At 39.7% G+C, this 129,123-nt stretch overlaps 1 protein-coding gene and 2 pseudogenes across 3 annotated transcripts; 2 read left to right on the top strand and 1 right to left on the bottom strand.

The window, feature by feature from the left end:
• The first annotated feature begins 13,278 nt into the window (after positions 1 to 13,278).
• On the top strand, positions 13,279 to 15,280 carry LOC148999433 (putative esterase D14L pseudogene; annotated as a pseudogene).
• A 728-nt stretch (positions 15,281 to 16,008) lies between these two features.
• LOC148999432 (protein VACUOLELESS1 pseudogene) lies at positions 16,009 to 16,311 on the bottom strand (annotated as a pseudogene).
• A 712-nt stretch (positions 16,312 to 17,023) lies between these two features.
• On the top strand, positions 17,024 to 101,553 carry LOC148999431 (AMP-dependent synthetase and ligase family protein). Of its 3 annotated transcripts, none has more exons than XM_089141146.1 (7): positions 17,024 to 17,413; positions 37,495 to 37,995; positions 67,172 to 67,368; positions 83,646 to 83,849; positions 96,564 to 97,292; positions 98,444 to 100,485; positions 100,728 to 101,553. In XM_089141146.1, exons 1-6 carry the CDS (start codon positions 17,104 to 17,106, stop codon positions 100,121 to 100,123), a joined length of 3,621 nt encoding a protein of 1,206 aa, XP_088997272.1. In that variant the 5' UTR covers positions 17,024 to 17,103; the 3' UTR covers positions 100,124 to 100,485; positions 100,728 to 101,553. The 3 variants fall into 3 exon arrangements, with proteins under 3 accessions (XP_088997272.1, XP_088997270.1, XP_088997271.1); XM_089141144.1 differs by having other exon boundaries at positions 37,492 to 37,995; XM_089141145.1 differs by having other exon boundaries at positions 37,492 to 37,995; positions 98,444 to 100,496.
• The last annotated feature ends 27,570 nt before the right edge of the window (positions 101,554 to 129,123 follow it).

The following is a 129,123-nucleotide window of genomic DNA, read 5'->3' as shown; positions in this document are numbered from 1 at the left end:
CTAAGATTAAGGGTTTATATAATTTTAGGTTGTTTATGGTATCAATTCTCAATCTTATTTTCTGGTAATTTTTTTAATTTGTTGTGTCTTGTCTTTATTCAGAGCGATGTATCTCCATCTCTTTCAAAAGCCTAATACTCTCCCAATTTCGAGGACAAAATTATTTTAAGGGGGGAGAATGTGAAATCCAGCCCAAACCTAGCCCGGGGCACCCTATTTATTTTGGGTGAAGAAAGACTTGTTTAATGTTAGACCTTGATGTTGGACCTTGATTTCAGTGTTACTATCTTTGAAAACCTTGGGAAGTCATGTCCAATCTTTCTCTTAGTGTAGATCCATGTCCCGAAACGATGGAAGTTGTCATTGTGGGCCCTCTTTATGGAAGACATGGTGTTTGACCCAAAACCCATGGATATGGTTGATGGTGCTCCATACTTGGATGCATTGTCAGTGATTGTTTTGAATCTGCAGCCTGAAGAAGATGAGCTTAGTTGGTGGACCTAATGAACTCTCGTGCTTAATCCAAAGGTATTTCCCAAAACTAGACTTCTTGATTTACTTGTAGGAGAAAACCCCACTCAATTTGACCCCGTATAGCCTTCCGAATCCTTGTCCGAAGTTGCTGAACTATGTCTGGCCAATCCTGTCTGTGCATCAAAGAAGATTGAATTAGTTGAAGCACTTAATGAACTCTTGTGCACGATCCGAAAGTATTTCTGGAAACTAGACTTCTTGCTTGACTTGTAGTAGAAAACCCCACTCAATTTGACCCCGTATAGCCCTCCAAATTCCTATCTGAAGTTGTTGTTCTTGTCTGGTCGACTGCCTGGTCGATTGGCCAGTCAACCAGCCAGTCGACCAGCAGTTATGAAATTTGAAAAATCACAAAAATCTTTACCATTTTGACCCTACCTTTTTGGAACTCGTGAATGAAGGTCTACCCTAATCATTGGCACTCCAGAGAACAAGGAGTGACATTCCCTAAGCCGTCTCTTGGTGTTTGTGAAGATTATTGGTTCCAATCCTTGGCTTTCCATCTCAATCATCACTTCAAGGTATGGTTTCTCTTGTTCTCCTTCTAATCTACTCAGTCCCCTATTAAATTCTACTCTTGAGACCATGGCTGAAGTGCTGCAACCTTGTAAACACTTGGCCATGAGCTTCCCCTTTCATTTCCATCAATCTCATTTCATTCTTGCTATGATATACTTCATTTATGATTGCTTACATTGCAATTCCATGATTTCTTTCATTTCAATCTATTCTTTGATTCAAAACTGATGTGTAGATGTATGCTAGGTCTGATTTACTATGGATTCATGATTCTAAATTAGTTCTTATCATACTCTTAATTGATTCCCCATCATTTCTTGCAATTGCAATCAATTCCAATTCAATACTTGATGTTTAGCATATAGAACATAGGGTTTCAATTTGGGTATTCATAATTGGACCATTGGATCTTCATGAAACTTAGTGTATAGTGTTCTTATATTGCCATAATCATTCCCTCCAAGTTTCGGATCGATCGGAGCACCGGAAGATCAGTTTCGGGCCAAATCTCCATTTCTGCCCGTTACTGTTTGCTCTAGTTGACTGCTTGGTCGACTGATAGTTGACCAGCCAGTCGACTAAGATATGACAGCAACTCTGTACTAGCCCGAATTGCTCCGTTTGACCTCCGATTCGATTGTTTTCTTCTCTAATGTTGCTTATGTGTTGTTTAGGGTACAAACACTGACTTTTGGGCTATTCTTGGTAATTATTGGTATTATTTCCGACTCAATTAAGGTAAGGATGGTTATCGCCATAAATACATAGGCTATGTGCTTATGCCTTGATTTTCATAACTTGGTGAACATGGTCTCTTTATTACTTTTGAACATCATAGTACTGTTATTTATACATGCTTTAGAACAGTAGTATTGTGATTTCATATATTCTTGTTATAATGATTAATTATTATTGTCACTTATACTTATGATGAATCATTTCAATATTATGACTGAACTTCTATTATGATGATGTATCAAATGTATGTGAGATGTTGGACTTGAGTATGTGGTTGCTTAGGTATAACTTGGGATTGGGGAGTGTTCTATTGACGCTTCTGTCCTTGGGCATCGGAGGGAACAGTATGGGATGTTCTCCGAAGGTGCCCATCGACACTTTCCCGGGTTATTGAATGACATACATAGGATTTTCTAGTTGTATGGCTAGAATTATCCTTGTCGTATCAGACCCGAATCGAAAGGGCATTGAGACCGAACGACCCGTGGTAGGGTACGGTTTGATGGGCGCTCAAGACCGATAACCACCCCATGAGAGGACATAAACCATACTACGGATACCTTAAAGGGGCCATTTATTGGTAGGGTTGCAAATAGCTAGACTTGGGCTCACGGGAACTCAAGACCGGTAACCAACCCGTGAGAGGACGTGAGAGCTTCCCGTTTACTATTTGTGGATGACCAATAGGGTTGATGAGTCCGTAATCCGGGATTACGTTGACTCTAGTGTGAAGGATACCGGAAAGGATCGCCTTGGGCAAGGAATGGACGTATCTGGATCTGACATGATATGACTAAGTTGATGACTTGCATTGGGCTAGGCTTTACCTTGACATGCGCCAATACTTAGACCAATGGTGATGTGAGAGAGCGGTGACTTAAACCCCAGCCATGGATTGTCCCGAGGGATGTAGGACCCATTTACCCGGCTTGAGTGATTGAGACCCACCTAAAGAAGTATGGTGCTATGACTTAAAGCATGTCTACCATAGAGACTAGCATACATAGAGTTAGTATCATACATGTATCATGTGTTTCATATCATATTGCATCATGTCATGGCTTGTATCATATGGCTTATGTTTTATGGAATGACTGCCTTGCTGAGTTCTTTTGAACTCACTCCTTTTTGCAACATATTTTGTTAGACTTTTCTGCAGGTACTTCTACTGTTGACTGTGACGGTCAACTCTCTGAAGACCAAGTTGGTGACTCGTACCACACTGGTTGCGGTGAACACGTTGATAAAGACTAGCAGTCCGAGACAGAAGATTTGTCAGAAGCAGATTCGGTCTAGCTTAGTTTCTTATGATTTTGTTATTTAGGAAACATTGTATAAGCTAGAAGAAACTGTAATTTAGTTGCTTACCTTTTCTTTCCCTTCTTTTGAGAACCGGTTGTAACCTTTCCTTTTATTTGATCTACCTTCCGTTATTGTTGTAGAGTGGGTTTCCGCCTTTTTCCACATTTCAATTATTTATTTTATTAGTATATTTTCCGCACTTTGATGTTCCTTGTGATTCTTTTGATATTCTTTCATTGACTTTTATTATTAAATTACTTGAAAACTATGAATTGTTCTTGCTTTTGATTAAGTTATTGTGCTAAGTGGTTATTATCGTTCCTAAACTTGATCTTTTGGGTTGTGGATCACTCCACTTGGTATTCCAGATAGGGTATCCTCTGGGTGGATGTGACACCCGACCCCATGTAGCTTTTGGTATCTCTCTAATTATATCCATCCCTTATATAGCGAAGGGGGTCAAGCTCAAGATTGGCGTCAGTGATGTGGCAGGGCCTCTCGAGGCTAGTGCATGCTTTTGGCACTGTTCACACCTATGCACATATTCTAGGGCATCTTGTTGCATGGTCGGCCAATGTAGTCCCGACCTTAGAATCTTTTGAGCCAATGATTTGCCGCCCATATGAGCACCACTGTGAAATCCCCCAAAATCCTAACCCGAAAATCCATGTTATAGGTCCATCCTAACCTGAAAAACTCGAAGTGCGAGTGGAAGGTAACTATAGGCCATCCAAGTAGAGACCATTGGGTTGGTTTCCGGACCAATGGATTTAGATGGAAATGATGCTGAGTTGGGAGTTTTGTCAGAATTTGGAAGAAGATCTAACTCGGACATTGACAAACTTGGTAGATGGATCAAGAAAACGGTGATGACACATGAAGAAGGTCCCGAAAAATCAGGTAAGACTCTTCTAAGCATAGAATAAGGCCTAAGGCAGAGCTAGGGCATTTCGGGCCTCAACTTTTCTCCTAGAAGAAAAGTACCAAGGGTGGGTCGCCCGCCCTGGTCACCCCAAGCGACCCACCCCAGTTTCGGGGGGAAAAGGGCATTTTGGGAAAAAGTGATTTTTGAAGCCCTATTGAATGACTTTTCATTTTAAAACATGTCATTATGTTCTAAAGCCATTAGAGAACGTCAGCTCCTCAAGAGAACCCTCCCCAAGGTGAAGGAAAGTGTGGAGAACATTTGTCAAGATTTTCGAACTCCGAATTGCTTTCTTAAAGGTTAGTATTCATCTTCTCCATTCTAATTCTCTCCTTTTGATTGATTCCTCCTATTGCCAAGACCTAGTTGAAGGCTTCTACTTGTTGTAACAACCTAATTCTTCTATCCTCTTTACTCTAGAGTGAATCCCCATTCACTCTAGCTCATCTGTGAATCTTGCGGTTAAATTTTGGAGAAGACCTAATATAGGATTCGTTAGGTTTTCAATCTTTTCATGTTGTTTGATCTCTAAACTATGATAGATCATGTTCTAGTATGATTTCAGAGTTTTCTAAGTATTTTTAGAGTAGTTTAGAACCCAAATGGGAAGCTTTTTGTCAATTTGAGCAAAATTTATCCATACACAGAAGGTTGGCTGCATGGCCAGCAACCACCCATGCTCTGGAAGATTGCATGTTTGGGTTGATTGCCCTGGTTGCCCCATGTAACCCACCATACCAACCCACCCACTGCCAAGTTTGTCGTTTGTTTCTCTTTTCAACATCATACCTCTAGGGTTGTTTCTAACTATAAACCAACATGTTAATATGACTTTTTGGGAAGCCTGAACATACTCTTTGAACTATTTTTACATGGTTACAAATCGATAGCAAGGTGAGGACGTTCACTTGCACATAACCATTATTACATTCTTGATTGTTATGAAACTTGCTTATGATTACATATTGTTGCTTTAGGGTTTATGAATGATTATTATTATGACACGAAAAATTCAGTATACATATGATTAATAATGTTCTTGATATATAGATCAACATGTGATTGTATGGACTTAGATTAACTTGTGAATTGAAACTGTGATTGAAACCTTCTTACTATGTGAATGTAAGTTGTGATTGTGAATTGGGGAATACCGTTAGGGTGTTTTTGTCTTGGGACATTAGTGGAGGTGGTATGGGACACAATCCTATGATACCCCTTGGCACTTTTCACAATTACTGGATGCCATGACTAAGGAGTCTAGAGGAGTATGGTTAGGTACCATGTCGTATCATCACCCTATTGTTGGGATATTGATGTCGTGTGACCCGTGGCAGCGGTATTTGGTTGGTGGGCACCCAAGAATGCGAGAAGCATGAGGGGACACAACATTGCCATGGGGACCATTCATTGGTAGGGTTGCATATAATAGGCTTGGGCTTGTGGGCACCCAAGAAGGCGCGAAGCATAAGGGGACACAAGAGCTTCCCGCCCATTTTGTGTGGATGACCAATAGGGTTAAAGGAACGCGTAGTCCGAGAAGGAAATGTCAACTCTAGATAGGAAAGGATACTAAATCAAGAAGGCGAGAAGCATGAGGGGAGTATCTGGACCTAGTATGATGTGACTAAGTAGATGACTTGCATTGGGTCAGGCTTATCCTTTAAATGCATCAGTTTTCATGCCAATGGTGTGGTGAGAGAGCGGTGACCTAAACCCCAGCCATGGTGATAGTCAAAGAAGGATGCCTTGACCCCTTACCCGAGATCTCAAGACTGGTAACCAACCCGTGAGAGATCTGAGTGTCAGGACCTACCTAGAGGATGCTAGTGTTCTATCTTAATGCATGTCAACCATTAGAGACTAGCATCTACAAGAGTATAGTTGCATTCTTGCATTTTTCCTCATGTCATATTGCACCTTGTGATGTATTGCTTTGGATTGTGATATTGGTTATTTGTTTGTGAACTACTTGCTAAGTTCTTTTGAGCTCACCATTTAGGGAATTTGTTGCTTTAAACTAGGGGTGTCAATTGGCAACCCAAACTGTTAAAACCTAACCGTACTGGCCCGTTATAGGCCAAACTGGCCCGAACCGAACCTTAATGGGTTGTGTTTGGGCTGAGGGTGGCAGAGCCTGCACCAACCTGAACCCAAACCGCAACCCGTTTTAAATCTCATTATATCGTTTAACATTAAATATTGTTTGAATAATCATATTAACCAATAGGTAGTTGGTATAGACTATCAGAAAAATTGAGCATGAATTCAAAGATCAAATAGTCATTCTACTACTTGTAAGAGACAATTAGAAAGATTAAGTATGAATGTCCAATTGAATGTACAAAGTTTGTTTAATTTTAGTAAATATTTATCAAATATGAGAATGTTGATTAAGTATGATTATATTTATCGAAAGGTATTTCTTTTGCATATCAACTAAATACTAACCCAAAAAAAGAGACAGATTTCATAGAAGGGAAAAGAAAAATCAACATTCTCACAAAACAAGAACCCAATTTCAAGACAATCAATCATAGCCCAAGTTAGAATTTATAAGGGTTTTTGGTTTGAAGATTTGTTTCAGGACTATCCGATGGAGCCTAAGGAATGAGCTTGCAGTTTCTATGTTACTACTTATTGTTTGAGTTATTGATTTGTATAAGGTGGGTGAGATTTTTACAACATGGAATGACTTTTCATTTTTTAATGAAAATTGATCAATAGCAATTTTGTTTTCCATAGAATTTTGGCTCTTGTTGTAGGATGATGGACTATTTATTTTTATTCTTTTTCTTGCATACCATAAATTATTAGTCCAAACCGTTAGTCAACCCGAGTATAGACCGTTAGCCTAAATCGTTAGTTAGCTCGAACCCAAACCGAAATCGGCCCAAAACCGTTATTTTTCTAACGGGCCGTGCTTGGGCCAAGTGTTTTTTAGCCCGAAACCGTTAAGCACCCGAACCCGCCCCAAACCGCACCGTTGACATCCCTACTTAAAACTTTGTTGCAGATCTAGATGCTACCGAATATCAGACACTGGAGACCAATTTGTACGGTGTACAAGATTTTGGGGACTATGACGTTCACGGAGAAGAATGTTCATGCATCAACTACGCGTACCAGAATTAGTTCGACTCATGAGCTAATCTATACAGTCCGTGATATGGAGATTTTTGAATTTTAGAAAAATTTTTTTTTTTTTTTTATTTTTTTACTTTTTTATTTTTATAATTTTTTTTTTTTTTTTTTTTTTTTTTTTTTTTTTTTTTTTTTTTTTTTTTTTTCTTCCCCCTCCTTTTTTTTTTTGTTTCCTTTTTTGTTCCTTTTTTTTTTATTTTTTTCTTTATTAATATTAGGGATAATTACTATTGCCCCCTTGTACTTTGGTTTTATTACTAATCAAACCTCTTTCTTTATGAAATTACTGTTGCCCCCCTCACTTCTAACGGTGTTAAGTGGTTGTTAACATCACATATGTAATGTCTATTTTGCCCTTCATTAAAATTAATAAGTTAAAAAATATGACATTACCTTCATTTTTAGAAACTATATTGAATGTCAATTATATCCTTAAAATCTTATATTTTACAATAAATTTTGGCTTTGGTGGGACCACACACTTTGTACAATGGTTAGCATATATTAGGAGATTTTTAATTTTCAACTTTGAATTACATTTGATATTTCTTAATATTTTAGTTTCTATTTTAAGTTTTATTTAATCACATATTTCCTTTATTCGGCGAATTCTTTTTAGAGAAGAAAAATCAAGTCTTTCTTTATTCGGTAGTTTCTTTTTAGAAAAGAAAATTTAATTTAAAGTTAATTTTTCTCCATAGTTAATTATGGATAAATAAGTAAAGAGATAATTGTAGGGTTATTTTTGGGTTTTTGAAAAAATATATAGATGCCACATCATCAGTAAACTAACTAAGCTTAACGGAAGGGGGCATTAGTAATTTTAGACAAAGTTAAAGGTTGGATTAGCAATTTTAAAAAGTAGAGGGGATAAAGTAGTAATAAAATCAGAGTACAAGGTGGGGGAGAGAAATATTATTTTTTATTTTTTTTTTTTTTTTTTTTTTTTTCCTTGTTATGGTTTTGTGGTGTGGGTTGTTTTTTTTTTTAAACCCCCTTTTTGGGGGTTTGGGCCCCCCCCCCCGGTTTTTGGTTAATGGGTTTTGGATGCTTGGATGTAACAACTACAAATTCCTTCATGAACTTTGGCTAAGGCATATTGTGCTTGAGAAGGACCGACGCACTTTAAAAGTGATTCGGAGAATGACCGCCTATACAACTAGTCGTCTAGTATAGTGAATCTTAACGCCTAGTTTCTAATCTTCTTTGCCTCCTTCTGATCAGTTGAGAGCACATTATTTTTAAGGTACGACAAGATCGGGTCCATCCAGCTAGGCTCCTGCTCTACATCCATTGACTTGATCTCCTGTATGCTCAGGCAAGGTAGGTCTTCTATGTATACTATTGAGTCGAGAATTTTGTATTTTGCCGAAGCCAGTCGAGACAACTCATCTACTTCTTCATTTTCCTTCCAAGGGATTTGCTTCACTATTATCTGGTCAAAGTTGGTTTGGCATTGTTCCACTTTTGAAAGGTACTTAGCCATTCTACTTTCTTTGGCTTCATATTTCCCCTTGATTTGGTTCACCACCAGTTGTGAATCGCTCCTCACTTCTAATTCTTGAACCCTTAATGCTCAGGCGATTTGGAGTCTGGCCATAACAACTTCATACTTGGCTTCATTATTTGAAGCTTTAAAGTCAATTCTCAGAGCATAGCTAATTTAAAACTGTTTGGACTTTTTAGAGTTAAGCCCGCCCCAGATCCCGAGTTATTGCTCGAGCTATCCACATGTAACAACCAATCTTCTTCAATGGGAAGTTGGTCATCACTATGATGAGGTGTGCTTGGAAGTAAGGCCTTAATTTTGTGAGGCTATCAACTGGGCTAGTGCTTGCTTGCCAACCTCTGGGTACCTAGTTTCCACATCAATAAGCACTTGGCTTACGTAATAGATTAGGTTTTGGGCCACATTGTCTTTTACAAAAATAACACTCACTGCTACTTGAGAAATGGCTAAGTATACGAGCAAATCCTCCCCAAGTGATGGCCTAACCAACACCAGGGGAGTCTCGAGTGTCTTTTTAAGTTATTCAAATGCCACTTGGCATTCGTCCTTCCATATGCTCTCACCTTGTTTCACGATTGCTTTGTGGGCTTTGAAGAATGAATAGCATTCTCTTCTACCCAAGTAATAAAATGATTCAACGTAGCCACTCTCTTGGTAAGGCATAGAATGTCCCTCATGGTTTTTGGGGGCTGCATTTCTACTAAGGCTTTAATTTTCTTGGGATTTGCCTCAATCCCCCTCTGGGACACCATAAAACTGAGGAACTTCTCGAATGAGACTCCGAATGCACATTTCTCTGGGTTTAACCTCATCTAGTAAGTTTGCAATACATTAACACTTCATCCAGATTCCAGATCCCGCTAAATGTTTTGATTGCACAAGGCTTTTCACAAGCATATCGTCTACATACACTTTAGTGTTACTCCCAATCTGGTTTTGAAGATTTCGTTCACAGCCCTTTGGTAAGTGGCCCCTGCATTCTTTAACCTGAACGGCATTACCGGTAGTAGTAGTTTTCTTAATCCGTCATGAATGAAGTGTGCTTCTCATCATCTGGGTTCATTAATATTTGATTGTATCCCAAGTAAGCATCCATAAAGCTAAGTACCTCATGACCCATTGTTACGTCAATGAGGAGGTCTATGAGGGGTAATGGGTAATATTCCTTCGGGAACACCTTGTTGAGATCCGTATAATCGGTACACATTCTCCATTTCCCGTTTCCCTTCTTGACCATTACAACGTTGGCCAGCTAGGTTAGGCATTCAATCGGCTTAATAAAGCCTGATCATTCTAGCTTCTTGACTTCCACCTGGATCGCTTCGTGCTTCGCCAACAAAATTTTTGCCCATTGAATGATCAGGATTGCATCCTTCTGAGTCCACAACTTGTGCTCAGCCACCCTCCTATCTAGCACGGGCATGTCTTTTGCTGACCAAGCAAAGACATCTAGGTTGTCCTATAAGAATCCTATCAAATCCTTTTTGAATGATGTTGCTCTGACCCGATCATTGTCCCGTGCTCTGGGAAGTTTGGATGCAGTTGAACTTGCTCTAACTTCTTGACTAGCTCAACTCTTTGCATGTTATCCTCATCCTAATCATCTTGAACCTCGATGCCTAGCGTATTGCCCGAACTTTTGGATCTCTTTTTTTTTTTTTTTTGGGTAGTTAACATAGCACTGCTGTTAAATGGCTTGGTCGAACTTACATTCACTAACTCCAGCTTCAGTCAAAAATTTTAGTTTCATATGCTTGGGTGAGACTATGGCTTCCAACATGTTGAGTGTTAGCCAACCAAGTATCGCATTGTATGTTGACAAGTCCCTCACAATCATGAATGTTGACCTAACCATCGAGTCCCTGGGCGATGTCCCGATCTTGAGGTCGAGTTGGATCATTCCTTCTGCTAATGCCAAGGATCCTATAAATCCATACAAGGGCATTCCACAAGGGATCATCATTTCATCTTCGAGTTTTAACCTTTTGGAATGCCTCATATGAGAACAAATTAACCGATGAGCTGGTATTCACTAGAACCCGGTGAACTTCTTGATTGGCTAGTTTGATCTTTATGACGATTCACGTCATTGTGTGGGGTCGAGACCCCATCCAAATCATTGCTAGTGAAGGTGATAGGTTTGGGGTAGGATTTGCTCCTCTTCCTTGGAAAATGAACTGCCCCAACAAATTAGGCCTTTTGCTTTGTTTTCTCGATCGATTCAACCTTCGGTCCTCCTAAGACTATATACATGGGTGTTCCTTCCCAATCATCTTGTTTCTTGAGCTTTTTCCTGGCCTCTTCTAGACTTGAAAAGCGAGGTCTCTTTTGATCCTTGGGAGGTGATCTTGGTCGGGCTCGTCCCTATTCTTTGACGTACTGTCTCAACTGTCCTTCCTAAATCAACTTCTCTATTTCAGATTTTACTTCCGATAATCATACATGTGATGGCCATAATCTTTGTGGAAAAGACAATCCTTGTTCACATCCCGATCTTCAGGCCAATAATGAAGCTTGCTAGGCCACTTTAGAGCTTTATTGTCCTGAAATTGCATCAAAATTTCTGACAGCTTAGCATTGATGGTGTGTAACCCTCCCTTTCAGAGTTCTTGCCCCATTTGTTCTTTCCATTCTTCACCTGCGTTGAACCGAACCATTCTGTTTTTCTGGCTTACATTCGGCCTGGATTACCTCGTACACATTCGCTTGTTTCTAACATTTCCTGAGCAGGGCTCCATAGGTTTTGGCTTGTCCAAGAGGAGGGTCTCCAAAATCTTGGTATGCATTATCCCGCTCCATTGGGCTTGTCCAACTTGGTCGTCTAGCTCCTCGATCTCAATGGCCACCTCATTAAAGCATTTCAGATAATCCCAAACGGATTCATTTTAGCCTTGTTTGATAGCAAAAAGGTTGTTAGACGTCTTTTTGCTCCCGATCCCACTTCTAAATAAGGCTATGAACTTACTAGCCAACTCCTTGAAATTGTTAATGGAGCCCGACTTCAAGCTACTAAACCACTTGATTGGCGGCCCTTTCAATGATGCTAGGAAGGTTCAACATAGTAGTTCATCCTCCCAACCTAGCACGGTAATGACAGGCTTGAAGTAGCTTATATGCTCCTTCAAAGTAGTTTTTCCTTCAAACATGGTGGATGTTGGCATGATGAAGTTGGCTGGGAGAGGCATATTCATGATCTCATCAGATAGGGGCTTCCGATCAACCACATCGAAATCTTCATCATGATCTCAATCCTCAAGCTTCCTTTCAATTTCCACTACTTGTTGATTTAGTCGATCATGCCTTGGTTGGTCTTGTCCTAAATATTGGGTACTTTCTCGAACGAAATGTGAACGTTGGGGGATGGAAGACCTTAACTTCAATCTAGTTTGAGTTGATTGTGAGCTATTCGGGGGTCCTCCCAAATGACTTTCTCCTTCTTGGTCATCCCGTTCCCCAAGTTGCCTCTTAGGTAAGCATTGAGTCTGTCTGAGGCTTGAGAGTTGGTTAAGAGCACTAATTCTCGCTTCATCCTTCGGTCTTCATTCGGCCGGCCATTCTTCCTGTTCTGATCTCAGGATTTCAAGCGGCTTTCTATCCGGCGGCCACTTCTCTCTCACTGTTCTAACCACTTGCCATAGTCTTCCTATTTGGGTGTTGCGAGGTGGTCCTGGGGGATCCTCACTTGGTGTACCAACCCTCTCAACACCCCCTTTAGCTTGAGCATCTGATGCTACATTTCTCTTTTCATGTTCACCAGATCTGCAACAGTTGTAGGCACTTGAGTCTGTCTTGACATCCCTTGGGGTCTCGTGAGGCTTGTTGTTCCTCATGTTGATTTTCCTGAGGACCTCTGTCTCGGGATTTTGTTGGGTTACAAGTCCGATGTTGTTTGCTTACCTTGCCATGACTTGTCGTTTCCCACAGATGGCACAAATGGTTGCGTCTGACCCACATCCCTACCAAGTGGAAGGTTGATCCAGCAAAGGAAAGGTTAGCAGCAGGCCGACTAGGATGCTGAGAAGCCGCCTCCGAAGATTAAGTCAGTCAAGGATCAGACGAAGTCTCCAAGCTAAGTTTGCTCAGAGAATATTGAGAAAGTGTATGTCCATTACCTTTTGAGTGCAATCCCCTTTTAATACTAGGCAGGTTATCTTTTTTCACCGTAGGTGAGATCTTGCACATTCGCTCAATTGTCTCCACGAATAAATCCCCCAATGGTAGATTCTTTCCCTGTGCGGATTCATTTACTTTTTCATTCTAGCACATAGGTGGCCTTCCTTTTAGTGCCCCTTGATCGGTTTGGCAACTTCCCACCAACTAGCCGAGCATGTTGGTCATATGGACCAAGTGGACACCTGATTATGGATCCAATCGTATCTCGTCCGTAACAAAAGGGTTATACACTATTTTTTTTTTGGGGGGGGGGGGGGGGGGGGGAGGGGGGATTTTGCTTGGGAGTAGTGCCATGTGCCTACATGGCACTACTCCAAGCAGCGAACAGTTAAGATGAAATGTTGAGTCTTAGATTAAGTCATTACCGTAGATTTTTTGCACATGCAAGGAAATGAGTTCTAAGTGGGAGCAAACTCGATTTGCATGGTTCAAAATGAACCGTGATCTGTTTGAGTTGAAGCCTGGATTCGATACAGATCAATTTGCATGGAAGCACTTGGTTCTCACCTCATCAACAACCATCGTGTCATCTTCTTTGACAACATGGGCGTCGGGACTTCGATTTCGATTGATACTCCACCTTAGGAGGCTACACCTTCGACCTTCTTTCCATCCTAGAGGAGTTGTAGGTCGAATCTTGCATCTTCATCGGTCACTCCGTTTCCACCATCGTCGATGCCATAGCTTCCATCACTCGCTCCGATCTCTTCTCCAAAATCATCATGATCTCTGCCTCTCTCAGGAATGAAATTGTAACATAGGGGTGTCAATTTTCAACCCGAACCGTTAAAACCGACCAAACCAACCTATTATAGCCCGAACCGGCCCGAACCGATCCTTAATGGGCCGTAATTGGGCTGAGGGTCCTCAGCCCGAACGGTTTTGGACTAGCCCGGCCCAGCCCTTGTGTGTGTGGCTTGTCAGCCCGTTAATCTTTTACATAAATAAAATTAAAATATTCATGTAATTAAATTATTTTTTTGTATTGTTTAAATGTAATTAATGATCCATGAATTTCGGTGTTTGAGACGTTGAGACTCGAGTTTGAGTAATTGAGAGTTGAGTGTTAACACGTTTAACGGTTTAAGTTTTAACTTTTTAATTTTCAAATTTCATTTAGTTTTATTATTTTAAAATTTAAAAGTCTTAATTGATAACTCTTACTCTTACGTCTTAATCTTAATCGTTAACTTTTTAATTTTCAAATTTCATTTAGTTTTATTATTTTAAAATTTAAAAGTCTTAATTGATAACTCTAAGTCTTAATCTTAATCTTAATGGTTAACGCTGTTTCACCATCTACACATGATAGAAAAATCTAAATTCTTTATTTTTTGAGGGTGGAGGGTGGTTTGGATCAAGCTAATGTCATCACTTATCGTTGGATCTACTTGGAGTCTTCCTCCTCTATCTTTTGTAGTTTTGTGTGTGAGAAACCAAGATTTGGAGTTGAGGAAAAAATAAAAATAAATTTCAATATTGATTTTTAATTTAGTCCAAACCGTTAGCCAAACCGAATCCAAATCATTAGGCCAAACCGTTAGTCAACCCGAACCCAAACCCAAACCACACCAAACCGAAACCGCACCGAAACCGTTATCTTTTAAATGGGCTGGTTTGGGTTGGGGGTTTTTCAACCCGAAACCGTTAGGCTCGGCTCGAAACCGCTCCAAACTGCACCGTTGACACCCCTATTGTAACATAATCAATTTTAAATTCAAATTTGAAATTAGTTTTGTCACAAAAATCAAAAGCAAAATCACTTTCTTTCTTGCTGTTATGTTAAATTTAGGTACTTGGACAATGTGGACTACTATGGAGGGCTTGAAAGAGAAGATCTAGACCCAATTGTTTCAAGCGATGTGATCCAATTACAAGGCGTGGTGTTCAGGGTTTGCACTATTGGCGGTGGAGGAGATATGGAGTCTTTGGTAGTATAGAAATTTAGTCGAACACTATTAAATATAATGCCTGACATAGCTCCTTGCTTTCTATAGATATGGGCCAGCAGATTCCAGGTGTAAATAAAACTCAGAAAGCGCCCCGCTAACGCCCCTTGACTAGCTAGCAGCGCTTTTGGGGCCATAACTAGAGGGCAAAGCATAGAGAGGCAAACCAAGACTTACCGCAGCTCAATGAGGTACCAATCCTGTCATACTACCACCCACAAACTTGGGTGTAACTCAAACCATATTCTAGAGCGATATGAGGCAGTTCTTAGGTATTGAAGTATGGTCATTGTACCTTGTCATATAATGCAAAGCATGAAGGACTTGCAGGTGCCAATGGTGGTTTTCGAGTACTAGCATATACAACTAGGTGGTGATTCCATTGTTGAAGTCATGGCTTCCGATGGCCATCTCTCTCAGTTAAGCTCACCTGAAATCGTAATTCGAGTTCTACTTTGCCATATTCGTTTTGATAAAGCCGTATGAATTCATAACCGGTTCTTCTTTCTAGTGATGGCCCCTCTCTCGCTCTCTCTTTCTCTCTTGCCTAGTAGTTCAACTTATAGTGTACTGAATCTAGGCTTCAACTGAAACCGATCATTGTTCGTTTTGAACCGTGTGAACCAAGTCTGCTCCCACCTAAAATTTGTTTTCTTGTACATGCACAAAATCTATAGTGATGATTTAATCTAAGACTCAACGTTTCATCTTAATCGTTCACTCCTCGGAGTAGTGCCATGTAGACATTGCTCCCAAGCAAAATCAAGGGGGAAGGGGGGAGTTGGACATAAAATTATTGAAAGAGAAGTAAGAGTATATAGAAAACAAATTGGGGTGGTAGGAAATTAGAGACAAAAATTTTGAAAGAGTAAGAATACATAGAAAACATATATCTTAATTAAAAAAATAGGGTAATTTTCATCTGGACCCCCGAGGTTTGGTCCATGTCACTTTTAGTCTAGTTTAAGTTTCCTTTTGCATATGGCTCCCCTGTGGTTTCAAGAAATGATTAAATAAAGACAAACTTAATAGAAACTGTTAGTTTAATATTTTTTATAACAAAAATACCCTTGTTTTTATGATTTATTTATTTAATAAGTTTCTTTCCTTTATTCAATCTACCAAAACAAAAAATAATTAAAAAAAAAATCTTAGCAAATAACTCCCACTCAAAAACAAGATTGAATTTGCAAATTAATCATGAACGACACAGACTATATTTTGATCATCTGCCCATGCCATCCCACGAGACATCCACCTGGGTTCTTCCATATGGTCTCAAACAGCTGAACTCCAGCGCAATTGAAAATGCGAAGCTTGCGAAGGGCCAATTCTCCGTATAATAGAACAATCTTGGAATCGTCACGAATAATCGCAACTGGTCCACCAAAGGGAGCGCAGTCTACCTTGTAACAATTGAGATCGATGTGTTTCCACTGCATTGTGTAGATCTCAAGTTTGCGGTAATAGCAGTTGTAGAGGAGTTGCCATTCTGCTGCTACTGAAACAGCCGCCATTAATTGACTCAAAGGTTTTGAATTGTTCAGGGATGTCTTGCCGTTTGGAGGGAAGACCAAAACATGTTTGTGTTTGTGTTGGTGTTGGTGGGGGGGGGGGGGAAGAACTCTAGAATTCAGTTTGCGATTGAAGGTTAACAGATCAATTTCATTGCAAATCCTTAAATCGTTGGCGGCAATTGAATAATTTTTTTTTCTTTTCTTTTTGTGCTCACTTGCTCTTTGTACAGGTAAATGGAAATTTGACCTGTGTGGCCGCGACCTTTCAATTGTTGTCTTCTTCTTTCCTGAAATGAAGTAGAAAACTCAGGAAGCTTTGAGCCGCTACTCACCTCACGAGTTGAACATAGAAACCACCGATCCACAATAACGACGAACCCGTGTGGGCCTTGAGATAGTTATTATTGACACAAGGGTATTTTCGTCAAAAAAATGATTAAAATAAAAGTTTCCGTTAAACTTGTCCTTATTTAATCATTTCTTGAAACTACAGGAGCCATATGCAAAAGAAACCTATTTAACTGGACTAAAAGTGAAATGGATCAAACCTCAGGTCGTGATGAAAATTACCCAAAAAAAATATAGAAAACAAATACAGGAGACACAAAGTTTCCCTTGCATTCAAGACTTCCAAAATTCTACCCAAAAAAAAAAAAAAAAAAAAAAAAAAAAAACTTCCAAAATGGAGGAACAACTGCGTTAAACCTTAAGATTCTAGCAAATTGCGACACCCTTACAAATTTACTCTCCGCTGCGCGGGAAGATTTTTGCTCTAGTACTCAACTCTCTTTTATGCATAAATTGACAGTTACAGCGGAAGAGATGCACTGCTGCATCTCTCACGAGTTCTTAAAAGTAGCTTCTGCAAATCCTCAGAAAATCGCAGTAGTACATGCTTCGGGTGGCGTCCGGATTTGTAAAGAATTAGCAAGGAATGAAGAAGACGGCTTCTTCGATGGCCATCGTATGTCTTCGTACCCTCCGGTTTATGAAGGAGACGATTGCTTCACTTTCTCTGAGATTTCGGCTTCTGTTGATTATCTCAGCTGCCTTCTCCGACACATCCTCGACGGAGGGGACGATCCAAACTTGATCAGACCCAGTACTGAGACCGTTCGACTTTTTTTTTTTCTGTGTTGTTAGTTTCAATTTTCCTTGATTCAAAATGTCTTTGTTTCAACTAAATGTCTGTGTCTTAAGTAATTAAATTGCTTCCGTCTTTTTTGTCTGTGGTGGAAAGATGTTATGGAATACAGCATGGGATGAATCATCCTTCTTAGAAAAAAGCATGAGATGAATGAAGGAAATGCTATGGCAACTCAGTTCCAAGTCTTTAAACTAATTTTGAATGAAGAAATGTCGCGGCAACTCCAACTGAAACATATGAAAAATCGAATTAGGTCCCTTAGGGCTGATGCAAAAGTTTAGGATCTTGGGCCTTAGTCATTTCACCCTGAAAATCCAAAATTTTGGCCAAAAATTTTCTCCCCTCAACAGTTGCAGCTGAAGAGGTAGCAGCATCATTGGTGACATAGCACAGTCCATCCTTTTCATACTCTTCAACTGTCATCCTTGTGTGAATATCCTGAAAAACACAGGAATTGGGAAAGAAAGTCACTGTAGAATGTAAAGCTTCAGTAAGTTGACTAACAGATAGTAGGCTTAAAGGGAATTGAGGAACGTGTAATGCAGATGAAAGCCGAATGGAAGATGTGGGAGTTACTGAACTAGAACCAGTAACAGGAGCTTTAAGCCTATTATCCAATATTACAGATTAAGGGTGAGGGAATTACCATTGGTAGTGAACAATAAAGACTTACTAGATGAAGCCCAGATTCAAGAACCCCAGGGAGAAGAAGGTTTAGAGGAGAAGGCTACTGTACATGGATGAGCAAGTGTACGTAGTGGTGGAAGAGAAAATGCTGGAGGATGTAGTACTGGATGCAGCAAGACTCTGTAACTGTTGCAATTTTTGAGATATGTCATCAAGAGTGGCGTTATGAGATGATCTACTACCCTTAGTTGGACCATGTCTAGAGTTACCTGTAGTTGCCATCATGGTTGTCAAAGCATCCGCCTAAGCGGCTAGGCAGTTTTTCAACCGCTTTGTTAACATACAATTTTTTGCTGTTTTTTCACCTAATTGCTACCTCTTTGTTGCTTTGTGCACCTTATTGCCGCTTAGACGCCAAAATGATCGTCTTTTTGACATTTTGTACATAATAATATTATTTCTTGATTTTTTTAAAAATCAAATTTTATTCTACTAAGCCATATACGAACTCAATAGTTAGTCATTTTAGAATTGAGAATCAATGAATCATTAAATGGATAAGGCACTTATTTGGCATCACACTATCATAGAGGTAAGTAAAAATGTAAAATTACTACTTTCATTTTCTTACTTATAATTTGATATAGTTTATAGTCATATGTTATGATGCTTGATGAGATGAACTTATGCTTGTGTTCTTTTTTGAATAATCTTTCATAATTATGATTCTTAAATACTTTTTTTTTAGATGAATGTGATTCTTGAATGTTTGTTTAGCTCATAATATAAATTTATCAGCTTAAAAGTAGTCGTATTGAAAAATTTTGACCAAACTGCTTGGTTGCCTTATTGCCGCCTAGGCGCCGCTTGGTCGCCTAATTGCCTAGCGGAGCTCCAATCGCTTTGGTCTCCTTGCCGCCTTGACAACCTTGGTTGCAATATCAGTAGCTTCCATTAGATTTAGAATGATTGGCAGATTGGATCGTCCAATCTGGCTAACCATGCTTCCCCATCAATGGTCAATTGTACGATCAGATTTGCCACAATGAGTACATTTCCAATTGGACCAATCATCAGACTAATTACCACTACCATGACCACCACTACAGCCTTTCCTTGTAACATGTCCTCATCAATTGCCATGGTTAGCAATAAAGGCTGAGTTGTCCTTTTGAGAGGACTCCACTTTGGTAGGAGTAGCACTATGCTGAAGATGAAAGAAGGTGCCAGAAAGTGTATAGAAAGTCCCACCAGCAAGTACCTTTGATGGACTTTAGATCATAATTCAACCCAGCCAGAAACTTGGAGACAAAGAATTCATTATGCTGAGCATTTGACTTATCATATTGGCGGTTGGTGGCTGAAAAGTGTTCAACTTCTCAATCAAGCCCTTGAAAGAACTCTAGTCTTGTACATAGTACATTTTTGAAGCTAAAACTTCTTATAGAGATCATATACATGATTTATATTCTTCTCCGATAATCTGTATCCTTCAAATCATCCCAAACACCTGTGGCTGTTGCATGAAACATAATGTTGGCTGCTATACTATTCCATGACTATATGAGAGTGATGGCATTCTCATTTTTCCACTTACTATATCAACCATCACTAGAAACAGGAGGGTCAGATAATATATTTATCTCTTGCCACGATATACTCCTGGATAGCTTGGGCCCATAATAAATAATTGGAACTCCCCTTGAGCTTGATAGCTGTAATGGTAACATACACAGTTTCAGAAGTGGAAGCGAAAGAAACAGTAGAGTTTGCTTTGGTGTCACCCACCATGTATATAAGAAAAGCGACAGTAGCAACAGAAAAAGAAAACCAAAGTCTTTGGCAGAACAAGAGCAATAGTGCACTCCTAAAAAAGAAAAAAGAAAAAAACAATAGCTGAGATGAATTTATTTCCTAAAAGTAAAGGAGGGAATAAGCATAGGACCTGATAGTGCAGCCAACAAAAGATAAATGAAGTCAATCAACACCCTGAGCAATTCCTCAGAATAGGGAGAACATCACGGGGCCCAAAATATCCTGTGTCACAAGGAAAAGAAGCCCAAACAAAAGGGAAGAATTCTGCCAATGGTTGTTTTTGTTCTTTTTTTTTTGTTTTTTTTTTTTTTTTTGTTTTTTTTTTTGTTTTTGTTTTTGTTTTTGTTTTTGTTTTTTTTCTCCCCCTCCTTCTGGTCAAGATCTTGCCAGCAGCTAAAAGAAAATCCACTAAAGAAAACAATAACCTTGGAATGGGCTGGCTAAGGTGCAAACAGAACAGCTAACTCAACAACACTTCCAGGACAACACTTCTAGGAGTGCTAACCAATAGGTAACACGTCAGCTACTAGGATGAAAGCCCCACCTAGCAGGTCAAGTCCAACCAAGATTGCTTTTTGATCAAAAGATTGCAACAAGGTTACTGATGTAAATCCAATCCTAGTGTTAGGGTTTCTAGGAGAATCTCCCTAGGGCCTAGATTTGGGATTTGCCCAGAATCTTCTAGCAAATAAAGTAAAAATATTATGGAATGCCTATGGTATCCAAGAAAGTTGTTGGAATCTATTAGGAGGGGTATGGGTCCATCCAAAATTATGTGGGAAGGCTTTTAGTGAAAAGGAAAAAATTAGGGTTTTATCAAAATCCAAGATGGAATAGTTTACTAGGTAGCAGCATAGCCAGAATAATATTAAGGAAATTAGGAAAGGTAAAGGAACCCTGTAGTTGGGGCTTGCATGGGATTGGGAATGAATCTTGGGAAGGCTGTGGGTGGATCTCTAAATGGGCAATCTTGATTCTTTCTTTCTTTCTTTTCTCTTCTTCCTTCTTTTTCTTTCTGCTTTCCTTTCTGTTTTTTCTGTTACTGTTGCTGCAATTCAGAGGGATGGGAAGGGAGTTTGCGAGGGAGACGGAAGGGGTGGGGGCTATTGCAAGGGGCAGGGGAGGTGGGGGATGGGTTGGGGAGGGTCATAAGGGTGAGGGGCAGGGGCTAAAGGGGTCTGCGGGGGGTGGGAGGCCTGCTGCTGTATTGTGGCAGCAAGGGGGAGGAGGGATGATGTAGGAGAAACCCTAGAAACTAGGGGACACCTACAAAGTGGGCTACTAGACTCTTAGAATTAAACACCTATTCTTGACAGATAGTAAAGAAAGGAATTTGCAGCACTTGAAATCTGATTAATCATGCATGTAAGACAGCTAAAGTAGATAAATAAGCACAATAAGTCTTACTGGTAAGCACAACTAAACAAGAATCAATAGGGAAACAAGGGGATGGGGATCTTGGCACCATAACACTAAATTGAATGCAAATGTATTAAGAAACTTAAAGAAAAATAGAGCTGTTCTAATCAATATTAGATTTCTAACAAGGAATTCAACAATTAACAATGTAAAGGGAGTCTCGGGAAGTTTTTGTTTTAAACAAAACTACTGCCAAAGAATAAATGAGAAATATTTTGGGAGAGATAATGTTACCTGCTGAGCCTGGTTGCAAAACAGGGGTTATAAAGCATCTAGGAACAAAAATAAGAGAAAGAAAAAATATTTTGAAGTAGTGGTGAATCCTAGGAAAGGAGAAAAAAATATTTTGATGTAATGGTGTATCTGAGGAAGGAGAGTATGTGATAAGATAGAGGGAGGGAAAGAAAAGAAACAAAGAGAAGGGAATGGAGACTAACAAAAGAAAACTGGACTGCCGTATAAGGGAAAGAGGGAAGAACAAAGGTTTTAACAACCGTGGGGTTTGGGGAAGAAGAAGAATATTTCCAGGAAAGAAACTAGGTCTTTTTTTGAAAAAAAAGAGAGTAGATCTTTGTAGAAGAGAGCAAGGGGATTTTTTCTAGTGGGAAACAAGGGTGAAAGGAGGAAAGAGAGCTTACCTGGAGAGAGGGAAAAACTAGAGAGAGCTTATTTTCTAATTCTTTTTTTCATTCATTGATTGCCAAAAACGAATTCCATACAAGGTTTAAATAAAAAAGTTGATCCCTCACAACCCTCCCATGTCTAATTCCCAAAATAACCCCAACTTAAGTTGTATATATAACCCAAACTCAAAATAATTCAAAATTGGGTCAAAATAGACTCTAGGCCCAGCCCATAAAGACTCAAACATGAAATTAAAATACTTCAATAGTAAACTACTACCCAACCCACTAAGACTAAGGAAAATAACATGACAAACTGCCTATAAGCAGTGTTTCTCATCGAACCATAGGATCCTAACAATCCGATAACCTCCAAACTCATCATCCATCCACATAGATGCTGTCGTGGGATGATCTCTAAGTCGGCGTCGCCGGTAAACTCGGAACTACTCACTGATGACCTCATCAAGGGATTTCATCAAGGGATTTACAGGGATTTGCAGAACAAATGGAAGGGCAGGGATTGTCTTGTGGGGTTAGGGGAAAGTGAGGAAGGGGTTGGGGCTTGTTGGGAATGAAGGGGGAGGGAGAGAGAGGGCTTGCATTGGGGTGGTGTGGGACTTCTAGGTTTGTGCAAGGAAGAGGAAGGGTGGGGGAGGGCTACGGGAGAGAGAAGAGGCAATTGATGGGGGTGGGGATGTCACATCCCCCCAGCTAGTACCCTATCTGGAATACCCAGAGGTGTGATCCACAGCCTCGAAGATTAAGTTTAGGGTGATCATATACCCACATAGCACAATAACATAATCAAGAGCAAGAACAAATCATTGTATTAAAGTAAATTAAGAAACAATTAATAAGGATCTCAGAAGGATCACAAAAGAATATCAGAGTGCGGATTATAACAATATGTTAGGAACCTAGGATGAGGCCATGTGGAGGAGAGAGAGAGAATTAGGGTTAGTTGGGGGTAATAAATAGAGGGACAAGGGAGTGGAGAGGGTAGGGGAATGTTTTATGAGAGTTCTTAGGCAGCCGTGCTGAGGAACATCGTTGGGTGTGGGGGTGACTGGCACCATTAAAACCAGCTCTATCTTGTTTATTTCTTGCATTTTAGTATTGATTTTCTAAGGTATTAGAAGGGTCTTATCAACTGGCATCAGAGCATTCACGATCCAGGGAAGGGATGGCACTACCTTCGATTTTTGGTGAAGGAGAAGTTTAGAGATGGATTCTAGAGGTTCTTGTGTTTTGCTGGGAGAACCAAATCGAAGAAGAGTAGTGGTTGGGGGTGGCGATCCAACATTTGGAAGGAGAGGCACTCGACTGGATCTATTGCAAGAACTGGATGGAATTTACTTGTACGGACTTCAAGAAGGCGCTGGTTATCGATTTCGGTAGCAGGAAGGATGCAAAGCTTCCTCATATCGAATCTGCATCGGTTCTTGGAGAGGAGGAATCGCACTACCACTTCAATCAAGCGCAGGAAGCGGCCTATGGTTGTGGCCGATTAGTTGCAGAAGGTGTTTCTCACCGAACCATGAGAAGAGTGCCAAATAAAGGTTTGATGGTTGAGGCTATTGCTTTTAGCAATGGAATACAAAACGAGGGTCACACGGGGAGTGGGAGCTGGTCGGAAGCGCCTGGCAGGAATTAGTAGGTGACGACGAAGATGTCTGATCGCAGAAAAGGGAGAAGACAATGGAGTTTTAGGGTTTTTTGGGTTAGACTGGTTCACCTCAAACCGGTTTGTGGGTTTGGTCCAAACCCTATAGGCCAAAGATTGTGTTATTTGGGTCACATTCAGTTATGCTTTGACTAAAACCTAGGGCCCAAACAAACCCAATACAAAGATTAGGCCGCTAGACCCCCAAAGAAACCCCCTTGGGTCAAGCCCATTTCCTTAACCCCAAGCCCAACACATTTTATTAACCCATATTTCTTAATGCATTCCATTTTCATGACCCAAAGCCCAATCCAGCCCATCAAACCAACGCCCAACGCATTTCTTTTAACCCATGGTTTTATGTATTTGAACCCCACCCCTTTTCACCATCACCCATGGGTCTGGCCCATTTGGTATACCCAAAACCCAAGCCTTCTAAGCTTTACCTTGAACCCAAATAATTCAAACAGATCAAGACCCAAATCGAAAATCAGCTTGAATTAAACATTTACTAGAAAAGTGGTCCCCTAGGATGAGGCCATGTGGAGGAGAGAGAGAATTAGGGTTAGTTGGGGGTAATAAATAGAGGGACAAGGGAGTGGAGAGGGTAGGGGAATGTTTTATGAGAGTTCTTGGGCAGCCGTGCTAAGGAACACTGTTGGGTGTGGGGGTGGCTGGCACCATTAAAACCTTAATATTGGGGAGCCTTCATCTTCAACCTCTGCAACTCACGACGGAAAGGGAAGCGATGATATCAGGGATGCGGCGATGAAAGTACGCCCTGACCAACAAGGGAAACCAGCGACCTCTACCTCCCTCTTGAGAAAGCCTACGCATCTGATGCAAAACCTTAAGGGAGAGGTGCAACAAACAACACCGGTGAAGAAACCCTCCTCCTTCACAACAACAGTTGAACTGGAAATTCTGCCAGTGAAAATCCAGGGTGGAGGGCATCATTCCCTCGGTTTTTCGCCGGAAATTTTTCTCGATTTGCTTGGGGGTCTGTCCTCAAGTGGATTCCATTCACTTTTTCTTCTTTGTGGTGGTTATACATTCTGCAACATCTTTTCTTGGTCTTCGCTGCAACCACATCTTAGTAACGGTAGCGTTGCACCTCCTCAACTCCCATCTACGTGTCTATGGTGTTTGGTATATTGCTCGAGAGGGACTGAAATGGCCTAGTTATGTGGCACACAAGTGAAGACTCAACCTCAAATTTTCCATCACCTTGAGGACAAGGTGATTTTTGAGGGGTTGGTAGTGTTAGAACCCTAGGATGAGGCCATGTGGAGGAGAGAGACAGAATTAGGGTTAGTTGGGGGTAATAAATAGAGGGACAAGGGAGTGAAGAGGGTAGGGGAATGTTTTATGAGAGTTCTTGGGCAGCTGTGCTGAGGAATACCGTTGGGTGTGGGGGTGACTGGCACCATTAAAACCAACTCTATCTTGTTTATTTCTTGCATTTTAGTATTGATTTTCTAAGGTATTAGAAGGGTCTTATCACAATATTAGAGTATAGAGTATAGTAGAAATAAACTTTAAAACAAAACGGAAGGTAGATCAAATCTCTAATAAATTTCAACTAAGAATAATAAAGGAACTAAGAATCATTCTAAAGCTAAACAAAATGAGTATCTATGTCCATCCAACAATGTTTAGACTTAGATGTCTTTGACTTCAGTACGTAACACTCTAGCTCCATGGTCTGGCTAATTCTAGTATGCTCTATCGTCATACGAGTATGCTTCATTGGATTGCTTGTAGTCGCCAAAATCTTGGAAACCATACTAGTCACACGCCGTGGCCTCGTAGTTCGGGATTTTGCAGTCATTAGTACCTACAATACAATCTGAAGAAAAACATGTCCCCCGAAGGGTGAGCTTAAAAGAACTTAGTAAGTAGTTCAAACACAATTAACAATTATAAACAATCACAATCTCAATAACAGAAACAATATTCAAAATGCAAAACAATCATAATGGAATGATATGAAACAATACGTGTGCAAGTATGCTTCTAATTCTATGAATGCTAGTCTCTATTGGCAAACACGCATTAAGATATATCACCATACTCCTCTGGGTAGGTCTCAAATCACTCTCCCTCAAACTTCCTAGTCCATTGGGTTCTCCGTGGTAGTTGGTTTAGGGCATCCTTCCCGGACATTCCATGGCTAGGGTTTAGGTCAACACTATTGCTCACCACCATTGGTATGAGTATTGATGCGTGTCAGGGTTAAACTTAGCCCAATGCAAGTCATCTACTGAGTCACATCTACTTTAGGGTCGGATACGTCAATTTCTCACTTCCCGCTATCCTTTCCGGTATCTTTCCCCCTAGAGTCACCGTCTCTTTCTTGGTTACGTAGACTCTTAACCGATTGGTCATCCACACATAATAAATGGGAAGTTCTTGTGTCCCCTCATGCTTCTTGCCTTCTTGTGCCCTAAGTATGTCAACCAGTAATCAGGGAAAGCACCAAGGGGCACCGTAGAAATGTGTCCCATACCACCTCCACTGGTGTCCAATGATAGAAATGCCAAAAGGGCATTCCCTATTCCCCAATCACAACCTAGGCAATCACATCACATCATGATTCCATACATATATCAAAGCAAGATCCATTCACAATCCAATCATTCCATTCATAATGAATATGTAAATCACATTAAGAATAGCATACTGTAATTACTAATTACAAAAGTATAACAATAAAGAGAAAGTTCTAAAACAGTAGCTAACATATGCATACAAATCTTATCATAGTATAGCACATAATGATGTCAATTGTGAGTGAACGTACTCACCTTATAGTCAACTTCGTAAACTCCAAATAAGAGATCAAAGGGCAAGTTCAAAATCAGCAAAATAACCCTAAACAAACATGTAGATAATATAAGGAACAAACCTTAATGATCAAAGACGAAAAGGAGACCAAACAGACTAAAGTTGTTGTCACAGACACCTTTGGTCGATTGGCTTGGTCGATTGGATTGACCAAGGGGATCGACCAAAGCTACTGTGTACGGATAGTAACTTCCAACTTTGGTCGGAAACTCTTCGAATGACATCGGAACACTCCGAATTTAATAGGAAAATTCTAAAATAACATATAGAGACTATCTATGATGATCTAAACATCAAACAAGGCCATTAGAATAGAAATCTAACAAGTCACCTAATAGGCTTGATTCGTGGATTCTCACGGAAAGGCTGGAATGAATGGAGATTCATTCTAAAGATAAGAAAACAGTAGATCATGCATAAAAAACAACCTAGGAATATATCTAACATAGTTTAGAATCAAATAACTACAGTTAGAGTAAATCATGGTCTCATGCTAGATCAAAACATTGAATAACATCATATTGCTTAAGGAAAACAAAGAGTGAATGGAATTCACTTTAAGACTATAAGGATCAGAGATAAAGTCATTATAGTAGTGTAGGACCTTTCTTACAATCAAAACAAGTAATAGAAAGAGTAGAGAGAGTAAATCAATAAAGTATTGGATTGAATACTAACCTTGTAGAAGAAGATCAATGGAGGAACTTCGCTTGGACGCTTGGGGATCTTCCTTAGCTTGAAGAGGAGGCTCCAAGGTTCTTTTCACGTTCTCTAGAGGCTTAGAGGCGAAGTGGTACGAATTGGATTTAGGTTTGAATATATAGGGCTCCCAAAACCTAAAATTTCCCAAAATAGTCAATTCTGCCCCGAAGGTTGCTTTGGTCGATTGGATCGACTAAGCAATGCCAAAGGTCAAAACTGCTGAATTTTGGTTCTCGGAAACCAACCCTACCACTTGGGTCCTCAACCAACTTAAGAAAGGGTCTTACCTAACTTCATAGGACCTTCTAAGGGTGTCAACACTGTATTCAAAGTCCATCTTCTTCCAAACTCACTCGGGGTTTTCATACTAAGATCTTCATTAACAACCTCTACTGGTTTTAGGTCAGACCTAAAGGGGTTCAAAAGGGACAGTCCACCGCTGTCTTCTTCCTTCACTTTGGGTCTTTGGATCTTCACTAAGGATTTCCGGATTAGGATTTTGCGGGATTTCATAGGGGAGCTGCTGTACTTGTTACTCGCTGTTACTTGAGGAAGATGACTTTGAATGCTTGAAGATGCTGGAAATGATGATGGAGATGCTGATCCTTGAACGAAACTCTTTAATTCTCAACCATGGCCCCCTCAACTAGGAATCAGGATTCTTAACTCAATTTTATTCAATAGTCAGACTTAAGCAATTACAAAGAAACGATAGGCTGTTTATAGCCTTCTAGAAGACTTTAACATTATGTGGGATTCTTTAACAGACTAGGATCCCACCACATGATCTCAACCCTTGAAATAGAATCTAAACAACAGACGCATGCTGAAAGTAAAAGACTAAATAGCTTGAGATAGCAGAATCGATTTCATGTAATTGTCTTCTTATTCCCGGCAGCCTCGAGTCTTCTTATGCGCAGCAGAGTCGATTTCAAAGAGAGAGAAATTGAGATCGAACGTAAATCTGAAACTGTCTTCTTATTTTTAGCAGTATCTGTCTTCAAAGAGAGAGAAATTGAAATTGAACATAAATCTGAAACTGTCTTCTTATTTTTAACAGTATCTGTCTTCAAAGAGAGAGAAATTGAGATCGAATATAGATCTGAAACTGTCTTCTTATTTTTAGCAGTATCTGTCTTCTTGCTTAAGTTGCTTCATAGGCACGAAGTAACCATAAAAATAAATACTCTTTGTTTTGTTTAATAAAGAGTATTTAGTCATAAATACAGGAGCAACAATTGGTGCCTGCACACCATGAAAAAACTGAGAACCAAAAGAAAAGAGCAGCAGCAGGAGATAGAAGAAGCCCCTTTGATTTTGTTCATAGTGGGTTGAACTGAGAAAAAGAAGGGGGGGGGGGGGGAGTTGATTTGGATCAAAGTCGCACACGTACCTGTAGGAACAAGCCCCAAAATCAACCCAGGAAGTAATGTAGCCCCAAAATTTAGGGTTTGATTTTTAGGATCTTCTGAAGTAGGTCCAGCACTCAATTAGGGTTTCTAAGGGTAAACTAGGATTTTTAGAAGTTCTGGCCAGTGGGTTTTTGGGCTCTAACTTTGCTGGTTTTATGTTTCAGATTTAGGACTCGGGGTTTTTTAAGGTCTGGTTTAGGGTTTTATGAAGCTTCTAAAAATTCTGCAGAAGTCCAAGGTTGAAGAAGACTTGCAGAAAATTCCAGATTAGGGTAAAATAGGTTGGGAGGGACTAATGACTTAGGGAATGTGTTCCTAGGTTAGGGGCGATCCTAGGAGGGGGTTTGGAGTCTAGAGGGGTTGGGGAAGTGGGGTTTCCAGTGGGTTATCCCTGCTGTTTGCACAGAAGCAGGGGGAGAGGGGAAGCTTGCGGGCTCTAATGGAAGGCCAGGGAAGTAGGGGAAGGTGTTGGAGTGGGTTGCAATAGGGGTGAGGTTGATTCTCAGACCTGAATCTTATGGGGAGGCTTAGTACTTACTTGTAGTTGAAGAATTGCAGGAGCCTTCTTGTAGAATGCTGAAAAAGTGAGTGAGGGTCTTGAATGTTGAAGAAACAATGCACCAAGCCAGCCGCAGGGTATCCTCAAGGACCCCACGACTTCCACAAGTCAATTTTTTCAAACTCTATTTCATTCAATAACAAGACTGACAATTACATAAAGACTTAGGCTGTTTATAGCCTTGTAAACCCAACTAAACTCAAATTGGTAACTTGGCCCTTAAGTAAACAATACTTGCCAAATTAGGACTCACTCACTCACCTAAACAACTCATACTAATACTCCTAAAAGGAAATAACTCTTTCCTATTTTAGAGCAACACTAGGACTTACCTAAAATAGAATTACCTTAAGATAAGGTTTCCTAAAACTAAGGAGCCCTATCCTAACAACTCAAGATTAAGTTTACTGGACTGTAACTCTTAAACTACTGACTCAGACAAAAAAGTAAAGGTTAAGATCTCTTGTCCTGGGATCGTAGGGAGTAAAATAAGACCTATATTGGGCCCCAAAGAGGGGCTTGGAAATGACCAGAATACCCTTGGGGTATTCGGCCAGCCTTGGGTGCATCTTTTGGGTCTGGTTTTGTGCACAATTTTAGGGGGCCCATCCCTTGTTACATCTGTAAGGTTGTAGGATGCGACTGCAGTGAGAAGGAGCTTGCTTTCATGAGGTGACAAGTTTTTGATGGTTTTATGGAGCATGAACGAAGAAGAAAGAAAGCCAAAACAATGTTACGTTATTTTTCACATGATCAACATCAGCCCATTATTTGGCATAGTTGGAGTATTTTAGAGAAGTCCCAAGATCTTATTACATGAAGACTTTAGTCTTGAGAGATTTAGAAGTTTAGTTTAGTTACTATTTTTGTTATTTAATCATGTAGCAGAATGATAAAGCCTTTTAGTTACTAATTTTAGTTATTCCACAAGATTTTATTGTCAAGGTTACTAGGTTATTAGTCTATGTTTAGTTAAAAAAAGTTTCTATTTATTGTAGAACTTTAGCTAAGCTATGTATAGGCCATTTCATTGCAGAAGAAGGTTAGACTTTTAGAACTTTGAAATTAAAGGCCTTGTTGCCATTTGCATACGGGACCAAAGTTGTGATCGGGTGGATGATGAGGTGGTGAAACTTGATGAGAAGGAGATTCCATAAAGCGATTTTTAGGTATCATAAATAAAAAAAGGTATAGAGGATGATGTTTCCCAAGAATTAAAATAGGATGCTTGAAATGGAGAGGTGCATCCAGGGTCTTTTGTGATCTACATATTAAAGCTCAATGGAAAATTCCATAGGACCATTGTATGAGCAACTATGATGTATATTGCGACGTGTTGGGCTATCAAGAAGCATAATATAAATAAACTTACTGTAGCAGAAATGAGGATGCTAAGATGGATGAGTGGCAAAATTAGGAAGGATAAGATGAGGAATGATCATATTGGAGCTGGTGATGTAAACCAGGATCTAAGGTTAGGGATTACAAGGTAATTTCCCTAGATTTATGGTTGTCTGGGAGATTCCAGCTAATAAAGATGAAATTCTAGGGTTCCAAAGGGTGTTTTCTCATCGTAGAAGTCAGTGTCAATCATGATGTGAACAGGGTTTAGGTTATTTGCAAGATTCTTTTTTAGGGTTTTAGAGGGTTTGGCTAGAGGGAAAGTTAGGGCTAATCCTTGCTGGTTCTGCTGCACAGAAACTGAATTACCAATCAGATTAGGAATTGACTGAACTGAACTCAACAGAATCAGCTTTCAAGAGCTTCAAATTTTCTGCAGAATCTCAAGGAAGAAGATGAAGTGCAGGTTATTCTAAGTTAGGGAAGTAGGGCTCATTTGAAGAAAATAATAGAGGGGGTTATTCCTAGGGCTCATGTGATCATAATGGAGGTGAAAGAAGCTTGAAAGGGGCTGGGATTGAGGGTTCCTAGTGGGAGTAGGATGGGCTGCCGTCAGGAAGAGGGGGAGGGTCACGATGACTGGGGGAGGGTCATGATGACTGGGGGAGGGGTTGGGGCTTGAAGGAAATTAAAGGAGAAGGGGCAGGGGGTATTTGTGATGGGGTGGGGATGGTTTCCTAGGTCTAACAAGAGGTGAAGGGGCTGGGGAGGCTATGGTGGTGATGGGTTGGTACTCTAGGGTTGCGTAGGGAAGGGGAAGGGGTGGGGAGGCTGTGGAAAAGGAGGGGAAGGTTGGTGCTGGAGTTGGGAGTCATCTAGTTACTTGGATGTTGGCGATGCTTGCTGGGATTAATGATTTGAATGCTGAGAATGCACTTAAAAGTTGGAGGCGGAGGATTAGAATTCTTCACTAGACAACCGTAGGGTCCCTCTCGAAGAAACCGTGCTACCTCTTGGCAAAAACAATCATTTCGTTTATTAAGCAATCTCAAAATAGCATTACATGAAGAGACTATTTATAGTGTAAAAAATCCAATTACATTTTGGACTGGACTCTTAATGATAAAGCAATTCCTAACAGGTAAGATAAAGAATCTTACTTTATGTGAACTAACTAATTTTCACTCACTTTGGACTCATTCGAAACAATTTTAACTTCAATTAAGATTTTCCAAACAAAATAAAATGAACTCAAATTAACGAACTTGACTCAACGAAATTCTTGTAAACCCTAAAAATAATTTCAGAAATAAAATAAGAAGGGCTGGGCCAGCTTAGGGTGGCTTCTTGGAGCCTTCCTGTGGCCCCTGCTTGAGGTTTTGGCTAGGGGGTTCTTGTGTTTACATCAGCTAGTCTGGAGTAGCTTCGATGAATGATAAGCTACGAGAAAGTCATTTGAGGTGGCCGGTCACATTCAATGGAGGCCTGTAAATGCCCTTTTTCGGAGAAGTGGTTTAGTCCAAATTGAAGGAACTAGAAGATCTAGGGGCAGACCTAGGATAACCTTAAGAGAAGTGGTGAGAAAGGAAGTGCATAACTTAGGCCTTGTATCTAGTATGGCCTCGAACAGAGCTGATTGGCAGGCAAGAATCCATGTTGCTGACCCCCTTTAGTTGGTACAAGGCTTGTAGTTGTTGTTGTTGTTGTTGCCATTGCTTATGGAGTAATCCATGTTCAATAGCTGAGATAACTATAGGTGAGGAGTGAGGACCTAGGGTTGAGATACCGCATCTCCTTATCCCCTTTCTTCTTCTTCTTCTTATCCTTTTATGTTCTTCAATGTATAAAAGACACAAAAATGTGGAACTTTTAGTTATTATATTTTGTATCTGACGATGATGTAACCAGCCCCAGGCAGTCCCAAAATAGCCTAGAAGGGGCCCAAGCCTATCCCGAATAGGGCCCAAACCAGGGGGGGCCGAACCTGACCAAGGGGCAAAATGGTCATTTTCACTCCTTGGATCGAGTCTATGTCAATAGGGTTGAGTTCAGAATAATTTCTAATTTCTAATTCTGTTTTATTTTTCTAATTTGGAGTCTTAGTGGTTGAGTAATTGTGGTAGTTGTTTGTTTCCCTTGTGGTTTGAAATTCTAGATTGGCAAGAGTCTTGTTGGGTTGTTTAAATTAGGAATGGGTTATTTTCTTTTAAGGAGTCCTATTTTGAGTTGTTAGGAAAGAGTTATTTCCTTTTAAGAGTCTTATTCAAGTTTGTTTCAAATTAGGAAAGAGTATTTGAGTCTACTTAGAGTTAGGTGGCTATAAATAGCCTAAGTCTCATTTATTTGGTAGTCTTGATTACTGAATAAACCAGAGTTTGAAAATTGGCTTGTAGAAGTCATGGGATCCTGAGGGACACCCTGCGGCTGGGTTTGTGAATTGTTTCTTCAAAGCTCAACTCTCCCTTCACTGCTTCTAACATTCAATCATAGAATTTTCTGCAAAGATCTTCATTCCCAAGTAAGAGATCCCATTCCTAACCCTAACCACCTCTCTCTCTATCTGCAGCCTCCTTAGCCCTTCCCCTCAGTTTCAGATCTTGTGAACACCCCCATCCCCATCACAAATCATCCCTGCCCCTGCACCCTAGACTTTCCCCTTACAGCTTCCACTCATCTTCTTCTTCCTGAAGCGCTCTCAGTCCTAACCTGAGTAGGAACTCCTAGTACCCAGCCCTAAACACCCCACTTACACCTTCATTAGAATCGCAGACATCCTCAGTCTTCATTCCTAGTTCAGTTTTCCCAAGAGCAACCTTATTTTCTGAGTTTGAATATTCCTGTACTTCTTCGTTGAGAAGTTGCAGAAATTTTGAAATTTCTGGAAAATTCTGAAACTTCCCAATTCCCATCCCTTTCTTCTTAATTCAGTTCTGGATTCCGGACAACGAATAACAGCGCTTTGAAGCCACAGAACCAGCAGCCCTAGTCCTGACTTCATCCCTAGCCGAAACCCTAGTTTACCCTAAAAACCCTAATTGAGTGCTGTACCCATCCTAGAAGATCCTGGATATCTAACCCTAAATCCTGAGGTTACATCAATTGGTATCAGGGCTACATGAACCAGCGTAGTTAGCATTATGGATGAGCGAGAAATAAGTCAATAGCTAGGACAAGTTCTCAGTCACACAACTGAGGTGAATTCCAGGCTTGCAAACTTGGAAGGAAAGTGGGGGATCAGCAGCCCTAGTCACTTCATAAAGAATTATGCAGTCAGTAAGTGTCCTCAAAGAAGGGGAGATTCAGTCTCCTATAACCACCAGCCAATTCCCCTAGAAGAAGTACACTGTCTTCCTCTAGAAGCAGAGCTAGATGACTGTTCTGACAGTGAAGAACTCTTGGACAACCCACAGGAGTATGAGGAGTTACCCACTAATACACTAACATTGCCCCTGATTTCCAAGGTCATTCTAGAGGAGTCCCAAGGAGACCAGGAAGCCTAAATCGTGGAGAACTAGTTGGAGTTCCTAGCTCTTGAAGACGAGACACTAGCATATACAAAGATTGCACACTTAGAGGATATTGAGGTTAAGGTCAGAGTAGCTAAGGAAGAAGTTGAGGCACCCACTCCTCCGTGGGTTCTTCACAGTACAGGAGGGGCATTGCTACCCATGGATGTCTGATTCCTTCCACCACCCATTCCTGGTGAAACTGGACCTCCCTTGAGTCTCCCACTTCTAGAAGGAAATACTATAAACCTCCTACAAGCCATAGTAGTGATGATCAAAGTGCAGACATAAAAGGGCTTCGAAGGCATGACCATGATTCCACCCTTCCTCCTAGGGCTCCTCGCACATAGACCCCTAGGATTGAAGAATACATGACTTCCAATCCAAGTCCACCAAGGTTCTGTCCAAGGAAGGTACAAGCAACAACACCTACTACTTCCTCCCTATTGTAAGATGCGAGGAAGAATTCACACCAAGGATTTCCAAGGCATTGATCCAGGAGAGCTAGAGAAGCACATTCATCAGGAGATGGATGTTTTTAAGAAGGGGAGAGGTGATGTAACTAGCCCAAGGCAGCCCCAAAAGAGCCTAGAGGGGGCCCAAGCCCATCCGGAATAGGGCCCCAACCTGGGGGACTGAATCAAACCAAGGGGCAAAATGGTAATTTTTACCCCTTGGATTGAGTCTATGTTAGTACGGTTGAGTTTAGAATAATTTATTATTTTTAATTCTATTTTATTTTTTTATTTGGAGTCTGAGTGGTTGAGTAATTGTGGTATTTGTTTGTTTCCTTTTTGGTTTGAAATTCTAGATTGGCAACAGTCTTGTTGGGTTGTTTAAATTAGGAAAGAGTTATTTCCTTTTAAGTGTCTTATTTGAGTTTGTTTCAAATTAGGAAAGAGTATTTGAGTCTACTTGTGTTAGGTGGCTATAAATAGCCTAAGTCTCTCATGTATTTGGCAGTCTTGATTATTGAGCCAGAGTTTGAAAAGGGGTTTGTAGAAGTCGTGGGATCCTGAGGGACACCCTACGGCTGGGGTTGTGAGTTGTTCCTTCACTAGGGCTGTTGGAATCCATGGTTCAAATACCAATTGATGTAACCTAGGATTTAGGGTTAGATATCCAGGATCTTCTAGAATGGGTCCTGCACTCAATTAGAATTTTTAAGATAAACTAGGGTTTTGGCTAAGGGTGAAATCAGGACTAGGGCTGGTTGTTTTGTGGCTTTAAGGCTCGTTTGTTGGTTGTTTGTAGTCCATAACTGAACTAAGAAGAAAGGGATGGGAATTGGGAAGTTTCAGAATTTTCTGGAAATTTCAAAATTTCTGCAACTTCTCAACAAAGAAGAGGAAGAAGCGCAGGAATTTTCAAACTCAGAAAATGAGCCTGCTCTTGGGAAAACTGAACTAGGGATGATGACTGAGGGTATCTGCAATTCTAGTGAACGTGTAAGTGGGGTGTTTAGGGCTGGGAACTAGGAGTTCCTACTCAGTTCAGGACTGAGAGGTGTGGGGAAGAAGAAGATGAGTGGAAGCTTGTGGACACTAAGGGGAAGGTCTAGGGTGCAGGGGGGAAGGTGAGTGGGAGGGGCAGAGATGATTTGTGATGGGCAGGTTTAGGGTTACTTGGCTGTCTTTGATGAAAAAGGTTCTGAATTATTTGAAATTTTTTGTGCATTTGTTGCTGAAGTTCGTATACTATTTAATGTCCTTATCTGCACTTTTTGCAATGATAATGCTAAAGAATATTTTTCTGATCCCTTTTCTAAGTTTATGGTTTCTAATGGATTGTTCATCAATCATCTTGTATTGACACTCCTTAACAAAATGGGGTTACTAAAAGGAAAAATAGGCACTTATTGGAGGTCACTTGTTGTCTCTTATTTGAGATGAAAGTGTCCAAACCTTTTTGGGTTGATGCCGTTTTAACTACTTGTTTTCTCATTAACTGGGTACCCTCCTCTGTGTTACAAGGTGGCATCCCTTATTCTATTTTATTTCCTAATTCTCCCTTATTTGGTTTGCCTCCTCATGTTTGGTAGTGTTTGCTTTGTTCGTGATCATAGGCCTTGGAAATCTAAGTTAGATCCCTGTGCTCTAAAATGTTTGTTTATTGGGCATTCTCGAACTTAGAAGGGGTATTGTTGCTATTCGCTTGACTTAAGGAAATATTTTATTACTGCTGATGTATCTTTCTTTGACTCTACTCCTTATTCTATTGAACCTATTAACATATCGAAACTTAATAATGATCTTTCTATCTCTGTTCTTCAAAGTGTATTTCCGCAAGGTGCAGTTCCTCCCACCCCGCTGACCATCACCAGGGTCTATGTTCACCATCCAAAGACTGTGGCTGCCCCCTCTGCTCCTACAAACTCTACCTCTCTGCCGTCTTAGTCTACAAAGCCTTCGGTAGTTCCCTTGCCTTTGATCTTGATATTCCCATTGCTCTTTGGAAAGGTACTTGTAGTTGGGTTCAATACCTTCTTTCCAATTTTGTTTCTTTTTCTGGTTTATCTTTTGGTTTTGCCACTGCCATCTCTACCATTGACACTTATCTGATTCCTAAGTCTGTCTCTGAAGCTTTTTCTGATCCTGGGTGGACTACTGTAATCCAAGATGAGTTAACGGCCTTGGAAGACAATCAGACTTCACATCTTGTTCCTCTACCCTCAGAGAAAACTGCTACCAGTTGTTTTTGGGTTTTCATAGTGAAAGTTAATCCTGATGGTTCTTTGGCTCACCTGAAAGCGCGCCTGATTGCAAAGGAATATGCTCTCAGGTGAATGTGATTTGATTACTTAAAGACACTTTTCTGCCTGTTGCCAAACTTATTTCTATTCATATTTTAATCTCTCTTGCGGTCTTGCTGCCACCTACTTAATCTCTCTTGTTGTAAAGGAATATGCTTAGGTGTATGGGGGACTTGCTTTCCTGAGTTACATAGGAAATTAGAAAGTACTAAATCTAAAATAGAAAGTGGATTCCTAAACTAGCAATAGGTCTAACCGAAACTAGGAAACAAGACAAATAGAAACTAAATAGGAGATCTTGAATCTTCAAGGTTGCAGCTTCTAATCTCCAGGTGGTTCCCACTAAGATGCCATTTGGTTAGCACAGGTGTTTCCCACTATTAAGTCCAAAATTTTTGCTACTTTGAACTGACAATTATGCCCCCACGAAATCTTCTTGTAATATTCACATTGATGCCCAAAAAGGGGCTTTGACACTGTGCACATGAACAGTGTTTAGGCCTCTTTTGGCCCTACTAGAAGCCCTGCTGGACTAGCTTGACCTGGTCCAGAATGGTGGACCCTTGTTCTTCCTCTCCTGACCAGGATCTACATCAGTGCTGCTCTTTATCTGCATCAATTGTGCAAGTCATAAGTTAATTTAGTGTTACTGATACATTGCTGATGGTCGATTGTCCATTTGAGTTGCTATGGTTACAGAATTTCATTCTTTTGCCTGATCAATACTAAGCTATCTCCCTGACGGCCATATCTTGTTTTTTTAGCAGATTTTTTTGATCAAGAGCAGAAACGGGATGGTAAATTTTCAGGGTCATCAAAAATTGTCAAAATGACTGGTGATTGTTTAACCAAATTTCAGACTGTGGATAGTACCCCAAAAATAGTGGGAATATATATGATACCTTCTGTTGAGTACATAGTAGCTCTTCTTTCTGTTCTAAGATGTGGGGAGGCATTTTTACCTCTGGATCCTTCATGGCCAAAAGAGAGAATACTATACATCATTTCTACGTCCAATGTTGGGCTTGTTATCAAGGGTAGTTCTTCTCTGGATGCAAACGACCATGACCGTTGTGACAAATCTGATTGGCTAGTGGATCATGGGTGTTCACTTTTGTGCTTATCTATGAAGGGGAACCTACGAGGTCAATTTGATCAGCTTCACTTGGGTTGGTCTTGTGAAAGTAAAAACCCTAGAACATTTTGTTATTTGATGTACACGTCCGGATCAACTGGAAAGCCTAAGGGTGTATGCGGCACTGAGCAAGGTAACTATTTATTTTCCTGTTCTTATTTTCTGATAGGTAACATGAACAAGAAAATGCTACAAATACTGTAGTTCTGATTCCGAGCATGCCAATTCTAGAGATTTTGTGCTAAACTAACTCTAGTAGGTTTGGAACTTTTCCCCTGCCCGTTCTTTCAACTTCTATTTCTATGCCTTTTCATTACTAAACCCTTTTCCGCAGATAAATGTACTAAATTATTAGCTTCTATTTTCACCCCAAAAAAGAAAAAAACGTAAAAATTATTGGCTTCCATTTGAATGTGAAAGAAAACAATAAGTTGATCATCTATGTTGTTTTTTATATGGTTAAACATATCTTTGATAGCATGGTCTGATACTTTAGAGTTCCCTGCTTTTACTGGTTGAAGCTTACAGCTGTAAGCAAGGATCAAGGTCTCAGGACCAACCAGAAATGGAGATTCGACCAAGATGGGTTGAAACAAGGTACCTAAGATCCCATTGTTCGAAAAACAAGGTACCCTTTCTTTGGGGCTGTTCAATGTACCTAAGAATTCTATACAGCTGTGAAATTAGAAGTTTTAGATCATGCAAAAAATGGCTGACAATACCACAACGCCATATGTATCAGGCCTGGTGTGAGAGATAAATAAGCCTTTCAACAAGGCGCTAGAATTGTTCCTTGTCAATAGAGTTACCTTCTGTGCTGATGCGTTGGTTGTTTCCTCTATGGGAGAATCGATTGGTTCATAACCAAGTATCCTTGATTCTTAGAGGAGATCTAGATATACTTCCTTTGGGAGATGAAGATTCCTTCAGAGGATCAGTCAACTTCTATTCCCAAGAAATATTAGAGTTTATCCTAGATTTTCAATCTCAAATTCAGTTTCCAGTTGAGTCGTCAGGAGAGAAATTTCAGCTTCATTCACCATAGATTGACCACTAGCCATGATCTTGGAAATATCTCAGTTCTTTAGGAAGCTGAGGAGAGATCACATACGAGATGAGGGAACTACAACATCTCAGTTGAGATACTAAGATCTTGGCAATCTTTGTTGTCTCGGTTATCTTGGTTGGGTACCATGGTATGTAGACAATTATGTATGCTATAAAGTAGGACACACACCCATCTCTACCTATACTACATGTTTAAGTGGTTTATTCAACAACAACAATAAGCCTTGTCCCAACTAAATGGGGCGGCTACATGGATTCTTGCCTCCAGTCAGTTCTGTTTGAGGCCATGCTAGATACAAGGCCTAAGCTATACATATCCTTTCTCACCACTTCTCCTAAGGTTATCTTAGGTCTTACCCTAGCTCTTCTAGTATAATTCATAATAAGCAAATACGCCCGCAACCCTCAAATTTGAATCCAATAGGACCAATAGTAGTTAGAAAAAATCAACCTCAATAATAGATGCTCATAAATTTGGAGGAATAACTGTTTAGTGCATCTTGACTCCGGCCACTTTACCTTATGAAAAAAGAAAAACACCCTTGTCTTGTCATCTTAATAAAGGTGAGCTGTGTGTTTGATGCCCTTCATGAAAATGACAGACTTTCCCCTAGAAACACAACATCCTGAGAAAATTTTGTTTCTGATTTTTTTTTCTTCTGTTGAATGGCTTAGCATGGCCAAGAGGTCATGGAGAATCTTGGCCATGTGCAGTTCAGAATTTGCCTAGTGTAGTTTCTTTCTGTTTTTAGTTTTCCTTCTTTCTCTTTGTTGCTTGGTTGACAAGTTAGCTCCCTAGGACAGTTTCCTCTTCAGTAGATCTGGGAGATCTTATGTAATCGAAGCATATTTATTGATTTTTTCTTTTTGCTCACATTTTAGGAACTTTTCCTAAACTGGGAGTAGTTTTCAATCTATATATAAAAGCATAATAGGGGACAGTCTCATACCTGTGAACTCTCTTCCTCTTTTTATCTTTCGCCTTCTTCTTCTCTATTGCAGAAACTGCTAGATGGTATCAGGAGCTATTTTTCCTTATCCTGTGTCGGTTTTGAAAACTGCAGTTTTGAGAGTTTCTCTTCTTCTTTCCTTCCTGCTACTCCCTACTGCCTGATTACTAATCAGAACCTTCATGTTATAAAGGATCCATCCTTTTGATAGTCTGATTGGTGCTGCTACTATCTGAAAGGGAGTATAATGGGACCAGATGAAACTACACTCAGTCTAACTGCACCCAGATCTGTTTCGGGCAGCCAGTGGAGCATATTGACCAGAGATGATTTCACTCCTCACATGGGCGATGCAAAGGAATAATGCAGCCAGTTATTTTTTCTCTTCTATTTATGAGGTTATTGACTCTTCTATTGAGGTAACAAAAACCTTTATTTTCTGACTGAATGAAGTCAGATATGCTCATTGTCCTGGTTCTCTCCTAGTACTGCCGCTGTATGAATGATGCACTATCCATGTGTTTGACAAGCTGTGCTCCTATTTCTGTCACTGCCCTTGTGTTTGTGAGGCTTGCACTACTCTGTGTCTGTTTTCTAAAGTCTACTGCTGCTGCTCTATTTTCGGCTGCTGATTCTGCACTTAGTGGAGACATGCTGTAGTTTTGTGTTTGGATAATTGATCTGCTGCTGGATTTTTAATTGCTGTTCCTATGGCTGAATCAAAACGCCAGCCAACATTCTACAAGTCCAAATTACTACGATCAAGCTGAATGGTGTTTCCAATTATTTAATATGGGCCCAAGCTGTTGAAACTTATATACATGCCAAGGGAAAACTGAAATCTATTAAGGAAGACCCTCCAAAACCTGACTTTAAGGACCCTAAGTCTGTTGCTGCCCATGATGAGTGGATGCAGGAAAATTCCACTGTTAAGATCTTGCTATGGAATAGTGTTGAGTCCTCTATTGCTACAAATGTAATGTTCCATACTTTGGATAAAGGTCTGTGGGATGATGATGTGAACCAGATTCAAGGCCACTGAAACTGGGCCTGGGTGATAGCCCAACACCCTACAGCCCTATAGGAAACCAGGCATATTTTGATAATATTTGATTTTTTTAGTTGAGTCAACTTAGTGTTTTGTTGGACCCAGTATTAGTAGGATCCCAACTCTATTCTTGATTGGTCAGGTTATTGTAGAGTCCTAGTCGAATTAGGAGTCCCAATTAGAGGATTCCTTTAGTCTAGATCTACTCTTATTTTTGAAATTTAGATCATTCTAGGTTGAGTTATGACCAAGGATCATTTTGTAATTTTTCAAACTTAGATGCATTTCGGTGGGTCTTTGGGGTTTTTTGGGCCTGGTTTTTTGCATCCAGCCTACTTTGAGGCCAATAAACACAATGAAAATTTTATTTTTCCTAAAACCTAACCCATAGTGGTCTTCTTGATCAACACATGCCTTGCTGTATACGAGCGAAAATAGAAGTCTGGAAGATGCATCTTTTTTTTGGATGAATAAATAAGTATATTAAAAGAATGGAAACAACGATACAAGGCCTTTAAGAAGAAGGCCGAAAAGAAGAGCTGAGACCCTAGGAGACAACAATGAATCTGTTCCTTGGGGTATCATCAATATGGGGATTGGGGGTAGCTAACAGCCTAGAGGAACCATCAAAATAGATGGCTTTCCAAATCAAGTCAATAGAGCGGGATTTGGATGTCCATCTCCTAAGATTACGGTCCCACCAAATGTGGTGAATAGAGGCACATAAAACGAGCTTACCAATCCGATCACAAGTGGAAGATCCTGAAAAGTTTCTCACCATCCAAGACCAATCACACGCAAACCCATAGGAGCGCCTCGAACGAGGCCAAACAGTGGTCAGTGTTTTCCAAGTCGTTCCAGCAGAGGATGCAGTTGGGGGAGACTGGGACATGGCGGCTAATAAGGAAAGATTGGGTGGGGATAGCTTGGTTGAGAGCTCTCCAAAGGGTAAGGGAGTGGCGAGGGATGGAAGCTTTGAACCAGACCAAGGAAACCTAGGGGGGTTTGGGGTTATGGGTGTGAAGGTGATGCCATGCAGAGGAGGTGGAAAAGTTTCTGGTGGGGGAAGGGAGCCAAACAGTGAGGTCGTGGGTAGAGCTAACGAGAGGAGGAAAAGAATCCCAAACCTGTGTGAGAAGGGGAAGGGGTTCCAAGAGTCATCAGAGATGAAAGCAGACAACGGGGTATCTTTGGGGATTCGGGAGTCATAAACAGTACGGGGACCAAAATGAGTGTAGAGAATGCCCATCGAATGCCACATGTCTAGCCAAAAGGTGGTGGAAGATCCAGAGGAGATGATGGTAGAAATAGTGACTAGTGAGAGCTAGAGGACGAAGGGAGAGGAGTTTCCTCCAGACCCAAGAAGGATTGGAGGGCAAGGGAGAAGTCCAGAAGGAGTTAGAGCGAAGAAGATGAGAATGAACCCAATTAACCCAAATGGAATCTTGCTTAGAGGCAATTTTCCAAATGAGTTTGAGAAGACAAGCGAGGTCTCAATTAGAGATCCTACGGATGCCAAGGCCTCCCTCAGAGGTTGGGCGGCAGATGGTCGACCAACAGACAAGATGGATGAAACGGGTGGCCTCCCTCCCTTTCCAAAGGAAGCCACAGAACAGGGATTCCATATCATGGAGGATAGATTTGGGGATGGAGAAGATCCTATACCAGTAAAGGTAAGAGGATTGAAGCACAGAGCACATAGGATCACTCTACCGGCAAAGGACAACAGCTTACCCTTCCAAAGTTGGAGCTTCTTACGAAAATGATCAAGCATTGGAAGGCAATGGTGGCGGGTAAGCCTGCCAAGCATGAGAGGAAGGCCAAGATAGATGACGGGAAGGAGCTAGGCTTAAAGCCCGAGAGCAGAAGGAGAGAGGAACGAAGCTGATCAGAAACCCCAGAGAGGAAGAGAGTGGATTTATCAAGGTTGACACGAAGGCCAGAGAGAGATTCAAAATGAGAGAGGGCACAAAGAATGGAAGAAATGGATTGATGATCCGCTTTGGAGAAGATCATAAGATCATCCGCAAAGGCAAGATGGGTAAGATTAATGGACCTACACTTGGGGATGGGGGAGATGAGGAGCTGATCGGTTTTGGATTGAAGGATGCGGGAGAGAACTTCTAAAGCTAAAGTAAAGAGGTAGGGGGAGAGAGGGCAGCCTTGGCGAATGCCAATGCAGGACGAGAAGCCAGCAGGAGAGCCATTGATGAGAATGGAGAAGCGGGGCGATGAGATACAAATTTCAATCCAGTGAATGAAGAGGGGAAGGAAGCCCATGGAAGAGAGAACATCACTAATGAAGTCCCAACGAATAGAATCAAAGGCTTTATAAAGATCAACCTTTAAAAGAGTAACCGGGGAGTGTGCAGATCTTTCGAAGCCACGAACAACTTCCGCACAAAGGAGGATGTTGTCCGTAGTACTACGCCCCGAGATAAAAGCAGATTGATTCGGGCTAACAAGAGATGGGATAGCCTTTTTTAGCCTATTCGCTAGGACTTTAGAGATGAATTTGTAGATGAGGTTACAGAGGGAGATGGGACGGAAGTCGGAGAGGGAGGAGGCTCCTGGCTTCTTGGGAATGAGGCAGAGAAAAGTTTGATTGATTGAGGAGAGCTGAGAAGGGTTGAAGAAAAAACTGCGGATGGCCTCAACAAGGCCATTCTCGATGAAATCCCAAGAGGCAAGAAAGAATCCCATGCCGAATCCGTCTGGCACAGGGGCTTTATTGGATTTATGGGATCAGATGGCAAGAAGAATCTCTCCAGAGGAAGGGATAGCACAGAGGGAGGGGATGATTGAAGGATCAATGAATTTGTTGATGAGGCTAGGGGGAGAGGAGGACGGGCAAGAGATGGAGGGGGAGAGAGGAGATTTGAAAAAAAGGAAACAATCTCCTCCTTGATACTAGCAGGATCAGAGATTCGAGAGCCATTACTAGTGACGAGGAAGGGAATGGAGTTAAGATTAATTCGAGCTTTGAGGGAGCGATGAAAATAAGCAGAATTGGAGTCCCCAAGCTCAAGCCATTTGATTCTAGCTTTTTGGCGGAGAAAGCTTTCCTCAGAGGCAAGGAGGGAGGAGAGATCAGAGGAAAGGGTCCTTTCGTCTTCAGCAAAAGAGGGATTGAAGGGATCATCTTGAAAGAGATTGGACCCTAAGGAGATTAGAGCGACAGGTAGAGAGGCTGGAAGAAATATTTCCAAAGGTGGAAGAGTTCTAAGAGCGAAGGGCTTCCTTAGTGTTGCGAAGCCTACGAGCGAAGGCAATGAGAGGAAGGGAGAAACAATGGACCGGCTTCGCCTAGGCTTCCATGACAATGGGGAGGAAAAATGGACTCGAGGTCCACATGTCGAAGAATTTGAAGGGCTTGGGACCAAAAGAGGAGGGGGGGAGCGAGTTGGACAAAACCGGGGGAATGGTTAGAGAGATTAGAATTGGAGAAATAGGCATTGGAGGCAGGGAAGGAGGAGAACCAAGGGGCATTAGAGAGGAAATGATCAAGCTTTGAGGTGATTTTGGCATGACCGGAACGGTGATTATGCCACATAAGGGGGTGGCCGGACCAACGAAGGTCAGAAATACTAGAATTGTCTAAGCATGCATTAAAGTCTCCCATCGCAGCAGGAGTCGGGGAGGAACCTCCCACACGCTCATGAGAAAACTGGATGATGTTAAAGTCACCACCGATGCCCTAAGGGAGCTCCAAAGAAGTGGAAGAGATAGAACGGATAGTCTCCCAAAGGGGGACGCGATCAGCAACTTGGTTGAAACCATAAACGATGGAGAGGAGATAAGGGGGCAAATTATTTAAGAGAATGCTGAGATGCATAAGTTGAGGGGAGGATCGAAGAAGAGAGATTTGGAAAACAGAGGAGTCTCAAAGGATCCAGATATGACCATTAGGAGACTCGGAATAGTTGGAGATGAAAGACCAAGAAGGGGCTATAGATTGGGCAATCCGATGAGCATTGTCCACTTGGACATGAGTTTCGAGAAGGGCACACAAAGAGACTTTTGAGGTCCTAATTGTATTTTTAACCTCAGCTTGTTTGGCTAGGGTATTGAGACCCCTGACATTCCAGATAAAGAATTCAGACATAAGGATCAAAAGAAGAGGGGGCACCTAAGTTGCTGTTGGGGGAAGGGCACAGAGGGGAATCAGTGGCAATCAAAGAAAAGGAGTTGGAGGTTGGGAACTCACACAGGGGGGAACTGGGGGGAGATGGGGTTACAAAGGGAACCGGGTCATTGGGGGAGTTGGAGTTTGGGGATGAAGATTCATGGATGGGAAAGCTAGTCGAAGGGGCGAGCAAGTGGTCTGGATCAGTGGCTACGGGTTGAGTGACAGGGGACAGGGGGTTGGGGGAGATGAGGTTAGTGGGCTGTCTTTTGTTGGTGGCGGGTAATTGGTTAAGGGAAGGGATGGCTGTGACAGGCTTAAGTGAGACACTGGTTAAGTGAAGTAAGTTGGGAGTGGTGGGCTTTAAGGGAATAATGGGCTTATGGGTAATATGGCTGGGGGCTTTTGATGGGCCAGGTGAAGTTAGTGGAGGTCCAAGTAAAATGGGAGGTAAATGGGCCTTAGGATGGGCCAGGACGAGTTTTGGATTTATGTAAAGTGGAATTGGGCTTTATCGGGTAAGGTGTGTTTGAGGAGATGGTTTTGGATAGGGTTGAACCAGAAATGATGGGCCGCTGGTCTAACAGGGGGTTGGAGGTGATAAAAGAGGGTTTTTGGAATTCTAGGTGGAGGCGGAGCTCGTCAGGGAACTAGAATCGTGAAAGGAGGGAGATCGAGAAACTTTCTCAGGACTGGACATACCAATCGGTGATCGGACAGGTCGGAGCTTGACTTTCGGAACCTTGGGAGCTGTCTTCGAGGTGCAGAAGCTAGGAGAGGCTTCAGCAGTAGCAGGCCCTGTCCTGAGATGCAGGTTTACAAGAATTAGGGTTTTGCAGGTTGTAGCAGAACCTTTAATGGCTTTGGGAGCAGCACAAGTCGCCGGCGGAGGCAATTTGATCCTTCTTCTGAGTCGCCGGTAAGTTTTGACAATGAAAGGTTTTGAATCATCTTTAATGCCGGCTTCTGCAACAGCGGTGGATGGATCAGAAGGAACTGAAGCAGTGATCTTTTCCAGAATATCAATGGTTCGCGGAGGAGCTATGGGGGTCATCTTCTCGAGAACATGAGCAGCAGAGACATCTTGAACAGCAGTAGCGGTCTTCCGAGATTTTTCTTTGAAACACAGGAAGCACCATCGTGACCAAAGGAGAGGCAGAAATCACAATGCAAAGGAATCCAATCATAAACAATTACTTGATCGTACAGCAGGCCATTATAATCTGAGATGGAGACCGAGGCAGGAAGAGGCTTAGTAGCAGGGAAGTTCACACATAATCTGGCATACGAGAGCTTCTCCATCTTAAGAGTCTTGACATCAGTGCGCAGGGGAGTACCAATAGCAGAGCCGATTCTACTAAGGCAATCATAGTTCCAGAATTCGAGAGGCAGACCAGGAAGGTTGATCCACAGGGGAAGAAAGTTGAAGTCGACCCTGAGGAGTGGCGAAGATTGAGACCAAGGCTTGTCGAAAATTTGAGATTTTCCCACAGACCAAGGAGAGCCAACCAGAGCACGATCATGGCAGTCAAGGGAAGAGAAATTGAAGAGGAAAATACCAGAATCTAAAAGGTAAGCATCCATGAGGCCCGAAGCCTTCCATTGTTTGGAAAGGGAAGCTTTTAGGATGTTGAAAGGGGGAACGGGACCAAGAAATTGGCCAATAATGGCGGATTTCCAGCGGGGGACACCGGGAGCAGTGGAGGAGGAAGGACAGTGAGCAAGAGGGGGGTGATTTTGGTGGTTGGGGGAAGGAAGCAGATGTTAAGATTTTTAGTGGCAAGAGAAGGTTCAGAAAAAAAAGAATTCCAAGATTTAGCTGGTGGAAAAGGAGGTTCGATTGAGGGGGAAGAGACAGGCGAAGGATGGGGAGAGAGGGGTGACGGAGAAAGGGGAGGAGACATCGCCGGAGACGAGATCAATAACTTAATCAAACCAAACCATTTAAGTGAATTATAATATTGACATATGTATAGCCACCTCCTGCTTGACTAATCTCTGGAAGATGCATCTTAACAAATGTAAATATGGATTTTGTGTGAGAACACTAAGATTTTCATTAATATGCAACAACAAATATAACTAGAATTCAATATTCAAGTAGAAGTGTATTGTAGACTCAATAGTTAGTACACAGTTGAAACAATTTAGAATGAATGAGGAAGATACATATAGAACCATGGAAGAAAATTCGATCGAAATGGTCGAAATTTCGATCGAAATGCCTGCAAAAATCCAACTCGAAACGAAATTTAGTAGTAGGCACGAAAAGTATCCATTTCGTTTCGTATCGACCGAAATTTCGGTCGATACAAGTCGAAATTTCTGCCCGATACCATATCGGGCCGAAACGACACTTGCGTAGGCTATAAAATACCCAAAATCGAGCTCATTTTCGACCTACCATCAGTTTCGACTGTTTCGAGCGATATCGCCCAGGAGATTTTGACCTGATTTTGCATTTTTTGCTCATTTCTCTTGCTTTCATCCCATTCTACACCTAATTTCTAGTATTCCATTTCCTTCAAACACTTGATTTGCTCCTCCATTTGTGCATTTTCTCAAATCTTGCAAGGTGAGTAACCAACTTCCTCATTTTTTGATTTTTGTTTCATTTGTGCCTTAAATCATGTTAGATTGCTTCCAAATTTATATATGTTTACTTTAGAGTGATGATCTATGAATTTGTAGTGTCAAAATTATTTTTTGATTCTTCCTACTATTTTTTTATTTTTCTATTATTAAAAATTATTTACTAAATTATGTATATTGTTAAAAATGTTTATGTATAGTACATGTATAAGCTTCAAATGGATGTATGTGAGAGTTGAGACACCATATTGCTGTGATGGTGTTGAATTAATTTTTTTCTTCTGTTAATTATGTAATTTTACTGTATTTAATATATATTTAAATAATTAAAAAAAATATTTAAATATTAAAAAAATAATTAATTTCTGTTTTAAATTTAAAAATAGGAGAGTATTAGTGGAAGCATATATGCAATTTTTTGAGCATGTTGTGGATATTTTTAAGATAGTTAGTGTGTATTTTATATATTTTAAAATTATTTATATATTAAAAAATACTTATATAGTTATACATATATATATTTTTTTGTATTTAAAAATAGGAGGTTATTATTAGAAGTATGTATGTCATTTTTGGAGCATATTGTGGAGCTTTTCAAGATACTTAGTGTGTGTTTCTTGTATCAGGCACTCTATTTTAAAGATGTCAGACATAGCTTGGGATCATGGGAGGCCACTGACAGCTGATAAGAGGAAGAGTGAGTGTAATTACTGCAAGAAACAAATAGGAGGAGGTGGGGCCACTAGATTGAAGGTGCATCTAGCTGGTGGCAACAGGGATGTAACAGGGTGCCCAAAGGTGCTCGTAGAGGTCAAGAAGGCAATGGCCTCATATATTAGTGGTGGAAAGCAAAAGAGGAAAGAGAAGAGAACACAGAGGGATGAGTTCGAGGATGCCTGCTTAGATGACCTTCCAGATCCTGAGGGTTATGGTAGGGATGAGCCAGGAGACAGTGACCCTGATCCAAAGGCCGATCAGCTGAGGAGGGCGATGATGATGAGTAGGGAGCAACAGAGGATTGATGACATTAGGAGGCAGCAGAGGGGTCTGGGTTGTGGGTCCTCTAGAGAGCCAGTAGGTATGGGAGGCATAGGTGGCTCCCAAGTCCCTATGAGGAGGTCTCGGAGTGTCGAGGCAGAGGCTCCTATCCCACGGGCCCCTACAAGGGGTCGAGCTTCCTCAAAGACATCCTACAGATCCGGATCTTGAGATTCTTCGCAATGATCCGGCCCTATTTGCGAGGCCTGAGCATAAACAGAGAAAGTTGAAGCACTTATGGGGGAGTGTGAAGGAGAAAGTGGGGATGGCTTTCTCCAAATGGGCGCATTACCATAGTGTTCCAGCACATACAGCTCGGGGGCCCTACTACGAAGAGATATGATTGAGCAAATAGGCGAGGGCGGGAGTGGTGTATAGGGCCCCACTCCATATGAGATATATAATGTGTATTTGCCTAAGCATAAAGAGGACATAAATGAATACATTAAGGGATTAAAGCCCATGTGGAATCATTATGGATTGACTCGATGGTCGATGGTTGGACCGGTCCCACTAGACAGTCCATCATCAATTTCATGTTGAATTGTGATGGGAGGACAAGTGTTCCTCAAGTCAGTAGATGCATCCGGTGAGAAGAAGGATGCAAAATACATTTACAAATTACTGAAGCAAGTGGTGAAGGAGGTTGGAGTGGAAAATGTAGTTCAAATTGTGATTGATAATGGCTCCAACTACAAGAAAGTCGGGTTGAAGATGCAAGAGAACTCCAGGTATCTAAAGTCTAAACATATAGTATTAATTTTCATTTGTAAATACATATATTTACATTACACATATACATGTACACTTTATAACTTTGTATTGATGGCTTGATGCCTTGATGGATGGACAGATATAGGCTCTTTTGGACTCCTTGTGCTGCTCATTGCATTGACTTAATGTTGAAGGAGATTGGAAAGGTCAAGCTTGTGAAGAATACGGTGGACCAAGCTCGACATGTTAGCACCTTCATATATAACCACACCTATGCATTAAGGATGATGAGGGACAAGTGTCGGGGGTGAGTTAGTGAGGCCAAGCATAACCAGATTTGCTACTAATTGGATAGCATCTGCAGAGCTTTGAGAGTAGGAAGACCGGCCTTAGGAGTATGTTTGCATCGGAGGAGTGGTTTAACTGGGGAGGGTTCTTCATCGGTGGGAGGAAGGAGAGCTCGATTGACTATCCTTGATGAGAGTTTCCGGCACAATGTGAGGATAGTAGTGAAGATGCTTGAGCTTGGTGGTGAATGTGTTGAGGATGGTAGATCAACAAAGAAAACCTACTCTAGCACACATATTTGCTGCAGTAGATAGGATGAAGCAGCAAGTTGCTCAGGTCCACCCACGCGGCAACAAGAAAGTCCTTCAAATCATCAACAGTAGATGGGAGTCTATGTTGCAGGATCCACTGCATAAGGCTGGTGAGTTGTTAAGTTGTTAAGTACTTAAGTGACTTAAGAATTTAATTTAATTTTCATTATGTTATCACACTATTAAGGCTTAAGCATTAACTATTCCCTTTTATGACATACTTTTTCTTACACAGCATACTATTTAAATCCCAAGTACCATTATAAGGACAATCTTGGGATGAGGCAAGATTTGATGGATGCTGTCCAAACTGTAGTGGAGAAGTTCGAACCGGATACAACTAAACAAGCAGTCATCCTTATGGAGGTGAGATAGTGATTAAAATCATTTGATATTCGCAATTTGTAGTTTTATACTAAGTCATTAACCTAGTAACTACTAACTAGTTATTGTTTTTTCTCTTTATATATTAGATAAAGGCTTTTAGGGATGCCACTGGGAGCTTCGGTCGTGCTGTGGCCGTATCGGGACGGGAAACCGCCCCTGCGGGTAAGTTCATTCATTTATTTCATTATACATTTAATTATTATATTCTATCTTTAATTTAGTTATTTAAGTATTAAAATGACTTGGAGTCTATGTTTGTTGCAACTGAGTGGTGGTTGCAATTTGGACGTGATTCACACAACTTGAGTAGGATTGCAAACAAAGTGCTCTCCCAAACATGTTCTCGCCACCGGTTAGTGAGCGAAATTGGAGCACCTTCAGCCTCATTCACTCGAAGAGGCGCAACCGATTGGGTGTGAAGCGTCTAGAGGACCTTGTCTACCTACACTATAATATGAGACTGAGAGAGGATCATATTAGATAGGGGATGGACAGAGAGAGCACCAATATCGAGTTGGCCGACATATTTGAGATGGATGATGATGATAACCCGAAGAGTTGACTGGATCGGGGATAGTGGAGACGGATTGCTTGGATGAGGATGGAGGTCTTCCCAATAGTCGATTGCGGAGGAGATGTGGGCTGATGTGGGGGACTTCATGGCCCAGGAGGGGAGGCCACATGCAGAGCCCGCCCCTCCCTTCGTGCCACACCCTAGTGCATCCACCCGCAGTGAGGATTTGATTTTCTGGTCCGACACTGAGGATGAGGTGACTCAGGCCTCTGACGATGACGATGATGGTGGTGATGATGACGGTGATGGTGATGATGGAGGGGATGAGGAGGGTGTGGGACCTCGTGATCGGGATTCAGCCGATCCTGGGGAGAGACCACCACCACCACCACCCGCCGGACGTGAGAGTCAAGGGGGGGGGGGGAGGACGACCACCGAGATTCACAGGAGAGAGTCAATTCACCCACACGACACAGGATTCAGACCATACTGGAGTTGCATCTTGAGGCAAAAATGTTTCCTCTACATATTCGAGGAAGGGGAAGGGGAGACAGCATGGCTGGAGCACAGAGGACATGCCATCATATGGGTCTTGCCGTCCATCCGATGCCGAGAGCTTGGTGGGATCTATGAGATCGATGAGCATTGATGATGGTAGAGACTCCTCCACCTCTAGAGGATCCGGATGGCATAGGCCTGCAGAGTCCTCATATGATACTGCTGTGGAGAGTATTGGTTCTACCGAGTCAACTTATGGTTATGGACCATATGGTGTCCCTCCTGGCTATCAGATTCAGGGTCAGGCCAGTCAGCCACGACTGGAGCCTTATGGTTATGGAGCGGCCTATGGAGCTTATGGTGTCCCTCCCACTATCGATTATCGGAGTCAGCCGCTGCGACCTTATCAGTATCCTTATCCTTCTCCTAGTCCTGAGAGCCAGGGGCAGGGTGGTCTTTCATTTGTTGAGCAGATCTTCCACACTATTCCACAACCACAAGGCCCACCACCACCAGTTCCTTTGGAGATTCACAACTTCCCACCGTTAGGGAATCTTATGCATGTGGATGAGGCCACATACAGAGGTGCAGTTTTTGACTATGTCCAAAACTATATGGGGCGGGGGCAAACATCATGGGAGTTATATTGTCATTTGTATGGGGGTGCAGACGGAAGAGGGAGACCTTGAGGCTTGAATAGAATAGACTTGTAAGTTGTAAGTTGTAACTTGTAAGTAATAACAATACAACTTCTTCTCTGATTCATGTACTATATACTTGGAATGTTGGATGAATGGATGTTAGATTTTCAGTAGTTTTTTAGTAAACTAGTAGTTATTATAGTGTTTATTATGCTTGAAATAGCTAGTATGCAAAAATCCAAATCAATTTGAGTGCATTTGAGGCTCGAAATTGAGTTTTCAAGAATCAGGGAAAAAGTATCCAGTTTCCAAGGTCAAAATGTTCATTTCGATCAAATTTTTTACCTTGTATAGAACTATGAAGTCCACAATTACAATACATATGAGACCTAATCTAACCTACTAATAACTTCTATGGCAGGTTGGATGCATCCCCTGACCCATGGAGCTCTATGTATATTGGACATATGGAGGCCATAACATGGCATGCCTAAAGCTGTCCACGAAGTTAGTTGTTCCCCTTTTGTAGGTAGCGTCATCCACATAAAATAGGTATCCGATCTTAAGGAATGTGTCATAAGGGAAATGACTCCTACAACTTGTGCTTAGAATTGGATATTCTGTATTTGGTTGTGGTACTAGTAACATGGTGGGAGATCTTAGTCGAGATATACAAAATTTCTAGTGTAAACTTGGTGGGCCATCTGGATGGGTTTTAGGGACCCGGTTGGGCTGAAACTTTGTATTTAGCCTATTTAAGGCCTTTTGAACACGTTGGTGGTGGATTTGTGAGAAAATAACCCTAAGTATGTTTTCTAATTTGACCCTGTGTAAAATCGAAATGTTGTGAAATGCAAGGTTAGATAACATGTAATGTAGAGATATCAAGTAATTCACGTTATCAACTATCAAGTATCAAATACATTACACATCAAACTATCAAAGAACTTAAATGTCTTCAAAATTTTACAACCATAAGAAGTTTTTGACTTTTTGTAAGTCATAAATCATAATCCATAAGTTCACAAGAGTACAAGAGGAACAAGACTACGAGACAACAAAAGTATCACTTAGCATTCTGCATCAACTAATTCTGAATGCTGGCCACATATGACTCCCAAGTCAACTCATCACTGTAGTATGTCACATATCGGTTTATATGGGACCAATATGTCTCCATGTCGAATCTCTGGAAGAATAACACTCTAGGGAACCGTCAATCGTGGGTGGGTGAAAGAGCCATTGTTGCTCTTGCCGTTCATGTTGCTGTTGAATATAAAGGTAGGGGTTTCTAAACCAGTCAGTCAACAGTCCACCTTCACTCCCATATGTGTACTCTCCAGGTGCAGGGTTTTAAGGAATAACATGATCTCCATAAGAAGAATACACACTCTAATCTGACCTAGTGTTGTGATCCCCATATAGGTACTTCGATGACTGCCAACTGGCCAAACTTTGCTATTGTGAACCATTGTGACCATGATCTAGGTTTATGCTTCCCATGTTCAATTCAAGATCCTGCTTGCTCGCATCATCGTTCGTTTGCCCCTGGTTTGATATGCTTTTCCTACTCCTAGTATAAGTCCAGGAGATAGGGGAACTATGGCTCGCATGTGTCGGATGATTCGGACTCCCTTTGTTGACCTTGACTTCCACTATTAGCACCACTAGCCTGACTGCCTCCATGACTCGATGGCTGACTTGGAGGGATGATATCATCTGAACTCCCACTAATGGACATCATCGCAGCTATTTGAAGTCGACCAAGTGGCTCCACAAATGGTACACTTGGTCCTGCTAATGCTGCTATAGCAGCCTGACCCTCATCAGTAGACATGTGATCAGCCACATCATCTGGGCCCATAGCAGCAGCAATGGTAGGATCCGACTGTCCTCTTAGCCCATCCAACACTAGGCCACTCAATCCCTAACCCATTGATATATAACATCATCTCCTCATCCTCTATAGGGGGCTCGTGGAATATATCACTCAACTCAATCGGTTCCCCATTTTTGTCATCCATATCATCTTGTATGTGCCCTACTCTCAATCTCATGTTGTAATGCACATAGATTAAGTCCTCGAGCCTGTTACTCCCCAATCTGTTTCATACCTTACTATGGATGAGCGAGAAGGTGCTCCACTTCCTCTCACAACTAGAGGATGAGCAAGTTTGTGAGAGTACTTTAATTGCTATGTCCCTAAGATTTGGCGAACTAGTTTCATATAACACCCACCAGTCAGTTGCATAACCAAATATATGCAGTAGGCAAATAAATCTTAGTACTTATATAACGTATTAGTTATCACTTATAGAGTTATAGACTTATAGTAATGGACTATTTACCAGGATCAATTTATTGCCTAGTTGCAACCGCAAAAGGCTTTCCAAAACTCCTAGAGGTATCCCTGAACTCCTTGATCTGTACACCAATTGTTCACTACTGTATATGTGCTAATGCAAGAAGTTGAAGAAACAATTGAATAAGTTCTCACCTCTCCATTAATTATCCCCTGCATGACGGGATTTGGCTCAAGCTTCTCCACCACATCTTGCACTGCATTCATCAACCTTACATTAAGCCCCAAATCATTCTTGTAATGGTACTTTGGGTTGAGGTAGTAAGTTTGTATTGTGGAAATAAAAAATTTGATTAGTGATTTTGTTGTTTACTTGTTTAAAAATTATAAGTTATAACTTATAACATAACAAATTAACAATGTAAATTAAAGTATACAACAAAAACTTGAAGACTTAAAAGTGACTCACTAGCCAAGTGCAAAGGATGCATCAAGTGCATCTCCCATCTATCATCGATGATCCTCTCATAGGATTTGAAAGAGCTAAGGGCAGCAGCTTTAGCCAACTCTTTCATTTGCTGGAGGGCAGCATATATGTGGGGCATTGTGGGCTTCTTCTCCGAATCCACCATTCTTAAAACAAAGACAATAGGCTCTAAAATGCCCACTGTCCTTTTCAGCTGCCTCCAAAAGGAATCATCAACAATGGTTTGTTGGACAACTACTGCATCAGGATGGCTAGATCCACGCCAATTAAACCACTTCTCACTTGGAAACATGTGCCGTAGACCCACCACTTTCTTCTGCAAGCTTTTCAAAGCTACATACTTGGTGGCAAATCTAGTCAATCCAGGTCTGACTAGATCACCCTTACAATGGTTCCTCATCATCTTCAACACATAATCATGGTTATAAATAAAATTACTGACTCTTCTAGCCCTGTCAACCACAACACTGATTGACTTTCTCTTCCTTAAGTCCTTCAACATAAGATCAATCGAGTGTGCTGCACATGGTGTCCAAAAGAGGTGGATCCTGCTGCTCTTCTTCTTCATCAACATTTCACCATCTTTTTTGAAGTTAGCACCGTTATCTGTGACAATTTGGACAACATTACTTGGCCCTACCTCGAGGACCACTTGCCTAAAAAGCTTGTAAAGGTTGTCAGCATCATTGATTTTATCTGAGGCATCCACTGACTTAAGGAAGGGTGTCTTTCCATTGCAGCTCAACATGAAATTAATGATGGATTGTCTAGTAGGACTAGTCCATCCATTAGCCATCACAGTAACTCCATATGTTGTCCATCTTTCCTTCAATGAACCAATGTATTCCTCCACCTCTTGCTTCACCTTTGGTAAATATTTGTTCATTACTTCCCAAGCTGTTGGGTCTTTAACCCCTACATCTTCCCTAGCAATTGCATTGATCATCCCCTGATAATATGGTGTTTTGGCTACTTTGGCTACAATGTTGTTGTAGAGCATGAATTTGTTGATTGCCAACCTAGCTTCCTCCTCCCTACTGCCTTCTTTACCTCCAGCAAACATATATGGAATGCTTCTTTGATAGGTGTCTTGATGCTTGAAGAGGGAGGGCTCTTGGTCAAATGTGGTATCATAATGTGCAATCTTCGTCCTCCTTTCAATCCTCTCACTTATATGAAAACTATGTCTAGGTGTCTAAGTGGCATGGATGCCCCTGACCCCAAACCTCATGCTCCTCTTGTTTGTTCATATTGCCTCACATTCTTAAAATGTAAGGATGTATGCTAGCTTCCATTGCAGCCTTCATCTATCTCCACTCGGCCTATGAGACAATACCCATAACCCTCCTCTCCTCATTGTCGTCTGACTCCTCATCAACTTCAACAAAAGGTCTACACAACACTGTATCCTCAAAATTCCCTTTGCTTTTGTGCCATCTCCCCCTATTTTTGTCTCCCTCCCTTTAAAGTTGTTGCAATTGCTTTTTGCATTTCATAAGGAACCTTGGGACACTTGGCAACATCTTTGTAGCCACTAGCCAAATGTTGCTTTAATTTGGTTGAACCACCAGAATCAAGATCTTGGGGCAATACTTGCATTGGGATTTTTTCTTATCGGTTGTCAGGGGATCCCCATGTTGCCAAGCAATGTCCTAAGTCCCACTGCCAGTGCTGCCACTCTCACTAGTTGACATTTAAGATACAAGCTACAACACTGAAATACATACATGAATGTTCTCAAATAATCATTAGAATAATTTTTAAATAAATAAAAACATGTAAAAACAATTTATAAAACAACAAAACACAAACTTTGTTCTAAGATAACATATATACAATGCTCAAACAATCATGTTTGTATTTTTAAAATAAACTACATAATATGAGCATCATTTTAAGAAAAAACAGATAATTTTTTAATAAAATTTTATTTTTCATAATTATTTATCTAATTATTTAAATAATAAAATAAAAATAAATACAACAAGCATGATAATCAAAATATGAATACATGGCGTTGTAAGCCCTCTGAATTAGTTTAACATAAGTGATAATCACATTCATATCATAAGTATTTTTTATATATTTTAATTTTAATTTTTTATATAATATATTTTTTAAATACGAAAAAATTCAAAAAATAAATTAATAGCAGAAAATTAAATTTGTTTCCATGAAAGTGTAGATCAAAGCTAGTAGATGAAGATGTATTTATACTAGACTCACACACCCATTGTAGAACATTCTATTTGAAAAAAAATTCAAATTTGGGGAAAAATCTTGCCTTTGTTGAAGATTTAGTTGAAATAGGCTTGAATGATGATAATCTGATGTTGTAGATGTGTTAAAGATGTTTAGAAGTTGAATCCCAAAAATATTATGGCAAAAAATCAAGTTTCCGGCAAGTTTTGAGAGTTGTAGCAAGAGAGAGGCGAGATATGCCTCTCTCAAGTGAGATAGGGGGTTTTAAAACCCCCTAAAGTAGGTGGTTGGACCAAAGTTGGCGAGATCTCACTGAGCTATGGCGAGATCTCCCAACTCTCCCAACTCGACCCTCATCTCGTCTCGCTCTCTCCAAATAGCGAGATATCTCGCGAGATCTCCCACCATGACTAAGTGGCCTTGATGGATATCCAAAGATGGACTTCACGATTGATGTGCCTAATCCATCCCCACATCAATATGCATACATTCCACTTGAATCAGGAGATGAGCCACTATTTTCCCCACTGTATGCTCCAACATATGGTCCCCCATATTCATATTCATGTCCATATATGTAGTTAGGCTCATAAGCCCCATATGGTGTAGACCCCACACTCTCCTTGGCATACAAGCTCTTGGATCTTATTGACTATGCCAAGCTAGCCATGTTTGCGTCCATCTGCCCTTGGGGGTGGAACTGGCCATGGGGTCCTATATAGTAACCCCTTTAGACTTGGAGCCCTGGTTCCTTTGATGAGGTATGCTAACATGCGTGAACTGTGACTCCCCAATGAATCTGATGGGGCTCGGTGGTGTCTTTGGTAGTGGAACTACCATACATTTGGAACTCCACCACCACCATCTTCGTTGTCATTATCATCATCATCATCGTTATCACCATTGTCAGGATCATCATCATCACCACCACATCATCATCATTCCTGGCTTAAGTTTGATTAGGAGGCTAGGTCAGGTCCATATCTTGCAAATTATGTGGAAGGAATAACTTCATTGTTGTGTGATAGACATCGGCCTATCCTCATTCGTAATAGTATCACCAGTTGCCTCCTGTGCATGTACCTGACCCTCATCAGCCATAAGCTCATTGGCTTTAATGCTTACCTATTGAGCAGTATGTGGGTCAGGCCTCCCTTTAAGTTGGTCTAATATTGGCTCAACCCTGTCCCTCACCCAATCGATGAGGGGGTCCTCACCATCTGAGTACACCTGGAAGATATTTGCAAGATCGATGGTGTCTTGTTGCGAGATCGATGGTGTCTTCTGCACTCCTGCTATAGGGAACCCATCATTAAGCTATCTTATAACAAAATCATTAAATTATTACTTAATAGATAATCTAATAATTTGTAACATGTAACAATTCTATACGAATTATTGATCCAACCTGGATTTGTGCGTTCTAGTCCCTGCACTGCAACATCTGAATCAAAGGACCCGAATCTGTCCCCAAAATCCTTGATCTACAATCATTTGTAATAATAGTTAGCTATATTTTTTCAAAATTCAAATCCAACTCGTAAGTCCTGAGTCCCTACTATCTTACCTCATTATTACGCAGGGACTGAAGCGTCGAGTCCTGCCCTGACTTTTTAACGACAACCATCGCTGCCTTAATTTGCTTCATACGACAACAACAACAATAATAAGCCTTGTCCCAACTAAATGGGATTGGCTATTTGGATTCTTGCCTTCCAATCAGTTCTGTTTGAGGCCATGCTAGATACAAGGCCTAAGCTATGCATATCCTTTCTCACACTATATTGGTATTTGGGGTTAAGATAGTAGTCTACACAATTTAAAAACCCACAATTAGATATAGGCGATGAATTTAACGTGAAATGAATGGATTACCAATAAATTACATATTTACTTACTAGCCTTATGCAGTGGATGCATAAGATGTGCAATCCATCTATCATCTATGATCTTTGGGCAGTCCCTATAGCCTCTTGGATTTGCTTGAAATATGGCCTCCCTCATCGACTCAACAACTGCATATAGATGGGGCATAGTAGGTCCCTTCATAGAAGAGTCCTCCATATGTAGGACCTTTATAATGGGGTCCATCGTCTTCAACACTATCCCCCACCTGTTTCTAGAAGTCATTTGATGATATAGTAGCCTATGCTGTGTGCATGCCTTGGGTGTTGGATCTTCTCCATCTTGAGATGAAAACAAGGATATCAACCCAGATCTCTTACCTTTAATACTCTGTTACGCAATGCAGTTCATGTCAAACCTCGTGACACCGGGTAGCATTATGTCACCCTTGCATATCTCCCTCATTATGTGTGGAGTGTAGCTGTGATTGTATATAAAGTTCATCACTTGTCTAGCCTTGTCCAATACACTCAACAATCCTGATCTTCCCAATGTCCTTGAACATGAGATTGATGCAATGTAATCCCTGGATTGCATCATCATCTCTCCGTCCTTTTTGAAGTTACTGCTGTTATCAATGATGATCTACACAACATTCTTCACCCCCTTCTCCTCCACCTCTGCAGGAGCCCATAAGTGTACCAATGGTCTTCCACCTGTCTCAATGCATCCACAGATTTCAAGAATATAGTCCTCCTATCACGATGGACCATAAAGTTTACGATGGACTTTCTAATTGGACTAATACACCCATCACACATTATGGCAACCCCATATATCTCCCAAAAGGGCCCCGTCGATGCAATGTACTTCATAAGCTAGTTCTTTTGCTGTGTAAGATATTTGTTGATGACTTTATGAGTGGTGCAGCCAAGGTAACCTAGACTTGATTGTGCAATAGTGTAAATCATGGCCTGATAGTAGGGGCCTTGTGCTGTGTTGGCTGGAATGGTGTGGAAGAGCATCCATTTAGCCACTACTTCCTTCACCTTGCCCTTGTGCTGTGTTGGCTGGAATGGTGTGGAAGAGTGTCCATTTAGCCACTACTTCCTTCACCTTGCCCTTGTGCTGTGGCCTGATAGTAGGGGCCTTGTGCTGTGTTGGCTGGAATGGTGTGGAAGAGCATCCATTTAGCCACTACTTCCTTCACCTTGCCCTTTATATCCTTCGAAGCTCTTGAGATCTTGGGCTGCTTTGCCCTATTCTTTCTTAGAACATCCAAATCCTACTCTAGTATGGGATATCGTTGTTGTGGAAAATCTGCTGATGGAGAAGGAGCAGCCCTCTGACTTTGGAACCTTCTAAATATCCCAAAGATACCACCAGACCCAGATGGTCCAGGTCTTGCGTCTTTAAAGGGACCAGCTTTTGCATTGCCTCTGGCCTTCTCTTCCTCCTAATGTAGTGATGCCCTGCTCTCTGTCATCACTCACCCCAACTCTGTGGCCTCTGCAGCTGTATGTACCATGTACATCGACGGATCATCATTGTCCTCATTGGAATTAGAATTAATTAGGTAAGTAGAAGGTCCCCTCACTACCTCATCAAGTGCAACTGCCCCTCTCTGTTTCTATGCCTTTTCTTTCTTGCTCCCTTTTCCAACTGTCTCACTACCCATACAACCTCTGTTGTACATTTCATCCTTCAAACTACCGTTGAGGTGTGCTTTAAACCTACTGGTGCCACCTCCCATCAACTTGCGGCTGTAGAAGTTACACTGTGTCTTCGTCTTATTACCATCAATTGGTGTGCAGTACTACCATGTAGGCTCCCTTTTGGGACTAGGAGCAACAACTTGTCTCTGCTCTCTACCCTCATCCTGTTTCTCCTCTCTGTCATCCCCCTACCTTGGGTGATGGGAACTAGTCTTCACTTGCATCTATGATGCTGATGAGCTCCTACTCCCAAACATGATCACTATTAGATACACAAAATGATTGCATTAGTCATTGAAACATCAAAATAATTTTCTTTTTTCAGATAAAGAAACAGTGATGCACCTTGCTAATTATTTTTTCCTTGCCTTTGTATTTTTTTTAAAAATATAAAATCATTAAATTTTTTTTTGGACAATTAAATGGCTACTCATAACGAAATTGGCGATGAAACCATATGGTTAGCACTTCAAAAACACATAGAAAGCCAAGCCATTTCATATTTTTATATAATTTTCAAAACCAAACCATTTTCCCAATTCCTCCTTTTTTTGTAATTATTTATGATTTTTATAATTATTTTATTAATTTTGAAAAATAAAATAATTATTATTGTATGGAAAAATATTCTGATTCTGTGAGGCCATAGATCGGCCTATGGAGTTCAACATATATTTATTCCATCACTATAAAATATATATGATATATATATATATATACTAGTATATATATATATGCATATGCACTAGTGATATACGGGAAATAGCAACTATAATAAAAAAAGGATCAGTAAGTACATGCTTAAAAATAAAATGCATCCACAACAGTACTAACTTTCCCTTCCGAGTTATGCGGTTATACATAAGGCTAATCCCAAATACGGGCACGTGATTTATAAAATATCTGGAGCTTGATATAAAATCATGAGTATATCCCCGTGCCCATAGTGGTACAAAGATGTCGCCTTTGAAAGCACATCTTTAAGGGTCGCATTGAAGCCTTCCATCAAAGCTTGAAGGGCCGATGGGGCCAAATAATGTTAACCGTATCGGTGATAATGTTAGGATGTTAGCAAATAATGTTAATGCCGATCGGAAGATAAGATAATGTTAATTATCCATTTTGCAATCCGAGTCAATAAATTAGAATCCAAATTTCAGTTCTATAACAAATTCAAGAGCTAATAAAAAACTCTTTAGCAAATTGTTGAATTTCAATGGAATTGAAATTCAAAAAATGTAGAAGCAACACTACAAATGGTACGAGTGGATTAATACCTTGAAAACCCTGACTTTTCTTGACCACCTTCAAAACCCATTATCGATCCATCTTCTTCTTCCCATCTCCTTCTTCCACCATTGTTCGGCTTCTCACCATCGTTCGGTTTCGATTATCTTTCGCAATGAGAGAACAAATACATAGAAACCCAATAAATTCCTCGAATATAACTGAACATCAAATTCAAATTTCAAAATTGAGAGGAAGAGAGAGTGAAGGCAACCCACCTCACCCATTATGCTGCTTTCCGGAACATCGTTAACAATAATATATCAAAGAAGAACTTGAGCGCGGGTTTACTTCGAGCTCTTACCTTCGATTCAACGGAAGGTGCATAATATCTCTTCGGTACTTTAACGAACTCTGCGGGTAAATTTTCAATAATCGAAAGTTGGGAATTTGGAAAAATTAGATGAAAGAGAAAATCGACGACGGGAAAAGAAAGATTGAGAGAGATTCGAGAGATTGAGAGGGATTTAAAGAGAGATTCGGAGAGAGTTCGAGAGGGAGAGGGGAAAGAAAGATTGAAGACTCGAGAGATCGAGAGGGATTTAAAGAGAGTTCGAGAGAGAGTTTGAGAGGGAGAGGGATATAGAGAGCGACGACTTGAGAGAGATGAGAGAGGTCGGAGAGTTTAGAGAGTGCGGTAATTTAGAGAGAGTTCGAGAGAGTTTGAGAAGGAGAGGGATATAGAGAGTGACGACTTGAGTGAGATTGAAAGAGGTCAGAGATAAATCGAGAGAGAAATTGAGAGAGGGATTAAAATTAATGATAAATTAATAATAATTAATGACTAAAATGTCTAAATTATCCTTATAAAAATAAATAAAGAAATAACAAATAGTACAACATTATTGGTATTTAAAACAATGATAGGGACAGAAAAGGACAAAAAAAGATTTGCGAAAAAGATAGAGTACATGCTTTTATTATAGTAGTATGATATATATATATATATTTTTTTTTTACATTTTATGTGTAGGAAGATACATTTTTTGACACGGAAAAATAAAAAAATAATCCACTTTGCCAAAAAATTTTTGACACTGAGTTTGCAGATAGGCCCACGATGTTCAGCATATGTTATTTCCATGCCATCCAACAACTATTTAACATGCATTTTTAAAAAGTTTAGTTTTGGGAAGAATAGTATACCTTAGAGATGAAAACTTCAAGATGTGACTGAAACGAGGCTCAATCCACCCAATGTGCAATTGTCTTCAAGATCCACACAAGAACATGGGGAAAACAACGAAGATCAAGTAAAAAATCACCAAAATCCAACACGGGCAAAATTTCTCTTTGAGAACACTTGGCTTGACGAAATTTCAACCAAAGTTCTACTTTCATTTGAATTTGGTTTCAAGTTCTCATGATATTTTCAATATTTTGCTAGATTACAACCATTGGCGATACTTTGCAAATTTCTACAACTTGCATCTTGGTCAGATTTGGTTTTGCTGGGTACTGAAATGGGTGAAGCTTGGTGAAATTTCGCGAAATTTTGAACTATGGTATGAAGCAAGAAGGGGATCAATTTGTCTCAAAGGAAGTATGTCCTTGAGTTACTGACTGATACAGGGGTCCTTGCAGCCAAACCTGTACATTCTCCTGTGGATGCACATTTGAAATTTGGGTCTACTGATAGTGAGTAATTTGATTATCCCCATCGGGGCAGATGACTTGTAGGCATAGGACAACTTTTCCGCAAAGGGGGCAAAATTTTTCGTCCTTATTGAAATAAAAAAGTTTGAAAAATTGCCAAAATTTCAGAAATCTTACTGAAATTTCACCAAAATCTCACCAAAATTCGTAGCAGTTCTTACCCTTATGACACTTTCTTTAATATGGGTTGGCTGTGTTATCAGGGTGATGCTACCTGCATAAGGGCAATGCCCGACTATATGGAGCACTACATGGGTTCAATGACATGGGCCGAGTATGTCCACTGTTCGCAGAGGCAGGCCTATAGGGTTGAGACGATGGAGCCACCACAACGCAATGACTATTATTAGGTTATTCTTAGGTCCGATATGTATTATTAAATTTGTAATTCGTAGTTCATTCATAAACAATTATGTTATTTATTGTTTTAACTGTGTACTACTGACTTTTGACTTCTAAGTTGTACTTGACAACTTGTATATGGAATTTTAGTTGTTGTCTCTTTTGTTGCAGTTTAACGAAGACCTTAGTGTTCACTTGCATCATATTGTTATTTACATTGGTTAAAATTTAAGTTCCATAATTTCAGTTTCACTTGTATACACCGGGCATGTACCCATCAAGGACACCACTTTGGGTTAGATTCAGGCAAACATACCACTCCTAGTGTGTTTATTGGCCTTAGATTAGGCTGGACACCGAAAACTAGGCCCGAATGACCCCAAAAACCAATCGAAACTTAGGGTCGAAATCTGAATGAAAGATTCATAAACTTTTGCCAAAATTTCGGAATTATGGTCATTAGGGTACTGACCGAGATGACCAAGATGACCAAATTTCGCATATTGTTTGTAGGCAAAAGGGTAAGAGTTTATAGTTATCAAATATTATATATCTTACTAGACCAAACATATCATTTGCTGTGGTTGTAGTAGTCAGCTTTTCCCAAGAAGACCCCTTGGGAAGCTGTATGTCACATCTTGGGACACCTTATGGGAGCACCTAGAAAGGGATTTGTTTGTCGTCCTGAACACTACATTGACATGATTTGTTTTTCTGATGCCGATTGGGTAGGGCCAGATGGTGATAGATGATCTACTACTGGCTGTTGTACATTCATGGGTGGCAACCTCATTGCTTGGCGAAGAAAAACGCGTGCATGGTCTAGTGCTGAAGATGGATACAGAGCCATGGCTCAAACCACTACTGAATTATTGAGGATCCAATCCTTTCCTCTTGAGATGGGGCAGCCAGTGACTCAACCTATGTGGATGTTTTGTGATAATCAGCTGCAATCTGTATGCCCGTAATCTTGTCTTCCATAAGTGCACTAGGCACATTGAAGTTGTTTGCCACTTTGTCCGAGATGCTGTTTTAAGATTGTCACTCCCTTTTTTTTTTCTATTGAGCAAGGAGACATCTTTACCCAGTCAACCTTTGGACTTGTGTTCAAGAATGGGTGTTGCAAGCTCGGCATTTGAGATTTATATGCTCCAGCTTGAGGGGAGTATTGACGATTATGGCTTAGATTGGCCAAGAGGTCATGGAGGATCATGTCCATGTACAGTTCATAACTGCCTAGTACAGTTGCTTTCTATTTTTAGTTTACCTTTTTTTTCTTTGTTGCTTGGTTGACAAGTTATCTCCCTAGGATAGTTTCCATTTTAGTAGATTTGGAAGGTTTTATATAATCTTTCCTAAACTGAGTAGCTTCTAATCTATAAATAAAGCATAATAGGGGAGAAACTCATACATGCAATTTCTCTCCCTCTTTCTCTCTTTTGCTTCTCCTTCTCTTCTTTCCTGCTGTTCTGACCTTGTCAATTGCAGAAACTGCTATGTTTTTGTTTAGTATTCTAGTTTATTGATTTTTTTTTTTTAATTTTTATGGTCATCATATTTCATTGTTTTTGTTTCCTATATTTTCATACCTCATAAGTCGTTACCATTAACTCCGCTAGTGTTTTGCTGCCGGTTACACCATTCACCAAAGCACCAATTTTCGAACTTATGTACGGAGAATTTCGATGCCTGAAGTAAAAGAGCACTAAGGAGGATGAAACTTGGAAACACATAAGGTCCTGATGAAATCCCAATAGAATTATGGAAGAGCTTAGAAACACATGGACTAGTTTGGTTGACTAACTGTTTAATAAGATTATGAGCATAAGGAAAACACTAGATGAATGGAGGAGAAGCATCATCGTTCCAATTTACAAAAATAAAGGAGATATTTAAAGCTGTAATAATTATAGGGGCATTAAATTGATGAGCCATACTATGAAATTATGGGAGAGAGTAATTGAAAGCCGTTTTAGACACTTAACTACAATTATGGAGAACTAGTTTGGGTCTATGCCGGGAAGATCTACAACAAAGGCTATCTACCTAATTAGGAGACTTATGGAAAGGTATAAAGAATGTAGGAAAGACCTTCATATGGTATTTATTGACCTAGAAAAAGCTTAGATAGAGTTCTTAAAGCGTTAATTTGGCAAGTATTAAAGAAAAGAAGTGTTGCAAGTAAATATTTAGACATAATTAAGAATATGTATGATGGTTCGGTGAAAAGAGTAAGAACAATGGGGTGACAAAGTAATGAATTCCCAATTATAGTTGGGCTACATCAAGGATCAATTTTAAGCCCATATCTATTTGCACTTGTAATGGATGAATTAACCAAAGACATTCAAGATGAGGTCCCCTGGTGTATGCTTTTTGCTGATGATATTGTGTTGTTAGATGAGACTCAAGTGGGGAATTAATACCAAATTAAAATCATAGAGAGCAACTTTGGAATCAAAATGCTATAAACTAAGTAGAACAAAGACAAAATATCTAGTTTGTAACTTTAGTCATGATTGGCCAACGATGAGGTGGTGATACTTGACGATAAAGAGATTCCTTAGAGTGATTATGTTAGGTACCTAGGTTCAATCATAAATAAAAGAGGTGATATAGAGGATGATGTTTCCCAAAGAATTAAAATAGGATGGTTGAAGAGGAGAGGTGCATCTAGAGTCTTGTGTGATCGGCGTATTCTGTTAAAGCTTAAAGGAAAATTTTATAGGACTGTTGTTCGACCAACTATGATGTACAATGTAGAGTGTTGGGTTGTTAAAAAAGATCATTTAAATAAACTCAGTGTAGCAAAAATGAGGATGTTAAGATGGATGAGTGGCAAAACTAGGAAGGATAAGATATTGAATGATCATATTAGAGTTGGTTTGGGAGTTGTTCCCATAAGTGATAAGCTTCGAGAAAATCGTTTGAGGTGGCACGACCACATTCAATGGAGACCTATAAATGCCCTTGTACAGAGAAGTGATAGAATCCAGATTGAAGGGACTAGAAGAGCTAGGGGTAGACCTAAGATAACCTTAAGAGAAGTGGTGAGAAAGGATATGCATAGCTTAGGCCTTGTATCTAGCATGGCCTCAAACATAACTGATTGGAAGGCAAAGATCCATGTAGCCTACCCCATTTAGTTGGGACAAGGCTTATTGTTGTTGTTGTATAACTCATTACCATTTCTTTAATAAAGTTTAAGTATAACGTTCTTGATGCAATTGGCATTCGCATACTTGAGTTCTCTTTTTTAATTTTCTTCTGCACTTTATTAATTATCCATGCATGGCAGGTCTTTTGAATCGTTTTCTGTGGATGAAGGAAACGTTTCCCTTGGATCGGGAGGAAATATTTCTGTTCAAGACATCAGTCAGCTTTATCGATCACTTGCAGGAATTTCTTAGTGCTATCCTTACTGGAGTCCCATTGGTTGTACCTCCTTTTGAAGAATTAAGGACAAATCCATTTCGTATCATTGATTTCCTGAAGGTATATATATTTGGGCTTCTTCAATTAAATAATAATTGTAAACATGGTAATGATTAATCTGTCCCGATTTTTTATGATCTCTGAGATCAAACGGGTAAGAATGTATAGTTACCTAATATTATTATTTATTGTCACACTAGGATAATGTGGTATAGCTTTTTATGTCAAGACAAATCTGAGCATATATTTTACATTTTCTAAATCTAGAACCTACTCCCGTCCAGAGTTGGGAGAGTACACTAAGTACTGCTACACATGCATTGAGATACATGTTGAAGTATACGTAAATTTGGGATTTTTATCGTTCACGTGAACAGTAAAAACAGCTTTTACTGTTCACGTTACTGTTCACGTGAACAGTATTATGCTATTGTTTTTATTATATTTTCTATTTCTAATGTGGGAGTCTTGCCACATAAGTTTTGGGAGTTTTTAGAAAGCATAGTTTCTATTTTGGTGGTAGTTTCTATTTTCAGAACTTTCTATTTTAGGAGTTAGGAAGTTACTAAAGCTGTAATTTTTTGCTTCCTTTTTCTAGAGGACAATTACTTGTCTCTCAAGTTGTATTAGATTCATTAGAAGCTATAAATAAAAGGGCTCTGTGATTCTAGACTCTTTAGCTAAGAATCACAGGCCTTTTCTACTGGTTCTTCATCTCTCTTCTCTCTTTTCTTTGTTCAAGTTCAACTACTATTTTGATTATTTAAAGCTTGTTTTCTAACATGGCATCAGGGCTTTTTTGAATCAAAAATAGTGTTGTTCTCAATATTCTCTTTTGAAGTTCTTTTTTTTTCATGTTTCCTTAGTGTGTAGCCACCTAATGCTGTATATTATGGACTGTTAGATCAGATATTTATGTGAACTGATCTTCTCTACCTATTACCTTACTCTTACACGTTCCAGAACTTGTATACCTTTGTTACCTCTTTTTTGCTGCAAACCTTTTTTTCTCCTATTCAGTCCTAAGGTTGCAGATTTTTTTTGTGTGCTCATTCTACTTCAAGTTTTGGAAAACTGATTTGAGTGATATCTACCTCAGTTTAATGTCTTCACTTACACATGACTCAATCATGAGTATGGCTGAATCAAAAGGATCTCAAGGAGATCATGTAAACGTTCAAATTACATCTATCAAGCTTGAAGGTAGTTCTAATTACTTGTTGTGGTCACAAGCGGTTCGGGTGTACATACTTGCAAAAGGTAAGCTTAAGTTCATTGAGGATGAACCTCCTGCTGAGACTGACAAATCCTATTTTAGTTGGATCCAAGATGATGCAATCATCAAAATTTGGATGTGGAATAGTATGGAACCTGATATTGCAGCGAATGTTATGTTCCATAAGATTGCAAAGGGAATATGGGATGACTTGCAAGAGACCTATTCCCAAGCTAAAAATATGACTAGGATTTTTAGTATTTATGAAAAGCTATTTCAATTTTAGCAAGCTGACAAGTCTCTGCAAGATTATTACAACTCATTTAAAGGCATGATGGAGGAGTTGAATGTCTTTCAACCCTCACCACAAATATAGAGAAGCTTAAGGCCCAATGGAATGAATTTTTTGTGTCCAAGTTTCTTATAGGATTGAACCCTGAACTGAAATCTATCAAAGGACATCTTCTTGCTGATGAGCATGTCCCTAACCTTCCCTAACCTTAGTGAAGCATATTCTAGACTTCAACGTATTGCCTTGCCTGAAAGGAGTTCTCCAGAAAAAAGTTCTAAAGGAGAAAATTCAGCCTTCACTACCTCTCGTGGAAGGGGACGTGGTCGTGGTTCAAGGGGAGTTAGTAGGTCTTCTGGAGGTCGTGGTGTTCAATTGTTTGATAAGACATCTCGACTTTGTACTCATTGCAAAACAGGACTGTTGGGCCAAACATGGAAACCGAGGGGCCAGCACCTGCCCTGCCTTTTTTATGGGGATCTTCGTCTAGTGGTTCTAGATCTTCTTTAGGGGACTTGTCAAAGACACTAAGAGATAATGTAAGCCAAATCCTTCGCCGATTGCAAAATATTGAAACTGGCGCTTCCACATCCACTAGTACTTCTGCTGCCACACTTTCTCATGCAGGTAACACAACACTTCTCACTTCTACTCCCACCCCTTGGATCATCGATTCAGGGGCATCTTCCCACATGACTGGTAAGTCATCACTTTTTAGCTCTTTTTCTAAATCTAACACTACAAATTATGTTGTCATAGCTAATGGGACTTCCACACCTATTTTAGGCTCTGGAAGTGTTTCTCCTACACCTTCTCTTACTTTGTCATCCGTACTTCATGTTGCTAACTTTCCTTTTAACTTATTATCTGTTAGTCAATTAACTAAAGCACTAAACTACTCTGTGACTTTTACTCCCACTTATTGTGTTTTCCAGGACCTTCACACGAGGAAGATGATTGTTGGAGGTTGTGAAAGGAACGGACTCTACTATCTGGACTATGCTACCCCTATTGTGGCTCTTTCTGATGATTGTTTATATGCTCTCCAGTGGCACTTTCGTTTAAGCCATCTGTCTTTACCTAGATTAAAAATTTTATTTCCTTATTTTAAATTAGTGTCTAGATTAAATTGTGAAGCGTGTGAGTTAGGGAAGCATCATCATGCCACCTATCCTCCACGCTTTATCTCTTGTAGTGAGTCCTTATTTTCTTTTGTTCATTCCGATATTTGGGGCCCTTGAAGAATTAGTAATATGCATGGTTTTCGATATTTTGTTACTTTTGAGGACGATTTCTCCCGTCTTACATGGTTGTTTCTTTTAAAGGATCGGATAGAGTTCTTAACTACATTTAAAAGTTTTATTCATGAAATTCAGACTCAATTTTCTCTTCCCATTAAAATTTTTTAGTCTGATAATGCTTTAGAATATGTGCAACATGATATATCTAACTTGTGTGATTCTCTTAGAATGATTCATCAAGCCAGTTGTTCATTCGCTCCCTAACAAAATGGAGTGGCTGAATGCAAAAATCGTCACCTCTTGGAGGTTGCATGTGTTATTTTGATTCAGATGAATGTTCCAAAAAGTTACTGGTGTGATGCGGTTTTGACTGCTGGTCATTTAATTAACCGCATGCCTATGACCTTTGCTTTTTAAAAAATCTCCTTTTTCAATTGTTTTTCCCAATAGAGAACCGTTTTCAGTTCCACCCAAAATTTTTGGTTGTGTGTGTTTTGTTCACATACCACATCCTTTGGATAAACTTTCCCTCGTTCAGTTAAGTGTATTTTTCATGGGTAATCATGTACTCAAAAAGGTTTTCGCTATTATGATCTAGTTCTTCGCAAACAATTTACAAGTGCAGATGTGACCTTTTTTGAAGACACTCCTTATTATCCTAGTCAATCTGTGTCTGTTGAAAACTGTGTTTTGGATGATACTCCTCCTATTCCTTCTTTAGTTCCTTCCACTAGCAATGTTCCTCTCCAGGTTTATTAGCGAAGGCATAAGTCGGCAGAACATATTGTGGATAGTAGGGTTCCTCCTAACAATATTAGCGGCTCTCCTTTAGTGGAGCCTGAAGCTGGCCCTACGGATGTTCCTTCTTCATCCTCTCCACCGGCGGATTCTTCTAGTGGAGATCCCACTCCGCCTTCAGATGACTTACCAATTGGTTTAAGGAAAGGTACTCGTACTTGCAGTTTACACTCTAACATTGTTTATCTTGTTTTCAATTTTGTTTCTACCTCTCATCTTCCTCCTAGCTTTCATTGCCTTGCTTTGTCTATGTCTACCGTTCATATTCCAACCCATCATACCGAAGCTCTTAAAATTCCTAGCTGGAAAGCCGCTATGGATGTGGAAATGGATGCTTTACATTCTCGTCATACATGGTCTTTAGTCAACTTACCTCTTGGGAAAGATGTGGTCCGCTGCCGGTGGGTGTATACTATTAAGTACCATTCTGATGGTACGGTTGAAAGGCTCAAGGCTCGCTTGGTGGCTAAGGGCTATACACAAACATATGGTGTAGATTATTTTGAGACTTTTTCTCCTGTGGCAAGACTCAATTCTGTCCGTGTCTTGATATGTTTGGTTGTGAATTATGATTGGCCTCTTTTTTAGCTTGACATAAAAAATGCATTCTTATATGGTGATCTTCATGAAGAAGTTTACATGGAGCAACCTCCAGGGTATGTTGCTCAGGGGGAGGACAATGTTCGTGTTTGAAGGCTTTCATAAAACGATTTATGGACTCAAACAGTCTCCACGGGCTTGGTTTGAGAAATTTAGCAAGACTGTGGAGTCTTTTGGTTTTGTACAGTGTTATTCTGATCACTCTATGTTTGTTAGACGGCAGGGTGATTTTGTTGTCATTATGGCAGTTTATGTTGATGATATTGTCCTTTCAGGCAATGATGTTGATGCAATCCATACAGTTAATGCACACTTACAAATATCTTTCCCAACCAAAGATTTAGGTGATCTACAATATTTCTTGGGGATTGAAGTGATCCGCAGTAAACAAGGAGTAAGTTTGTCACAAAGAAAGTATGTGTTAGATCTTTTGACTGAGATTGGCATGCTTGCTTCTAAACCTAGCGACATTCCCATGGATCCTCAATTGAAGTTAGGATGTGATGATGGTGACTTGTTATAGGAGTCTTAATGGGAAACTTATTTATCTTATTGTTACTTGTCCTGATATTTCTTATTTTGTTGGTGTGTTAAGTTAGTTTATGCAGTCTCCTAGGAAGGCCCATTGGGACGCAGCGATGAGAGTGCTTCGGTACCTCAAGAGTGCGCCCGGAAAAGGGCTTATCTATCAACCAAATTGGAGTATGGACTTGGTTGCCTTTTCTGATGCAGATTGGGCTGGATCCGTCTTTGATCGCCGGTCAACCACAGGTTATTGTACTTTCTTGGTGGAAATCTTGTGACTTGGAGGAGTAAGAAATAGTCCACCATTGCTCGATCTAGTGCTGAAGCTGAGTATAAGGCTATGGCCCACACCGCTGTTGAATTGATGTGGCTTTGTTCATTGTTAGAGGAAATAGGATTTCCAGTTTCTGCCCCTATGAAAATGTTTTGTGATAATCAGGCAGCCACTTACATTGCTAGTAATCCAGTGTTCCATGAGAGAACGAAGCATATGGAGGTAGATTATCACTTTGTGCGTGATGCAGTCAAGAAGAAGCTTATAGCAACTCCTTTTGTGAGCTCTACTGACCAACTAGCTGATTTGTTCACCAAAGCTCTGTTCAGACCAAGTTTTCAGTCTATCTGTTGCAAGCTAGGCATGGGAGATTTGTATGCTCCAGCTTGAGGGGGAGTGTTGAAGTATATGTAAATTTGGGATTTTTACTGTTCACGTTACTGTTCACGTGAACAATATTATGCTATTGTTTTTATTATATTTTCTATTTCTAATGTGGGAGTCTTACTACATAAGTTTTGGGAGTTTTTAGAAAGCATAGTTTTTATTTTGGTGGTAGTTTCTATTTTCCGAACTTTCTATTTTAGGAGTTAGGAAGTTACTAAAGCTGTAATTTTTTGTTTCCTTTTTCTAGAGGACAATTACTTGTCTCTCAAGTTGTATTAGATTCAGTAGAAGCTATAAATAAAAGGGCTCTGTGATTCTAGACTCTTTAGCTAAGAATCACAAGCCTTTTCTAGTGGTTCTTCATCTCTCTTCTCTTCTTCTTCTTCTCTCTTTTCTCTGTTCAAGTTCAACTGCTATTGTGATTATTTAAAGCTTGTTTTCTAACAATACATATGTGTGCCACTACAAGAGGTGGTCTTTGATTGAATTGGACTCTGAAATATGACAATGGCTAATCTTTACCATACTTCTCTACGCAATTGTTGGAATGGACATGTACTCTGTCCATGTGGTAGAATAGATGTTTTGTTACTTTTGGAAAAGTAACACATTTTTTGTGATAATAATTTTAATTCACCTAATATTAGAATTATTATTACTCAAAAGAAACAGACCTGGTTGATTTTAGTGCATTTCCTTGGGATCAAATATCCTATATCCTCATTATCATAATAGAATATCATTCTCTCTAGGTCCTTGTATATTTTAAGCTGTTAAAAGCCACACAGATATTGACCTGTTACTTTTCTCTTTAGAGTGATTGTCTTAAAATTTAACAAGCTCTAAAGACATGGAGAAAAACAAGCTCATTCTTGGTGAGTCAGTCTAGAATATGAAGTCTTTTGGTTCCTATCCATAAAATCTCCAACATTAAGCAAAAGTCCAGCAAGTTCCAACAGAATTCACTTGCCAAAAGCCTTATAAAATCCAATAAGTATTGTGAGCTTAAGGTGCAAGGGCACAACAACAAAAAAACTTAGCCTTATTCCAACTTGAGTGACCAGGTTGGCTAGATGAATCCAAACGAAACAGTGAAAGGAAAGCATAGGTCAAACCGTCAAACCAAAAAAAAGGAAGTGGAAATTGAAAATGGATAAATAAAAGATATCTTAGAAAACAAGCTTTAAATAATCAAAACAACAGTTGAACAAACAGAGAAAAGAGAGAAGAAGAAGAAGAGAAGAGAGATGAAGAACCAGTAGAAGAGGCTTGTGATTCTAGCTAAAGAGTCTAGAGTCACAGAGCCCTTTTATTTATAGCTTTTAATGAATCTAATACAACTTGAGAGACAAGTAATTGTCTTCTAGAAAAAGGAAACAAAAAATTACAACTTTATTAACTTCCTAGCTCCTAAAATAGAAAGTTCTAAAAATAGAAACTACCACCAAAATATAAACTATGCTTTTGAAAAACTCCCAAAACTTATGTAGCAAGACTCCTACATTAGAAATAGAAAGTAGAATAACATCAATAGCACAATATTGTTCACGTAAACAATAAAAAACAGATTTTACTGTTCACGTGAATAGTACCGTGAATAGTAAAATAGCCCTAAGTGCGTATACTTCAACACTCCCCCTTAAGTTGGTTCATACAAATCTCCCATGCCCAGACTTAAAAACTTGGTCTAAATAGAGCTTTGGTGAACAAATCAGCTAGTTGGTCAGTAGAGCTCACAAAAGGAGTCATATAAGCTTCTTCTTGACTACAACACGCACAAAGTGACAGTCTACCTCTATATGCTTCGTCCTCTCATGGAACACTGGATTACTAGCAATGTAAGTGGCTGCCTAATTATCACAAATCATTTTCAAAGGTGTAGAACTTGGAAATCCCATTTCCTCTAACAATGAATGAAGCCACATCAATTCAGTAGCGGTGTGGGCCATAGCCCTATACTCAGATTCAGCACTAGACTGGGCAATGGTGGACTGTTTCTTACTCTTCCAAGTCACAAGCTTTCCACCAAAAAAAGTACAATAACCTGTAGTTGACCGACGATCAATGACGGATCTAGCCCAATCTGCATCAGAAAAGGCAATCAAGTCCATACTCCGATTTGGTTGATAGATGAGCCCTTTTTCGGGCGCACTCTTAAGGTACCGAAGTACTCTCATTGCTGCTTCCCAATGGGCCTTCCTAGGAGACTGCATAAACTGACTCAACACACCAACATAATAAGAAATATTAGGACGAGTAACAGTAATATAAATAAGTTTTCCAATAAGACTCCTGTAACAAGTCACCATCATCACGTCCTAACTTCAACTGAAGATCCATGGGAATGTCGCTAGGTTTAGAAGCAAGCATGCCTGTCTCATCAAAAGATCTAACACATACTTTTTTTGTGACAAACTTACTCCCTGTTTACTGCGGATCACTTCAATCCCCAAGAAATATTGTGGATGACCTAAATCTTTGGTTTGGAAAGATTTCTGTAACTGTGCCTTAAATGTATGGATTGCATCAACATCATTGCCTGAAAGGACAATATCATCAACATAAACTGGCATAATGATAACATAATCACCCTGCCGTCTAACAAACATATAGTTATTAGAATAACACTGTACAAAATCAAAAGACTCCACAGTCTTGCTAAATTTCTCAAACCAAGCCCAGGGAGATTGTTTGAGTCCATAAATCGCTTTATGAAGCCTGCAAACACGAACATTGTTCTTCCCTTGAGCAACATACCCTGGAGGTTGCTCCATGTAAACTTCTTCATGAAGATCACCATATAAGAATGCATTTTTTATGTCAAGTTGAAAAAGAGGCCAATCATAATTCACAGCCAAAGATATCAAAACTTGGACAGAATTAAGTCTCGCCACTGGAGAAAAAGTCTCAAAATAATCCACACCATATGTTTGTGTATAGGCCTTAGCCACCAAGCAAGCCTTAAGCCTTTTAACTGTACCATCAGAATGGTACTTAACAGTATACACCCACTGATAGCACACCACATCTTTCCCAGGAGGTAAGTCTACTAAAGACCATGTATGACGAGAATGTAAAGCATCCATTTCCACATCCATGGCGGCTTTCCATCCAGGAATTTTAAGAGCTTTGGTATAATGGGTTGAATTATGAATGGTAGACATAGACAAAGCAAGGCAACGAAATCTAGAAGGGAGATGAGAGATTGAGACAAAATTGGAAATAGGATAAACAATATTAGAGTGTAAAGTACAAGTACGAGTACCTTTCCTCAAAGCAATTGGTAAGTCATCTGAAGGCGAAGTGGGATCTCCACCAGAAGAATCCGCCGGTGGAGAGGATGAAGAAGGAACATCCGTAGGGCGAGCTTCAGGTTGCACTAAAGGAGTGTTGCTAATATTGTTAGGAGGAACTCTACTATCCCAGTATGTTCTGCCAACTTATGTCTCCGGTGATAAATCTGTAGAGGAACATTGCTAGTGGAAGGAACTAAAGAGGGAATAGGAGGAGTATCATTCAAAACACAGTTTTCAACAGATACAGATTGACTAGGATAATAAGGAGTGTCTTCATAAAAGGTCACATCCGCACTTGTAAATTATTTGCGAAGAACTAGATCATAACAGTGAAAACCTTTTTGAGTTTGTGAGTACCCAAGAAAAATACACTTATCAGAATGAGGGAAAGTTTATCCAAAGGATGTGGTATGTGAACAAAACACACAACCAAAATTTTTGGGTGGAACTAAAAAACGGTTCTCTACTGGGAAAAACAATTGAAAAAATGAGATTTTTCAGAAAGCAAAGTCATAGGCATTTGGTAAATTCAATGACCAACAGTCAAAACCGCATCACACAAGTAACTCTTGGGAACATTCATCTGAATCAAAATAGCGCATGTAACCTCCAAGAGGTGACGATTTTTGCGTTCAGCCACTCCATTTTGTTGGGGGAGTGAATGAATAACTAGTTTGATGAATCATTCCAAGAGAATCACATGGGTGAGATATATTATGTTGCATATATTTTAAAGTATTATTAGGCAAAAAATTTTTTTTTTTTTAACTCCGCCAGTGCTTTGCTGCCGGTCCCAAGCCCGGGTAAAGGAGGAGGGTTGGTGCGTCAGGTCGGCAGCCGGCACCGGAAAAAATCTAGCCAAACCTTTTTTCATGGATTCGACCTTATATGATAAAAGCTATGCTAGGGCGTTCCCCGACAAAAGAAGCGATGCGCTACACTATGGCCCGGGTGTAGTGATAAGTGGGCAAGGGTTAGCTAGGGCGTCCCCATAAGCGACGCGTCGCATCGGCGCCCGGATGCGGTGATAAGTAGGCAAGGGTTCCCGCGCCGTGGACGAGTGCGGGTAAAGAAGCTAGTCCATAAGCATAGGATTAGATTGGCATCTTGGAACATAGGATCTCTAACTGGTAAGAGCTTAGAATTGATAGATGTTATGAGGAGAAGAAGGATCAACGTAGCTTGCATTCAAGAGACTAGATGGAGGGGTAAAAAAGCCAAAGAGTTGGATGACTTTAAACTTTGGTATACTGGGGATAAAACAAATAAAAATGGAGTGGGTATAATAGTGGATAAAGATTTAAAAAATGATGTGGTGGATGTTAAAAGAGTGGGTGATAGGATTATTGCTATCAAGCTTGTAATGGAGAAAGAGTTCGTAAATATAATTAGTGCATATGCACCTCAAGTAGGACTAGATGAAAGTCTAAAGCTAGAATTTTGGGAAAATATGGGTGGATTAATGCAAGGAATTCGTCAAGGAGAAAAGATTATCATAGGAGGTGATTTAAATGGACATATTGGAAAAGATCAAAGAGGATATGAGAGTGTTCATGGAGGATATGGTTTTGGAGAAAGGAATGAGGAGGGGATTTCAATTTTGGATTTTGCTACTGCTTTTGATCTATCTATTATAAATACTTACTTCAAAAAGAGAGATGAACATTTAATTACTTTCAAAAGTGGACAACATAGAAGCCAAATAGATTTCTTCCTAACTAGAAGGACGGATAGATTGTTGTGCAAGGATTGCAAGGTGATACCGGGGGAAAGCTTAACTGCACAACATAGACTTGTGGTCTTGGATATGTGCTTAGTCCCAAGAACACATAAAAGGTCCAAGGTAAACTATCCCAGAATAAGATGGTGGAATTTGAAAGGAGAGTACTCTAAATCCTTCGTTAATGAAGTAGTCAAACAAGGAAAATGGGATTTTAAAGGGGATACCAATGCAATGTGGAATGAGATGGCTATGTGTATTAAGAAGGTGGCTAAAGATGTTCTAGGTGAATCAAAAGGAAGGATCCATTCTTATAGAGAGACGTGGTGGTGGGATAGTGAGGTTCAAGCTGCCATTAGGAATAAAAAAGCTAGTTTTAAGACATGGCAAAGAACTAAGGATGTTGAGGATCTTCAAAGGTATAGGTTAGATAGAAATGAAGCTAAGAAAATTGCGGGAAAAGCAAGGGAAAGGAAGTATGAAGAGTTATACAATAAGTTGGGCACAAAGGAAGGGGAAAAATCTATTTATAAGATAGCTAAGATGAGGGATAGGAAGAGTAGAGATCTTGACCATGTTAGATGTATTAAAAATGGAGATGGTAAAGTATTAGTTTGTGAGGAGGATATTAAGAAAAGATGGGAAACCTATTTTTCGAGTTTACTAAATGAGCATTCTTCAAGCACTGATGTTTCGGACGATTATACTTTTCACCAAGGCACCAATGTCCGAACTTATATACGTAGAATTTCGATGTCCGAAGTAAAAGAAGCTTTAAGAAGGATGAAACTCGGCAAGACACAAGGTCCTGATGAAATCCCAATTGAAGTATGGAAGAGCTTAGGAACCCATGGACTAGTTTGGTTGACTAAGTTGTTTAATAAGATTATGAGCACGGGGAAAATGCCGGATGATTGGAGGAGAAGTGTTGTGGTTCCAATTTACAAAAATAAAGGAGATATTCAAAGTTGTAATAACTATAGAGGCATTAAATTGATGAGCCATACGATGAAATTATGGGAGAGAATAATTGAAACCCGTTTGAGACACGTAACTACGATTACGGAGAACCAATTTGGGTTTATGCCGGGAAGATCTACAACGGAGGCTATTTACTTAATTTGTTGTATGAAAAGGTATAGAGAATGTAGGAAAGACCTTCATATGGTATTTATTGACCTAGAAAAAGCTTATGATAGAGTCCCTAGAGCGTTAATTTGGCAAGTACTAGAGAAAAGAAGTGTTGTAAGTAAATATGTAGATATAGTTAAGGATATGTATGATGGTTCGGTGACTAGTGTTAGAACAAAGTGGGGGACAAAGTAATGAATTCCCGATAACAGTTGGGCTACATCAAGGGTCAACTTTAAGCCCATATCTATTTACACTGGTAATGGATGAATTAACCAAAGACATTCAAGATGAGGTCCCCTGGTGTATGCTTTTTGCGGATGATATTGTGTTGGTTGATGAAACTCAAGTGGGAATTAATACCAAATTAGAATCATGGAGAGTAGCTTTGGAATCAAAAGGCTTTAAACTTAGTAGATCGAAGACAGAATATCTAGTTTGTAACTTTAGTCATGATCGGGCAGATGATGAAGTGGTGATACTTGACGATAAAGAGATTCTACAGAGTGATTGTTTTAGGTACCTAGGTTCAATCATAAGTAAAAGAGGTGATTTAGAGGATGAGGTTTCCCAAAGAATTAAAATAGGGTGGATGAAGTGGAGAGGTGCATCCGGGGTCTTATGTGATCGGCGTATTCCATTAAAGCTTAAAGGAAAATTTTATAGGACCGTTGTTCGACCAGCTATGATGTACGGTGCAGAGTGTTTGGCTGTTAAAAAGAATCATATAGATAAACTCAGTGTAGCAGAAATGAGGATGCTAAGATGGATGAGTGGCAAAACTAGGATGGATAAGATAAGAAACGATCATATTAGAGTTGGTCTGGGAGTTGCTCCCATAAGTGATAAGCTTAGAGAAAGTCGTTTGAGGTGGCACGGACACATTCAACGGAGACCTATAAATGCTCCTGTTCGGAGAAGTGATATAATCCATATTGAAGGAACTAGAAGAACTAGGGGTAGACCTAAGATAACCTTAGGAGAAGTGGTGAGAAAGGATATGTATAGCTTAGGCCTTGTATCTAGCATGGCCTCGAACAGAATTGATTGGAGGGCAAGAATCCATGTAGCTGACCCCATTTAGTTGGGACAAGGCTTATTGTTGTTGTTGTTGTTGTTGTTGATTAGACCAAAAAATTTTAATAGGAAGAGAAAATTGAGTCCGAATTTCATGAATAAAACTATTAAATGTAGTTAAGAACTCTATCCAATCCTTTAAAAGATACAACCATGTAAGACGGGAGAAATCGTTTATAAAAGTGACAAAATATCGAAAACCATGCATATTACTAATTCTACAAGGACCCCAAATATCGAAATGAACAAAAGACAATAAGGACTCACTACGAGGGATAGAGCGTGGAGGATAGGTGGCACGATGATGCTTCCCTAACTCACACGCTTCACAATTTATTTTAGACACTAATTTAAAAGATGGAAATAACATTTTTTAATCTAGGTAAAGATAGATGGCCTAAACGACAGTGCCATTCGAGAGCATCTACACCATCATCAGAGAGAGCCGCAATAGGGGTAGCATAGTCCAGATAGTAGAGTCCATTCCTTTCACACCCTCCACAAATCGTCTTCCTCATGTGAAGGTCCTGGAAAACACAATAAGTAGGAGTAAAAGTCACAAAGCAATTTTGTGCTTTAGTTGATTGACTAACAGATAGTAAGTTAAAAGGAAAGTTAGCAACATGAAGTACGGATGACAAAGTAAGAAAAGGTGTAGGAGAAACACTTTTGGAGCCTAGAATAGGTGTGGAAGTCCCTTTAGCTATGACAACATAATTTTTAGTGGTAGATTTAAAAAAAGAGCTGAAAAGTGATGACCTACCTGTCATGTCGTAAGAGGCCCCTGAATCAATGATCCAAGGGGTGGGAGTATAACTGAGAAGTGTTGTGTTACCTGCATGAGAATGTGTGGCAGCAGAAGTACCAGTTGATGAAGAAGTGCCAGTCTCAATATTGTGCAATTTGCAAAGGATTTGGCTTACATCATCTCTTAGAGTCTTAGACAAGTCCCTAAAGAAGATCCAGAACCACTATCGTTATTTGCTACAGTATCAATACCACCGTTATGATTGGCAAGGTGCTTGGCCCACTCTAGCTTTCCATGTTTGGCCCAACAAGTTTCCACTAAGTGCCCTGTTTTACCGCAATGAGTACAAAGTCGAGATGTCTTATTAGACAGTTGAACACCACGACCTCCAGAAGACCTGCTAACTCCCCCTGAACCACGACCGCATCCCCTTCCACGAGAGGTAGTGAAGGCTGAATTTTCTCCTTTAGAACTTTTTTCTGGAGAACTCCTTTCAGGCAAGGCAATACGTTGAAGTCTAGAATATGCTTCTCTAAGGTTAGGGACATGCTCACCAGCAAGAAGATGTCCTTTGGCAAATTTCAGTTTAGGGTTCAACCCTGTAAGAAACTTGGACACAAAAAATTCATTCCGTTGGGCATTAAGCTTCTCTATATCTGTGGTGAGGGTTGAAAGACATTCAACTCCTCCATCATGCCTTTAAATGAGTTGTAATAATCTTGCAGAGACTTGTCAGCTTGCTAAAATTGAAATAGCTTTTCATAAATACTAAAAATCCGAGTCATATTTTTAGCTTGGGAATAGGTCTCTTGCAAGTCATCCCATATTCCCTTTGCAATCTTATGGAACATAACATTTGCTGCAATATCAGGTTCTATACTATTCCACATCCAAATTTTGATGATTGCATCATCTTGGATCCAACTAAAATAGGATTTGTCAGTCTCAGCAGGAGGTTCATCCTCAATGAACTTAAGCTTACCTTTTGTAAGTATGTACACCCGAACCGCTTGACCACAACAAGTTAGTAGAACTACCTTTGAGCTTGATAGATGTAATTTGAATGTTTACATGATCTCCTTAAGATCCTTTAGATTCAGCCGTACTCATGGTTGAGTCACGTGTAAGTTAAGACATTAAGCTGAGGTAGATATCACTCAAATCAGTTTTCCAAAACTTGAAGTAGAATGAGCACAAAATATTCTACAACCTTAGGACCGAATAGGAGAAAAAAAAGGTTTGCAAAGTGCAGCAAAAAAGAGCTAGGGTGGGTAGAAAACAGTATTTCATCCAAGTTCTGGATCATATAAGAGTAAGGTAATAGGTAGAGAAGATCAGTTCACATGAATATTTGATCACAGTCCATAATATACAGCATTAGGTGTTTGCACACCAAGGAAAACAGAAAGAAAGAAAGAGGAATAATATATATATATATATATATTGAGAACAACACCGTTTTGATTAAAAAAATCTCTGATGCCATGTTAGAAAACAAGCTTTAAATAATCAAAACAGCAGTTGAACTTGAACAGAGAAAAAACAGAAGAGAGATGAAGAACCAATAGAAGAGGCCTGTGATTCTAGCTAAAGAGTCTAGAATCACAGAGTCCTTTTATTTATAGCTTCTAATGAATCTAATACAAAGGGGAAAAAAAGGGAAAAAAAAGGGAAAAAAATTTTACAGCTTTAGTAACTTCTTAGCTCCTAAAATAGAAAGTTCTGAAAATAGAAACTACAATCAAAATAGAAACTATGCTTTCTAAAAACTCCCAAAACTTATGTACCAAGACTCCTATATTAGAAATAGAAAGTAGATTAGCATCAATAGCACAATACTGTTCACGTGAACAGTACCGTGAATAGTAAAATAGCCCAAAGTGCGTATACTTCAACAAGTTGAATGAAATGAGGAATAAAAAATGGGGAATGAAAAAAGAGAGATGGAAAATAAAAGAAGAATGCATGAAGAAAGTAGAATGGTGTAAGGTTAATATCTTTAGGTCCTACATCTCAAATTGAGGGAACAATGCACCAAGGAATGATTAGAAACCTCTGAACTCTGCTCAAGTAATTGCTGGTCTTACATGTTCTGCTGTCAGAACTGAACATTAGGGAAAAAAAAGCTTCTTAAAGTTTTGGGGCATCGGGGCTCTCATGATGAAGGATAGATCACCTAGGATATTATTATGGAAAGGCAATAAACTTAATGAAACAGTACTATTCAAGTTGGCCACTTAGTCACTACTTGCACCACATTGATTTCCATACCTACTAATCAACTTGAGCGGTCCAATTTCATACAATGGAAAGCAGAAGATGGAAAATATTGGTGAATGATTCTATTGAATGTTCCTGTTCTTTTGAAGACTCGAATAACTGAATTAACAAAACCATTTGTTTGATGCAAGTATCTGGAGAGGGGAATTTATGCTTCTTTGTGTGAGTTATACAGTTATACTTGCAAGTTGAAATACTGATCTGACTGCTGTAAACTCTGTGGCCAGACAAGGCTGTTTTCTAAACTGAAGTTTACCATATATTTAATGAATTGTAGTGGAGAGGAGGATACACTTTTAACGTATCTCTCTCCCACCTCTTATACTGGTCTTCTTCTTGTCTTCTCTTTTCTATTCAGTTACGGGTTATATGAAGATTTGTTACATTACTCTCAACGCCGTTCATCTATTTAAATGGACTATCATTCAAGAATTGATGCTTTTGTAGCAAACAAAGACATGAATTAGTTAGCTAAGGCACTCCAAATACAATGAGCTCCTCCTTACTCAAGATATTGATTATATCCAGACATAGTTGTCATGGCATTTAGGCTACCTAAGGCATTGGGCGGTTTTCATATGTTGAGGCAACACAAGCAAGGTGCTTAGGTGGTCTTTAGGTAATAGCTTGACAACTATGCTTCCAAAACGTGAGCTTTCCCTTTCCTGTTACTGCATTTGGTACCAAAGATGACGTTGAAAATTTTCATTAAGTTCCTATTATCTGACGAGAATGTTTGTCCTTTCGTTTTGCAGGTGTATTGTGTTTCAAGACTTACTATTGTTCCATCACTTATAAGATTGCTTCTTCCTGCTATTGAGAGCCCCTCATGTATGCGTATTCAAAGGTCCTTGAAACTGTTAGTTCTTAGTGGAGAAATTCTACCTTTATCTTTGTATAATATGCTTCACAAGCTATTGCCAGAGACTTCTATCCTGAACTTGTATGGTAGCACAGAGGTTAGTAGCCAGCAATTTCAGCAGGGTTTACCTCATATAAGGTTTTATCTCCAGTGATCACCTTAATTTGTCCACTTTCAACTTTTGGTTGTTGTAAAGGTCATGCCATCTGCTTTACATGATTAAAAAGATAAAAAGAAATCTTGCTTCCTAGACTTCCAAGCTCTTTGATGTGAACAGGAAATTGCCCCTTGGCCAAAACCCCAAGTGTGACCCACAAGATGCTCCTAAGAAGCCTCCCTAGGCTGGCCAAATCCTCTAGGAGGGGTATTCTGAGCATTTGCACCCTGATTTAGTTGCTGAAATTTAATTCCAATTTAATTCTAGAGTCCAGTTTGGTTAAGAAGTCTTGATTTGTCTTATTTGTTGCGTTAGTAGTTGAGTCCTTAGTTCTTTAAACTCTAGCACATGTCAAATAAATTTTTAATCAAGTAGAATTTAGCATGTGCTTATTAGAATTTTAAGTTATTTATACTGTTATTTCAGCATGTGTCCATTAGGCACCCTTAGATCTTCTAATTTTCAGTTCAATGGTTGTGACTGTGGTGGTGGGATCCTGATCTATAAAGGAACCCCACTTAGTGTTGGGTTCTTTTTAGTGGGCTGTAAATTAAAGCCTACTCTTTCTTTCTAAGCTAAGTTTTGTTAGAAATCAGCATCTTAGAACCAAATCAGATACAAAACTGAAAAAGAAACAAAGGAAGAAGAAGATGAAGAGTAGACACTTGAACCAGCAAGGAAAAGACACCCTGCAATTCTGGAACAGTTTCACAGAATTGTAGGTCTAGTTTATTTGTAGTCTTTAGATCTGAAATTACATCCTTGAGCAGGTTTCTTGCCCTTTAAAAAGGAAATAAAATTAGAAAGGACAGACTTAACTAGAAAGGACAGACTTAACTAACATAGAAACTCTGTCCAAAATGGAAAGAACAGAATTAGAAAGTTCTGAAAATAGAAAGTAACAAAAACTCTGTACTCTTCAAACTTGTGCACCAAGACTCCACCATCAAAAGTAGAAACCAACGTAATTTTTGCACCAAGGTTGCTGTCCAAGGCTTGTGCACCAAGGCAGCAGCCATGAACGTGGTGCACCAAGTCTCCACAAATCTCAACACTCCACCTCAAGCTGTAGCATACAAATCAAAGGCTCCAGCTGGAGAATAATAGGAACACATATTTAAGCCCCATCATCTTGAACACAAGCAGAAATAGTAGACTCCAATAAACACTAAGAGAACTTCACCTAGGATATCATTAACTTCAACTTAAAACAAAAAAAATCTTTAATTCTTCATGTCGAACGAACCATCCAATAATGACAACAATCGGCGATATTAAAGATGAACAAAATCCATAAATATAGTAGCATCAAAGGCACTATCCAAATAATGCCAGTTGTAGGGAGGAATCTCCACACTAATAGATAAAATTTGTAGCTCCAATGGCTGCACATAACCTCTTGCAAGAAGGCAAAGTATTGGGCAAAAGTATGGGTGGGTAAAACGGCATTATTGGATACTGTGGACTAAGTAGGTAGGTAAAAGGTAGTATAGGTCATGGAACGTTTATTCGGCGAATTTCAGCGAAATATCGCCGAAATTCGCTGGTTTCGCCGAGGGAGAAATAAAAAGGACGGCGAAACCGATATTATAATATTTCGCCGGAAAATCGTCGATTTTCCGGGCGAAACCAAGATTTTCCGGCGAAACTTCCATATTTCTCGTCGAACGGGCCAAATCTCGCCGAGAATAGCAAATTTATGGCGACGGCGTCCTCCATCTCCGGCTGTTGACCAGTAATGGAAGTGAATCCCCACATCACTCGACTGAGATGTAGGAACCACGGAAGCCGGAATCTCCTATATACTCCACGATTTCAACCATGGTGCCGGAATCTCGCCGGAACTACTGCTGCCACTGCTACTAGGAATTTCAGTAGAGCTGGTGGTGCTAGGGTTGTCTTCGCCTTTGAAAATAGAAGACACGCCGGAGCCAATCGAAGTCAGATCCGATTCCTCATCTGCTCTCATGAGATCTTAGCTTTGGATCCAGTTGGGTCGAAACCCTGCATCGAGAGTTTTCAGACCCTTCCGATTCCACGATAAGAATTCGAATATAAAAATTGTATCTTTTCTGTAAAATGATGAATACAGATGCTAAGGAGAGCGAGATTTGAATGAAAGAATAAAAGTAAAAACGAAATCTAAGAAGAGCGAAATCAGAGAGAAGCGTCAACAGAGACGAGTGCTGAGGATGAACAAAACTTCATATGACATTAATGGGGAAGGTGGGAAGAGATGTTAAATGACTCGAAACCCTGTATATGAACACAGTAGAAGTTTGTAGAAGAAGTAATTGGGATTTGGGTGGGGACTGGGGAAGTGAAAATGAAATAAAGAAAAAGGACACCTGTGTGAGGAAGGGTAATGGCATTGACAATTTGAGTCATTTAACACACACCCGTTCCTTGATTTCTTCTCTTGAACGACACTCAAAACTGACTGAATTTAAATCATGTTATGGGCCCCCTGAATGAAACATATAATATATATGGTATGTCATATCTCACCGATATTTCGGCGAGATATCTCCATATCGCTCGGTTCGCTGGGTAGCGAACCGGCGATATGAGGCAAAATTACGTTCCTTGGTATAGGTTACTGGAGACCAAGTAGGTAAGGTAGTATGGGTTACTATGGATCAAGTAGTTAGGTAAAGGTAGGTAAAAGGCAATATAGGATATTGCAGACCAAGTAGGTAAGGTAGTATAGATTACTACGGACCATGTGGGTAGGTAAAGGTAGTATATGTTATTAAAGACCAAATAGTTAGGTAAGCTTAAGAGGACAAAGATCTTAACTAATAATATTCTTCGACAAATCCTGAGTAAACATAGAAAGGGTGTCCAATAAATCAAATATAGTATAAGAGATATGGTAATTATTGAAGGGAGGTATTTCCACACATTAAAAATCAAATAAATTGAATTTGAAGGATGTAACGGGCAGCCAAATCATGAAAGTAGGGATATAGAAGGTGGAATATGGATAGGACAGGGGTATACTTAGCTGTATTAGCAGTATATTCCAACCCAGAGGCATAAAGAAGCGAAAGCCAGCGAGATAGAGTCTGGTTTATATCAAACCAGCTTGGTGATAGGAACAAAAATGGGTACCTCAGTAATGGGACAAGATTTCAAGGAGCAGATAAGATGACAATAAAAGATAAGGGCTTGCTGGTTACCAAATTACTGTGAAACAAAGTAGCCACTAACAGTACTATAGAAAAAGAAAAAAAAATCATTCCACGAGCACTCATCCTAATTTGATTTAAGTGACACTTGCGAAGGGTAGAGCAGAGCTTTCTAGCAGTAGTTTCTTTAAGTGGCAGCAACCAGCAACAAGAGAAAAGAATTCCAAAGGAAGAGCATATATTAGAAGAAGAATCCCATCGCAAATCAATAGCAGATTCATTTTTAGACTATAGAAGCAAAGTGATAGCAATAGCAGCAACGAGATGAATCAATATCAGTTGCAATTCATCATGTAATTCACCAATCTTCATCAAAACCGTAGCTCTTCTTCTTATATGAACTAGGGTTTCACCACAAACAAGTAAACTTTGAAACGACTCTCAAACTGACAATGTTTATATTTTCAAAGCAAGATCTGTAGCCACTGCTCTGATACCATGTTACTTGATGAATCTAGGTGCAAGAACTTCTAGTCATCATAAAAGAAAATTCAATATCAAGGTAGCAAATGCACTAGAGGAAGAGCCGATAACCAATAGTATGTCCTGAGATCCAGAACATCAACAAATTTTAATGAGAGAAAATCACTGAACCAGCAGTAACAATAGTGTAGTACCAGTAAGCGAGGTCCTATTTTTCTGATGATATATGACAAGAAGTAATCTTCACAGAAGTAGCACTTATTTTTCACAATCAGCTCCAGCAAATAGGGAAGCAGTATTATATCTTGTAGCAGAATCCAATGCGACGTCAGTAGTATTTTTCAAAACATAAAACCTTACTGACTAAGGGGTAGCAGAAATATAACCAGTGGTAGTATCACAGTAGAATTCCAAGGCAGCAAAACAATGGCAATATCAGGATCATATCCTATCTACCAGAAGGATAACAGACTGATTCGATTCTGATAGATAGGTTAGTAGCAAACATTGGGTGAAAAAAAATAGCACCAGTAGGAAACCATACAAAAGCAGTCTAATGGTGGCAATAACACCAATTAGGGTGTTGCATCGAGGTTGCCAATTGAAGAGCGCTAGCAGTTGAAGAAATCACATAAAAAAAATGTCTAGGCAATAAATGCAGTCCAAAAAACCAAAGTAGAGTCAATCGATAGCACAATAGATGTTGTTCAGGCTGGCACAGGGCCGTATCAAGGTTCAACATGTCATCTTGTGTAAATAAATATATTCACTGGTCTCTGGATTCTGCAGTATTGATAATAGCAGGTACATAGATCGGTTATGAATTGTGAAGAAGGATCTAGTTATCATTAATGCAGCAAGGGGTGGCGCCACACAAGGTACAAAGAAAAAACAGAGAAAACTGATCAAAATTAAGAGAGGAGGAGCATTTCCTATGCTGATTAAACGCGCTCTGATACCATGTTGTAAATTAGCCTCTTAGAACCAGATCATATTCAAAACTGAAGAAGAAGAAGAATAGACACTCGAACCAGCAAGGAAAAGACACCCTGCGATTCTGGAACAGTTTTACAGAATCTTCACAGAATCGCAGGTCTTGTTTATTTATAGTCTTTAGATCTGAAATTACATCCTCGAGCAGCAACAAACCTTGCCTTTTTAAAAAGGAAATAAAATTACACTTAAAGGACAGACTTGACTAACATAGAATCTGTCCAAATTAGAAAGTTTTGAAAATAGAAAGAAACTGAAAATAAAGTAACAAAAACTCCAACTCTTCAAACTTGTGCACCAAGACTCCTACACCAAAGATAGAAACTAATGTAATTTGTGCACCAAGGCAGCAGCCACAACGTTGCACACCAAGTCTGCACAAATCTCAACAAGTTTGATAGAATAAAATTAAAGTGTTTGTGAGAAATGGCTCACAGTTCTTTTTGGGAGGGCTACAGTGGATTTGCAGCTCTTTAACTCTCAAGTATGCATCCTTCATCAACAATCAGCAACCATTTTCAAATTCCAACAGCTCTCAACTAAGTAGACACACACCCAGCCCCTTCCCCTGCATCCTACGTCCATCACAGCCTTTCCCCTTCACTCCCCTTCCATTGCAAGCCCTAGGAATCCCCTTTGCCACCATCGCAGCCCTCTTTCTATCCTTCCCCTGTAGTTACAGCAGCACCCTCCCCCCCTCCCCCCAGACCCCCACAAGCTCTCCCCTGACCCTCCCCTATTCTGTGCACCATTTTAAGATCCTCCCCCTTGCTGCCACAACACAGCAGCAGCAATCTCAACCCCTACGACTCCCCTATTTGCCTCCCCTACCCCCTGCAATACCTCCCAGCCCTTCCCCCCAACCCCAACCCTACGGTTGACCCATTTCCTCCCCTCCCTCTATAGCAGCCCTCCCACCCTTTCTCTGACTTGCAGCAGAATCTGAATAACAGAAAGAAAGAAAAACAGAAAAGAAAAAAAGGAAGAAAAGAAAAGAAAAGAAAAGAAAAAGAAAGAAGAAAGACGAGAAAGAGAGTTCAAGATTATTCCCGTTGTTTCCCCCTTTCCAAGATTCAACCTATATTGATTCCAAAATTAATTAACTTCTTTTCTACCAATCCTAGGAATCATATTTTCCATTCCCCATTATTCTGTTACATTTCATACTGATTTTGGATATCTCAAAATTATCCCATCACGATTGAGTATATTCTTAATCCTCCCAAACCCAGCCCATAAAAAATTAGTAATTCCTCACTTATCTTTAGAGCTCCACAACCTTCCAATAATATTTTATCATTATTTGCCAAAAGATTCTGGGTGAATCCTAAATTCTAGGGAAATCCTCTTAGAATCAGGTTCACATCACTCTTTCTTGGGTTCAAGGCAACTAACATGCCTTGTTGATATAGATAAGTATACATGTCTTTATGTTAATTCCTTTATTTTTCTTCTGATGAAAAGCTTATATTATATCCTATGCTTTGTTTATTATATGTTGATTTTGTCCATAGTTGTCATCAAGGAAGAAAATTCGGCCGAAACAGGAATTTCATTGCAAAAGGTCGAATTCCGATGTTTCGGTCGAAAATGGACACTTTTTTCTTGAAAATTGGGACTTCAATTTTGGGCCTCATATGGACTCAAAATTATTTGGATTCTTGCATACTACCTATTTCAAGCATAATAAACACTATAGAACTACTAGTATACCAAAAAAACCATTGAAAATGTAACATCCAAGTGTATACTACATATGAGAAGAAGTGAGAATGTTACCAATTACAAGTCTACTCTATTCCATGTCTCCCTCTTCCGTCTGCACCCCATACAAATTATAATACAAGTCCCATAAGGTTTGCCCCATATAGTTGTGTATGTAGTCGGCAACTGCAGCTTTGTACATGGTCTCATCCACATGCCTAAGATTTCCTAATGGTGGGAAGTTTTGAATCTTCAGATAAGGAACTGGCTCAACTGCATATGGAAAGGTTGGTGGTGACTATGGTATAGAGTGGAAGATTTGCTCAACAAATGAAGAAGCACCCTGGTTGTTAGCATAAGGTCCATACTTACAATAAGGTTCCAGTGGCTAACTCCAATAGGTGAAAGTGGGAGGGACACCATAAGTTCCATAACCATAAGGCTTCACTATCTTGAAAAGCTAGTGGTTGTCATTCCTTATCTTGAAAAGCTCCACAATATTCTCCAAAAATTACATACATGCTTCTAAAGTTCTAATAATAACCTTATATTTTTAAATATAAAATAATTTAAAAATATATAAAATACACACTTTCTTAAAAAGCTCCACAACATGCTCAAAAAATTGCATACATGCTTCCACTAATACTCTCCTATTTTTAAATTTAAAACATAAAATAATTAATTTTTTTAATATTTAAATATTTTTTAAGATTATTTATTATTTAATCAACACCATCACAGGCTTACAGCAATATGGTGTCTCAACTCTCACATACATTAATTTGAAGCTCATACATCTACTATACATATACATATACATTTTTAGCAATATACATAATTTACAAAATAATTTTTAATAACAAAAAAATGAAAAAATAGCAAGAAGAATAAAAAATTAATTTTGACACTACAAATTCATAGATCAACACTCTAAAGTAAACATACTTAAATTTGGAAGCAATCCAAGAAGATTTAAGGCACAAAAAAAAAAAAAATTAATTAATTAATTAAAAAAAGAAAAGAAAAAAAAGAGGAAGTTAGTTACTCACTTTGCAAGATTTGAGATTGTCTCAAATTAGGTGAAAAGAGGGATGAAAGCAAGAGAAACAAAAAAAAAGTTAAAAATATGGTCGAAATCTTAGAGGCGATATCGCTCGAAATGGGTCGAAATGACGATAGGTCAATATATTGGTCGAAAAGAGTCATTTTTATAACTGGGTCAGTGTCGTTTCGGTCAAAATGACTATAGGTCAATATATTGGTCGAAAAGGGTCATTTTTATAATTGGGTCAGTGTAATATTTCGGTCGATACGACACAATATGATACATATCATGTTCCTACTACTGTATTTTGTTTCGATCTGTGATTTTGTAGACATTTCGACCGAAATTTCGACAATTCGGGTCAAATTTTCTTCCATGGTTGTCATGGTGCCAAGCCAAGGCACATAAGCTACAAAGTCCTTGTGTAGGCACCAATGTGTCCAAGTGGGCTTTTTTTGCCCTCTTCTAACATTGTTTAGTATGTTACAATGCATACCTTTTGTCAAAACAACTAACCCCCCCTTTGTGTCATATATAATTTTTTTTTTTTTTTTTTTTTTTTTTTTCTTTTGGGTTTTAAAAAAAAAAAAAAACACAAGTGCACCCTTGGTGTGTGACCAATACTAAGCTAGTTGAAGTACTGTTTTTGGAACTGGTCAAATGGTCATCAGCATGATCTATTATGAAATGGCTAAAAGCAAGAAAATGCATTGGATGTGTTCAAATATGAGTAGAAGTAATAAACTACTGACACTCATTATGGTCAACAGTCTTAGTACTCTAAAGTCTAAATATCATAGTGAATAATAGAAAACAAATAACACTGTTATAGTAATAGGAAAAGAATTGGGAATGTTTTTGACAAATTCACAGAATCATCTTCCAAACCACATTGTTTAACTAAGTCTTAACTGTTATAGCATAGATCACAACATAGAAAATGAGGGATGCCCTATGCAATGAAATGCAAATATTGAAGGAGTTAATGCACTATCAGAAAAAGGGTGCAAACAGAGGACAAGGAAGAATCCGTTGTAGGAGATTCCAAGTAATGAAGACCATCACAGACCCAACCATACCCAATCGCTGCACCTGTTATCGATCCCGAAACAAGCAATAAAAGGAAGTGAACAGAACAAATTCAACTCAGTGGTCAGGCTGTAAATGGATAATAAATCTGTACACAACTGGGAACATGTAATATGAAGGATAGAGAAAGTTGGGAGAACAAGGAACAGTACATTTACCAGAAATTGAGGACATAGCCTTGTCGACAGCAACTTACCATTTCTTGACCAGAGCAGGAAGAATAGGAAGACCTTTAATTTACTATTCAGATGATTGAAGCACCAGAATCAATTAAAATAAAAGTTTGGTAGCGGAAACAGGAAAGTTTCCTAATTGGTCTAGGTTGGAATGGGAATAGCTGGTAATTGTATAATGACCCAAACCTGGATAGGGTTAGTTACTGTCCTCATAATCAATTGTATAATAACCCCGTGGAATTTTCTTTTTAGATGATGGGACAGGTGTAGGGGCCTCTATGGAGCAGGAGGCACATAAGTAAGGAGGTGATGATAGAGAGGAGACCATTGAGCCTGTGGAAACCGAGCCCAATGCATTATGTGCGTGTTATAATTGTTCGTATGGACCGCACTTGGGAAAATAGATTTCAATTTTCGATGAGACTGATTCACTTAAACTTCTATATTTATACTTCTTTGACATGTAATTTATTAATTTAGAGATTCGATGGTATGGATGTTTATATTGATATAAGCCTTCCTTAGTTATATGGTATTCAAATATAATATTCTTCATTTGCCTTGGCTGTGATTACTGCATGGTTATGGTGCCACATTGATGTTCCAATTCCAAGGGAGTGTCCAGTGTCATGTACATTGGGTCACATGCAGGAACCTAGCCCATTTAGGGTGGAGTGTGATACATGGAGCTTTCAACTACTTTCCTGTGTGTAACAGAGATGACCAAAGTAAGCACACCTCACAGGTTCCCTAGCATAGTTGTCAAGGCAACAAGGCACCCGAGGGGGCGAAGAAAACCAAGGTGACACCAAACAAGGCGACAAGGTGTTGCCTAGGCAATAAGGAGACACCTGGACGTGTAGAACCATAGAAGGGCCTGGATGCCTAGGCAATTCCTTGACCACCATGTTTCTTAGTATCTTTGGAGGATTTTTCCATTGAATCAGAACTCAATCAATCAATAAGTTTCACGCATAGAACCATAGAAAGGCCTCGATGCCTAGGCAATGCCTTGACCACTATGTTTCCTAGTATCTTTGGAGGATTTTTCCATTGAATCAAAACTGAATCAATCAATAAGTTTCAAAATTGTACTTCACCATTTCAGAAAGGAGTCACGAAACAGCAGCAAAAGGAACCGAGACAATATGGGAAGTGATCAAATTGTAATTTTGTGGAGCAAGAAGAACCAAACAGTATCGGCAGCAGTAACATTGATTTTCTAATTTAAGACAAACCCCCCCCCCCCCCCCCTCCACCAAAAAAAAAAGGGAAGAGAACGAAGAAGAAAAAGGGAAAACTAAAACTTGCACCATCAAAGAAAAAAACTAAAACTTGCACCACCAAAGAGAGACAACACTGCACACAGCTAATGTCCCCAAAATATCGACACATAGAAGATCTCCAAAAAAACTGACTCTAAACTGAATTACTACAACGTCTGAAAAGGTGTATTTGAAACACTTTGAAGGTGGGACACTAGCTGGCTGAAGACTGACAGCCTTTATCATTCATTCCATTAAATAGTCATCAAACCATCCTCCCAAAATAGCAGCAAAAGGGTGCTGTGCCCTTTAACAGGAATGATGAGGCGTCTTCAGAATTCTTCTAATCAACTCATCAATTGAAAATAGAAGATATAGATGATAAAGAGGCACAGCGGAAACTTGTAAGATATTTTAAATGACCTATGCTCTTGATACCATGTAAGTAGAAGTAGAAAAACCAGAAAATAATGGAGGAAGAAGATTGCAGAAAATGAAACACCCAAAGAGGCTATCAAGTGAATGAGAAAGCCTAAAATCTATTATGTATATATAGGCTGGGAATACAAGACCTAATAAAAAAAGAAAAAAATGGTAATATATCCCCAAGAATATGGACCAAATTGGATGGAGATTTTTTGGCTCTCTTGTTTTCCCTTCCAAAAAAAAATCCTAGACTCCTCCTTCCCCCCCCCCCCCCCTTCTGGGCTCATTACAGCAATAAATTCAAAGAAACCCAAATTAAGATCTTTTCATTATAATAAGAGCAAATTATGCATATTCCCTTGGAGATGCAAATTATTGTTAATTGTTGAATCAAATATAAAATCAAGGAAGAAGATATCAGATCTAGAAGGAACAAAAGGAAATAACATGGTTCGGCCAGAGGCCTACGTCCACGGGAGAAAGGAGGCTGTTTTGGTTTTCATTAGTCTTAGGGTTTACAACGATCCACAATTTATAGGCTTAATTCCACCGCCTTACCCTCTCTACCTAGGTACGGGTTATGACCCGACCCAATACAATTTAACAATTATTACATTTATTACCCCTTAAATTTCAATAGTTACTTCTAGTACCATAGGACTAAAACCATTAGTTCTGACAAGGAAATGATAATCTTACCCTTTAGAAACCACCTTATAGGTCTAAAACTGGGTTATTTGGTTGGATTCTAGGGTTGGGTTTATTATTTTTTATCTAAAGTAAATGTTCCCTTGGTCGACAAAGAGTCAACCACGATAGATTCTGTTATACAAAGTTGGCTTTATTTTCCTGACTGAAATGATTTGAATCATTCTCTGATGTATGCTTTCTGTAGTGTTTCTACGGTTTTTGTATGGAGTTCAAGAGGTATTGGTGTTGATGCTGCAAGAGGGGTTGCAACAGCATCTTACAGGGGCGATCGTGTCAGGCAATGGTAACAACTTAGGGTTGGTCTGTTGTGGTGTTGTGATGGGAGCAGCTGCCAATGGTTATGCAGATTTGTGTTGCTAGATGATAGAAAAGGTAGGACTAATTCACATATCATAATATCACCACCGATGCAGATTGACAAAAGCAAGGATTGGAAGAGGGGAGTTCCTATTAGAAGCTCAGTCGTTTGTTCTCTGGAAAGAAGTTTGGTACAGTGGTGCCAACCCAAGAAATTCGATGTCTAGCAAGGTATAGGAATTTGAAACTTTGGTGCTTCATTTTGCACTGGATACTTACTTTTCATGTAATTCAAAGTGCCATAATTCCTTGCCCATTTTGAATGCACCATCCTGAAAATGTTTATTCTGTTTTTTTGTCATCTCATGTTAACTAAAACAGGTCCAAACCCGCTGCTAATATCAGCTCAAATTATCCAGATACAGTTTAGTTTTGCCTACTTCGTGAAGTCTAGTGCTCCATCCAACACTGGATTCATTATTCACCATATAAAAGAGGAGAAAATAGGATCTACTATATTAGTATGGTTGTCTTTCCCACTAACAATCTGGTAAAGATATCTGCCCTCTTTCACTTTTTCCATAATTTTGGGCAAGAATATCGCTAGTATAGTTGATGAGGACAAAGAGAACAGAAACGAAGATGTGAGCAGAATAGAAAAGTTTGGGTAATGAGCCAGCCTGACTAGGAAGTGGATGATGTGATATAAACCATACTCTAATGCATCCTTGAAGATGTGGTTGCAGAGCATGGGGCAAGTGGATTGTAGGCTGAGGAAGATGAAGGAAAGAAAAGATGAAAAATAGAAAAAGAAGCGTAAAATTGTGCTTGCATTAATTTGTCATTGTTGTTTGTGCAGTCTTCTTGCTGAAAATTTGTCATTCATCATCTGTTTAATTTTTTTACAGTCTCAACCTTGCTATAGATCTCCTTTTCAACTAGAATAATGGGGTTCTTTTTTGTGTGTGCATGTGCATGTGTGTGGGTGTTTTTTTTTGTGTGTGTGTGTGTATGGGGGGGGGGGGGAGGTGTTAGAGGGGGTGTTGTGCATGAAGTAGGGAATTTCACCATGCTTATTCATATGTTTTTAATCTCTGTTATATATTAACAATTTCTCTACTACATGCTACAGTTTATGGTTTTTTTCTTGTATACCGTATTCTCATTGGTGAACTTGGTACTAACTTTGTTGTCTTTAGGGACATTGACAATTATATGTTTTGTGTTGTGATGATCTATATCCTTAGTTTCTCCTTGTTTTGGTACTGTATATCCTTATTTTGCATTTTGGTTGCAGGCAGTATTAATAGAATAAATTATTCAAATTTCAGGTGTCTGGTGACTGTACATATTTTGATTGCAGAAGTTTATCAATGGTCTTGGAAACTGAAGAGCTGAGCACTGTGCCAATTGGGAGACCAATATCTAACTGTGACATAGTGCTTGTTGGAAAACCAGATGCATCCATTGAAGGAGAAATATATGTTGGTGGTCACTGCATTTCTGTTGGTTACTTTGGTAATCCTACTATCACATCTTTGGACTATGGAAAGTTGCCTGAAGAAACTGTTTGTAGTTATTCTGCCTTCAAGGACTCTGGAAATCAATTATACTTTAGGACTGGTGATTTTGCTAAACAGCTTCGAAGTGGGGACTTGGTTTTCCTGGGGAGGAAAGACCGTATCATAAAAGTCAATGGACAGCGTGTTTCTTTAGATGAGATAGAAAATACTCTGAGGGGGCATCCTAATGTCATTGACACTGCTGTGATATTTCAGAAAGATGCTGGAAAGCCTGCACATCTTGTAGCCTGTATGGTATTGGAAAAGAAGGTTGGAGAACAGGAAGGATTGGGAATTTCCATCAGAAGTTGGTTGACCAAAAAGCTACCAACTGTAATGATTCCTAGCCACTATTTATGCATTGACTCATTGCCGCTATTGTACAATGGGAAAATCAATTATGCAGTGCTGGAAGAGTTGTCATTGTTCTCAAGGCAGGCTCAGAATGATATTGGTGTCCCTGAATGTGACTCATATCCTTTGCAGGCCATCAAAAAGGTCTTGTCCTCCCCCTCAACACTTCTTATGCTTCATATTCATGTGTCTCTTTTTATTCTCCTCCCAGATGTGGAAATACCTCCTTAGTTTGAGTTGGTCTCCATTTTTAACTGTGTTGGATTCTATGAGGCTGAAATCACAGTTCAAGTGATATATGGATTAAATAATTCATAAATCATAATGCATCAAATCCTTCTGACTCATCTCAAACACCATATTTGAGCTAGAGTTAGTTTGCATGTTTGCCTTTTCTATCAAAATAAGAGAGATTTAAGAGACATAAATCATAATACATCACATCCTTCCCACTTGTCTCAAGCACCATATTTGAGCTACAGCTAGTTTATGTGTTTGTCTTTTCTGCCAAAATAAAGAGGGATCTGGAGAGAATGTTCTCTTCTCTCAACTGCTGAGGAGTGCCATTTAAACATTCATTCCATGAAACAAGAGAATGAAATTTATGAAAAGGCTTAAAGGAAAACAATGCTCTAGGAAGTTGAGATTTGGTCAAAAGAAAGAAAAAAAAAATTATTGGTGAATGTGTATCTAAGATGAGTATATTCAGCTGTGTTTGCATTAACGACCAATGAATGCAGTAGTGAGGGAGGATATGGTGCAAAATGGTGATTGTTGGACAGAGGCGAGGAACAAAGTACCTCTGGTGAGTGGGCAAAAAAGATATGACCAGTTATGAGTTCTGCAGAGATGAGTGCACAAAAAGTGAATAGGTGGAAGCAGATTCATGTTGCTACATATTCCTTAGTATTTGAAATTGGGCTTAGTGAATTGAGTTGTACACCATTTGTCACTGATGTGAATTATGCTTAGTAGAAATTTTGGTACACAAACCCCTTGCTGACTTGTTGGGTTTATTTTGAGTCATGTACGTCACTCTAGATTAATCTCAAGTCGCTCAACAAGCTAAGCGAATGACCAAATTAAAAATTTTATTCCTTTTTTTTAAGGGGTGAATCCATATACTGAAATGACCAACGATTTTCATATCAGCTACACAAATCCTATTCCACTTTTCCACCTTCCCATTTTAGTTTTTTGATGACTCAATTTTTAATGTTCATGTTTCTTTAAGCTCCAAATTCATGTCTATACCATGCTTACTTGTAAGACTTGATTTGCTCCCTCTTGGACAGGCTTTTTGCAACGTTTTGATGGTTGAAAAGGTTGCAGACGATGATGATTTCTTTGTGATGGGTGGGAATTCGATTACAGCGGCAGAAGTTGCTTATAAATTAGGAATTGATATGAGATTGATATACATATTTCCAACTGCATCTAAACTCCAAAATGTCCTGGAAAAGGAAAGATCTCATAAGGATAAGTTCAAAACTTATGCTGATTGGGTTGTAAAGCCAAAAATGGACAAGGGAAAGATGCTGCATTTATCTGATTCTGTCGAAACTAACCAATACAAATACAAACCTGAGTTAATCACGAGGCCAGTGACAATCCTTTCTGAAAAGAGTGATAGTTTGCCTGATGGTTCAAAGTATCTGAAAATAGATTCAAGTTTGTACACAAATTCAGGAAGCTTACTGCCTCAAGATATCCTACAATTGTCTTCCACTTATTGGTTATCTAGAGCATATTCATTCAGCCGTAGCAACAAAGTCTTATGCAAAGGGAAATATGAGATACATGATGGATGCCCATGCTGGTCGGTTGAAATTCCCAGAAATAGAAGAGGCAGCATGCGGGAATTGTGGAAAGTTCATATGGAATCATGTGTAGATGCATCACCATTGCTTGTGGTCACTGAAGGACAGACATACTTATTTATTGGATCTCATTCACAAACATTTCTTTGTGTCAATGCCTTAAGTGGTTTTGTCCTGTGGCAAGTAAAATTAGAAGGTCGGATTGAATGTTCAGCAGCAATTACGAGTGATTTTTCTCAAATTGTTGTTGGGTGTTATAAAGGGAAAATCTATTTTCTTGATTTCATGACTGGGAACATTTCATGGGCTTTCCAAACTGGAGGTGAGGTTAAATCACAGCCTGTTGTGGACAAATGTAGAAATTTGATCTGGTGTGGATCTCATGATCATAATCTATATGCTTTGGATTACAAAAATCATTGTTGCGTCTATAAGACTGCATGTGGTGGGAGTGTGTATGGGTCACCTTCTATTGATTTGGTACATGAGATGCTTTACGTGGCCTCTACTACTGGACGTGTGACTGCCATATCAATAAAGGCATTACCTTTCAGCATTGTATGGCAGTCTGAGTTGGGGGTGCCTGTTTTTGGTTCTCTTTCCGTCAGTCATTCCAGTGGAAATGTCATTTGTTGTTTGGTTGATGGACATGTAATTGCACTAGACCCAAGTGGTTCCATCACCTGGAGGGTATTAACAGGTGGTCCATTATTTTCTGGAGCCTGCATATCTTATGCCATTCCTTCTCAAATGCTTATATGCTCAAGAAATGGAATGGTGTATTCTTTTGAGTTGGAAGGGGGGCATCTGCTTTGGCAATATGATGTTGGAGAACCAATTACTTCATCTGCATATGTTGATGAGAATATGCAATTATCTGGTCAGTCTCATTTGGCTGACAGGTTGGCTTGCATTTGTGGCAGTTCAGGAAGCATATATTTGCTTCGGATCAACTCAAATGCTGCAACATATGGGAATCAGCCAGCAGAAGAGTTGATGGACTCAGTGGTACAAGATTTTGCACGTATGAACCTCCAAGGGGACATTTTCTCTTCACCTGTGATGATGGGTGGTCGAATTTATGTTGGGTGCCGAGATGACTATGTGCACTGCATTGCAGTTGAGGCCAAGGTTTCACCAAAAAACCATGGTTGAAGATCCAAAAGGTGTCAATTCTTTCACATACTATAAGCTGGGTCATCGTTGTTTTGTGGGAAAATCCTAGAAGGTCCAACAGTAGAATGCACCTAAAGAAACAGTTAAACATTGTACCTAAAGCTCCTTACAATGTTATGCCTCTAAGTTAATGATCCAGCCCTGTAGAGATGCTCAAGATGGATTTTCTGCTCAGCATTAATGTCATGGAGTCTTAGTAGTTGAAAAGGCCAGGGATAAAAGAAGAAACTGCATGACAATATTGGTGGCGACATTCCCAAGCTTTCCTGTCATAGGTGAAAGATTTGCAACCAAGGACCTCCCAAAGCACCATTGCTGACTCAACAGTTTTTGATAAGGAGGTAAAATTACTGTAAGTGGGAGAAGCCCTTGTCAAATTGGGTGTTTTGGGTCATGTTACCATATTTGTGATGCTCACAATTTGGTGATCTTTGGAAATTTTAAATCTAATCCTATTGCTGTTTTGAAAACATTAGGCTATTAGCTGTGGGTTTCCAATTTCACTCCAACAATATATACCAATATTGAATCAGTATCACAGCCAATTTTCCAACCCAGATTGATCCATTACTGGTCTTTACAGGTATCTCCTCGCGAGAGTTGAACACTAAGGTCAAATTTCTCTTTTGGAGATAAAGTAAAGCTGCTATGCCCAGGGGTCAGGATTGGAGGCTGTGCTTGTGGGTATCAAGCAATGTCTAAGAAGGGCAACTTCACCCATACAAGAAGTCTGGACTAATCACAGAGGGAAATGGAGGCACCCACTCCCAACTAGATCTTGTTAACCTTTTGACTTGCTGCCAGTACTCTTAAAATTTTCTTGTTAAGTCTGTAAGGTTTTGTATAATCCCTACCCTAGAAATGTCAGTTTTTGTGAGGTTAATGCATACTTGGCATGGCAATACAATAAGCCACCTGATCCTGTCATACACCAAGAGGTCTTGTACTGTGACTTCAGTGAAATTCTAGGAATGGAATAGATTGCTGAACACTGAAATTAGTGAGATGTCCCCCAGAAAAACTTCACTTCTTAGCTGTGTATCTATTTGTTTCTTACACAATAAACACAGAACAAAGGAGAAATATATTAATTGAACAAAAGCTATATGTATGTCCACCTCGTTAGTCACAATTTTTTTCTTGCTACAAATGTTCAAGCAATACAGATGAACGAGAGGGGTGGGGTTGAAATGCTCCAATTGCCAATTTGCTTCAGATCGTTGGGTGACTCATGCAATAAACTCTTGACAGTCTGGTCAGACTTTTAGGAGTATTTTCTCATATTCCTTTATTACTTGCAATTCCCCTTGTCTTTGGATCTTAAGGCGCAAACTGAAACTACATTCTTCAGTTTTATGCACCGTGAGTCGCACATTCCTCCACTTTTTACATGTAGAAGCAAATGCAAGGGACAAAGCTGCTCACTCTGTTACCTAATAGCAAGATGATTGATGCTGCTGCTCGTCTTGACCTGTAGTATCAAAAGTTGCTTTCAGGTTAGTTTCAGAAGGGAGTGTTCATTACAAGTTATCAGATGTCAATGAAATAAATGAATTCCTCACCAATGAGATCTTATCTCATTGTTTCTCTATTTGCACAATAATGTGGAGCTGAAAGTCATAGGTAGTGTTCTACTTTGTCTCAAGGCCTCTGTCATTTTCTGTTTGATAGGCTCAAAAGCTCTTTTTGGCTGTAGTTGTCTAAAAATAGATGCATAACCAATTATTGAACTAGATTTGAGAAAAAGATGATTTTTTTGGGGGGTAGAACAAGATTCATTAAAAGGCAGCTATCGCGTACAAAAAAGATGAACTCAATATTATGGTTTAAGGGCCTTTGTTGTCACATCCACCCAGCCAGTACCCTATCTGACATACCCGAGTGTGTGATCCACAGCCCCCAAAGATCAATATCGAGGAAATCAACTTCCCACATTTACAATAATATAATCAAGAACAAGACTAAATAAACATTAAACTACATTAAGTGAATGATCAAAGTAAGATTTAAGAGAATATACAATATAATCAGGTATGGAAAAATAATAGCAATAGAATAATCAAATGTAAAGTGTAGCGGAAAATCACTCTATAGTAACAACGGAAAAGTAGATCGAAAGTAAAAAGAAGATTACAACCGATTTCCAAAATGGAAAGAAAGAAGTAAATTAATCTAAACAAATGTTTTCTCAAATCTATAAACAGTATGTCTATAAGAAAAAGAGTTGATGTCCCATCGCCGACACACAAGTACAAAGGTCGAACTAATCTTGATAAGCTCCAGCTTCGTACTGGTAGTCTTCACCGTCGTAGTCACCATAGCCAGTAACTTGGGTACTATATGAGTCATCCGCTTGGGCTTCATAATATTGGCCCTCATAGTTATCTGTACCTGCAGATAAGTCTAACAAAGATGTTGTAAAAAGGAATGAGTTCAAAAGAACTCAGCAATGCTGTTTATTCCACAATAACACAATAAAGTATGATAGCAAAACAAAAAGGATGCAAGATGATATGAAATAGACATGCATGTATGATTCTAACTCTATGTATGCTGGTCTCTATTGGTACACATGCTTTAAGTCATAGCATCATATTCCTTTGGGTAGGTCTCAAATCACTCTCCCTCAATCATCTCGGTATCTTGGGTTCTCCGGTGGTAATTGGGTCCTCACAATCTTTATTACGAGGCAAGAGTACCCTTTAAAGCACCCTCTTCAATCTTTATTCACAGGCAAGAGCACCCAAAACCAATTCTAATCTACTTAGACTTAGAATTGAAACAATTACAAGAGAAGGATGTTACCTAACAAGAGGTGTGATACTTTACCTCTTGTGTGAATGTGATCCAATAAGAGTTGTATGCTCAAGATATGAAATGCATGCACCACCAAAGCCTTCAATCACCTCAAGCTTGACTTCCAGAAGCTTACATAACACCTTGGTATGTTCTTCAAGGTTGGAGAGAGGATGAGAGGCAAAACCCAATAGATTTCTTGTGATTTGAGAGCTTGAAATTACTTTGGGGAGTAGTTGATCAAGTATGTGGTTCAACCCTCTCAAGTGGGGTGAATTGGGCTTATATAGATGGCATTTGAGTGCCTTAGCCCAATCCCCAACGGATAGAAAACGAACATAATTTTAGTTCAGTTTTCAGTCCAGACGAACGTCCGTCTGACCAAACGGTCTTCTGTCCGGGAAATATCCATTAAAAACTTAGCTATTGGAGGCTTAGTTAGAACCAAACGGACGTCCGTCTAGCTTTCTTGACCAGACGGAATTCCGTCTGAAGTACAGATTGCACAATTAGGTTTGGGAGTTGGACTTGGCTTGGGTTTTTGGTCTTTTTGGTCAAACCTAAGCCACATACACCTTCCTACTATGTCCTAGGTCAGTCTAGTGACATGAAATGCATATAATTGGTGTGATTACATATTCGTGTATGCGAAAGTGTCCTAAGTCCTAAATTCTTCTAAGTCTTGATTCTTGACTTAATCTTCTCACCTTCTTGTGCATTGAACTTGATACTCATCTTGACTTTGGTTCTTTCTCCAAGATTGCTTGACTTGACTTGGGCTTGAGCATCCGGTGAGTTTGGTCCAATAAGATGGAATCGATCCACTTTAGTAATGAGTTGGATAAACATAGCTTAATGTAGACATTAGTAAATTGTGTTTGTTATCATCAAAACTAATGGAGGCTGATGTGGCAATGCTGACATGGCATTTCCCAACAGTATGAAATCATGATATGATGTGAATGCCTAGGTTGTAGCTGTGGAATGGGGAATGCCCTTTTGGCATTTCTGTCTTTGGACACCAGTGGAGGTGGTATGGGATCCTTTCCTATGGTGCCCTTTGGCGCTTTCCCTAACTACTTGAGAAACCCAGCCCTAACCTTGACCCAGAAACCCTGTTGTTTGTAGGTTCAAAGACCCGAAGTAAAGGAAGAAGTCAATTATGGGCCATCTAAGTGGAAGACATGGTGTTTGACCCAGAACCCATGGAAGTTGATGATGGTGTTCCATACTTGGAAGCTTTGACAGATTTGGAAATGAAACTGCACATTGATGAAGATGAGATTAGTTGATGGACTTAAAGCCTAGTTGGACATGATTTGAAGGCATTCCTCTATACTAGGTAAGCCATATGTTGAGTTGGAAGAAGCCCATCGGATTTGGAAAAAGTTTAGGCTCTTATTTCCCTGTTTAGGCCTTGCCGACATGCTTGGTCAACTAGATGGTCGACTGGGCCAGTCAACCAACCAATCGACCAATAGGGACAGAATTTGTCAAGATCCTCTGTTTAGGTCTTTTGGTGTTGTATATAATAGAAGTACGTGTTTGTTAGCCTCCTTTGTTTCTAAAACCCTTAGAGAACGTGGAGAACCCCTCTCAGAGCCTCTCTTGTGATTGAAGGATATCTACTTGCAAGTTTTTGAAGTTTTCATTGATTGTTCCTCAATCAAGGTTAGTAATCTCTCATAGTTGTTGTTGATTTACTCTTGCATGATCTAACATCTATACTATGATTATGAAGAAGGTATTGCATACTTGCAAACACCTCTTTTTACAGTATTCATTCATTTCAATGATATTCATACTTGATCATAGCTATGATTATTATGATTTCTTCATGAAGCCATGATCATTCTTTCGATTTGATTTCTCTAGCATGTTAGATCTATTTTCATGTTAGATTCATGTATGATCTACTGATTATGTTCTACTAGAATGAGATCTTATCATCTCTAGTTCCTCTCTTGAGTTCATAGCTTATTTTCATTGAAAACTATGATTTTTACCGAATTAGAAAGTCATGTTTCCAAATTAGTAAGTATTGTTTTTGACCATTGTTAGTGTCTAATCTATGCTAGGTAGTCTTAGATTATTGTTCTTAATGATCCCTTGAAATTTCGGAGTGTTTTGAATCCTAGAAGATGAGTTTCGGATCAAAATTATGATTTTTGCTGCGTACTGTTCAAGTGGTTGATTGCTTGGTCGGTTGGACCAAGCTACCACCAAATCGACCAAGGCTGGCAGTAGTTGTGTTCTTTGTCCGATTTGATACGTTTGACCTCTGATCTTCTAGGCCTCTTTCCTAATGTTGTATCTATGCTTGTTTAGGGTTTATTTGCTAACTTTGGAACCATTCTCTTTGATATTCGGATTTTCATCAAAGCTAAGTAAGGTAAGGACGGTTGTTTCCATATTAACATAGATTGTGTGAATTTTAGTTTCTATTTTGGAAATTTCTTAGATTCACTACCATTCTTATACTTTCTTAATATAATGCTACTACTGTAAGTACTTCAAGTATAGTAGTACCTTGTTCATGTATTTCTTTATTACTTGAATCATGTATGATTACTTATCCTTGTCATTTACATATGCAATTGATCATGTTTATATGTATCTTTCTATATGATGAGATATCAGTTGTGTTTATTAACCAATTGGGGGGAGGTTGGGTGGGAATGCCCTTTTGACATTTCTTTTTTGGCCCTTTTGCTTTCTCGGATTATTATTGGTTGTTATACCTAGGGCTTGTCTAGCAGTGTTTGGCTAGGATGTCCCTATTATATCAGACCCGATTCGGAAGGGTATTGAAACTGAATAACCCATGGTAGCCAATGGGGATTCATGGGCGCTCGAGACCGGTGAGTTATAACCGTGAGAGAACATGAATCACATTGTGGGGACCATTCATTGGTAGGGTTGCAAATAGTAGACTTGGGCTCATGGGCGCTCGAGACTGGTGAGTTATATTCGTGAGAGGACATGAGAGCTTCCCGTCTATTATTTGTGGATGACCAACTAATGAGAAGGATACCGGAAAGGATCGCCCGAAGTTAGGAATGGAAGTATCTAACTCTGACTTGATATAACCAAGTAGATGACTTGAATTTGGCTAGGCTTTACCTTGACATGCTCCAATACTCAGACCAAACGGTGGCGTGAGAGAGTGGTGACCTAAACCCCAGCCATGGAATGTCCCGAGGAATGCAAGACCCATTACCAACCAAAAGAGGGTGATTTGGACTAGACCCAAAGGATTATGATGCTATGACTTAAAGCATGTTTGCCTATAGAGACTAGCATACATATAGTTAGAATCATAAATGCATTGTCTATTTCATATCATACTACATCTGCTATGTTTTGCTATCATGTTATTTATGTTGCTATGGATATAACTTGCCTTGCTGAGTTCTTTTGAACTCACTCCTTTTTGTGCAAATATCTTTGTTAGATTATTCTACAGGTATTGACAAGTATGACGGCTAGTACTATGAAGCGCAAGCCGATGATGCATACTACTCTCAAAGTATTAGCGGTTATGAAGATTACGGTGAAGATCCCTCGTGTGATCATGTTGCATACTAGGATTAGCCCTACCTTGGAGTGGAAGCAGCTGTGTTTAGTTTCTCTAGTTTATGTTTATGAAGATACACTTTATAAGACAGAAGAGACCTTAGTTTAGTTTGATTATTTCTTTTCTTTCTCCCTTTTAGGAATCAATTGTAATCTTTCCTTTTTAGTTTTCGAGCTACATTTCCACTGTGATATGTGGAGTGATTTTCCGCATACTCTACATTTTGATTATTATATATATTGGTATCATTCTTTCCACACTCTAATTATATTGTCATTCTCTCTTCTTATCTTAATCTCTTTGTTTATATAGTGTTACATTGATTATATCTTGTTCATGATTATGTTATTATGTATATGGGAGGATGATTTCCTCAATACTTGTTTTTCGGGGCTATGGATCACACATTCGGGTATGCCAAGTAGGGTACCAGCTGGGTGGATGTGACACTACTGGTTGACATACCTAGGAGTGGTCTAGAAGTGTTTGGCTAGGAAACCCCTGTTTGGACCTTGAGTGCAATGTTGATATCTTTGGAGGTCCTAGGAAGTCAAGTCAGACCTCCCCCTTAGTGTAGATCCGAAGTCCCGAAGTGAAGGAAGAAGACTTTGTGGGCCATCTCAATGGAAGACATGGTGTTTGACCCAAAACCCATGGAGACTGATGATGGAGTTCCCTTTTGGAAACCTTATCTGATTTGGAGTTGGACTGCATCTTGATGTTGAAGAGCTTGGTTAATGGACTTGAGGCCTAGTTGGACATGTTTTGGAAGGTCCCTCAATGCTAGGTAAGTTGCTTGTTGAGTTAGGAGAAGCCTCGTCAAAAATCTTGAGGTTTGGAGCTCGAAATCCCTGAGTTTGGGCTTGTTGTCAGCTTGGGTCAATTTTCTAGGTCGATTGGGCCAATCAACCCAGCCAGGTTGCCTAGTGATAGGGGTTTATGTGTAATTTCTGGATTTTTACGATTTTTGAAGCTCTATTTATTGGAATTTTGTGGTGATTAGCCCCATTATGTTTCTAAGCCTCTGAAGAACCTGGGAAGAACCTTAGAACCTCCTCTTCAAAGCCAAGGAAGATCCACAAGCATCCATTAGACTTTCTTCGTCGAATCTTCTTCTTCAAGGTTAGTAATCGATCTGTTTCTCTTTAGATCTACTCTCTCTTCTATTTCTTCTAATTGTTTTGATTGTGAGGAAGGTATTACACTACTGTAATGGCCTATTCTTTGATCCTCATAGTTTTAGAGTGAATCCTCATTCACTCTATGTTTCCTTGAAGCCATATGGTGAGTTTCCTATATTTTGATCTTCCATGAGACCATGAGTTACTCTCTCTTTGTCTTCTATCTACCTCTGTGATTGTGAAGAAGGTCTCATGACATTGCTTTTGACCTCTCCTTATATCCCCATAATTTTTGGGTGAATCCCTTTTCCCTTTCTCCTTTGTGAATCTACTCTGGGTTTATTTTGAAGGAAATTTTACCTTCAAGAAGGGGTATCCATTCGAAGACCTTAATTTCTTTTCATGATTAGACCCTTCCCAATGCCTATTCATGATTTTGAAATACTATTCTTTCTTTCCTAGAGTGAATCCCCATTCTCTCTAGTCTTTCCATGAGATACACGGACTCTCTTCGGTAAAACCCTAATTGTTACGGTTCAATTAGAATTCTATTCCATTTACCATGTTTGATGCTTAAACCTTCATAGATAGTCTTAGTATGTTTATGGGAAACTCCCCTTTGAATTTCGGAGTAATTGGACTTCAAACGAAGAAGTTATAGCCGATTTAGGGTTTTTTGTTCCTTACTATTCACCGGGTCGACTGCCTGGGTCGACTGGGCCAGGCTGCCCAGCCAATCGACCCACAGAGTCAGTGACCTCAATTTTGCTCTGTTTTGTTTTCATTAGGGTTTGTTCCTTATGTTCAATTCATGTTTGTTTAGGGTTATTTTGGTGATCTTGGACTTTCCCATTGATCTCTTCTCGATGTTTATGAAGTCGAATTCAAGGTGAGTACGCCACTCACAATATGCATATTTACATACCCTGTTATGATATGGTTCAAATGCATGAGTTAGCTACTGTTGTTTTACTTTCTTTACATTATATTACTTCTGTAATTACAGTAGCATGTTCATATTGAGATTTACATATTAGAATTGATTATGGAGTAATGTGAATGTGATTTGGACTATGATATGGATGTGAATGTGAATGTGATATGTATGGAATCATGATATGATGTGAATGCCTAGGTTGTAGTTGTGGAATGGGGAATGCCCTTTTGGCGTTTCTGTCTTTAGACACCAGTGGAGGTGGTATGGGACGCTTTCCTATGGTGCCCTTTGGTGCTTTCCCTAACTACTAGTTGACATACCTAGGATGGGTCTAGAAGCGTTTGGCTAGGAAACCCCTGTCATATCTAACCCTATTAGAAGGGGAATTGAGACCGAGTGACCCGTGGCAGCAGTGGGGATTTGTGGGCGCTCAAGACTAGTAACCAACCCGTGAGAGGACATGAATCACATTGTGGGGGCCATTCATTGGTAGGATTGCATGTGGTAGACTTGGGATCATGGGTGCTTAAGACCGGTAGCCAACCCGTGAGAGGACATGAGAGCTTCCCATTTACTATGTGTGGATGACCAATAGGGTTAAGAGTCTACATAGCCGAAAAGGAGACGGTGACTCTAGTGGGAAAGGTACTGAAAAGGATCGCGGAAAACAAGGAATGGACGTATCTAACCCTGAGTAGATTTGACTCAGTAGATGACTTGCATTGGGCTAAGATTAACCCTGTACATGTGCCAATACTCAGACCAATGCTGATGTGAGAGAGTGTTGACCTAAACCCTAGCCAAGGTATGTCCGGGAAGGTTTCAGGATCCAATTACCAAATGGAGAACCCAAGATGCCAGGAAGGCTGAGGGAGAGTGATTTGAGACCCACCCAAATGAGTATGTTGCTATGACTTAAAGGCTGTCTGCCAATAGAGACCATCATATTTAGAGTTAGAAGCATACTTGCATACATTGTTTCATCTCATTGCATTTATTTTGCCTTGGATTGTGTGTGAAGATGTTTATTGTGATTGGACGACTTGCTAAAATCTTTTTGAGCTTACCCTTCAAGAGACATGTTTTAAGATGCTTTTGCTGGAACGGAAGAGAACCCATGCTACAGTACAAAGGACCCTTCCTTACATGGTGTAGCTTCAGAAATCCTTGGAGAAGGTCATGACCAATGGTATGACCAACACACAGGTTTGGACTACATTGACGGCTCCTATTGATGGCAGCCAGCATCGTCTTATTTGCCGATGGGATCATGAGCTAGAATTGACCCAAAGTTACAAGAGCACAACCCTACGGTAAAGAAGAAGAGCCGACAGAAGATTTTGATTAGTTTACTTTTGTTCTTCTAGACTTACTATTTTATTTCTGATAGTTTTAGATTTTGCTTTATATTTCCAATCTACCTTCCGCTTTGTTTGTGGGGTATATTTTCACATACTCTATAGTTATCTTTTAATCAGTATCTTGTTATCCGCACTCTGATATTCTTTTGTGATCCTTCTGAGACCCTTTCTTGATTTTATTATTAAATTATTTGAATACAATAATTTGTTCTTACTTTCGATTATGTTATTGTGCTAAGTGGATATGATCATTCCTAAACTTGATCTTTAGGGCCGTGGATCACACATCTGGGTATTCCAGATAGGGTACCGGCTGGAGGGATGTGACAAGAGTAGGATAGGGTGTAGTTCTAGTGAATCTTCTTTCCAATCTATCAACCAACCCAAGGTTTCTATGTTGCCACGGCCTCTGCACATGAGTACTTTCTTTATCAGTTTCTTCCAACTTCCATAAACTTGTGAGAGCTCTGAGGAAAGGTTTTCCAAGGTTTTCAAAGGTCATCCATGGTGGTTAAGGTCTTCTACAACAACTCCCAAACACACATTGATCACCAACCAAAGGTATACACTATTCCCTCTCTCAAAAGCTTTCAATCTTGACTTGCATTCTTCAAAAACCATGATATACTTGTTGCAATAGTTGGAAATGTTTAGGAACACTCAGAAACATGCTCCAAGCAATTTTAACACAATTTCATGCTTCTACAACAAGTTCTATCAATTTCATGCTCTCGTTTTACTATTCACACTATAAAAATCCCCTTTTTGAAAAACTTCTTTCCATTTTCAAACCACAAGGAATTTTGATGCCAAACCACTTTCTACATGACTGAAATGATATGGTAGAGGTGTGCATGCAATTCAATTGAACCAATTTCACAAATTCAAAAATCCAAATTATCCAAATTTTGACCTAAAACGAAAATTCCCCTTTGCTTTCTTGCTGAATTTTCTCTTGTAGACCAAGATTTGAGGGATTTTTCACAAACAAACCATCCTAAGATATTATTCCAAGTATTGTGTACATGCTAGTATGTTCAAATCACAATTTTTTTGAAATCGAAAATTTTTGAAAAAATTACAATAATGCCCTTCTTGCTGATTTTTCTACACAAAAAAAAAGCTCAAACTTCCATTATCTTCTTAATGGATACATACATCATGCCACCATGTGGTCGACGCTTAGGTGGTACGAGAGGCAGGGGTGGAGGTCAAGCACCACTCCTAGGGCCACGGGATGAGGTCATCTGCAGGGGTCTATTCGTCACACCACATGCAGAGTTCTTGTATAAGGCATACTTCAAGCATTGTCGTATAGAGTATGGATGCATACTACAGTTGCGATAGCTTAGGACATTTCAGATCCGTCAGAGATTCTACATGATGCAGTGAACACACCTTTTCACTGAGGATCTACTAGTCTATCCCGATTTAGTGAGACTGTTCTGTAGCAGCATATCTTACTTCCACGAGGGCAAAGATATGGGTTCTCTTCATCTAGTCATCGAGATTCGAGTCCGAGAGACACGAACCAGATTCACCACATAGGTACTAGCACACATTTTTCAGGTACCATATTAACCACATGAGTGTAAATGGATACCTATGGGTGCTAAGGTAGACTCATTCCTTCTTCCATATGAGCTTCACGAGATTTGTGCCACTCTCTGGAACGACTTGAGGTGTTACAGTCCATGTACCAGTGCTAGGATGACCCCTTCTGCTTGAGTCATCCGTCGCATTGTGGGCCGAAACATCATTTCGAAAGTCGGACATCATCATAGGGTGTCAGTGATGTGATCTACCGTATCTCCATGGGATTCTAGATCGACTTGTCCTTCATTATCCAGAATGTCAGGATATATATAGTAGAGCATCCTAGAGTTCGAAACCTTTGCTTTGGTTGGCTTTTGACACTTGTCTTCAGGCACTTTGGGGTGAGCTTGGAGAACACAGAGATGCTTACCGAGAGATGGGTTATGACATCGGGGCTAGGACCATTGGAAAGATGTAGCTTAGTCATGCTAAGAGATCTGAGGGGAGGATGATCATGATGCAGAGGATGAGGAGGATGCTGGTCCAGACACTGATGATTAGGCAGGAGAGGATGAGGAGATGCACAAGGCTGAACCAGGTCATGATGAGATTCATGCACCACCACCACACTTCGAGGTTGGGGGTCCTTCATATACAACTCCCGAGGCACCAGACTTATATGCTCAGATGCTAGCTATGACTTCCATTATGGAGATGATAGAGGTCAGACAAGAGAGGATGGAGGCTCATCTTACCCAAGTTGTGGAGGATGTTAGAGTACTCAGAGATCAGAGACGGTCTCCGAGATAGATTGTACTAGGATTTTCTTTTTATGCTTTTACTGATGTAACTCTTTTGTAAAAACTTCCTAGAAATTAATGAAGTTCATTTTGTTTCACTTTCTTATTGTGTATTATGCCTTTTCTTTTATTGCATTGAGTTATGTTTGTTTAAGTCATAACTATTGTGCATTATTCAATCAACATACTATGCTTCATTATTTATGTTTCTAGTCCAAAGTTCTCTATTATTCACTTCTAAGAAAACTTGAGTCACTTCTTGATCCATGACTCAAAGATGTTCCATTATTGTTTCCTGTGGTTAGGATTATCCTTGAATTGTGAGCTCTGATATCACTCTATCACATTCACCCAGGTAGTACCCTATCTGGCATACCTGAGTGTGTGATCCACAGCCCCAAAGATCAGTATCGAGGAAATCAACCTCCCATATTTACAATAATATAATCAAGAACAAGACTAAATCAATGTTAAACTACATTAAATGAAAGATTAAGGTAAGATTCAAGAGAATATACAATACAATCAGAGTGCAAAAAAATGATACCAATAGAATAATCAAATGTAGAGTTTAGTGGAAAATCACTCTACAGTAAAAAGCGGAAAAGTATATCAAAAATAAAATGAAGATTACAACCGATTTCCAAAATGAAAAGAAAAAAGTAAACTAATCTAAACAAATGTTTCCTCAAATCTATAAACAGTATGTCTATAAGAAAAAGAGATGATGTCCCATCGACGACACACAAGTACGAAGGTCAGACTAATCCTAATAAGCTCCAGCTTCGTATTGGTAGTCTTCACCGTCATAGTCACCATAGCCAGTACCTTGGGTACCGTATGAGTCATCCTCTTGGGCTTCATAATATTGACCCTTATAGTCATCTGTACCTACAATAAGTCTAACAAAGACGTTGCAAAAAGGAGTGAGTTCAAAAGAACTCATCAAGGCAGTTTATTCCACAATAACACAATGAAGCATGATAGCAAAACATAAAGGATGCAAAATGATATGAAACAGACATGCATGTATGATTCCAACTTTATGTATGCTGGTCTCTATTGGTACACATGCTTTAAATCATAGCACCATACTCCTCTAGGTAGGTCTCAAATCACTCTCCCTCAACCATCTCGATATCTTGGGTTCTCCAGTGGTAATTGGGTCATGCATCCCTCTCGGACATTCCATGGTTGTGGTTTAGGTCATCGCTCTCTCACATCACCATTGGTCTGAGTATTTACGCATGTCAAGGTTAACATAGCCCAATGCAAGTCTTCTACTTAGTTATATCAAGTCAAAGTTAGATACTTCCATTCTTCACCTCTCGTGATCCTTTCCGGTATCCTTCTCACTAGAGTCAGTCTATCCTATGGCTACAACCAACTCGGACTATGGACTCATCAACCCTATTTGTCATCCATAAATAGTAAACAAGAAGCTCTCATGTCCTCTCACGGGTTTGTTACCAATCTTGAGCGCCCACAAATCCCCATTGTTGCCACAAGTTACTCAGTCTTAATACCCTTCCAAATCGGGTCTGATATAACAAGGTAAACCTAGCCAAACACTACTAGACAAGCCCTAGGTATGTCAACCAATAATTAGGGAAAGAGTCAAGGGGCATCATCGTAAATGTCCCATACTACTTCCACTATGTCCAAAGACAGAAATGTCAAAAGGACATTCCCCATTCCCCAATTATACTTAAGAAATCATGTTCCCAAATCAGTCATTCACAAGCACAACTAATAGCACAATACATAGGGAAATAATCATTCATACATGATTGAAATAATAATTGAATCACATGAACAAGTCCTACTGTAGTTGAAGAAATTACAGCCGCAATATAATTATAAGAAAACTAAGACAGCTGTAATATGATCATGAAATCCGAATCAAATACAAGTAACCATGCATTTTAGGTTATTAGGAAACAACCGTCCTTACCTTAATTAACTTCAAAGAATTTCGGAGAAATAAAGAGGATAGGCCCAAGGTTAACAAATAAACCTTAAACAAACATAGATCAATCATTAGGAACAAACTCATGAAGACCGGAAGTCAAATGGATCGAAACAGACCAACAAAACAACTACAGTCACTGTGGGCTAATTGGTTGGGTCTATTGGGCAATCGACCCAAGGTACTGTATGGACAGAAACTTGAGTTTTTTATCCGAAACTCAACTTCCAGGATTCAAAACACTTGGAAATTTTAAGGGAAACTCTAGAACATTAGTCTAAGACTATCTAACATAGTTTAGACATCAACAATGATCAAAATGATAGAATTCTAAATTAATCAAAAAAACTAGGTTTTCAGAGAAAACAATCCGTGAATTCTACGGAGAGGCTAGAGAGAATGAGAATTCACTCTAGAAGAATAATAATAGTAGATCATAGTTAGAAACTAACATAGGAATGGATCTAACATGCTTTGAAATAAAAAAACAATAGAATGATCACACATTCATGAAGATTTCACAAGATCTCTTCTTAAAATCAAGTTGTGTAGATCATAGAAGCATTGGAGTGAATGGAGATTCACTCACAACTACAGAGATTGAAGAAGAAGTATTTGCAAGGATACAAAACCATCTTCATAATCACAGAGATGAGAAGAAATCAATAGAATAGTAGATCAATTGAATAGTATGAGTGATTACTAACCTTAATGAAGAATGATCATCGAAAAACTTGAGAATTCGCAAAGGATCTTCCACAATCACCAAAGAGAGGGCTTGAGAGAGGCTTCCCACGTTCTCCAGAGGCTTTAGAAACAAGTGTGGCTGAAAACCACGTAGTCCCATCAAACGAGCATCAAAACCCTAAATCAAAATTTCACAATTAACCCCCTGTGACTGTGGGTCGAATGGCTAGGTTGATTGGCCTAGTCGACCCAAGCTGACAGCAAGCCTAGATCAGGGAATTGGAGCTCCAAACCTCAAAATTTCCAATGGGGCTTCTCCCAACTCAGCAAGTGACTTACCTAGCATTGAGGGACCCTTCAAACCATGTCCAACTAGGCCTCAAGTCCAATCAACCAAGCTCTTCCTCTTCAAGGTGCAGATTCTTCTCCAAATCTGACAAGGTTTCCAAGTATGGGACTCCATCATCAATCTCCATGGGTTATGGGTCAAAACACCATGTCTTCCATTGAGATGGCCCAAAATTGCCTTCTTCCTTCACTTTGGGTCTTCGGACCTACAAACAAATGGGTTTTTGGGTTAGGGTTAGGGCTGGATTTCACATTTGAGGCCTAGGCAATTTACTCTTGTCCATCCCAACCCCCCCCCCCCTTTTCCCCAACCCAAATTTCTCTTAGGCGTCTTCTCTCCCTTTAACTTTCTTCAAGGCTTCTCCCTTAAATCAAACACTCTCTATTGTACCCATTTTGACAAATGATGTAGCTTCTTCCATTAAAAAATAAAAGGTTAGAGCCAACCGGTGTCGAAAAGAAAAACACCCAGATATAATTAACACCACCCATTGAGGTAACCCCTAATTAGGGCTGCAACAAGGTTGGGCTGGTCCTGGCTTTTCCAATCCCAATCCAAGTCCTATATGTTCTTAGTCAAGTTCATTCCCGTGCTTAGAATTCTTGTCCTTGACCTTGAGCCCTATGGGCCAAGCCAAGCTTATTCCAGACCAAATTGTCCTTGGCTGGGCTAAGTTGGGCTAGATTCGCCTTGACCCTGTCCTTGTCCATGATTGCCCCTAATTATGTCATTGTCCCTAATCAAATTTGAATTATATATAATCATACATATAATCAATAAATGTCATAATCTAACCTATTGTTCAATTCGAACCATTTAATATATAAAAATTTGGGGTCTAATATAAAAGTATTTATTAGTCCCCAAAAACTAACAGTTATAATAAATCTGATTCTAAGATAAACTAGACTAAAAAGATTGGGCTGAAGTGCTAGCCTTGGAAGGAAAGGAGTTTTCTCAAAGAAGGCCAATAGTCAATTTAGTTATGGTAGTTATTTTCAAATTATGGGTTTGAATTTTAAATTTTCTTGTCTTCAAAACTATGGGAGGTTATTCTAGGGGTAGTTGTAAGCAATTTTAGGAGGTGGTTATTGTTTCTTATATCTCAAGATATTACTCAAGTGTACGTATCGCAATCAAGTAATAAATGATAAGTAGAGTATCGATCCCACGGAGAATTCTATCCTTAACTTTCAATGTAAAAGTAAAATTGATTTAAACAAGATTAACAAGATTGATTTGTGATTGACTAACTAAATAACCAAATGACAGGTAATTAAACTAAAGAACTAAAATGGAGATTGAGCAATAGAAGGAACTTAGTGAGTGAAAAGAGTGTTGGGAATCAAGTTTCCCTTCCCCTGAATTTTATAATGCAAATACTAAAGTAATACTACAACCCCAAAATATATCAAGAACCTGGAATGAAATGGCATAATGGTATTTTCCAATACACATGCTTAGCATCCTAATTCAACATCTGCATATTCCTATGAAGAATTGAAATATGAATGCAATTTAAACCCAATCCCAATCATGGTAATGTGAGGTAATTGAGTATTCTTACCCAACCTACTAATTAACACAAACTAATTAAAGATTATGCTAACTCACACAATCCAGCAAGCATCTAGACTGCATTAACTTTTCAGTTAACTCAATCATAACAATCGTTCATGAAAGATTCATCAAGAACCAAAATTAATCAATATATATCATGCTGAATTCATTGACAATAAGTTGTATTGCAGTAAAACTAAAGAACACATGATAGTTACATCTCAAAATTCAGGTTTAGGTACTACTATCATCCCAACACAGCACAAGTTTAGCCCATAACAGAAATCAAAATACAGCAGTAGTTATAGTTAACATTAAGCTAGAAGATAAGAAGATAGAGTTATAAAAATGAAAAGAAACTAAAGCTTCAATGCTTCCACAAGAGCTCCATTCTTCTTCTCCAATAGATCATCTTCTCCAGCAGCTCCCCTTGCTTCCGCACGAGTCAGTTCTGTGTCTCCTTTCCTTGGTCATGTCTCCTCCCTTCTATCTTGCCTCCTCCATTCAGCCTTGTCTTCTCTTTCTTCCATAAATGCATTCAATCATTAGGGTAGATTTTGGCCATAGGATTAGAACATTCCTCCTGAGATCAAGGGCTGAGAACAATCATATATTTACAAGAATAACGTCCTCTTAAGTTGGCCCCTTCTGGTCATTTCCACTTGAATTGGATCTAAGAATATTATGCTCCGTATTGTTGCAGCAAACTCTACAGCAAAGTTAGAGGACAAATTCTTCTTCTATTATGGATCTTCACCTACATTTTTCAAGAGAAAGAGGATTAATCAAATTCATCCATTAATCTGAAGGGAAATTCATGTAAGAGTGACAATAATGACCTATACAAGATTCAACATGTTAAGACTCAATAAGACAACATCTAATTGTTGGTGCAACCTAGAGGGGGGTGATTAGGTTGTACCTAGTGGTTTTATAACAATTTTCCGGTTTAGTTGCAATTTCAAAATGGATTGACAGTTCAAGATAAAATCTAATGAAAAATAGCAATCACAAACACAGAATTTATAGTGGTTCGACTCTACGAGTCTACGTCCACTCCTCTCTTAGCCTCAAGAGAGTGTTTCCACTAACGAATCTCTTTCAATACAGTGGGTAGAGAATCAAACCCTTACAATCTTCGTTTCGGGGCAAGAGTACCCTTTACAATCTTCGTTCACGGACAAGAGTATCCAATACAATGAATTCTAATCAACCTAGACTAGAATTAAAATAACCAATTCACAATACGAAAAGTATTAGATATTACCTATCAAAGGAGAGTAACCCTTTACCCTTTGAGTGCAAGTGATGCAATGAATGAATCAAGAATCAATATACTTCAGCGGTTTTCAATAACTCCAGACTTTGCTTCAGTGAAAGCTTCAACTTTGGAATATCCCTCAAAGTTAACCGGAGTTGGGAGGACAACAATAATGATAAAAACACCAAAACTTTGCTTTTTTCACTTGTGAGTGAATATGTGCTTGATGGGGGAGAAGGATGATTCTCAAATGGGGGTGGTTGGGCTTTTATAGACCCCAAGTTACTACCTTCCCCATTTCCCCAACGGATATAAAATCTTTGCGAGATTTTGTTCCAGACGGACGTCCGTCTGCCCAGACAGTCATCCGTCTCAAAGGTATCCGTTACAAACAGCTGTAGAAGATATTCTCTTTAAACTAGCCGTTATAGTCAAATCGGGGCCAGACGGACGTCCGTCTGGCCTGGATTGGCTCAGACGGGCATCCGTCTGGCCTTCTATTGTTTTTGAGAAACAGAGTTATCAAAACAGACGGATGTCCGTATGCTCAAACGGACATCCGTCTGGGCTCTGTTTTTCTAAACATTTTTGGGCTGGGATATGGCTTGGATTTTCGGATATTTTTGACAATCCTAAGTGTTGTACACCTTACTAATATGTCCTAGGTCACTCTAGTAACATGGATTACATATTATGAATGCATTTACATGTGTGTGTGTATGCAAAGGTGTCCTAAACCCTGATTTAGTCTAAGTCTTGATCTTTGACTTGATCTTTGACTTGATCTTGATCAGTGATCTTGATGCTCTCCTCTTGACTTTGGTTCTTTGTCTAAGATGGTTTGATCTTGAGCTTGACTCTCCGGAAATTTCTTTGAACCGGATATTTACAACGAGATTCTCTGCAGTGATGAGTTGGACAAAACATATCTACATGGAAACATTAGTAGAGTGTTTGTCATCATCAAAACTAATTGGAGACTAATGTGGCAAATGCTGACTTGGCATTTTCCAACAATCTCCCCCTTTTTGATGATGACAAACGTGCAATGGATAAAATGATATAAATCATAAAACATTTCCATTTATGTATTTGGATGATTATATAATCATGAAGAGTGCTTATTACTCTTAGTAAGCATCATATAACCCATCATATGTATTTCCAATCTTCATTTGTAAACCAAATCTTTTAACTAAAAGGGTTTACGGCTGTATTTCTCCCCCTTTGTCAGAAACAAAAAGGAGGAAAAAGAGCATGGCATGCTCCCCCTACTTACGAAACTCCCCCTAAACAGGAGCATCCCGCTGTTATCACAAGCAAGAAAACAGGAGATAATAAGAGATAAGAAACATACATATGCAGAGAATAGTAGAATTAAGGTAAAGGGAACAAACAAAATGAAACATAATGTGTCAGCAACCTATAAAGGTTATAACAACAGCAATTGTTCAACCAAGCATCAGAAAACAGAAACATAAAACAAAAATAGAAACATGGCAACTAGTCAGCAGCATCACTGCCGTCCTCATCATCTGCACTCCCATCGTCATTCCCACTATCCACTGCCACTGCCACTTCCTTCAATGTCGTCGGCTTCCTCATTGCTTTCCTCGGCACCTTCCTCATCTTCATCGGCGCCTTCGGCTTTGGCGATTCCTGATGACGGTAGAGGTGGAATCCGAAGGTGAGTCATCAGATGGTGTATCATGATTGTTTGATGAGCGATCATGCTGTCACTAGTATCCAGTCGACAGCTGATGGAGTCAAAGCGGGTGTCGAAGTGCTGTTGCAGATTAGTTAGGCGTGAATCAAGTGCTTGAAACCTTGAGGCAGTGGAGGAAGAGTAGGAAGATGGTTGTTATGGCCCAGCTGAGGGGCCCTCTACATCCATGGGTTGAGAGGTGCTCTTTCGGCGTGCTTGGGCAGCAGTGCGTTTGCGGGAGGGGACAATGCCTTTTGTGTCTATCCGGGAGGCAGGTGGAGTAGGGTCCTCATTTTTAAAGCTAACGTTGAAGTGTCTAAATATTTTGGTGAGGAGATTGCCATAAGGAAGACATTTGTTCCTAGTCACAGCTAACTGGATCATGTAGGAAAGAATGGCATATGGGAGGCAGAGAGGAACATGATGAATGATGCAATAGGTGACATATGTTTGAAAGGAAGTAATGTCAGAACGATGTCCCTTTTTAGGGATGACGTTCCGTTGAGTGATCTTGCTTACAACCTTAGCTTGTTCAGTGAACATCGTTTCTTGAATGTCCACGTGGTAGGGAGGAGGGGTCTCAGGTGGGAGAAGGCTTTGGTAGACTGTATCTATCTGTACATCCTCAGGAGGGGTATCTTTGTAGGTCCAAAAATGAAGAGCACCCTTCGTGGAGAGCTGACAAATTGGGTAAAAAGATGGGATAGTGAGAGTGATGTCCACTCCTTTGACATAGGAGGTGACTGTCAGGTTCTCGTTTGTTCCCTCATGCCTAAGATTTGCATAGAAATGATTGACCAAGCGGCCATAGGTGATTTCCTCATCATGAAGCATAGATTCCCAACCTAGGGCTTCAAACATGTCCTTGATGGGAAACTTGGAGAAGGCATCAAGGTCAACAGTGGGGCCTTGTTCTATGCTACGGGCAGCAACTCTAGGGTACATTCGTTGAGCCTTTGCATCGCGAAACCATTTGTCTAGCCTAGGTGGGCTCGCAGGAGGTGGGTTTCGGGAAGAGCGAGGAGGATGGGTGCTAGAGGCGGAGGCACCACCACGGACGGACGGATGCTTGCGGCAAGGCATGGGGTATCTGTTGAAAAACAAGATAGCAATAGGTATAAGCAAACACACTGCACAGAGAATGGGTGAAGTGTGATAAGAAAATAAAATAAAAAAATGGAGCCCTAAGGGCATGTAATCTTCATAGGTTTGAAGATTGTAGGTTGTTTGTACTCAAGTTGAGACTTGTTTTAACCAATAAGTATTCCATAGAATATGGTTTCAACAAGGAGCTCAGAGTATCGGAGGTAACACAAAGATATACCTAGAGGTGGAAGATAAAAACCAAGAGAAAACAGGGGAATTTGAAGGTTTGAGAATACCAAATCTGGGATTGAAAAATAGTGTTGTAAAGAGGAAGATAAGATGGAAAAATGCATAAGAAGGGTCAATAAGAGAGTGCAAGCATACTATGGAGGTTCAGTATGACAGCATGTTAATGACCCAACGAAAATATCAACTCATGTGCCAACCATAAAAAAAAGAGACAAACATGCCAGAAATCCGATAAAATCCGATAAAATCCAGACTTTTAGTGTATGCGATAGAGCAATCGTGAGAAAAATAGAAAAATTTATGGATTTGAAAACTTACCAACAGAGATGCACACAAGAGTGAAGTCGTGAGTTGCGCAAGAGAGAGAGATGGTGCTACTGAAGGTTGTGTCGTTTGCAAGGTGTTGGAGAGTTTAAGAAGGAAGGAGAAGGAGAGATATGGGGAGAAGAAAGGAGAAAAATTAGGGATTTGAAACCGTTTGAAATCGTGGGGAGTGAATAGAGGAAGGAGAGAAGTGAGGGATTTGAAAAATAGCGTCGTGGAGAGGGTTTGGTATTTTTAAAAAAGCAGACGGATGTCCATCTGAACCAGACGGGCGTCCGTCTGTTGTATGAGTCTATGTTTTTTGTGAACACAGTGAGCCAGACGGAATTTCCGTCTGGACTCTGTAGTCAGACGGACGTCCGTCTCGGCAGACGGACGACCGTTTGAAGTGCTGAACTACCCAGTATGTTGGGAAGTTGGAGTTTGAGAGCGAATAGAGTGGATTATACTACTCTGAGAGATCAAGTAACCCCAATTCTCATCATAGTTTAACAAAGCGGTCTTCACTGAGGGGTTTTGTGAAAATATCTGCTAATTGATGGTTTGTATCAATGAATTCAAGAATGACTTCATTCTTTTGGATACAATCTCTAAGAAAATGATGTCGGATGTCAATATGCTTGGCTCGGGAGTGAAGCACAGGATTTTTGCTTAGATTGATGGCACTAGTGCTATCACACTTTATGGGACATTTGTGGAGTTGAATCTTGTAATCAAGCAAGGTTTGTTTCATCCAAATGACTTGTGCACAACATTTTCCAACTGCAATGTACTCTGCCTCTGTTGTTGATAGAGCAACACAGTTTTGTTTCTTACTGAACCATGACACTAGGCAGGGTCCAAGTAGATGACATGTACCGCTTGTGCTTTTCCGATCAACATGACAACCAGCAAAATCAGCATCCGAAAAACTTAATAGGTCAAAGCCTTGATTTTTGGGATACCAGAGTCCTAAGTTTGATGTGCCTTTCAAATATTTGAATATTCTTTTAACGGCACAGGCATGGGACTGTTTAGGATTAGCCTGATATCTTGCACAAGCACAAACACTAAACATGATATCTGGTCTACTAGCTGTTAAGTATAGAAGACTCCCAATCATACTCTATATCTAGTGGCATCAAAAAGTTTCCCATCCTCATCTTTTGATAATTTCAAAGATGTGCTCATGGGAGTTCCATTTGCCTTTTGAGAGGTAGCATCAAATTTCTTGAGGAGTTCTTTAATATACTTGGTTTGACTGATAAAGATGCCATTGTCATTTTGTTTGATTTGTAGACCAAGAAAGAAAGATAATTCACCCATCATGCTCATTTCAAACTCATTTCTCATGCAAGTACTAAACTCATGACACAAGGATTCATTTGTAGCACCAAATATGATATCATCTACATATATTTGAACAATTATAATATCATTTTTCTTATGTTTTACAAATAGTGTGGTGTCTACTTTACCCATTGAGAATTCTTTTTGGACTAGAAATTTACTTAGTCGTTCATACCAAGCACATGGGGCTTGTTTGAGTCCACAAAGAGCTCTTTTTAGTTTGAAGACATGATTTGGAAATGCAAAGTCTTCAAAACCCGGAGGTTGGACAACATAGACTTCCTCCATAATGAATCCATTTAAGAATGCACTTTTCACATCCATTTGATACAGCTTGAAGTTCTTATGGCAAGCAAATGCTAATAACATCCGTATGGATTCTAGTCGGGCTACGGGTGCATAAGTTTCATCAAAATCAATGCCTTCTTGTTGATTATATCCTTGGCCAACTAGGCGTGCCTTATTTCTAATGACTTGACCATTTTCATAGAGTTTATTTCTAAATACCCATTTGGTACCTATGATGGTATGGTCTCGAGGTCTTGGAATGAGTTCCCAAACATCATTTCTTTCGAATTGATTTAATTCTTCTTGCATGGCCATAATCCAATAATTGTCAGTTAAGGCCTCTTTTGCATTCTTGGGTTCTATAGTTGACATGAATACAACATAGTTGCAGAAATTTTGGGTTCTAGATCTAGTTTGGATTCCTTGACCTAAGTTTCCTATGACTTGGTCAAGAGGATGATCTTTCCAAGGAACTACCTCCTTAGGTAATTCTTGAGAGTGAGTTCTATTTTTTTTTGGAATGGTTCGAGATTCCTCTAATGATTGGTTATCCACTTTTTCCCTAATGACCTGTTCAGTCCTTCCATCTTCTTCCTCGTCAATTAGAGGTTTATATTTATCCTTAGGTGGAGAGACATCACATGTGACATTCATGGATTCTTCCATGACAAGGGTTCTTCGATTTAGTACTCTATATGCTCTACTGTTCTGAGAATATCCTAGGAAAATTCCCTCATCGACTTTTTTTTCAAATTTTCCTTTAGGATCTCTAGTGTTTAATATAGTGCACTTACAACCAAATATTCGAAAGTGATCAACCCTAGGCACTTTATTATGATAGAGTTCATATGATGTCTTGTTTAGAAATTTTCTAATTATCACATGGTTTAAGACATAGCAAGCAGTACTTGTGGCTTCTGCCCAAAGGTATTTGGGCATTGAGAATTCACTAAGCATGGTTCTGGCCATTTCTTGAAGTGATATATTCTTTCTCTCTACTACTCCATTTGATTGGGGAGTTCTAGGAGCAGAAAAATTATGAGTTATGCCTTCTTTGTCACAGAATTGTCCAAAGTAGTTGTTGTTATCAAATTCTCTTCCATGGTCACTTTGGATGGTAGTTATAAGGTATCCTTTATGATTTTGAATTTTCTTAACAAGAATACTGAATTCTTTAAAAGCATCATCTTTATGCTTTAGAAACAGAGTCCAAGTATACCTTGAGTAGTCATCAACAATGACAAAGGTATAGTATTTTCCACCAAGGCTAGCTATGGAAATAGGTCCAAATAAGTCCATATGTAATAGTTCTAGTGGTCTACTAGTAGAGACTATATTTTTGGACTTATGGGATACTCTAGTTTGTTTTCCCTTTTGGCATGCATCAAAAAAGTAGTTTTTGTCAAATTTCATTTTTGGAAGATTTCTAACTAAAGTTTTTGATGCAATGATTTCAATTTGTTTTTTATTTATGTGACCTAGTTTTCTATGCCAAATTAGAGTTTCTTCAAGAGACATGAGACAAGTCATACTAAGAGATGATTCATTGAACACACAAGTGTAGATGTTGTCTCTCCTAATTCCTTTAATGATTAATTTTTCATTCATATCTTTCACATAGCAAGAAGAAACATCAAAGGTGACCTTATAACCTATACTACATAATTGAGTTACACTAAGCAAGTTATATGATAGTTTATCAACTAGATATACATTTGAGATAGATGTACCTCCAATATTAACTTGACCAATGCTAACTGTCACACCCCACCCGTCGGTCTCGGTTACCCGCCCCCCCACCCCCCGGGGCGCCCACCCCCCAAAACCCCCAAGTTTTTAGCCTAACCAAAATTTTAAAGCAAAAAACAGATAATCATGAGCAAGAATATCCAATAACTAAATTAAATGAATTACAGAAGCCCAAAATGCTCCAATAACAAAGGAAAGAAAATAAAGAATAATGAATAAGTCAAAAATGAGGGCAGCGGAATAAAAGTGTTTAAATCAGTTTCTTTCCAGTTTGTTTCTCTAAGTTAATGAACTTAGATTCCAGTTTAATGAGGTGAGGGGTCCTCCAATTCTTCTCCAGTCAGACCATCAACCGGTGCGATAAGCGCACTCCATGCACCCGCGAGAACTCCCGCACATGCTATTTCCATCTCCCGCTTGGCGGTGCCACGTCTTCTTCAAACGGGATGGTTCCTTCATAGGGAACCAACCCATCTTCGATACAATTCCTTCCTCTGTATAGGCTAAAAACATACAAAGAATAAAGGAATGAGTTCTAAAGAACTCGATGAGAAACAATCATATATCTCATCCATCATCCAAAAATACCATGATACAACGATAATATGAATGAATGCAAAACATGAATGATGCTATGATTTCTAACTATGCAAGTCTCTAATAGCTGACATGCTTTAAGATAAACACCAGCCCTCCTCAGGGTAAGTCTCATCACTCGATCCGGCAAGGACTGGTTACCTCTGTAGGGATCCGGGGAAAAAGGGAAAGTCCACACAGGCTCACAAACCATGGTTAGGGGTTAAGTCCACACTCTCTCACCACGACCATTGGTAATGAGTGCGGCGCATGTCTGGGTTTCTAATCCAATGCAAGGTCATAATGGTTACATGTCTACATGAAGTCCGAGATACATCCCCTATGGCACCGACCAACTCGGTTCAGTATCCTTCGCAACCTAGGAGTAAGAATCCTCACGGACTGGCTACCTCTGTTGGACTCTACTCCATAACCCTATGGTCATCCACATATCATTGGGGCGGATGCTCTCATGATTCCTCCCGACACCCGGTCCGGTCCTTGGACATCCATGAGCCCAACCCTAACATATGCAACCCTACCATTTCATGACCAACAGTGGACCACCAAGTCACATCACTTGTCATCACGGGTCACTCGGTTTCAATTCCCCTACCGAAAGGGTAGTAGCATGTGGGGTACCTAGCCATGCAATCTAGACTCATCCTAACAATGTCATCAATTAATCATGATAGTGCTTGAAGGCATCAGCGAGGCTTGTGTCCCATTCCACGACCTCCCGATAACATCAGCCAAGATATCCCAAAAGGAATACCCCAACTATCATAATCATATACCAACTACCACCATCTCATAACAATCACAAACCATAAAGTACACATGAAATCAAAGTAAACAGCGGTAGTATGACAGCATTATATATGAAACTACAGCGGTATATATTGGTGCAGATTAAGAATAACAATTACTAAATCAACATGCTTGAAGTATACATAAATAGATAAGATAGATTTGTCCTTACTTGCATATCTTTGAAACGTCCGTAAAATGGAATCCAGTAATTATTAGTAGACTTTTCTTTTAAACGGTAATCACCTAAACACGGGGTTATTAGAATATATAAGTCACATAAACCAAATTGAATCAAAACCGAAATCTATTTGGTCACTTGTTTTACCAACCGGTCGCTTGTGCCGGTCGCTTAGGTTAAGCGACCGCCACTAGTGACCGCCCCAAAAATGATGAGCTTCAATCCTAAACTCGGGCTTCGATTACTCGATTTCAATCCGGTTTTCGAGTAATCTCATCCTAAGTCTCGAATTAAACACTCCCTAAGCCAAAAGGGTAAGAGAAAACAATCCCCTATCATCGGTGGATTATCCCTAACCCTCTCCTTTATTGGATTTTCCATCTCACGAAGCGGGGTTCCGTTTATGGTTATTCCATCTCACGCAGATAAAAAAAAGGGGAAAAGAATAACCAAGGGGTAATCACGGTGACGAGGAAAAAGGGTAAAATTAAACTAACGGAGATAAGAGAGTAGAGAACGAAGGGTTAGTTCAATACCTCACACCAGAAAGCCAGAGAAGAAGAGAACTGATCCTCCAAACCACTGTCAGTATTCCAGAGACTCTTTCGGATCTTCCCCGCAGCCGTCTTAACTCCCAAATAAGAAATAACGAATAAAGTAATCGTTAATAAGACGGAGTTTGCCTTTTATAGAAGTGCGGGGGGCAAAATAGGGCAAAATCCCGAAAACAGACCGGGGCGGTCGCTTGGGCCGATCGCTTAGGTTAAGCGACCGCCACTAGTAACCGCCCCCATGTAATTCGCCAAACAAGGGTGCTTTTACTAGGGGGTTGGTACCCAAGGTCAACCTAGCCCTAAATAAGAGATGGGGGAGATCTTACCTTCATTCCGGACATCTCTGAACGACACTTGACTTCCAGAATTTCCCACACCAGCCAAGGCGGGCTTTTCGGACATAGGATCCAGATCCATGGGTCCTGGATATGGATCATGGGCTTCAATCCGGATACTCCACAAGTTCACCCGACTAGACCTTCGGGTTCTCGGACCTGGAATACGGATCTCGGGTTAGAAATACGGGGGGTATTACATTCCTCCCTCCTTAAAAGAAATTTCGTCCCCGAAATTACAACGTACCTGAAGGTCCAAAAAGGTGAGGATATTTGGACCGCATCTCATCTTCTTTCTCCCAAGATGCTTCCTCAAAAGAGTGATTCTTCCATCCGATCTTCACCAAAGGTATAGTCCGATTTCTCAAACTGCTTGTCCTTTCGGTCCAAAATCTCCGCCGGTTCTTCATCATACGTTAAATCCGCACTCAACCCTTCCGGTTCATGCTGAAGCAGCTGTTCTGCACTTATCAAGCATTGCCTTAGCATAGATACATGGAATACATCATGCACACCAGCAAGAGGCAGGGGCAAAGCCAACCGATAAGCTCTTTGGTCCAACCTTCACAATAATGTCGAAGGGACCAATATACCTAGGGCTGAGTTTTCCCTTAACATTGAAACGCATGACTCCTTTCATCGGCGAAACTTTCAAAAACGCACGCTCACCAACTTGAAACTCAAGGTCAGACCTTCTTTTATCCGCATAGGACTTAGATCGAGCCCACGCGGTTTTTGATCCTTTCTCTAATCATATCCACCATAGTGCCGGTGATTTCGATTAGATCGGGGCCAAGAACACGCCTTTCCCCAACTTCATCCCAATACGAGAGGAGTTACGCAAGTCTTCCCATACGAGCTTTAAACGGGGCCATTCCAATAGTAGGCGATAGCTGTTGTTATAAGCAAACTCCACCAAGGCTAGGTGGTCATCCCGATTACCACTCATATCTATGACACACGCTCTAAGCATATCTTCCAAAATCTGTATGGTCCTTTCCGATTGGCCATCGGTCCGAGGATGATGAGCGATACTCAAATTCAGGCGAGTACCTAGAGCTTTCTGCGAGACTATTCCCGAAACGCGACGTAAACCTCGGGTCTCTGTCTGACACAATGCTAACCGGAACACCATGCAATCTCACTACATTATCAACATAGAGTCGGGCCAACTTATCCATGGAATAGGTGATCTTCATCGAAATGAAGTGTGCTGATTTGGTTAATCGGTCCACTACCACCCACACCGAGTCATTCCCTTTTCCGGATCGGGCGGACCGGTGACAAAATCCATAGCAATGTCTTCCCATTTCCAACTAGGAGCTTGGAAGAGGTTGCGGAAGGCAGACGAAGGCTGCCGGACAGCTTTCACACGTTGACAAGTCCCACATTTAGCGATGAAATCTTCCACATCGTTCTTCATGCCAGGACCACCAAAAATACCCTTTCATATCATGGTACATCTTCACGCTTCCAGGATGAATAGTAAAGATGGACTGATGAGCATCGATCAAGATTTCGCCACCGAGGTCTTCCACTGCGGGAACACAAACTCTTCCTCTAAAAACAAGAGCACCATCAAAGGCTAGGGAGAAATCTTCCACGTCCTTAGTCTTTGAAGTGATCAAGTCAATCTTTTTCTTCAATTCTGGATCAGCCAACTGTAGAGCAACAATTCGGTCCCTCAAACTTGGTCGAACCGATACTGGCTGCCAAAACGACACCAGAACTTTACTGGCAAAATCTCAAGTCCAAATCTTACTATGGAGAACAATAAGGGCTTCTTGAGACATGTCGAGAACCACACTTCCTCGATTACTCTTTCTACTTAAGGCATCG

The sequence above is a fragment of the Hakea prostrata genome, unplaced genomic scaffold, assembly GCF_041222555.1.
Source record: "Hakea prostrata isolate BN-2017 unplaced genomic scaffold, UWA_Hpros_2 contig_7, whole genome shotgun sequence".
NCBI lineage: Eukaryota > Viridiplantae > Streptophyta > Magnoliopsida > Proteales > Proteaceae > Hakea > Hakea prostrata.
Note: the sequence above shows the minus strand (reverse complement) of the source record. Positions and strands in the feature narration are given on the sequence as shown.

Excerpts from the sequence above, each read along its gene's own strand:
- LOC148999431 (XM_089141144.1), top strand. The coding sequence starts at position 17,104 with ATGCATAAATTGACAGTTACAGCGGAAGAGATGCACTGCTGCATCTCT. Across the intron at positions 67,369-83,645 it reads GTATCATTGATTTCCTGAAG|GTGTATTGTGTTTCAAGACT; the intron begins GTATATATATTT and ends TTCGTTTTGCAG. Across the intron at positions 83,850-96,563 it reads ACTTGTATGGTAGCACAGAG|GTGTCTGGTGACTGTACATA; the intron begins GTTAGTAGCCAG and ends TTCAAATTTCAG.